This window comes from Eptesicus fuscus, chromosome 10 (genome assembly GCF_027574615.1).
Source record: "Eptesicus fuscus isolate TK198812 chromosome 10, DD_ASM_mEF_20220401, whole genome shotgun sequence".
In the NCBI taxonomy this organism is placed as follows: domain Eukaryota; kingdom Metazoa; phylum Chordata; class Mammalia; order Chiroptera; family Vespertilionidae; genus Eptesicus; species Eptesicus fuscus.
The window spans coordinates 22,378,347-22,522,525 of record NC_072482.1 but is presented as its reverse complement, the minus strand read 5'-3'; the positions used below and the strand labels follow the sequence as shown (position 1 = coordinate 22,522,525).

Below are 144,179 nucleotides of genomic sequence, written 5' to 3'. Positions count from 1 at the left end.
GAGAGAGAGAATTTTAAAATTATTTTATTGCTTGAGAGAGGAGAAGGGAGATGAGGGAGAGAGAGAGAGAGAGTGTGAGAGAGGTGAATAAGAAACATTGATCTGTTGCCTACCCTATGCACCCCAACTGGGGATTGAACTCATGAGCTAGGTATGTGCCCTGACCTGGAATCAAACCTGCAACCTTTTGGGGGCACCAGATAATGCTCTGTTGTAGTAAAATATAGAAACGTTTAAAAATGCTTAAAGAATGTGAGAAAAGTTAAAAATGTTTGAGTTAACTTTCCTTAAAACTTAAAGTCTGATATTAGAGATACATTGCCCACTGCCCTGAAGTGTGTGTACCCCAGAGATAAGGACTTGAACTGACGCAGAGTGACTTGTGTCAAGATAAACACTTGCCTGAGTGACTACTCTCCTTAGCCCCCTCGCCATGTTTAAGATTAACATATGTGCATTGACGTAAATCATTGATAGCCACCTGGGCTGTTGCGGGTACGAACAAGCCTTAAATATAGACCCCTGCCAGCCAAAGATACTCGTCTTGTCGAAACATTACAAAGGCCCATCCCTTTGTCGGTCTGACAAGCAATGCCATTCCGTGCTGTGCTCCTTTTCCTGCCAGATGACAGAAGAATGGCCAGTAATCCCCAATTGAGAAGCAAGCTCTTGAGAGAAGAACACCGGCCCCCTGCACCTGGACCAGCCCAGCCCAGCCCAGCTGCAGGACCACAGAGGACAACACCATGGAGATCCCTAACTAAGCTAGTACTCACAGCAGCTCAGGAATTTGTGTGAGTAATAAAAAGCTGTGTGATTTGCAACGGCATATATTTTATGTGGTGTAATTCCTCCGACAGTTAATTGAATTAATTTGTGTATGCTTAAACTTTAAATTAAAGCCTTTGGTCTTTGTTGGTCCTAAGCCTGCCACTCTGGTCTTGCTTGCATAAGAGCAGTCTCTTCACTAGCAACTACTTGAATGTCCCACACCTGCATGGTTAAAGTTTATCTCAAGGGACGCCTTGGATCAGGGGTCCTCAAACTTTTTAAACAGGGGGCCAGTTCACTGTCCCTCAGACCATTGGAGGGGAGTCGGAGAGTGGCGCACATTCCACGCATGCGCACTGCGGGCCGGGAGGAGTCGGTTGCTAAGCAGGACAGGCAGCGGCGGCAAAAACACCCGGTGGGCCGGATAAATGTCCTCGGCGGGCCGCATGTGGCCCGTGGGCCGTAGTTTGAGGACCCCTGCTTGGATAAACACCCCAGATCCTTTCCGGGGATCTACTTGGGACATACTTCAACCAACTGAGTCACCTGGCCAAGGCTAGAGTACCTATTTTTTAATGCAATGGTTCCCAATACATGGTGCTCAGACCAGCAGCATGGGAATCACCAGGTATTTTAGAGAAATGTAATTCCTTAGAGCTGCTGAGTCAGAAATTTTAGGGGTGGCCTAGACATAAGTATTTTAACAGCCCTCCCGGTGATGCCGAGTCATGTTCAAGTGCGGGAACCACTGCCTTACTTTCTGCTCAGCTGAATCTGAAAATTAGAACCAATTTTCTCAGCTAACTGAAGATTGCTAACATTTCACAAATGTTCTCTTTTCTCCCTCCTTCCCCAGGACGTCTCAGAAAGTCATCGATACTGCAGATTGTCTCACATAGTCTCAAAAAGCATCGCCTCTTCTCTGAATCTATAGGGAAGAGCACTGACTTCCTTTCACAAATCGCTCTGCAAAGTGACTGACTGCATGCTGCAAGAGAGGCCGGGCAGGACAGGTGAGCAACCCCACGTAGTGTCAGCACACTGGCATCTCAAAGAAAAAAAGGAAGAATTGGTTTTTCAAAGCCCCTAACCAACGGCAAAGCCAGATTTCTTTTTTTCTGTTCCTAAGAAAAAGCATGGCTCTTTATATAATGTAGATAAATTGATCGCAAGACAAATACTTCATTCTTATAGTTTGTTAGTTGTTGTGAATAGCTATGGAAAGGAAAACAATATATTTGTATGAGCACAAGTGACTATAATGTTATAGACAGACAGACAGACAGACAGGAGCAGAGCAAAGGAGCAGAGCAAGGACAATGGGCCAGTTACAGAAACTCATCAGGGCAGAAAGCCCCAAATGCCTAGCATGGGGCAAAACTGGGAAAACTAGAACCTCACCCCCAGGGTAATCTATCCTCCCCTAGCAAAGTGCTGATCATGTGGTTTAGATGCCCTGACCTTTTCCTCCCTAAAGATATCATCTAGGCTTCCACTGTCTTTCAGCTCCAGGCCCAGAAAAGCAACAAAACCAAAGTGATGCTCTGGCTGCCTTAGGACCAGCTGCATTGACTGACACCCTGCCCTGGCACCGAGCAAGCAGTGGAGAACACCACCCTGAGAGAGCACACCTGGAAAGCTGATGAATATTCTATTGAGACCCTCCCCTGAGATCTCTCCTAATATTTCCACCTGCAAGAGAGGTCAATATGCTCAGGATGAAGGACCCAGAGCGAACTCTCCCTGCAAGGTGCATGTTCCTGCCATTCCCTTCCCCTTCTCCCTCCCCCACCGGCAAGTATCCCCTAACCTCTAAGGGACCCCATGAGCATTGCAACCAGGGGAGCAACGGGCAGCAGCAGCTCACCATGGGCTAACTAACCCCTGACCCTGTCTCCAATCCCCCCTTTCCTCTGACCTCCCAGTGAGCGAAGGCCGCCCTGTCTTGGCTCTCCTGCTTCTTCTTCTATGTCCTTCCTTGTTTCACTGTCCTAAGTGTGTTTTTACTTTGGTCAATAAATCCTTGCTTGCTTTTCTACACTTTGTCTTTCGATTGAAATCTTTCCTTCAAGAAGACAATAATCCAGGTCTTGTCATCTTGCTAGTAACAATACCAGAAAGATCACTGAAATGGTGACACAGCAACCTCAAATATTCAACATTTACTTTATTGAATATATATTGCACTTTCTCTAAAAAGACTTATATATGCTTTACACTGTTAGGACGGGAATAGGTGTGAAGGTGCTGGTTTCTTGAATTGCAGAAATTCTCTTTGCAACACTTACAGGTCAGTAGCGCTACCAACACTTTCCTATATCATAGGTGAGGTTAGGGTGGTATGTCATGCTCCCCAGCCACATGTCTTACTATTTTAAGGAAAGGGAGAATATGAGGTCATCCTCTCAGGTGCAGGGCATCATAAAACTTCCTTCAAAGAAAAATAAAATTCAAAATAAATATATTTCTAGTCAAGAAAATAAGGACCAACCTCACGATTTTCTTCTTCTAGGTTTTTAATTCCAAAAATATATTTAAACTTAAGGTAAAAGGGCCACAAATAATACCACTCTAGGAAATTCTATTCACCAGCTATAACCACTGTTGTAGAATTTGCAAACCAATCATTTGTTCTACAAAAATAATGCTTTAAGATTTATTTATAAATTAAACTCAGCATCATGCTGGTTTCTTATTCTACTGTTTTCAACATCCATATAATTCTGAGCTGTTGTGTTTCGTCCCAGTTTTTAATATTATACCCGCTGTGCTTCTGAGGGGTCTGGAAGAGGACACTTAGCCAAAATTAGCGTTGTCTGCCCACCCGACAGGGCTGCCACGGACTTGTTATTGCTCTTGGCGAGCTCTGTTCTTTCATGTCTAAAACGTGGCTGCGATGAAGCCAAACTAATTACACAATTTCAATCCCAAATTGTTCCAAATTTCTGATAAATTGGAGTGTAGGGAGTGTACAAGTTTTATTCATTCACTTGTGGATGTAGAATGTACTGCTAATACTACATGAAATCCAATTTAACAAAATGCATAGTTATTTATTAAAAAATAATAACGCAGACAATGAAAACACTTTGCTCTTTAAAATATTTAGCATTTAAGCTATTTGGGGAACATTTTTTGTAAAACAATGCACCAGCAAACAGCAATTTGGGGAAAATTAACAATTATCATAATTTCCTATTTTATAACATCTTATCAAAATATCTTGATTCTTTGATAAAGGTATCTAAAAATGGGACATAGTAAAGAAAACTCAAAATTATAAAAGATTGGATTACTGTAGTAAATATAATAAAGTGTATATGTACAAAATGCCAAAGAAACATAAGAATTACAAAAAGAAGGAAATATAATTAAAGTTTGGGTGAGGAAATAATAATTTAAATGGGTATCTTGTGAAGAAAACAAATAGAAAGTGTTACCTTACAACAAAGACAGAGGGATATAGGAAAGTTACTGTAAAATTGGAAATACTATGAACTCATGATTTTTAAAAGACACTCTTTTGCAACTCAGTCACTATCGGAAAGCCAGCATTTCTCTGAGACCTTTCGTAAACTGAAACAACATAAAGCAAGGAGTGTCCCACACTTTCTGAAAGTTCTACTTAAGTCATGTCACTTTTACAAAAGACCTATATTAGTACCTGTGTTGATAACTGAAGAAATCCAAAGAGGATTCTTGCTTTTGTTGTTATTTTTTTTAAAATATGTTTTTATTGATTTCAGAGAGGAAGGGAGAGGGAAAGAGAGCTAAAAAGATTAATGATGAGAGAGAATCATTCATAGGCTACCTCCAGCATGCCCACACTGGGGATAGAGCCTGCAATCTGGGCCTGTGCCCTTAACCAGAATCAAACCCAGGACCCTTCAGTCTGAAGGTCCATGCTCTATCCACTGAGCCAAACCGGCTAAGGCGGATTCTTGCTTTTAGGGAAAAAGCTGGAACAGTGCTAATGAAGGTCTTCCATAAAAGCAAAGTGGAGTAAGGCAAACTTTCAGAAAACAGGGATACAATGTCATATTGCCTACCAGTGGTATGCCTTAATTGCACTCCTAGCTCTGCTAAAAAAGAGAGAGCTAAAGGAGGGCTGATTCTAAGGCCAGGACTATCTTGAGCAAAAGGCAAGAACCTTTTCAAAAATCTCAAAGGTATTGCTCAGAGGAAGAAGCAGCCATATCACTTTTTCAGATATTGACCCTCAATGAAAAAGTCATTATAATTAAATGAAACAAGTGGAATCTGTGAGAAGCCATATGTCCAAAAGGATATCCAATTGGGGAAATAAATTCCAAGTGTTTCAGAAATTATTTATCATGCAAAAAAAAAGGCAACTCATCCTATATTATAAAGAGGCAATATACAAATTGATTGTCATGCCATCACAAGCAGGCATCACCCACAGCAGGGCCAGGGCCAGCTGCTCTGTACACCTGTTGCGGGAGTCCTGTCAGTCCCGCTGGGGGCCTGGGGTCCTCCTGCATCCCCCACTGACTGAGGCCCAGGCAAGCAGGGCTGGCCGAGGTGCAGGCAAGCCTTGGATGGCGGCTACCCAGCCACCCAGGGCTGGCCTGAGGGTCAGGTAACCAGGGCCGGCTGAGGCTTGTGCTACCAGCAGTGGCAGCAGCAGAGGTGTGATGGGGGCGTTGCCTTCCCCTGATTGCCGGGTTGCCTCTCACCCCTGAGGGCTCCCAGACGGTGAGAGGGGGCAGGTCGGGCTGAGAGGACCCTCCCTCTAGTGCAGAATTTTCATGCACTGGGCCTCTAGTATAATTATATTAATTTTATTTGAGATGATCCTTTTAATCCCCAAAGTCCATTAAAATTTGCCCTAACTGGTTTGGCTCAGTGGATAGAGCGTCGGCCTGCGGACTCAAGGGTCCCAGGTTCGATTCCGGTCAAGGGCATGTACCTTGGTTGCGGGCACATCCCCAGTAGGAGGTGTGTAGGAGGCAGCTGGTTGATGTTTCTCTCTCATAGATGTTTCTAACTGTCTATCCCTCTCCCTTCCTCTCTGTAAAAAATCAATAAAATATATACATTTTAAAAATTTATATGCTACCTATTAATCCCCTAATCCTTACTTCTCACTTCTATGGATCTCTTATCTCCTACCTGTATCAGTTAAGATTCTTGGATACAGACAACAGAAATCACTCTGGCTAACATATTCCATAAAGAAGCAATGCCACCACAATGATCTAATAGAAAATCTAAAAAATAAAATACTGGTTTGGACAAGTGTCAGGCTCCATGGGATGTTATGCAGTGAGAACCACCCTCAAAGTCCAGGAGCGGGTTAGATAAGATGGCTTCTGGCCCTTCCACCATGATGCTGCCGGACTTGGCAGCCACCAGAGACCTGAAACCACCATTGCAGATATCTGATGCCATTACTGTGACTGTCAATCCATCTAATCTCATGGACATCTGCTCCTCGTCTCAAACTCCCTCGCAGGAGTGTTTACCTAGGTCACCTGCTCATGGCCCTGATGTCAGGTATGGAAACAGAGGCTACCACCCCTCTCTGGCTTTCCTACTGAGGTGTCCCACCAACTTATTCAACAAATACAGGGTGCGGCAAAAGTAGGTTTACAGTTATGGGTATATGAAACAGTTTATTCTTGTATCATTATTCATTAACTAGAGGCCCGGTGTATGGAATTCATGCACAGAGCAGGGGGTCCCTCAGCCCGGCTTGCACCCTCTCCAATCCAGGACCCCTTGGGGGATGTCCAACTGATGGGATATCCCCTGTGGATCGGGCCTAAACCAGCAGTCAGACATCCCCCTCTCATTCCAGGACTACTGGCTCCTAACTGCTCACCTGCCTGCCTGATCGCCCCTAACCACTCTTCCTGCCTGCCTGATTGCCCCTAACCACCTCTGCCTCGGCCCCCACCAACATGGCTTTGTCTGGAAGGATATCCAAAACATGTCCTGTCTATCCAGTCTAATTAGCATATTACTCTTTTATTAGTATAGATCAGTGGTTGGCAAACTCATTAGTCAACAGAGCCAAATATCAACAGTACAATGATTGAAATTTCTTTTGAGAAACAAAAAACGACTTTTGCGCATGGGCCACGAAGTTTCAATCGCACTGTACATGTGTGCCTGCATGTGGTATTTGATGGAAGAGCCACACTCAAGGGGCCAAAGAACCGCATGTGGCTTGCGAGCCTCAGTTTGCCGACCGCTGGTATAGATTATTGCATCTTTTTTTTTTGCATGCAAACAGCTGTAAACCTACTTTTGCCCCACCCTGTGTTTATTACATACTAGAGGCCCAGAGCATGATTAAATCATGCACGTGTAGGGTCCCCTAGGCCATGCAGGCCATATCCACTGCCCCGCAAAGCCTAGCACGCTCCACGGACACTGCTAGCAGCCTGCTCCCCGCTTTTGATGGCAGGGGGTCCGCTGGTGCTGGAGCGGACACACAGCTCCCCGCTTTCGATCGCGCGGGAGCTGGCTGGCTGTCCGCTGGTGCACCAGGCCTTTCGAAAGCCTCTGGCACGGCTGGCAACACAAGCTCAGCATCCCGCCGGCCCAATCGGCCACCCCGGCCACCCCGAGTCCTGCCCCCTGCGACTCCCGCTGGTCCAATCGTGGGCATAGATGAGTGATGGTAATTTACATATTACCCATATTATGTAGGATATACTGTGTGCCCTTTTAGGCACTGTGGTACAATAGTGAACAAAGCAAGCAAAACCCTTGTCCTCATAGACTTGTCAGGTAAAAGTTCAAGGATGTTTCTCACATGCCTTTGCCTGAAGCTTCTTTTTCAATCTATTATGAATTAGTTTTGCAAAGATTCAAACTCTAGACAAATAGTTGAGTGATTTTCTGAAATGTATGCTTCCTTAGAATTTAGGTCAGCTTAAGGGTGAGAAAAACTAATAATAGATATGTCCTCAAAGTTTGTGAAGTCTGAAAGGAAGCTAACTTTCCATTTAATGTCTCAGATCTGCACTGTAGATATACTCTATAGATAGATATATAGATTTTAGAGAGAAAGAAAAGGAGAGAGAGAGAAACATCAATTTGCTGTTAGACTTATGTATGCCTTCATTGGTTGATTTTTACATGTGCTCTACCCAGGGGTTGAACCCCCAACCTTGGAGTATCAGGACAATGCTCTAACCAACTGAGCTACCCAGCCAGGGCTCAGATTTGCACTTTCAACAAGCTTAACCCCCTCAACTCCATGACTACCCAATTCCATGCTTCTGTTTAACTTGTATGACACAATAAAAATTTGTAGCAGTAGCAGTCAGGGTTACTCCTCTTGGATCTGTGACAAATTTTCCTTCTAATTTTATATGCACAGGCAAATCCTCAAATGTTATACAAACAATGAATACTTATCTATGTAAATTCAAATCTAGACCTTCCATCAAAGAAATTCTCATCTGCTGTCATCTCTCATCCAATCTCCCAGTTGGGAAAGATATGCAGTTGCTATATTAATTAATTTAGAACACCCAGTATTTGTTACACAAATATGAGGGATAAAAACCTAAAATGTTTTATGTGAGAGTTTCTAATCCCCGTCCCCTGTAGCCCACATAGGGGAAGTTGAAGAGCTTGATACTGAAATCTATAATCATCAACAAAATACCCCACAAAAGCAATATAATGAATGGGTTCAAGTAAAATTAAATCATAGTAATAATGCATCGGGTGCTGAAGGATTAGGTGGGTTCTGGAGCCTGGGCTATGCACCTATCTAGCATGTTTATCTTGTCTATTAGGGGAAAGTATTCAATTTACAAATGAACTTTGAAAAGCCAGTCTTTTATAATGCTACCATTGTTTGTCTCCAGACTGCTTTCAGAAAAAGTTCTCACTTACTAAGCTTCTGATTATTCTCTTCAGATTTTCACAATCATGGGTTTTATGATGGCAAAGTTTAAACAGTTTAAACAATCAAAACTGATGTAAGGGTTTATTAGTATTAGCATTCCTCAGTTCCTTACTGTGAAGAAGAACTTGACTACCAAACCCTTAAAAACGAGAACATAAGCCCTAGCTGGTTTGGCTCAGTGGATGGAGCAACAGCCCTCAGACTGAGGAGTTCCGGGTTCAATTCTTTTCTAGGGCACCTACCTCACTTGCAGGCTCGATCCCCAGCCCTGGTTAGGGTACAAGCAGGAGGCAACCAATCGATGTCTCTCTCACATAGATGTTTATTTCTCTCTGTTTCCCCCTACCTTCCACTCTCTCTAAAAATCAATGGAAAAATATTCTCTGGTGAGAATTAACCAAAAAAAAAAAAAAAAAGGAGAAAATAAGCATTTTCCAGGTCTAGATGTCAAAATGACAGCAGGGGCTCCAACGGCGATTCAAGCACATCGCTGAAGAAAATGTCAGTCTCCTAGGAAACCGACATGAAGCAGAATCCTGGCACTCTTTCTCTGCAGAAGATATTTCTACATGACCCACAAATGTTCACCTTGTGGTAAAATAGTGCTTCCAAACCCCTAACAATTCAGATACAATGCAAAGCTACTTCACTGCTTTATTCAACAAATAATTACAGAGAGTCAACTATAGCCTAGGAACAGTTCTGCTACCTCAGTGTATGGCACTGAAACACCTGTTCAAACCCTTGCTTCTCTGCAGCTGACCATCAAATGAGAGCAATAATTAAAGGACATATAAAGTAATCTATACTAATAAAAGGGTAATATGATAAATAGACCGGATGTCTTCCGGACATCCTTCCGGACAAAGCCACGGTGGCGGGGGCCGAGGCAGAGGTGGTTAGGGGCGATCAGGCTGTCAGGGGAGAACACTTAGGGGTGATCAGGCAGGCAGGCAGGCAGGCATGTGAGCGGTTAGGAGCCTGCGGTCCCAGATTGCAAGAGGTATGTCCGACTGCCGGCAGTCGGACATTCCCCGTGGGGCCCTAGATTGGAGAGGGTGGGGTGCAAGAAGGGCTGAGCCTCCCCCCCCCCACCATGTACAAATTTCATGCACCAGGCTTCTAGTCAATATTAATAAAAGCATAATATGCTAATTAGACCAGACGTCCTTCCAGGGCTGCAGCCATGGGATCGAGGCAGCCACCATGGCTGCGAGGGAGGGATCGAGGCAGTCGTGGCTGTGAAGGCCTACTCCTGCACATATTTCATGCATCGTGCCTCTAGTAGGTTATAATATCATATATTTAGGTGGCGGGGGGGGGGTGCGGGGGGTGGAAGAGAAAGAGCCTTGAGTTGGTTATGGCACATTAAGTAGGGTGGACATGGAAGGTGACTCCCAGGAAATGAAACTAGAGTGGAGACTCATGCAGTGAAGGAAGGAGTCAGGGAGCAAGCCCAGTAAGTATTTAAGGGGGAAAGTAGGAGGGCATAGGGAAGCTTGATGGCATGGCATGGCCCTCATGTTAAGTGGCTGGTGTAGCTTTAACAGAGAGAGACAGTGAGCAGGAAGGAGGCAGATACTCCAGCTGGCTGTCACAGGGCCAGTAAGGACTCGGATTTATTTCAAGTGAGATGGGAAATGAGTCAGGGGGGTGTCTGTTGAATAAATAATTGGACTTTACTTTAAAACAAACCACACTGATGCCTCTGTGCAGGGATATGAAATATCTCTTAAGATGTAAGAACATAACAAATATTTTATATCAGTTATATGTGGAATCTAAAAAAGCCAAACCCACAGCAACAGAGTAGAATGGGGTTACCAGGGGCTGCTGGTGGAGACGAAGGGATCATTGGGGAGATTTAGGTCAAAGGGTATAAGCTTGAAGTTTGAAGATGAATAAATTATCAAGATCTGATGCACAGCATGGTAATTATATTCCACTTTGCTGTATAATATGCTTCAAAGTTGCTAAGAGACAAGATCTTAAATGTTCTCACACACACAAAAAAAAGAGATAATGATGTGATGTGATTGAATTGTTAGCTAATACTATGGTAATAATCATACTGAAATATATGTGTATCAAATCCATACATTGTACACCTTAAACTTACACAATACTATATGTCAATTATATCTTAATAAAAAGATAAAGGATATGCCCATTGAACGATGTTATTTTTTGCAAATGAGTGAGTTTTCACTTCTGGTTAATTTTGTTGATGTTCCCTTATACATATTTTTGGCAGGAGGGATCTTAAACCTTATATGATATTCTATTGATACCAACACTAAAGTGTTTTTTAAAACTGCGACTGATGTAATTATTTTCTATACTTCCCCAAATTTTTGTATTTAAACTCTAGTCCTTGTCAGATTTTAAATAAGCATCACAGAAAAACACACACAAAATAACCAAAAACTTATGTTCTGTGAAAACTTTATCTCTAAATGTTATATACCTCAGAGATCTTGATGGCAACAAAGAGTATTCTTTTTCTGCATTCAACTAAAAAAAGGGCATCAGAAATATTGGTGACATGGTCTGAAAGGGTAAAAATTAAGGATCGGGAGAAGATCTATTTTCTAAAACCTCAGCCATCCTCTGATTAGTACACATGGGAGGGACAACTCTTTTTTGTGTGGGAGATGCGTTCTTCAGCAGTCAGTTCATCAAGTTCTGACTGGGACTCTTCCTAGCTCAGCTCCCAGCACGGACTCTCAGGCCTGACTTGCTAGCCTTGAGCCCTTAGCATTCTGTTGCCCACAGAGGCTGTAACGACTGGCTCAGATGTGGACACATGACCCCAGTCAGAACAGCCAGAGCAGGTCTCAGGGAGTCTGGGAGGCTGAGAGGAAGGAAGCCCTCTCTTTCCATTAATGATGTAAGTGGGAGTGTGCGTGATTGAACTGCTGGAATAAGGCAAAGCCTCTTTGAGAAAGGAACGGACTGAGAAGAAATGGAACTGAAAAACTGAATGTGAGAAACTAGACTTCGGTGTTACCACTGGACACTTTGCCTTAAGTTACACCTAAAGCCAATCTTCCTCTCCATCTCTCCCTTTATGTGAACCATAAAACGAATTTTCTTTAAGCTACTTTGGGCTGGGATTTTTCTCACTTGAAACTAAAAATGTGGTAATGGATATATCTTGAAATATATATGAATATTAAATTCAATAATATAACACTAGATGTTAGAATTTTGTCCTCCTAAATAGGCAACACATCCTCTCTCCTCATGAATGGGGACTTGTACGTATATCAACATAAATAAAATCAAATTAGCAAGCTCTATCCAAACACAGAGAAATGGAGACCTGTACTTAGGAAGGAGTACTGGGACACAGAGGTGGATTCATATGGGCTTCTGGGCACAGAACCAAGGGGGAACCTGAATGTCAAAGTCTAGCAGACAGTTCAACAGAAGCATTTCGTAGGTGATTTTTTGGACCGGAACCTGTGGTATTCCTCTGGGCAGGATGGTTCCCCGGATTCTTTGTCCAACAGAGTTGAATGAATCCTCAGATGGAAGGTGATAACAAAGGTGGAAATTTTACTGAAAACAAGTACAGACTCCCACGTGGGGAGCGGGAAAGAGTCCCACTGATTCCCTATTTCCACGGTTTATAAAGGCTGCTGGTCCTGTGCCCTGACATCCCCTCTAATTGGTCAATATTCCCTTATGAATTGATTACTATAGTAACTCCTGAGATCAAAGGTCAAACATCACATGGAACATGTGATGCCCTCCTCTCTCATTGTCCTCCTGTCCCTTCAGGGCTTTCTTCCTCCTTCTTTACTTTGTAAATATAGACCTTTTGCCTACTCCCAGTTCCTTTGTCTTATGGAAATGTAACTGTTGCTGCTTCCTTGTCTTATGGAAATGTAATTTCTCCCAGCTCTCTTGTCTTATGGAAATGTAACTTCTTCCAGTCTGTAACCCTGTGTTTTTTCCATGGACCCCAATTCTAAAAATTCCCTAAACCTGCCTATATTCCCCTAAAATTCCTATTTCAACATCAAGTCACAGAGGCGAGTTAGTAAGTCAGAGTGCAATCAAGAGGCTAAAGACCACAGGGACTCCCACACCAGTGAGGAAGATTTAAAACTGGTATTAAAAAGGCCAGCCTTAAAGGGGTGCCTGATGACTCAGGGATCACAAAACTGACGTACTTTTTATAGGTCACCTTTGGAGTCAGCACAGGTGGAAAGGGAATTACCAAAAGCACTGAATAGACACAAATACACTTGACAAGATAAAATATTCAGTTATGCATCCAGGTCAAGTAAAATATTCAGAATTCCGTAGACCTTCAAATCCCTAAGGCGACATTACTTTGAAAGGAAAAATATCTTCATGTAGAGAAACACTCCCTATTGATGAAATGGCAATTCTCTCTAACCTGCAACTGAATCACTGAAAGGCAAGTACAAGAGGCCAGCTGTGTTCTCTGCCTCTTGCCCGCCCACCCACCCCACCCCGCTAACATAGAATGGGTTTAGCATTGAATGCCTCACAATAAAAAAATAAAAACATGACCTATATTTACTGTAAACATATGTGAGATTAAGGGAAGAGGTGAATATTTTAAAGGTGTTGCTGCATCAGGAGAACCTGGAGAGTCCATTTGCCCCACAGATAACAGGTCAAGGCTAGACTCAGACAAAATCGTGAAATAAAAGTCCTTACCCAAAGTGTTCTCAGAGCACCTCCCTGGCCAGCAGCATCAGCATTGCCTGGGAACTGCTTGGGCTGCATGGCTGGATCAGAAATTCCTGGGAGTGGGCTCAGCAGGCTGTAGTTTAACAAGCACCCCAGGTGATTCTGATTTGCTCTCAAGTTTTGAGCCTCTGCCTTAGCCCAGCTTCCTCTCAGCTGGAGGCACTGAAGCCTTCCTTCTGACAAGTCAACCATCCCTATTTTCTGAGCACATAATGGCCGTAAAAGAGAAGATAAAGAGAGAAAAGCATCCGGCTACAATGGCAAAAGTCCTCCAGCACTTACAAATGAAAAAAAAAAAACAAAAAAAGCAAGCATTAACAAATACAAAAAAGAGAAAAGGAAGATGAATGGGGTCTTACTAAGAGAAGAATAAAAAGTTAAGTTTTTTCCTGGTATCTTTTTTTATATTTATTAAATATAAAAAAGATACCACAACTTTTTTATTAAAGACAAATAGCCAATCACAAAAACTTTTGGTCGTGTGGTCGTTCTATTGCATCTGCCTACATTGTGTGGCTCAGTGGTTGATCATTGACCCAGGAACCTGGAGATTGGGGTTTGATTCCCAGCCAGGGCATATGTCCAGGTTACAGACTCAGTCCCCAGAAGGGGCTGCAGGAGGCAGCCGATCGATAATGTTCATCTCTTTCATTGATGTTTCTAACCCTCTATCCCTCTCCCTTTCTCTCTCTCTCAAAGTCAATAAAAACATCTACACTAATAAAAGAGAAACATGCAAATTGACTACACCTCTGCTACGCCCACCAGCCAATCAGAGAGAGTATGCAAATTAACCCAACAAATATGGCAGCGGCCATGGAGCTGGATCCAGCAGGAGGCTTGGGTTGCCCCCGGCAATGGAGGAAACCAAGCTTCCCACTCGCCCTGGCTGGCTCTGGCCTCCGCTCAAGGCTACAAAGTTTCAATTATAGAAGATAAATAAATCTCAGATACCTGCTTCCAACCGGCCCTGGCCTCCACTCAAGGAGGCACTGAAAAAAAAAAAAAAAAAAGGAGGGGCTAGGAGACTGGGTCACCGGGGGGTATGGCCAGCTTGATGACGACCCTCAGCCCCTTACCCAGACTGGCTACACCCCCATGGGGTGAGGGTTCATGCTGGGGATCTTGGCCAGCCTGCAAACAGCCATCAGTCTCTCACCCAGGTTGGCCAGGCACCCCAGTGGGGACCCCCACCCAGAAGGGGGTGTGGCCAGCCTGAAAACAGCCCTCAGCCCCTCACCCAGGCTGGCCATGACCCCCCAGCAGGGACCCTCACCCCATGGGGGCATGGCCGGCCTGCAAACCACCACAGGCCCCTCGCCCAGGCAGCCCCATGCCCCAAGGGAACTCCCATCCTGATCTAGGACACAATTCAGGGCAAACCAGCCAGCCCCCACCCATGTACCAGGGCTCTATCTATACTAATAAAAGGGTAATATGCTAATTAGACTGGGAGACCTTCCAGGAGACCTTCCGGATGTTCTTCTGGACAAAGCCATGGTGGCAGGGCGAAGGTAGAGGCGGTTAGAGGCCAAGAGGAGAGGACTGTTGTGGGTGATCATGGCAGTTGTGAGTGATCAGGCCAGTGGGGAGCGGGGCCGTTGGGGGTAAGCAGACCAGCAGGGGGGCCAGTTGGGGGCGAGCAGGACGTCAGTGGGGGTCAGTTGGAGGTGATCAGGACAGCGGGGGAGGCAGATTGGAGTGAGCAGGCCAGCAGGGGGGAATGAGCAGGCCAGTGGGGAGGGGAGGTGGGGGTGAGCAGGCCAGAAGGGGGGGGCAGTTGGGGGTGAGCACACTGGTACGGGGGGCAGTTGGGTTGATCAGGCTGGTTGGGGGGCATTTGGGGGCAAACAGGCTGGCAGGCAGGCAGGTGAGCGGTTAGGAGCCAGCAGTCCAACTGCCGGTTGAGGCTCAATCCCTGTAAACTGGCAGTGGGACATCCTTCGAGGGGTCCCAGATTGGTGAGGGTGCAGGCCAGGCTGAGGGACAACCCGCCCCGCCTGCATGAATTTCGTGCACCGGGTCACTAGTAAAAAATAAAATCAAAAGAAACATTGTGCAAAGATATCAATATGCATTTGTAGCATTTAAAAATTTTTTTAATCTTTGGCAGAAATATATGTGAGGCATGTATTGGTGATTGCACTAGAAAGCGGATTCTAACTACACTGAAACACACAATACTAACCATAGACTCCTCCGTTCAGGAGGGATATTAATGGTCATAAGTCCTAGTCTCTTAGCCAAGGCAGAAACATCTTTTCCAGCCCCTGGTTGAACATTTATGGGGAGAAGAGACAGTTTGAGTAAGATTAATGATCAGGGGGAAAAAGTGTAATTTTTTTTAACTCTATCTGATAAAGCTGTCTTGACATCTCATTTTGTCAGCATTGAGCTCCGTTTTAAGCACCTATCAAAGCTAGGTTACAAGTGGAATTTTGAAAAAGGTGGTATTTAGACAAGGGTACTGTTTGCATCCCATATTGCTATGATTCACTCAACTTCCATGTAATTTAGCCACAAATGCTCATAATTTTTGGATGAATATGTGGCTGCTTGAGGGTTGCTGGTATTTTAGAAGCTCTAATAAATTTTAGGACACTAACATTCCCTTTCCTGAAACCATATTTTACTGCAACAGTCACCTGGCATCATTAAATGTGGGACATTTGTCATATGTCAAATTTCCAGATAAATAAAAAATGCCCCTGTTAGTAATAACACTAAAAAAAGGTGTAGTGCAACACTCAGAAATGAGCAGGTCTCATGAAAAGCCATTAGCGTGCACACCTGATATGGGGGAAGAGAGAGATCAATTTGCTGAGGACATTTCCAAGAGAAAAGTCCAAGACCTTGAGTCATGCTTCATAAGATTCAATATCAGTGAGAGTTGATTGAGTGAATTCATTCATGTGTTCATTTATTCATTCTTTCATCTATTAAGGACCAAGCCCCGATCTAGGTGCTAGGGACTTCAAGGACATTCTTGGAGTCCTTCTCTGCCAATGGTAAGTGACATTCCTACCCTCAGGACCTGGCCACGTCCGCTGGCAGAGGACTCCAAGAATGTCCTTGAAGGACAGCAAGTCTGATCTCTTAAGGACCAAAGTGCACAGGAGGTGAGGTGATATTAGGACACCAGTCTCCCTGGCATAGTAGCTGTTTAATTGTTTTATGGAGCAATAACCAAGCATGGGAGTAGGAATACAAAGGGTTTTAATTTGGGTGCTCATTGTGGAACATCATGATGGTGCTGTTAGAGCGCTGGTCCAGCAAGAACATTTCTGTTGCAACAGAGCAGCACCATCCCACGTACTATGTCATCCATCCACTTCCATGTTGTTTGAGAGGAAGGAGCAGATGGCAACGATGGATCAATTATTTTGCTGTCTGCTTAGTGTCTGAAAATAGTAGTAACCTTCTTTTGAATGGAACAAGCTCCTGGACTTTTTTGAACCATGGAAGTTGGTAGGCAGATATCTCAAGAGGGAGATAATGGATTTACTGCTAATGAATAAGTGAATGATTGAATGGCTAATTGAACACAATTTTAAGTGGTTGTATACTTATAAAAGCAGGAGAATTGGTAAGGTTGATCGTGGAGGTTATTACTATAACAATAATGTCTGCAGTATATATTACTACACTATGAGCTACATATATACATTATATCTAACCCTTCGAGCAATTTTGCATGATAGAGGATACATTATTTAATAAGTTGCACAACCTCACACAGTTATCTAGTAGAAACTAAATATTATTATACACCACTGTTTGAGTATCTTAAGAGATCAGGGCTTTTGTTTAATAAACCAAGAGGCTTGTAATGCACATAGTGCAGCCATATTAAATAGAAGCTACCCAAAAGAAATCAAAGCCTTTTCAACAACTAGAGTCTTCATTGTGGGAACAATCTATACAAGCATAATATTACCATATGGAGTTCACATACTCCAAGAGATTTGAAATTGTTTATGTTGATGGGCAGAAGATTTTACCCTTCGCTCCCCCCAAATCTCATCTATTTCTGTGTTTTAACTAGGAATCTATAGGAAGCTGAATGGACCAGGGTGACCCATCATGTGCATAATGACCTCTTTCGATTCCACTGCATTCCGCACTTCTTACCTACACTGTTTACTGCTCTTTGGGGAAGGCATCTAGTTCCCCCCTAGTATTTTTAGAGGGTCCAACAGAGCCACCGTCACCCCATTCCCTCCTGTTCATTCCATGAACGGGGACTAAGCAACAACACTCTGCCATGTACCATCCTGTCCTAGTACTGGAGTTACTGAGGTGAATGAGACACAGCTCCTGCCCTTTGCATAGGAAATAGACCGACAAACAGGTAATCCCAATCCTATATGATGGGGCAATATATTAGCTTACTGGAACTGCCCTAACAAATTACCGAAAAGCTGGCTTAAAACAACAGAGACTTCTTCTCTCACAATTCTGCAGGCTAAATGCCCCAAACCAAGGTGCCACCAGGACTGTGCTCTCTCTGAAGGCTCTAAAGGAGGGTCCTTCCTGGCTCTACTAACTTCTGGTGGGGCTGGCATTTCTTGGTTTGAAGAGGTGTCACTCCAATTTCTGCCTCTGTCATCACATGGCCTTCTCTCTGAATGGGTCTGTGTCTCCTCTCTTTTTCTTATCAGAACATGAGTCATAATGGATTTAGAGCTACTAAGTTTAGACCTGCTCCAGGATGACCTCATTTAACTTGATTACATCTACAAAGACCCTAATTTTCAAGTAAGGTTATAGACATAGATACCAGGGTTTAGCACTGGAACACATCTTTTTTTTTTTTTTTTTTTGAGGGGAAGGGGGAAGAGAGGGCACAATTCAATCTACCAATGTAAGTAAAGGAGTGTTTGATATTCTAGCTCATAGATTTCGCCTTTCTCCCTAGTATTTTTTTATGAATGGCTTGTGAAATTTGAGAGAACATACAGGAAATTAAAATATGAAAGGGAACCTTTGGAATATTGGAAGACCTTCACAATCCACATGACCCCCTTGGTATGCTGAAGTCCTAAAAAGTCAAAAAGGAGGCGGGGGTCCCCAGAGGACAGCATTAAAAGCTTCCTCTGTGGCTCCTGGCCCAAATAATATATTTTTGATGATGGTAAATAACATAGAAAATTGTTTTACATATAAAAGAAATTATGTGTAACAATGTTTCTGAAAGATTATTTTCTTAAATTCATCTTAAAATAGAGAAAAGTTATTTTTGTGTTACAGCTGGACATCATTAGAATAACAAACTCTATCATTTAGAAGCACCTCAGCATTCATTTTCTACTCTAGGACCCTAATGATCATGACCATTGAGAGGTTTCTGCTATAAGTTAAAAAAAGAAATTTTAAAAACTTTCCAACTTTCATGCTAGACTGTTCTTGAATATGTATAACTCAATTTTTTATGTCTCTTTCCCTCAGCATCATTCAACATTTCTGCATCTGTGCCTTGCACAAATGCCTTCTTGTCTCAATCCACCCATTACTTCCATCAGAAAAAAATCAACAACTTTATTTAATGTAGGATTCTAATTCAAAACACGCAAGTAACTTCATATTTTCTCTGCGAAATAAATGTAGGCAAGACCCTCAAGTAACTTCATATTTTCTCTGCAAAGTAAATTTTATAGGCTGTATGACAGTTACTTGTTTAGTTATGCCTTTTCTTCTGAGAACACAAAAGGAGAGAGCCTGGAAATTTTCTAAATTCTAACCACCAGTTAGATGATGCATTACTATCCTGTGGACCATCACACTTCACAGGAAAGCCTAAAGCTGTGAAAATACTGTAAAAGAAGGACTGCTAAATGAGAGCACTCAGAGACCAAATGCTAATGAGCTTACACACAAGCTATCCTTCTGCAAATTCTAAGAAGAATGAGACCAGCAGATCTAACTGAACTATATTACCTTTGAGTCTTAGAAGGCATCACCAAATTTTTTAAAGTTATTTAACAAGTATAACTTAAAACAGAATATGTATGTCCTGAGGATATAGAATAAAAAAATACATGTTCTTGATTGCAAGAAATTTATATTCTTGTGGAACTGAAATCTTAAAAAAAATCAATTAATTTAAAGATTTAGATTTTGATAAGGTGTTTGAAGGAAATAAAAGTGAATAACAGTATAGACAGGGACTAGGCCTAGAGTTAAGAGCCTATATGAATAAAGTTGGCAGAGAAACCTTTCTGAGGAAGTATACTTTAGCTCAGACCTGATTAAATGTTACACTTTAAACATTAAACTAGAATTTGGCATGAACTAAAAACATTTTTGGTAAAGAAAAGCTTTAGAAAAAACAAAGCATACAAAACACAGTTGTAAAACCCAAAGGAAATAAAGGTAATTAAAAGACACATTTATGTTGCATAATAGTAAAACTTCAGGATTTGTTCTTTAAAGCAGACTTCTGTGTATTGATATGCATTCTCTGGATGTGATTGAGAGCTCTAGTAAGTTACTGCAGGAAGATACACTCTGTTCACATTTAAATAACGAAAGGAAGATAAAAAGCAGAAGTCTTTTTAAAAACCACCTATCTATATTTTTGCCCAGGATGACACACATTTTCTGTTCAGATCACGTCTATGTAGGAAAAAAGGATTTGTCATGCTGGGTTAGAGCACTGCTCTATTACATGTGCAATGGTGATTCTGGCAAGAGTCAAATAGTCTTTGCACCAAATGAAAGCAAAAACTTCCAAAACAGGCAGTCATACTTGCTGTGATCTAGACAGCAGCCAAATTTCACCTGGAGTTATAGTTCATTGGACTCCAATTTTAGATAAGAGGTATTTTATTAAAAAAGTTTAATCATACTATATTGTATATCTGAAAGTTGCTAAGAGGGTAGGTCTTAAAGGTTCTCATCACAAGAAAAAAAAATGTAATTATACATATATGGTGACAATTGTTAGACTTATTGTGGTGATCATTTCTCAAGGTATCTTATCTAATAAAAGAGTAATATGCAAATCAACCACCACTCTGCTACACCCACAAGCCACACCCACCAGCCAATCAGGAGCGAGTATGCAAATTAACCCCAACCAAGATGGCTGCGGCCACAGAGCGCAGGAGAGAGGCTTGGGTTTCCCTGGTGATGGAGGAAGCCAAGCTTTCCACACACCCTGGTGGGCCCAGGCCTCCACTCAAGGCTACAAAGTTTCAATTATAGAAGATAAATAAATCCCAACATAAATGGCGGCAGCCACGGAGCTGGAGAGAGCAGGAGGCTAGGGTTGCCCTTGGCAATGGAGGAAGCCAAGCTTTCCGCCTGCCCTGGCCTGCCTTGGCCTCTGCTTAAGGCTACAAAGTTTCAATTATAGAAGATAAATAAATCCCAACAGAAACTGCTGCCGCCACAGAGCGAGCAGGAGGCTTGGCTCTGCTCCAGGCTACAAAGTTTCAATTGCATAAGGTAAATAAATTTCAGATACCAGGGCCTCCGTTTGGGTCACTGGGGGGGCGTGGCTGGCCTGCACACCACCACAGACCCCTTACCCAGGCCGTCCCACACCCCAAGGGAACCTCCACCCTGATCCGGGACACGCTTCAGGGCAAACCAGCTGGCCCCCATTCATGTACCAGGCCTCTATCCTATCTAATAAAAGAGTAATATGCAGATTGACCATCACTCCAACACACAAGATGGCTTCCCCCATGTGGTCAAAGATCCTGCCCCCATGTGGACACAAGATGGCCGCCACAAGATGGCCAGCAGGGGAGGGCAGTTGGGAGGGACCAGGCCCGCAAGGGAGGGCAGTTGGGGGTGATCAAGCTTGCAGGGGAGGGCAGTTATGGGTGACCAGGCCAGCAGAGGAGGGAAGTTGGGGGTGACCGGGCCTGCAGGGAAGGGCAGTTGTGGGGAACCCAGACCTGCAGGGGAGGGCAGTTAGGGGTGACCAGGCCTGCAGGGGAGGGCAGTTAGGGGCAAACAGGCTGACAGGGGAGCAATTAGGCATCAATCAGGCTGGCAGGGGAGTGGTTAGGGGGTGATCAGGCTGGCAGGCAGAAGATGTTAGGGGCAATCAGGAAGGCAGGCAGGCGAGCAGTTGGGAGCCATCTGTCCTGGATTGTGAGAGGGATGTCCGACTGCCCGTTTAGGCCCGATCCTACTGGGATCGGGGCTAAACAGGCAGTCGGACATCCCTCAAGGGGTCCCAGATTGGAGAGGGTGCAGGCTGAGTGAGGCACACCCCCTCTACCCCCGTGCATGAATTTCGTGCACTGGGCTTCTAGTACAAATATAATGTTAAATGCCAATTATACCTCAAGAAAAGATAAATTAACCAAAATGGAATTTAAGACCTTATTTTATGAAGGTCTGTATAAATGTTAATATGGTCACATCTTCCAGTGTCCCTTCTCCTCCTCTAAAATACTCTTTACCCAACATCTGTACCCAAGTGGAAGGTCATGAAAGGTTGAGGACACATGAAGGTTAGAAGCTAGAGAGTTCCATGAGGTATGGTTGAGGCAATAGCCATGCTCATCTTTTAGGCTGCCCTTTAGAGGTTTTCTTCTTGATTCAAACTAAATTCTTGATGTTTACTTTACTCTATTTTACATCTACTTATTTTAATACAAGAGACACATAGTGTGATTTCCTATGGCCCACGAGCCCATAGGAATGGCGCCATTATCATTCTTTAGAATCCACTCTGGCTGAAATGTAATAAAAGACATGGTGGACCTACTCCTATAAAGAGATGGTTAATTATGCATAGGGTCTTTGCATGCCTACTTTAGGGGTTGTATCTTACCTCTTGACAACCCAATTATGCTTACCTTAACTTCCATAATATTTTGCATGTTGTAGGTACTATCCTCAATAAACATTCTTTATAAAAGTCTGTCAAGTTTGATTTTTTAATTGAAGAGTTTAGGCCATTTACATTTATTGAGATTAACCACTATATTTGGATTTGTTATACTATCTTATGTTGCACTTTCTATTTTTCTTTTTTTACTGTCATTTTTTCATTGCTATTTGCCTTTTTCTATATTATTTTCTCCTTTTACAGTTTTGTAAGTTATAAAATATATTGCTATATTTTAGTGTTAATTTGAGAATTTTAATGTGTATTAAAGTTAACAGAGTTTGAAGTCAGTCAATATTTTTACCTACAATCTAAGCAATATATGGGCATTAGAATACTTTAACTTTAATCACATATTCTCTTTTATATTCTAATAACTATTATTTTAGTTTTATCTTATTTAACCTTAAATTCAGAAATTAGACACAATTATTAATATATACAATCAATTTTTGTTTATATTTACTCACCATTTGTTCTTCCATTATAGATCTTATTTCTGGGATCCTTTACATTTTTCTTTAGCCTTTCTTTTAGTGATAGTATGTGGGCAACAAACTCATTTTTGCTTGTCTAAAACTTTTTATTTTACCCCAATAAAAAATATAATTTCACTGATTATAGGACTTTAGAATTTCTAAGTTATAGGTAGTTTTCTCTCAGTGTCCTGAAGTTATTATCTTATAGTTTTGTGGCTTCTATTATTTTATTTAAAAGATCCTTATCACTCTAATTTCCTCTGCTTTGTAGATACTCTGTATTTTCTTTTTTGCAATCTTTAAGATTTTCTCTTTGTGATATTCTGCAGGCTCACTCAGATGTATCTACATTTGGACTTCTTTGTATGTACCTTGTTTGTAATTCCTTGGACTGCCTGAATCTGTGATTAGATCTAGTCAACTTAAGTGAAATGGACAAATCCTTTGAAAGGCACAAATTTCCAAAATTGACATCAAAAGAAATAAAACACCAAAATATCCCTATGTCATTGATGATATTGGATTGTAATTGAAATTCCCTTCAAAGAGAAAACTGCTAGTCCAGATGGCCCCCCTGACTATTAATTCTATTTTAAAGACCTAAGAAAGTTATAACAATCCAAAAAAACTTCCTAAAAATAGAACATGAGGAGATACTCCCCATTATATTTTATGATGCTAACATCACCCTAATATCAAAACCAGGCAAAGACTTTATAAGACAAAATAATCACAAACCAATATGCCTTATTAATTCTCTTTACAGTTATTATGCCCATTTTATTGATAAGGAAACTATGGCTTAGAGTAACTTGTCCATATCAAATAGCTAGTAAGTGACTTAGTTGGGGCTAGAACTCGGGCAGCCCGTACATACTTTTAATTACTAAACTCTTCTGCCTACAGGAGTTGACTACTTTTTCTAACAGAAGGTATGATTTTTTTTGTCCCTCTCAGATTTCAGACCTAATGTCCTGTCAAAATACTACTTTGAAAAATATCTGGCATCTTGATAAACTTTGCAGGATAATTATTTGCTATAGGGAGTATCTACAGCTACCCTGGACTGCCAGAAAGACAAAATGGGAACTAGAGCAAATTAAACCTGAAACATCACTGGAGGCAAAAAATGACAAAACTGAAACTGTCCTACTTTGGGCACATCATGAGAAGCAGGGTTCTTTGTAAAAGACAAAAATGCTGGGGGGAAATAGAAGGCAGCAGGAAAAGAGGAAGGCCAAATATGAGATGGATTGACTCCAATAAAGAACCATAGGCATAAATCTACAGGAACTGAGCAGGGCTGTTGAGGACAAGATATTGTGGACATCCCTCATTCATAGGGTCTCCAGGAATCGAAGTCAACTTATCGGCATGCACACACACCTACAGGAGTGCCTAGGGTTCCCTAAAAAAAAATACAGCCTTACTATAAATGTATATTTCATTGCATCTATAAATACTAGCATCCCTTTTATTTTGGTTATCAGTTTTTAAAGGAATTGAAAGATGACAAAGCACTGTGTGCAAAAACATGCAAATATTTTAACACTTGGCAAAAATAATAGAAACCAGAGTTAGAGAAAAAAAGAGCAATTATTTTATCCACTCTACTCAATAATCCCTTCAGGCAGTTCTGCTATAACATTTATAGTAGGTAGTTTTGTTTCATCACTGTTGATATGGAAATTTTAATAAGAAATCACAGTTTCAATCAAAAAGTAAAAGTTGTCTGAACTGCTAGATTTATCCCATGTCTTGAATATGCCAACATGTGTCTTACCACCTGGTCTACACACATGAAACATGAAAAGAGGAAGAAGAAAACCTTATATTTGCAAAACAAATACAAATTAGAACATTTTCCATACCTGTTATGTCATTTGATACCCAGCTCTGTGAATTTTCCAGAATGGGTCACAGTTCTACTTTTCAGAATAAGCAGAGACCCAGAGGCATTAAATGGCATGCTTGTCCAGGATCACATAACTAAGGAGCAAAAAATATGGCAGAAGCCAGTCATTCTAATGTTAAATTTTTTGTTATTCTGCAATGTATGCTTACTGTCTCTTAAGTTGATATAAATATTTCTCAAGTTTTTCTTTTCAAATAATATGATTTAATCTGGGTACAGATATAGAGGGCTTATAGTTTACATTTTAAATTCTGCACATGAAGTAAAACATCAGTAGAAGATCATCATGTAATTGACACTCTTTCCCAGGAATCCATGACAGAGTTACAGCTATGGCAAAATCTAAGCATTGTGGTCACTGCTCTTGCGTTTAGAGAATGCCTGATTGAAGATAATTTCTGGCTGCAATGCTGCACTTCTGAATTTTAAGGCTATGTATTATGAGCCAACTTTTGAGTGTGAGTTATGAGCAGTAGTTAATGCACTTTCTAATTGCCATGAACACTAAAGGAACAGATGTATAATTTTGCTGTTTGTAAAGACATCGACACACACTGAAAGCACACATGGTGATAAGGAAGTAACCTTTTCTCTATGTAAAAGGGGCTATGAAATAGAAATATCTCTGCTATAAGGGGAAAACATTATTAGTATCTTCTACATAAAATTAATAGCTTCTACAAAAATGTCCTCAATAGATTATAACACAATCTTTAAAAAAATCATTTAACCTTAGCTGGCTAGCTGAACTCAACTTTGTTGATAGTCTGGTGTTTTGTTTTGTTTTTCTAATATTCCTGGACACAAGCTGGGAGAATCTATCACAGCTGAATTTCTGAGCATAGTCTTTCAGAAATAAACAGGCGGGCAAAGTAGTCTTTCTTTGCAAATCCAACCTATTCCAGACACATGAAACAGTGACCATTTTTGTAGTTTTCTAATTAGTAGGTTAAAATTATTTAATGCTGGGTGTTTTCTCAGCATCTAGAAGCATTCAGGAATTTGGAGAAGGGGCTGCATGTAAATTAATAAAGAGACTAGACATGAAATATAAATTTAGAAGATATTTTGGGGAGCCAGAGGAGACCTAGCTTCAGTAACCAAGTTCCCTGAATCTCTGGACCCCTAGCCTCTTATTAACACAAACTAGAGGCGCGGTGCATGAAATTTGTGCATGGAGGGCGGGGGAGTGGGTGTCCCTTAGCCTAGCCTGCTCCCTCTCCAATCTGGGACCCCTCAAGGGATGTCTGACTGCCCATTTAGGCCCGATCCTACCAGCAGTCGGACATCCCTCTCACAATCCAGGACTGCTGGCTCCCAACTGCTCACCTGTCTGCCTGCCTGATTGCCCCTAACAGCTTCTGCCTGCCAGCCTGATCACCACCTAACCACTCCCCTGCCAGCCTGATCAATGCCTAACTGCTCCCCTGCCAGCCCGATTGCCCCTAACTGCCCTCCCCTACTGGCCCGGTCACCACTAACTGCCCTCCCCTGCCAGCCTGGTTGCCCCTACTGCCCTCCCTTGCAGGCCTGGTTGCCCCCAACTGCCCTCCTCTGATATCCCAGTAACCCCTAACTGCCCTCCCTTGCCAGCCTGCTTGCCCCTAACTGCCCTCCCCTGCTGGCCTGGTCCCCCCCAACTGCCCTTCCCTGCAGGTCTGGGTCCCCCCCCTACTGCCCTCCCCAGCAGGCCTGGTCCCCCCCAACTATCCTCCCCTGCAGGCCTGGGTCCCCCCAACTGCCCTCCCCTGCTGGCCTGATTGCCCACAACTGCCCTCCCCTGCCGGCCACCTTGTGGCAGCCATCCTGTGTCCACATGGGGGCAGCCATCTTTGACCACATGGGGGCAGCCATATTGTGTGTTGGAGTGATGGTCAATTTGCATATTACTCTTTTATTAGATAGCATTGTCCTAAGGCAAAGCAGATATGCATATCAAAGGCAAGGTTTGGTATACAGTAGGCATTGTCAGGTTGGAGGCACTGCCTTTGGCTGCTCAGCTGTTTGGCCAGCAGCAGGTAATAACATGTAGATTGAAATGCCCTCAACTATCTGGCAACAGGCAATAATATATGCATCTTTTTCAGGTTTGGGGAAATGCTTTCGGCCACTCCAGCAGGCAACAATATGATTCAGCCCTGCTGAATATAGAAGCCCTTCAACCTTTTGAGGACATCTTGCATTTATTATGACATGCTGGAATTAGCTTCCAGCAATTTAATAACTTGAAGGTTTATTTAATAGCTTTATTTAACTATTTATTATTTAATTATTAAAACAATAACAATCCATTCACTTATGTATTAAATGTGTTTGAGGACATTTATATAGAAATGAAATAATCAATGTATAGGACACTTATTCTGGCCTCAACAGAGTTTACAAATGAATAAGAAATTTGCCAATATACATCAATTACCATATTATAAGCTGGTACCATTAGAGGTGATGTGCACCTGAGGGAGGGGTCACTTGGTCAATGGTGAGTAGGGAGTACTTGCTGTGGGAAGTGACATTTACACTGGGACTTACAGGATAAGCAGGTTCACTAGGCAAAAATAGAAGGTAATGCAGAGAATGTAATTTTAAAAATAAGAGGATCTGAGAAGATGAGACGTCGTAACACATTCTTGAAAATTGTTCAGCATAATATTGTCTGAACCAGGCGTCCTCAAACTATGGCCCGTGGGCCACATGTGGGTGTTTTTGCCGTTTTGTTTTTTTACTTCAAAAGAAGATATGTGCATTGTGCATAGAAATTTGTTCATAGTTTTTTTAAAAAAACTGAGGGACAGTGAACTGGCCCCATTTAAAAAGTTTGAGGACCCCTGGTCTGAACCATTCTTCATGAAGTGATAAATGTACTTTTACATAATACCATTATGCAATAATTTATTAAATGTATGATTTACCTTAAAAGATAATACATTTTTGGCAGGTTTCACTAACTTAAACTGGTATCTTTCCCAACATTTTTATGAGCAGGGTAATTACCTCTGTATCTAAAAAATGTAATTATAATTTTAATTCCAGAGTTTTACTAAAATATTATGTGGGTCACTATCGATGCTGTGTGTATAAGCAATCAATGTGTCAAATCACTGTCGTCCTACTAGTTGTGCACTCCTGACAAAGTATTTTCAAACTTTGAAAGCTTCCAATTTTCTTACAGATGTGCTCAAATTAAAAGTATTTCAAATAAAACAGCAATCTTACCAAGGTTAAATGAATATGAATTAAGATGCACTCTATCTTTAATATCCATTAACCAAATATGTATCTTGATTACAAAGAACCAAACTGTACAGCCATTTTTATGGTGAAAATAAATATTCATGTTAGACTTTGACATGATAGGGTAAAAAAATCAGGGACCATTGCTAGGCATACAAGTGAACATAGCTAGTTTAGGTCTGAAACCTTGTGCAATTTCATTGGTACCTTCTGACCCTGAAGGGTCTGGTAGAATGCAGCACTGAATCCATCCATCCTCTTTTACGTCAAGTTTATGAAGCTGGACTCCCTACCTCAATACTCAACATCCCCCCGCCCCCATTCTACCCTCTCGCCTTTTCTCTACTAGAAGAAAATGGTAATGAGGATTATCATACAGCCTTCATTCTCCTGAATTACTCAGTCTAAATAAAAATGAGTTGGGCCTCAAGCTCAACTCGTGCATTAGACCCCTTAGGCATTCTGATGAAGTCCATGAATCTCTTCCCAGAATAATGTTTTTATATGCACAAAATATGACTCAGAGTATTAAAAGGGAGCTATTTATTTTGAAATTCTATTATTACAATAAAAATTCTGTATAATAATGTCTCCTTATTAACCTTTCAAATAGCAATATCTATCCTGGCCAGTGTGGTTCAGTGATTGAGCATTGACCTATGAACCAGAGGATCATGGTTCAATTCCCTGTCATGGCACATGCCCGGGTTTTGGCTCAATCTACAATAGGGGACGTGCAGGAATTCCTAAGGAAGATTCTTTCAGGTATTTCTGGTTTTGGTGAACCCTTACCCCATGTGCAATCAATGATTCTCTCTCATTATTGATGTTTCCCTCTCTCCCTTCCTCTCTAAAAGCAATAAAAATATATATTTAAAAATAATAAATAGCAATACCTAACTATATGTCTTAATAATGCCATGATTTTTTTAAGTAAAGATGAGTGTAAATAATATTTTTCCAATACTGAAATAACACTAATTGCTATTAAAATATCTACACTTCTGGTGATAAAGTCACAGGTATTGCTAATTCAATTTCATTTGTTGCCTATATTAAAAACTAATGAAACTGCTACATTTGAGTCAGATGTTAGTAAAAGTTAAGATGTAGTATGTTAGCTTTTTTCACCCTAGTTCCTGGATTTCCTTTTTAATCCTGTCTATGCACCCTAGGTTAACCCCTGCTTTAATTACGTAAAATTGGGAATTAGTGCATGACAGCTGAGAAGCAGCAAAGTGTCATGAAGAACATGAGTTTTATAATCAGTGAGACCCACATTTCAATCCAGGATATGCCACTTACCTAGTTACAAACTCTGAATAAGTTACTGAAATTCCCAGCCCACTTTCCTGTGCAGTACAAGCAATAATAACTGCCTTGCAGTGCTACTAAGTAAAGGCTTGTCACCCCGTGGTTGTCCCCTATCCCTTTCTGGTAAAGCCAGCTCCTTCACATAGGCCAGGTGTTTATGGGCAAGATTTCCTGAATCTCATTACATCCACGGAGGTAGACCACAACACAATAACCTTTAGAACTATCCCAGCTAAGTCTAAAGAACATTACTTTCTTATTTTATCTTCTTCTTCTTTTTATCTTCTTTGACACCATCTATGACTTGTACATATATTTAGAGGTCAATTTGTCCTTTAAAATGTAAAAAAGCTGTTATGTTATCACCCCACATTTAGCGTTGTGTGAGATAAAAATCCATCATAAAAACTTCTGTGAATATTCCTAGGGCAGATTCTCTCAGGTATTTCTGCCCAGGCTCTGGTTTTGGTGAACTTTAGACCCATGTTCATCTCATCTTCTTTTTCTCTTTTCAGTGCTAAACCTAATGGAGAATGGGTCACTTTTCTATGATACCCTTCTTTTGCCTACACTCCTCAAAAAATATCCTCTATAATAATAAAAGCATAATATGCTAATTAGACCAGCCAGCCGAATGACCTTCCAGACGTCATTCCAGACATCCTTCCAGAAGCCACGGCAGCGGGGGCTGAGGCAGAGTGGTTAAGGGTGATCAGGCAGGCAGGAGAGCGGTAAGGGGTGATCAGGCAGGCATGCAGAGTGGTTAGGGGCGATCAGGCAGGCAGGCAGGCAGGCAGGCAGGCAAGCAGTTAGGAGCCACAGGCAGCCAGGCAAGCAGTTAGGAACCAGAGGTCCCGGATTGCGAGAGGGTGCAATTTGGGCTGAAGTACTGCCCACCTGCCCTGTGCACAAATGTAATGCACTGGCCTCTAGTATATAATAAAAACCTAATATGCAAATCGACTGAATTAGGGAATGACCAGTCACTATGACACGCCCTGACTACCAGGGGGCAGATGCTCAATGCAGGAACTGCCCTCAGCCTGCAGGCCCCAGGCCAGGCAAGGCAGGTGCCAGTGGGAGGATCCCCGATTGCCCCACCAGTCGCCCCACAGAGGGAGGTGACTGGAGGTGGCAGTGGGGGGCAGGGGCCGTGAGTGGGTGGTGCCAGGCTGTCCAAGGCAGGTGCCAGCAAAGGCCCCCCGATTGCCCCACCAGTTGCCCCACAGATCGGCCCTGATCGCCGGCCAGGCCTAGGGATCCTATCCATGCACAAATTTCGTGCACTGGGCCTCTAGTGTATCAATAATACACCCAGGACATTTTGTAAGCAGACTGGACCAATGCTTTGGGCAATGGAGAACTCCATAACTGCATGCTGTTTAGCCCCCTTTTCCTCCTCTCTTCTCCTTACAGCTATTTCCCCAGACCTCGGCACCCTTGGGCTCTGCTACCAAACTGATTCCCTTTCTGCTATTAGGCTGAGTAATTTAGCCCTTCACCACTTAATATATGCAGAGCTTACTTTGGTAGCTCCAAAGACATTAATATATCCTCTCATAAAGGGGCCATCTCCTCCTTTAGTAGCAAAGAATTGGCAGAGATGTTTCTGGTCTCCTTCTTCCACCAGTCTCTGAATAGGAAGGATAATAATAGCAGAATTTTTTTCCTCACTGAGGCAAATTTTTCCACTCATCTTAGAAGTCAGCAAGAGGTAGAGTAACTTATAATTTTAAGTAATGTGTCCCTCTGTTGCCATTGCCTGACAGTTATTTGTGTACCATCTGCTTTTCTGCAGTCCTAGCTCCTTGAAGAGAGAGTGAGTAATTGTGTAATACACAAGCTCCTCATTGCATAGCAAGGTGCTTTGCACAGTGTTTCTTGAGGAGGAAATGAATGAATGGGCAAGTGGATGAATCAGGAGAGAGGATTTTGCAGCATTACTATACATATTCTCTGCATGGACTTAAATGTTTGATTAATGAGCACTAGATTGCTGGGTGAGCAGGGGCATATGCCAGCCATATGGTCAATATGATCTCAGTGAAATTGCCTTTTAAATTATTATATTTAAATGGTAAATATGTACACAGAGCTATTAGGGGAAATAATGAAGATGTAAAATCATACTAAACCTCATAATATAAAGAATCTAAATAGAATTGCTTATTTTTCTGATGCAGTATAACAAAGTGATTAAGTACATGGGATTTAGAATAAAGCAAGCCCAGGTACAAATCCTGGCCTGTCACATCCAAGCCAGGTAACTTTGACAAATTACTTATATTCATTTTTCTCACCAGTAAAATAGTTATTAAAGAAGAGGTATTGCGAGAATTAAAAGAGAGATAGTATCTATAAAGCTCCTGGCTAACTTAACATAATGATTGCTTCATAATCAGTAAAAATAATAAGCTACTTACAATAATGCCATGTCTGTTATTATTAAAAAGAAGCAATAATAACTAAACCACTTGATGTTGAGGAATGTGCTGGGCACTAATCTAAGATTTCTTCAGCTTCAACAGCAGAATTAGTTAATTCTTTTGGTAATTTTTGAAGTCAAATGCAATTTTGTAATTGTCCCCATTCCAATTATTTTTAGCTGTGTTCAAGAGGTACAAATTAAGCCATATGAGACATCTGTAGTTCAATGAGATCATAAGAAAGGGAAAACAAATTCCAGTATGTTATTAGGAAAAGGAAGTTGTCAAATCAGTCCTAATGTAATCCAACCCATGGCACACTTTTACATATTTTATTCTAAATTGTGAGGGAGAGCTAGGGATACATACACTTCATGATAGCTTTTATTGCCTACCATCGGGAAATTGTAGTATAGACAAGTTATTTCAAAGATTTATTAAACTATCTTAAAGTTGTACCCTTAAAGTATGGAAACCCTTGAGACTATTTTGTTAAAAGGATTGAGTTCATTGACTAGGATGCTATCCAAAAACTAGCGCTGGCTTTCAGCATTGCTGTGTCAATTTTAAGTTGGAACAACCATCTTTTCTATTTCAGTGTTTGTGATTGCCTGAGCCTGGTGATTAGTTTTTGTGGGACCGATTGTGGTGTAATTTTTCCCTTTGTACTGAAGGCCTTATCAACAATTGTGTGGACATTTTAGCTCCACATAAACTCTGAGTACTGTGAGAAATAGAACTTCATCAAAGGGCAAACAGGGTCCCATGCTGTTCTCTCTCCCCACATTTATGGGTAATCAATGTCCATTTAGTTGTGTTCTCTAACACATGGTGTTTGCCCTATTACATAAAATGAATATTTTGTATGCATGTTAATAGCATTTATTGAGCTGTTTCTGGTTTTATAAAACTAGAAAGACAATATTTTTTAAGTAACTCTTGTGATTGTCTTATTGCAGGGAGTGAGGAGCAACAAAGGTCTAATACATGTGGTGTTGCTCCTTAGCCACCCAAGACATTCCAGCTCTTGGGTCCCTTCCCCCCTTCAGGGGCACCTACACATCTCCATCCCTTCAGGACAACCCACTACATACCCTGTGTGTCAGGCCCCCTTTCATTCATCACCTGGGTACCACTACTGAGCAGAAGTGAGGTACCAAAAGAGAAGACATTTCTAATTGTTAATACATATAATTCCTTTCCTGTCAGGAACATAAAAAGCTTATATTCCTAAATAAATGCAACCTAAGGGTATCAGCCCCCAGGAATTCTTTGTTTTAGAGTTGAGGTGCAGAGGAGATGGAAGGTAGGAAAGACTGCATTTGGAAGGGAGATGGAACCCCTGAGGCAGTCAGCTGCTCCTTGTCAATAGTACATCTCTGGGGAGGGACTTCTATGTTTTCCTTTTCTTTGTTGGAACAACCTTTAATATGATTCTTTTCTAGCCTAATAGTTGTCCCCATATCCAATTCAAGAGTGGAGAGATCCAGAACAGGAGTTGAGGGTTGGACTACAGAGAATGTGGGAAGAAACTTGCCTAACAACTGAAATGAGAAGAAACTAATCCTCTGTCCTGGCAGGTGGACAGGTGAGAAGTAAAAGAGGGTAAGAAGTAATGTGTTCACACCTCCCTCCACAAGCTCCTCTACTAAGTATTCAAGTTTTCATGCAAACAAAGAAGAGATGGCAAGTGGAAAACAGGTGAAGCTGTATGGTCACACATTAACATCGGTTATCTCAGTTACCAACAGAGTTTTATATCTATTCATGAAGAAATACATCATATTACCAAGGTTTATCAATAAACGTAAATATTTTTTCTGAGGACGGTCCAGAATAATTTCACCTGGGGTCTGAATATTTGCTAAAATTAAATCTCGTTTGGTGTTGACAGAGTTCCTATCCACCCCATCCCCATACTGCCTCTGTAAAAATGATGTATTTAACTATTTAAATGAGGTCCTTATGGACTAGGGAGTGAAGAGCATTGATGCATTCAGGGAATAGACTGAGATTTGTTTGAAATAGGCTTGTTTCAAACATTTAATTCTATAATTACCCCATGAATTTCAACTGGCAAAATACAGTCAGTTGAATGAGGCAAAGACACAGACATGAGCAAAGGTGGGAGTGGGTAGGGGCAAGAAGAGGCAAATAATTTACCTGTTGTTTCAACTTTCCTCTCTGCTACATTCTTCATTTGCCAGTCCCCCTCCATTCCTTTCTCAATCTGAGGAGTTCCTATGTGTGTCCTGTTGTGTTTGTTTTGTTTTTTTTTAATCCATGCCATTTACAGGTTTTCTCCATTGTGAGTCTGTCCTAAAAAAAAACCATCCCACCCTAAAGGAAAACTATTTCTTTGTTTATGAACACAGAGAATTTTGTTCATGTCCTGAACACTTAATACTTATATGCAATCATCTGACATTCACTGGGTCTTTACACACCTGGTACTTAGCATAGGGTAGTCACTCAATAAATAATCGTTAAATGAGACGAAGTAAAATCAGTGGAGAACTTGTGGCTGAGCAAGCACTCTCCACCCACTCACCATGTTTCTTTTCCATTCCACTCTCACTCACCTCCCCTTTCTTCACTCTTACTCCTTTCTTCCTTTCCTCTGGTATCTTTCTGTTGTTCCTTATCTCCTGTCATTTTCTTCTTCCTGTTCTTTTCTGTTTTTCATTAAAGTTGTTCATTTTTTATGAGACATAAGAAATCTGAGTTTTAAATTTACTGTTAAAAACATTTTATATTAAAAAGTCTAAGGTTTTATTTATGTAGGAGAATTTTCTCTTTGACCATAACACTTTAAGGAATATAAAGAAATGAGTATTTTATATTTCTTTGTCTCTATTCCCACTTTCCCTGATCCAGTCCATACTCCAAATATTTATTCACAATGAAATCCAACTAAAGGTATTTTAATTTGTTTTTAAATGCAACCAATTTACATCTATGAAGAAGTAGCCACACATAAAAAAAAGAAATCCACAAACAAACCAAAAAATCCACCAGATTTCTTCTGCTTGGTGTGCAAGAATGCTTATTTTGGGGATCTACACATGCTTTTAATTAATCTGAGGGTTTCTCCTTCTTTATAGATTAACTGTATCTCTACACAGAAGAATTTATCAGAAGCCAACTATCATCCTGAATATCTTTTTATCTTATGCCAAATGGAAGATTGTTGATTGGCAGTTTTTAACTTAATTCAAAATTGAAATGAAATAGGATTATGTAAAAAACTCCAAGTTTTTTGTTTTTCCTCATAGGCTAATCAATTTTGCTTTTAATCAGCCTTTACATTCAAATGCATTGCAAAATAATTCACTTTTAAAAAATTTGATATAGAGCATGTTCCCTCACCTTAATAAAAATTACTTACATGTCAAAATGTGGGGTATATTCCTGCAGTTTGGTACTTAATGTAACAGCCTATTTTCTTTTTTTTTTCTTTGAGAAATAGACTTTTGTTTTGTGAAGGATGCATTGTTCAAACCAAAGGATAACTTACTTTACTTGCCGATATCATACACTTAGTCTATTTTAATTTATTGGATTGAATTGGTTAATAAAATTGCATAGGTTCCAGGTATAAAATTACATAATGCATCATCTGTACATTGTATTGTGTATTCACCATCCCAAGTCAAGTCTCCTTCTATCACATTTATTCACTTATCCTCTTCTGGTAATCACCATACTGTTGTGTCTATGAGGGTTTATTTTTCTTTTTTGCTTCTTCTCTTCACCTTTTTCATCCAGCCCTCAAACCTCCCTCTCTCCTGACAGCTGTCAGTCTGTTCTCTGTATCTATGAGTCTGTTTCTATTTTGTTAGTTTATTTTGTTCATTATATTCCACATATGGGTGAAATCATATGGTACTTGTCTTTCTCTGACTGGCTTATTTCACTTAACATAATACTCCCCAGATCCCTCCACGCTGTTTCCGGGTCCATACATATGAACACATTTAGTGTTCACAATAATCCTGGACTGAAGTATTAGTAATGTCACTCCCATTTTATAGATGGGACACCTGGGCACAGAAAGATTAAATGACTTGTTCAGTGTCTTAAAGCAAGTGAAAAACAGAGCATGGATTTGAACCATGGTTTTCTGCTTGCAGAGTTCTAGTAGCAAACCACTCCACTACTTGTCAAGCCTAGGACCATTAGTGACCAATTCCTACACTTTGTGGATAAAGAATGCTCTTTTTTTATAATGGTATGTGATGAGGCCAAAGCTCAAAGAGGTGTAGAAAAAGAGAGCAATGATGATATAAGAGAGAGAGAATGCTAAGGTCATTATTTAGGCTCTTGATGCAGTTGACCCTATACCTGGCTCCATGTCTAATTTTCCCAGTTATATGAATCAATAAATACCCTGTTATTTATCCTGATTTGAGATGGCTTTTCACTTTTAAAAACAAAAAATTTGTGTCCATTGAGTTTCCAAAAAAAAATAAGGGAGCTTTAATAGCATGATTTAGTGATCTAAGCCTTATTTAAGAAAGGTCCTAGAAAAATGCATGGTAACCTGGCTGTTTGATTCAGTAGGAAGAAGATGTTCATGCATCTTTATATATAACAACATTTAGTGCCAAAGCTTTTCAGAAGTTTAAAATTTTTGTGTCATGCATTGGAATATATTAGATAGTATAGAGAATCTGAACATTGGTGATTGGTTTTTAAGATATAGATTCACATAATTATTTTAAATTACCATTAAAGATGATATTTAATTTCAGCCCAGCTTTTTCTCTGATCACCATTCTCAGCTGGATTTTGAAATAGTTCATCAACAGAGTTTAAATTATAACACTACAGGGGCAGCATATTATACTTACAAACATACTTCCAGTGCTCTAGCTTGGGAAAAACCCACAATGAGGGGAGAATTTATCATTTTTCACATATTTGAAATATCTGTTTTACTAATGCTTGAGTGACTCCAACTACAGAAATCTATTTAGAAGTTTAAATTTGTTTCCAAAAATAAAAGTCGGAGGACATAAGAGGTGGGTGTAGGGAAGTACAAGAGAAGAATTTGGATGATCCTGTCAGGTAATTAACACAATAAATAATGCCTTCTTTGCGTGAGTTCTCTATTCCCCACAGAGCCAAAATCAAAGTCTTTTCATCTTTTATTGCACTCCATTTTCTAAGGAAATTTTCCTTTATGCTTCCCTAAAAAGTCCTTTATTTTTTCATTAATGCTTTAAGTAAGCTAGTTCTAGTGATGATATAATTTTTAAGTCTAAATTGGGTTTCATACAGAGCATTATAAAGTCAAAAGGCAGAACTCGTGCTGTTCTGTTATTTTACTTAGTGATTATATGAATGAAAAAACTTGGAGTTTCAGAAGTTTATTTTTCTTTTCTTTTTTAAATCTAATTTTGTAGTTAACTTAGCATTTGTTAGACTAAATATAGCAGAAGTGGTCAGTTTTGATTATTCCTATCATTAGAATTTTTACACTTGCCCAATTTCAAAAGGTTACATAGGAGTTTCATTCAACAGAGTGTTTGTATATGTAGCCAAGGAAGGAACCATATAAATTTTGGTACACATTTTCTGTGTATTTGCATCATATGTGGTTTTATCAGAATTCCTGGTGTGATTAAAACCAATTTTTATTGGTTTCTTGCTTTCATGATATTTTCATTAATCTGAATTATCTCATTACTGATACAAAACTTGGCCAAACACTGAAATGCTGATCAAAACTTTAAATCAGTTCATTTATATTTTCTGTGTTTTAAAATTCTGGCTATTCATCAGCAAGCATATATTAAATATTTGTTTGGAAACAACATTACATTAAGCACAATTAAGGATACAAACATATCCTCTCAAAAAATGTCAATCAATGATGAAGATAATATACGCTAAACACACCCACACACCCACACTCTTTCTATCTCTCTCTTATCATACACACACACACACACACACACACACACACACACACACATATCAATCAAGGCACACATGTATATATTTTTTAGTATTTTTTACAATACTTTTCTATATCTACTTTAATTACCCATTCAATATGTATATTAATTGCATATATATATATATATATATATATATAATAAATTATATATATACTAGCTTTCCCGTTGCAGGAAAAATCCTGCAATAGGATTTCCTGCTGCACTCTACCCTGCCTCCGCCCCGCCCTTGTCACCCGCCTCACCTTCTCCTCCAGCCCGCCCGCGTTTCCCTTCGCCCCCGACCCCGCCTCCACCCCGCCCTTGTCCCCCGCCCGCCTTCTCCTCCAGCCCACCCGTGTTTCCCTTCAGCCCCAGCCCCGCCTCCATCCCGCCCTTGTCACCCGCCCCGCCTTCTCCTCCAGCCCGCCTGCTTTTCCATTCGCCTCTGGCCCCGCCTCCGCCCCGCCCTTGTCCCCCACCTCACCTTCTCCTCCAGCCCGCCCGCGTTTCCCTTCACCCCCGGCCCCGCCTCCGCCCCGCCCTTCCCCTCCCCCCCCCCCCCCCCCCCGGCTTGCTTGCTTCTTCGAAGCTTTACTCCCTTCTTCAGCTCTTGGCTTCTTTGGAGGCTCTCTTGATATGCAAATTAGCCGCCATCTTTGTTGGGGCAATTTGCATACTCGTCCTGATTGGTTGGTGGGCATGGCTTGGCTGGTGGGCGTGGCTTAGGTGTAGCAAAGGTGCGGTCAATTTGCATATTTTCTATTATTAGATTAGATATATCAAAGACACACATGTATATATTTTTACTATTTTACAATACTTTTTTATATCTATTTTAATTGCCCATTTAATATTATGGGTAAATAATATTAGCCAATTCTTGGTAAACACAGTCATTTCCATTTCAAAAAAATACAGGGTGTCCCAAAAAATGTATATACACTATACACATTAATAGCTGATAGCTCAAATGATGTTTCTTTCTTTTCAGATTTAACCCATTGGAATTAATAATTATACAAAGTGTATACATTTTGGGGGACACCCTGTAGTTAACTAGGGATTTATCAATGCTTTCTAGGAGGTAGCTAAGTCCTAGGATTTATTTAGCCTTAATTGGAGCATTGTGTGGTTGGGGAGAGGGCAGAAGGGTATTTGGACCTTATCATTTGCATCTGTTTATATGCTGACATGATGTTCATTCTCCTGTCTGGCCTCAGGAAAGATCATCCATCTGTCCACTGCCATGTCCATCTCAATGTCAATCTCCAGTTCACTCCCATTTTGTATAATTCATCCACACTTACAGGCCACTCTTGCTATTTTGCTGTCCCAACCTGGTAAATGGGAGACTTCAATGTTTTGTATATTACTTTAAGACTGTGGAAGACTTAGGGTCATTTCAACTTAGCATGTGAACGCTTGGTTTCATCTTATTTCCTGCTTTTCCTCATTCTTCCACATCTCAGTGAGTTACCCCATGATCAACCCAGTTCGTCAGGAGAAAAATTTTAAAGTCTTCCTTAATTACAGACCTGAGTCCTCTTTCTTCCTACTTCTTATCTCCCAGCTGCAGTCCTGATCTGAGCCTCCATTACCTCTCACCTGAACTACTGCTATTGCTTAATGGTTCTTTCCTAATCTTTAGCTCTCTCCAAACTATTTTGCACAGTTACTCAATGGCTTCCCATTGAACGCAGAATAAAATCCAAGCTCCTTCCCGTGGCCTCCACATGGATCTGTCCTCTGCTACTTCTACAAAAAACCTTAGTCCATCCCCCAATCACATTTACACCACCCCACTATCCTCCGGAGAGTTTATTCTTCTTCCAGCTATACTATCAAGAAGATCCCTGCTTCCCCTTTGCATAGGATATTTCCTTTTCATGAAACCATCTTCCCTCTTTCATCCACATGGATGTTTTATTAATAACTTTAATGTTACTCCCCACCGCCCTAAAAAGTCTTCCCATTCATGCCCAGGCAATCTGGGTGGATCCTCCATTTCCATTACTTTCCTTATTCTAGCCTGTTTTCTTTATAGCCCTTAACTGTTGAATATACTTGTTTGTTTCTTTGTCTTCCCACTAGGCTGACAATGGAATCTATCTCCATGTTGTTATTGTTATGTGACTAGAAATGTTCTAAATACTCTGCAATAGACTAGCCACTCAAAAGTACCTGTTGAATTAGATACCAAATAACTAATGCAGGAAAATTATACCCAGCAAGTTAGCATTTTCCTTCAAAGCAGTATTTCAAGTACAAATTCATTTTACCCTGGAGATTCCCTCTGGAAATTCTTGATCTCTAACTATTTTCAGTCACCAAAACTCTGTGAAGTTATTCTGGAATCCTCACTCTCCTTCACTCATCACCATTAGTCCTAAATCAAGTCTTGATTATTTTATAATCTAAACATTTTACAAACTTGAACATTTCTTCACTTATTTAGCTCATCTCACTGCCATCTCTCACCCAAGCTTTACAATAAACTGCTGATAAGCATTCTTTTCTCGAGTCTTGTCCACCTCACATTTACTCTCCAACTAGCAGCCAGAGCTACTTCCCTAATCCTTTACTAGTTCCCATTGCTTTGGGGATAATGGCAAAAATCTTTAACAGTTTTTATAGGCCTTTGCAATCTGCTTGTTGCCTATATTTCTAGTGCCCTCCCTGTCACTCTATCTCACTTTTATCTACCTAACCTCTCTGAGATAACTTCTCCCTCCTGGACCTCCAGAAAGCATCATTATCTGCCACCTAGGCCTTACTTTCTCTGGTCCATTCCTACTTTTTCTTCAGGAATCAACATAAACATTCCTCCTGAAGAGGCCTTCACCAACACTCTGAATTATATCAATTTCTTCTGCACCAACTTCCAGTGATGTGAAATTTTCCATCAAAATATCTCTCATAATTCACTGTAATTCTTTGTCTATTTAACATGCCAGACTAAAAATTACATGAAAGTATGGCCTACGTTTGATCTTTTGCCCTCAATAGCTTCAGTACCTAGCAAGCACTCAATAAATATCTATTTAAATAACTTCCAAACTTAGACATGAGACTCCTACCTCCACAGTTCCTAAAAGAATGCATGTACAACTATGTATAAATGTGTGCACAAATGTGTGTACAAGTGTGTGCATGCATATGTGTTCTCACCAAATAATCTATATGCTAATTAAAACCATTGGCAGCAAATGAATGAGACCCTGCTCCCAACAAGCTCTGAGAATCCTGGAAGAGGGACACTTCCATTTCCATCTCCTAAAATGAGATCATAAGTATTTATTTCCAAATTCAATCTGCCAATTAGGAACCCTCCCTTTTCTCCCCCTGCCCCTAGTAGCCCTTGGAGAAGAACTTGAAAACCTGAGAAGAATTTCTTTTATTTAGAGGCCCTTCTGCACCCAGTCTCCATGGGGCCTAGATTTTCCAGAGAAGTCATAACATCAAACAGAATGTCTCACAGCCTCACTAAGTGCACTTGCAGAATTCCAGCCAGGCATTCTGATGTTGCTTCAGAAAATGTGGACACTGGTCTGACACAGAACCACTCTGAGAGCAGGCTGCTTACTCTGAGCCGCTTTTAGACCTGGATCATTGGGAGAGAGAACAGCTTCTATGACTTGTTTCAAGTTCTGTGTTCCCTTCTCTCTGCCTTCACTACACCTGGCACCGGGTCAGGATGGGGAGAAAGCTGGTCTTTCATTAAAGGAGCCATACTGCTGCCCCTTAAATTCTACCTTCTACAGCTACATGCTCCACTTCAGGTGTTAAGTGAGAGACTGCATAACAAGCACTCATCATATCACTCTATACTTAGTAAAGCTCTATAAATGTTAGTATGATTAATTTATTAATTTAGTTGAAAAAACAATAGAGGTTTAGTAACTTCCCACAGGTCTTAATGCCACTTTACCTGATCATTTAATATTCATAAGGAGAACTGAGACCTACTTTTACTGTATTTCACAGGTTTCTTTCAACACTATATTAAACTAGAAAAAATGAAATTCTTATTACTTCAATTATGTCATCTTAATCATTCTGTAATCTTTTAAGCACTGTTCATATGCATGTCAATATGTAAAATGCTAATTTTTACAAATAATCAAAATGGGGCTTTTCTTTTTTTACTATGGAGTTGTTTCTATTTTAAATTAATATTTATTTCTGAGGAAAGATACTCATGCCATGTTAATTCATGAATCAAAAGCATAAATTAGACAGAGTTGATTAAGTGCTACAGATATTGTAAATGGTAATTGCAATGATAAGAATAGGCTTACTGCCTTTGAACAAATATCTCTTTTCTTTACCGGAAATGTACCTGTGAATTCAACATACCAAATACTAATGTACCTTAAAGAGAAATATATAACAAACTACAAAATCTGAAATAGATTTTTAACTGCCAAAATAATTTATATCTTGGGTGAAATTTTTTGCTCTTTTCTTTTCTTTGTCCCTGTAGAAAACTAGAGGGCTAAAAAAGGAATGATCTGTACCTTGTAGTTCTTGAAAAAGAGAATGTTGTCACTCGCTTGCTTTTTTCTCGATTCCTTTATTCTAATGCTAACCGTGTCGAGTCACACTCGACATCCGAGTGCAAAAGGTTAATGACCAGCAAATCATTTGTGGCTCACGAAATGAAAGCTATACACTTACTAATGAGAAAAACGTTATTGTCATATTTTGTAATTTTAAAAAAGCTTCCTCAGCCTGGCCTGTGTGACTCAGTGAGTCTGCTGTGGGGCTGTCACTTCTATACTAAAAAAAAAGCCACTTACTGATACTCACCTATAAAATGGAGTGATGGAGGAATAACTACCCTAAAGGAAAAGGGACCAGTGTAGAAAGATGACAGCTCTTAGCCATTAATCAAAAGTTGCCTTTAACTTATACAACCACGGATTAGAATTATTGGTAGCTTAGCCACATCATAAGAATCTTTCCAACATTATGATCATGAAGGCAATGATGATATTGGTGATAATAATAGCTGTCATCTATTGACAGCTTATTCCTTGCCAAGAATCATGTAAAAATTTTTCATACTCCCAATTATTACTCATCATAGTAAGGGTTATCCTATGTCATAAAAGCCTAACATGCAAATCGATTGAACAGCGGAACAACTGGTCGCTATGATGCGCACTGACCACCATGGGGCAGATGCTCAACACAGGAGCTGCCCCCAGCCCGCAGGCCCCAGGCTGCCATTAGCCCTGCAGAGGGAGGCAATCAGTGGCAGTGGCGAAGGGTGAGGCCAGCAAATGGGCAGATCCAAAAACTGAACATCATGTTTATAATTTGTTGACATGAAACTTCCAGCAGCCATACTCTTGCCACATACAAACAATGTACCTGGAAAGAGGCCATATGGTGTCAAAAAGAGCTGAGACCTTGAGAAAAAGTCATTGAACTGATGAAATCATTTAAACCCCTGAACCAGCCATGCTTAAAGCTAGATCCCCTTTTTTATCACTCCTAATTTATAGGTCAATGTCATTTCTAGGTTAAGCTAGTTTGTCTTGGGGTTCTGCACTATACTATCAAATGAGTCCTATTATGAATGGTTGAACACTCACAAAATTCTTGAGATGTATCCCTGACAGGTGATAATATTTGTCCTTCACAGAGTAAATTTAGAATGTCTTAGAAATAAGAATCACTAAAACCTTGGGCTCTCGTTAAAGCACACTTCTCTGAAGCATTAAGGCACAGTACCCTCACATACTTTAATGGCACTCATACACAACAGTCTGTGACTTTGTACCCCGGGGCACCATCATAAGACACTTCAGACTGGCTCCAGAGACATCCAGCCTGTGGCTGAATTCTGAGAGTGGCACCAAAGTTGATTTTGTACAAAAAGATAAATGTTCCCTGGAATATCAGAAGTCAGAGGTTAGGGCATGCCAACTTCTCCCTAAGAACTTATTATGGACCTTATTATTCAAAACTGCATTGAGGTCAATATCTGCCAAAGTGTGTTTTACAAAAGAATAATTTGTGAGATAAGGCAAGGCAAGCACTGTCTCTCCTATGGGTCCCCTTGCTATTTACCTAGTACCTAGCACAGTGTCTAAGAATACATAATAAATACTAAATAGATAAAATGTGCTTTAATGGGAATTTTTAAGAGAAAATGATCTTTGGTCATATGTGGACCCATCCTATATAATAAAAGGCTAATATGCAAATTGACCGAATGCCCGAATGACCAGTCACTATGATGCACACTGACCACCAGGGGGCAGACGCTCAATGCAGGAGCTTCCTCCTGATGGTCATTGCACTCTCACAGGGGGAGTGCCACTCAGCCAGAAGCCCTGAGCCGGGCTCATGGCTGGCGAGCGCAGCAGCTGTGGTGGAGCCTCTTCCGCCTCCGTGGTAGTTGGATATCTCCCAAGGGCTCTGGGACTGTGAGAGGGTGCAGGCGAGGCTGAGGGACTCCTCCAAGTACACAAATTTCATGCACTGGGCCTCTAGTTGTAAATTATTGTACCTGTTGATCACCACAAAATAGTACCTGCTCATGATGAGCGAGGGCTGAGATCCAGGCAGTGCTTTGCCAAACTTTATTGCAGGACTTCTCAGCAGCCTGTGAACTGTGGATATTTTAAATGTGGTTATAATACCAGATATATCTTAAATTCTATTTAACTAGACACCTTTTCTCTTATAACCTCAGAAGAAACAGAATTAGCAGCTTGCCTCACAAGTCATAGAAGTGACAGTTCTTTGCCAATTCTTTTTCTAACTAATGAGATTCTTAGTGATGGTGTCTCTGAGGAGAAAGTATATCCACTGTACTGGATATAGCTGTCAATAATTTTTTAAGCATGCCTATCAGATATGGTAGCAAAACGGTGTGCAACAGTGTTCATGGCTGAGGATGGAGTTTTTCCCTTCATTCAATCATCCCATTTTTGATAGTGTTAGATTCTTCCCTCCTTCATTGACTTCTCTGAAAGAAGGCTGTGAGTTTTTTAGAGTGTTTTCAAATACAGTAGTATCTGATGAATTGATGTTTCTTCTCTCTTAAAACATTCTATAAAACAGTTGTTTGTGACATCTACCCTCTTTTTTTATCCTTTTGTCTTTTTAAATAGAATCAACTCTTGCCCCCTCCCCCCAAAAAAATAAAAGTCCTGAGATCAGATCATCATAATCTTTTTGATAGACAATGGTGGTAAAACATCGGAGTCTCTAGAAATGACTGTGAATAAAGTGTAAAAATGTATTTTTCTATGTAAAGTATAATGTATTCTCCATAGATCAAAAGATTTTAACACCCTCCCCCAAAGGACATGTAATAGTAAACATTGCAGTTTACTAATCTTGGACTAGGTTCATGAGCTAATCAATCATTGAGAAACTATTTATTTACATAAGCTTAATTACCAATATGTATATGGGATGAATAAAAAATTTATTTTCTATGTGTTCCCTCTTATTTATTCCTTGTCCCTATCCTATTCTCCTTTCCATCAAATAAAGGGTAGAAGCTGACCGCAACAGTTTAATTTCATAACTTCCTGAATCCGTGTCTTTTAGCAGATCAGCCAAAGAGAGGCACTGATGAGAGTTTGTAAGACATGAGGAAAGGAGAAGCCTCAATGACTCAGTTGGCAAATTTGGCAGCACCATGTCTTTTTATGACAATATCTTCTACCTCACAAGCCAGTCATGCTTCCAGCTACCTCCAGGCAAACACCAACTGGGACATTCCAGTGACCCACATTTTCACTTTGTCCCTTCAGTCTCCAGATGAGGACAGCTTCTTACTATTGCTCATCTCTGGACCGACTGACCACCCTCTGTCACCTTCTCTGCTCTTCTATCACCTAAGTAACCAATTTCTTTCACTGCAGTCCTTCTTTTGAAAACACTTAAAAGTTATTCTTTTTTTTTTTTTCAACTGAATACCAACTGACTTAATTCTATTGTATGCATTTTTAAGAGAATTTGCAACTATGCATTGTAAAACCTGGGGAAGCCTTTTCATTATTTAGAATAGAATGAGAAAGACAAACATTGGGAGGCAGGCAAGGGCATCAGCCCTATCTTCAAGGTCTTTCCTGTTTCTTCCTTATGCACATTCCCTAAAGACACCCAAAGAAAGAAGCATTATTCAAGAGAGTGGAGTGGTCAAGCTGTGATTCAATGAGCTGCATTGGGACTATTTTCTCTTCCTCCAGGAAAAACTACATATAATAACCAGTTTAAACTGGAACCCATCAAAAGCACATAAAAGGCACATACTTCTGATTGAAAAGGAAGAAAACCAGATCTCAGTGCTTACAGTATTACCCAATTTCAGATACATATCCCTGGCTGAGCTAGATGATCTTAATGGACCATTTTTTCTTGTATATTCTTAACACAAAATACTAAAACTACATACGTGCTGTTATAATAATGTAACCCTTCTAATGTATGAAATAATTATTGTGTGGAATGTTTGCTGTATGGAAACCCCTAATACGCTGTAACTTCCAAAATTAATGAACACTCCAGTATCTTGATGTAAAAGCTCTGCGCTCTTAAAGTGTAAACGCCCTGCTCCCAGCATAAGGCACACGGTCTGGCCCACACTGATAAGGACACAACTTGTTTACCATGGTCTATATAACCCCGGGACCATCTTCAGTTGTGGTCTCCTGCCCGATAAGAGGAGGACTCCATGTCGCTCCAAGACACAAGTCCCTGATTGCTCTGCTGTGTGAGCCTGAATCAACTGCGGCCGCCTGCCTCTCACTGTTTTCATCGTCTGTCCTTCAGTGTGCATCGCCGGGTGGCCTTTGCTGGAGCCTAGAACCCACTAGGAATAGGTAAATAAACCCTGTGTGATTGCATACTAATTCTATCTTGTGTGTCATGTGTTCTGGTTTGGCTCAGCTGTCTAGACATTAAAGTACCAGGGGATAGGCCGTTATTGCTGACTCCTGGTCACCTGCATTTGTCCTACTAAGACTAGACAGATAATCAATTAATTGAGGCATAATTGGGACACATGCAAAACGCGCCAGATGTAACTAAGAAAAGCCACAGTAGTGAAACATGGGGTTCAGGGCACAGACTTCTTCTCATGAGTTCTTGTCCAATGAAGATGAAGAATAAATTTGTAGACTAACAGATTTCTTTAATAAAAATGTAGAAGTTTATTGGAAGCATATACAAACTCTGGGCAGGGGTGGCCCCAAAGGGGCCCCTCAAATAGGAAAGGCCTGGTCTCTCTCTAATGGGAAAAATTTAAAAAATCCTGCCTCATGTCCCTTTGTCTGGGTTTATATATGCTGCAGTTCTTTGTTTGAAACTGGCCCTTTATAATTGGACCTTTCATTAATTTAGGAACCCCATGCTCTCCTCATTGATTATTTTGTTATATAGATTCAGTTTCAAAAGCCAAAGTCCATGTGGTTCTCCCCTTATCTTATAACAATCCTCTATTCTCTGTGAAAATATTTCCTTCTTTCCATTATCCTGTAACTTTTCTTTATCCTGTGAATGTATGTCTTCCTCCTCCCCCTTATCCTGTGGCCTTTTCCTATCGTTTTGTACAAGATAAGCATTTTTGTGTCTCCAAGCTGCTCATGTCAGGGCTGCTTTTGATCTATGTTATAATTGCTTTAATTGCTCAGACTAGAGATACCCCTGTCCTTCACATATGCATTCCTTCCCCATGGACCCTCTTTATTCCTTAAATCACCCTATTTTGTCCCTGGAATTCCTTTCAGTTGTATATTCTTAACACAAAATACCAAATCTGCATACACGCAAACAGAGACAGGAACTCTAAAGATATACACACCAAATATAACTAAGAAAAGCCACAGTAGGAAGAGACCATCTAGTCATCAGTCAAATCAATTCTACAAATAGTGATTTAGTCTCTAGAGTGGGCAAAAGAATAGGCCAATTAGTATTTTTGAAGTTTGACAACTCAGGGCCTTTGGATAGTAAATAGAACCAAACATGCTCTTTAAAGCTGTAAAAATAAAAAGCAATATCATTTAAAGGAAGATGTGAATGAAAGAAGCCACCTGCTAACCTGACAAGCTCAGGGGAGGCCTGTGTGGCAGTCTTGAAAACTCAGAGACCTAAAATAATCACAAAAGATGGTCTGAAAATTAAATATTTAACTACAAACAAGTTATAGTGGGCAGTCATTCCTAAGCTGATATTTTCCCTGACAAAGATCAACTTAGATCTTTCCTGAGCCCATTTGCCTTTTTTACCTCTAAGATAACATATCTGTGAGATGTCTGGGTAACTTGTAACTTCCTCTTTTGCTGGAGCCCCTGGGGCACAACCAAATGTGATGGGAGCCAGGACAGATGCCTCAAATTCCTTCATTATCGTGTTAATTGTTCCTGTACCCACCTAAGTATGTGTCCATCATTTTACTTTTTATCCAATCCTAGGGGTTTCCCACCGTTTGACTTTATCCCACCTCCTTAATCTGTCACCAATGAATTTCATGCAGCCCACCTATATGTCCCTCCTTTGATGGCAATGTATAAATACAGATGTAACCCGCCATTCTTTGGAGCATTATCTCAATTCATTGAGGTTCTGCTTCCCGGCATATGTCGACAGTTTGGCTCAAATAAACTCACTAAAATTCTTTACAGGTTTCAATGGGGTTTTTTTCATTAACAAAGACACTGACCAAATAATTGTCTTATTCCCTTATAATTCTATCCCAACTAATCTCTGTCTCTCTTTTAGCTCTTAGTCCATAATTGCTGAATTAACATGTCTTGTGGCTTCCGATGGGGCTTGCTATTATTATATTTTCTTTCTTTTTTCCTCAACTCGTTGGGATCAGTTTCTTCACCAGTTGGGATAGTTAGAAGGGTAGGGTATTTTAAAACAGCAGAATCTAAGTCTATAATCTAGAATCTCATCACAATGTGAAAATGAAGTTCAACAACTCTTGTCCATTTACATAAGAAAGACAGGTTGGATCAAACTAATCTCATTAAGTGTTTGTAAAAGCAATGTTAGCCATCTTACATTTTAGTACATTATTATTTATTACTTCTTCAGTCTTCAGCATCTAAAGAATATTCTGAAAGTGTTTTAACATCTTTAGCGAGACACTGCTGGTGTCCTGCCCATGTGACCTCAGTTGACATCAACCTGATATCCAAATACCAGAACCTGCTTTTCTTTGGCTGTGGCTCTTTTTCTTTACACTGGAACCTGCTTTTCCCAGCAGTATGCCAGATCAGAACAGCCAGGGAATTCATGGACCCCAGGAACAGCTCTCCACCAATGAACTTCTTTGTCCTGTGGCATGTACTTGAGAAATGTATCAACAGTCCCCAGAGGGATTAGAACTAGTCACCTGTGGTGGTGCTTTGTAGTCAATGCATCTGTACTGTCCATCTTCACTACCCTGTATCACTGCCCCCTCCCTTCTCAGTGTTCCCTTCACCCACAATTTCCATTCAAAATCTTTTCTCAGGGGCTGCATCTAAAGAAACCCAAACTAAAACAAAACAAAACCATTTCTCATCTCTCTGGGGGGTCATCAGCCAGTCTCAACAAAGTGAATCAGCCTTGTGTATATTTTCCAGGAAGGAACCATGTGAATAAAGCTGCAGTGATTGATGGAGAAAACAAGAGTTATGGCAACACTCCACCTTTATGGTTCTGCTTCCTCCCACGTTCAGCACACCTGGCTTATTTAATCAGGGAATCTTAGGGCACAATGACATAGAAAACCTCATGCTGAAAATTAAGATGAGAAGGTACCCAGAAACAAAGGCCATGCACATCCCACCATTGTGGTTATAACCGGCCATGCTCACTTACTGATCAGCTTTGCTTCTTCATTTATTAGTTTGCCATGTAAGATGCCAGTGAATTATGAAAACATAATATCTTTTCCAGGCCATTATTTTTGGCTTTCTGTCTATAGAAAATTAAAAGTTAGATGCAAATTAGTGCCAACTTTGTTGACTTTAGAATCTCAAGCAGTGAACTATGAAAGGATTGTGATAAAGTACCTTTATTCCGTCTGACTCGTGGCATCATGTTGTTGTTTGGGGTGGGGGTGGGGTAAATATGTTATCTTTCCAAACACAGTTTGCAGCTGATTTTCATTCACTTTACACAAAGTGCACTGGCTTCCAAAAATAGGGGTGTCTATGTGTCAGGACTGTACTTCTGTTGTTGGCCTCTAAGGTTTTCCATTACTTACCATCTTTTCCACATTATGTGCTATTAAATAGAACCATAAAGAGTAGTTATTTGCTGTGGAGAGTTATTTTACTTTTGTGTTCAGATTGAAAATTAGTTTTAGACAAATGAAAAGAAACAAAATGTTAGCTTATTGAGAGAAACAATTAATAATCTATTTCCATTGCTTTTGACTAAACATAAACAAACTCTGAATTTAGGAGGCATTATTTGGTTGAAAAAAAAATTGGAGAGATGATAAATTGGTATTTCCATTGCTTTTGTTGTCTAAAGTCCTCATTGGTCAAAGAGAGAAACCATTTTGTTTACAAATAAATGCAATGAACTTTTCGGACAAGTGCTATCACAGCGTGAACTATCAAAGTCAAAAAGAACACGGTCATGAGAGAAAAGTAAAGACAAGCAGGGAACTTGAAAGGCATGTGGCCACTCTGCATTCCCTCTGTTTTCATATGCTTGGTAATGTAAAGAATGCAGAAGCAGAGAGCCTGGAATAAAATAAGAAAAACAGGCAGATTACAATAACAAGGTGAAGAGATGAAGAGTGCACTGTCACAGAGAATCTCGCACCACTTAATTTCAATTTAAGGGGTTGCTGCAATGCATGGCCTATGGAAATTTAATGATACGTTATGGTTCATCTGAACTTGTCAGCTGGCCCCATGCTGCGATAATCAACTTTTCAATGTCAGACTCATTTACTCCTCGAAGAATCCTGAAATAGCCGTTCTCTCCCCATGACTTTCCCCAGGAATTGGCAGCAATCTGCACAAAAACAACAACAACAACAAAAATGAAAAAGCTGAGTATCACACTTTGATATTTTTAAGTCCTGCCTGTAAAAACAAAGGGAACTCATATATAGCTTTACATACCTTTAGACTTATTGTACATTGTAATTATTAAAAACCTAAATATTTTGTAAGTAATAATAGAATGGTTATACCATTCATCAGTTAGATGAATATGCATGCACATTTATGTTGGCAACAGCCAGAATTGGTGGCCTCAGAGGACATACAAGCTACAGTTATCTACTGTGTGCCTAGCCCAGTGCTAGGCATGTGAGCAAAGATAAATTAGGCATTATGCTGTGTTTAGGGAGCTTATTTTCTAATGAAATGCAATCAACGGAAGGCAAGTGCTAAGGTAGAAACATGAAGATGTGCTCTAGAAGTCAGCAGAGGGGCATCTCACTGATCTGGATGGTTCAGGGAAGTTGTCATGCGGAACATGTCACATGAGATGCATGTTAGAGCTTGAGCACAAATTAACCAGATAAAAAGAGAAGGAGGGAGATTCAGGTAAAAGGAAAAAGGAAGAGCCTAAGCACCAAAGCATGAAGCAGCATGAAACTGAAATTAAGCAATGAAATTGTTATAAAATTAGATCATAAAACACAAGCAGGTGGTAGGTTATGAGGCTGGCATGTGAGGTAAAGAATTCCATACTGAGAAAATAATAGTGAAGATAATGTCAAGTTTTTTTAGTTGCTTCCAGCATGAGAGCAAGCTGGATTAAAATTTTCCTTGCAATATTTTGTAGGAAATGAGATGGATGGGTTTAAGAAGGTAGACACAAGAGGAAGGGAAACTAGCTAGTAAACTTGTCATAATTAAGTTGGAAGGCTTAGCAGGGGCAGGGGAAATAGGAAGAGAAAGAGAGATGTTCAGAAAGTGAAACCATTAGGAATTAGAAATTTTCTTTCATTTTTTATTTTTATTTTTAAAATATGAGGAGGTTTAGCAAGGGAATTGGGATAGGTCCAGAATGACTCTTGGGTTCAGAGCTTGAGGGAGTAAGTGCATAGGAAAGCAACACACATCAATGCAGAGTGAATAAAGAACAACAGGAAGGCCCAAAGGGCACACAGAAGGGAGTCAGCTGACCACAACTAAATACAACAGGAAAGCTCAGTCAGATAATAGCTGCAATTGTTCATGGGATGGTAAGTGAAACATTCACAACAAGAGTCTCTACACTTGCCTCCCACTCACCCTACACTGAGCCTAAGATGGAAAATGCTCTTGGATGTGATCTACAGTGATCTTCTCAAGGCATATATTGTTGCAGTGAGCTTTTTACTGTGTACTACCACGTAAGAGAGGGCAGATTTACTCAGCATCAAAATCGTCGGCTTTAAGAAAAGAACTGCTTTTCATCATTTAAGATTGGACTCTTTTGCCTGGACTCTTTTGTATGAATTTTAGGATTGTTTTATCAATTTCTGTGGAAAATATCTAAGTATCCACAGAGCCTAGGTATCTGTTTATACTATTGTAATAGGACTTTTTAGTATCTCTTTTTTAGTTAGTTTGTTCTTAATGTGTAGAAATGCAACTGATTTTTGTGTTTATTTTGTATACTGCAACTTTATTGAACTTATTTATTAGTTCTAATAGATTTCAATGAAGTCTTTAGGGTTTTCTATATATAAGATCATAATATTTGAAAACAGAGACAGCTTCACTTCTTCCTTTCCAATTTGGATGCTTTTAATTTCTTTTCCTTGCCTGATTGCTCTGTTAGGACTTCCAGCACTATATTGACAAGAATAGTAGACATCCTTGTTTTGTTCCTGATCTTAGCATGAAAGCTTGCAACCTTTCATCATTGAATCCAATGTTTACTCTGGGTTTATCACATATGGCATTTATTATGTTAAGGTATGTTTTTTTCTATACCCAATTTTCTGAGTATCTACACTAATAAAAGAGAAAAATGCTAATTGACCGTACCTTCGCTACACCCACAGCCAATCAGAGCAGGTATGCAAATTAACCCAACAAAGATGGTGGTTAATTTGCATATGCTGAGGGAGGGAGGAGTGAGGACTGAGGACAGCATAGAAGGAAGAGGGATGGAAAGCAGAAAGCAAGGTGGCTGGAGGAGGGAAAGCACAGGCGGGGCGGGCGGCGGCGGTGGCAGTGGCGGGCGGTGGAAAAGTGCAGGGTGGCAGCGGAAGGGAAAGATCGGGGCAGCGGTGGCGGGAGGGAAAGCACGGGGGGGGGGCGGTGGCTGCAGGAGGGAAAGCGTGGGGAGGGGGGCAGAGAAAGCGGGAGGGAAGGGAAAGCACCAGGCGGTAGTGGGAGGAAAACTGCAGAGCAGTGGTGGTGGTGGGAGGGAAAGCGCAGGGGGGGCGGTGGCAGCAGGAGGAAAAGCGTGGGGTGGGGGGTGGGGGAGAGAGGTGGCAGGGAAAGCGCAGGGGGGCAGGAGAGGTGGCTGTGGCGGGAGGGAAGCACGCCGGAAGCCCTGTTTTTGCAGGAATCTTCCTGCAACAGGCCTCTAGTTTTTATCATAAAGGATGTTTGTCGAATTTTTCCAAATGCTTTATTGTACCAAATGAAATGATCATAAACATTTTATCTTTTGTTTTACTAGTATGGTGTATTACATTCATTGATTTGCATTTGAACTATCTTTGTATTTCACAGATAAATCTAACTTGATAATGATATATGATCCTTTCAATGTACTGTTGAAGTCAATTTGCTAGTATTGTGCTGATAATTTTTACATCTATGTTTATCAGGGATGATGGTCTATAGTTTCCTTTTTTTGTAGTATTCTTATCTGGCCTTGTATCAGGTTAATACTGGCCTCATAAAAGAAATTTTGGAATGTGTCCTGCTCTTCAATTTTTGGGGGAAGAATCTGAGCAGAATTGGCATTAATTATTCATTTAATATTTGTGGTAGAATTTACCAGTGAAACCATTTCAACTTGAGCTTTTCTTTATTAGGAAGCTTTTGAATGCTGACTCAACCTTCTAATTCACTGTTCTGATAAGATTTTCTATTTCTTCATGATTCAGTCTTGGTATATTGTATGTTTTTAGGAACTTATCTATTTATCTAGGTTATCCAATTTGTTGGGGAAATGTTAGTCAAAAGGTACAAACTTCTAGTTATAAGATGAATAAATTGTGAGGATTTAATATACAGCATGATTATAGTTAAAAGTAATGAATTGAAAACTTGAAAGATGGTAAGAGAATTTATCTTAAATCATCTCACCATACACACAAAAAATGATAACTATATGAGGTAATGGATATGTTAATAAACCTTATTTTGGTAAACATTTTCCAATACTTAATGTATATAAAATCCTCACTTTATGCACATTAAACTTACTTCAAACTTAGTCTCCTGACATACAAATTATACATATGACATAAAGATGGGTGATGTTTACTTTCACTTCTCCCAGAAATACTTTATCTTCACATACCCTGAGAATTAGATCTGTAGCCATTTGTCTGGTTGAGTGATCTGATCCCAAAGGATAATAACATTTCTCTTATCTCCCCAAGAGGGCCAACATGTTAGAGACCAGACACAGTCCTAAATTACGAGCCAGGGTGCCAAGCATACTGGAACATTATCTCCCTTGGTGTTTACCTGTCAAAAAGGATGAAACCCATCTTTTGAAGACATTATCTGGTATTTATCTGGCCCTTGAAAAGACATTTTTATATTCCTAAGGGCAAGGGTAAGAACAAGGAACTTTTTTCAGCTCATCTTAATGGAATAAAAGGATGTGTGTGTGTGTGTGTGTGTGTGTGTGTGTGTGTGTGTGTGTTTTCTCTCCTTCTAGGAAAGGAGAAGGTTGCCTGTCTCGCTCCTCTATATAAATTGAGAAAATCCACTGTTTTCTGTCGTTCATTTATGGAGTGTAAACTACTACCTCCATAGGAAAATTCCATTGGCTCTTAGGCTCTATCACAGCACCTGCAAGACTCAAGGGTGGGGAATCAGTGGTGTGACATCTGGCTGTTGATTTTGTTGTACCAATAGGAACTCTTTTCTTCTGAACCGAGTGCCTTAATACCAGTGGGACAACATCTCAGGCTCTTCACAGTTCTTAACAAAACAGTTCAACAGTACTTAAATATTTTATAGTTTAATTAAAGCAATATTAAGTTTTATACAAAAGTAAATAATTTCAGTGACTTGATTGAATGCATAGATTAATGTTATTCATTCACTCATTAAACAAATATTGTTTATGTTCCTACTATGTACCAGTAACTTTGCTTTGTTTTTTGGATACATTGGTAAATAAGGCAGATATGATTCTGGCCCAAAATAAATATATATACAGTTTAGTAGCAAAAAAGTCAAAGCATTTTTAATAAAACTAAATATGATAAATTTTCAGTCTGTTTCTTGTATTCTTAGAACTTATGTTAAACAATTTATCCCAAAGAATCATATTAAAAGGAAATCCTGCCCCTATCCCCATGAAATAAACTTTTCTTTAAAAATTTTTGATAAGTAGTAAGTTCAGAATTGATAATAACAACAACAAAAGTAGTTTAAAAGGACAATGTGCATGTTTTGAATATATGAGTGTGAGTGAGTGTGTATGCATTGTGTGTGTGTGTGTGTGTGTGTGTGTGTGTGTGTACTACCGTGGGGCTCTAGGATGGAAATGATGAGGTTGAAGATAAGAGGATCCCAGTTTTCCTTTGCACTTAACATTCATATTCATATTTACTCAACACATATTTACTCAACACGTATTTACTCAACAAATAGCTATATGCTAAGAACTGTTGTGAGGTAAATTAATTAAAAAAATTGTTTTTGTCTTTAAATACTATATTATTATGCAATTGAATAACTATTCAAATTCACTTAATAAAAATGTCATTCAGAAACTTAATTGTAGGTATTCAAATAACATATCATCTTTCACATATTAATTTTAACTCTTTAACATTAATATTATTGGCTACTTCAAACTTTATTTTAATGAGAAAAATAATATCTAAGAAAGCTGAGTTTATGTACAAAGATGCATCATTCTACTTTAAGGTCCCATGTATCAAGACAGATACAGATACACACTTGAGTGGTTGATTTTTGTGAGTAATTTGTGGAGAAACCTAAATAACATGTCACTCTGGTAAGTACAAGTCCTAATATATAGTGTTTTATAAGTTATAATAAGCCCTCTACTGTGTGCATTCAAATTCAAATAAATATTATCACCTTTTATACTATTTCTAAAAAACAAAAAGTGTATAAGGACTTTAGACAATTCAGCATAGTTTATTGGAATCAACTGAATATTTTAGGTAATATATTTTAATACTTTTAAACTGTTTCTTATATGTAACTTTCTATTATTTTTCAGACTAGACATTTTCTCTTTTTCCATAAAGAAACCTGTGTATGTTATAATTGGCAAAAACAAAATCAAAACACTTTACCCCTATATATAAATAATTGATGCAAATGTTACAAAAGCATAATCCATAGCAAAAATTCTGTAAGAATACAAAGTTGATTGACATATATGAGAGAAGTCTAACCATTACTTAAGTTTAATATAGATGATAATAGGGAAAAAAAATTTCTAATTCTCATTTTGAAAAAAAAAAAGATTTTTACAATTTGAAATAATAGTCATTTAGGAAAACTATCACTATAACATTAATTATTGCAATGAGTTTTGCATTGGAGAAAATACCAGTATTACAAACAATAGTTTGGTGACTTAAGATGTGATAAAATAATACAAAGCAGGGGATAGAGACACAGATGATTCTAAAATGTTCACTTCACAGTAGAAATTCAAGTAGAGTTACATACCCAAAATTTTTCTTTCCGCCCCTGGGCTCCTCTCAGTGTGCCCCATCTACAAATAATAATAATAATAATAATAATAATGGTAATAATAATAATAATAAAAATATTGTTCTACAGAAATATGCTTGTATAGTTTTCGTTTTTACTATATCATTATTTACATACTCAGAATATGTTCATCTATATCCAAAGGTTTGAAATGAAACTCACTGACTAAAGGAGATAAGTTTTAGGACAACTGGGTTATGGAGGTTTATTTTTTGTTTCTATTTTATTTATTAATTTTTATTAAAGTACAGTTGGCATAAAATAGTATGTTAATTTCAGATTTAAAACAGAAATTTGGTAGATAAATGGATAAAGAATATGTGGTGCATATATACAATAAATATTATTCAGCTGTAGAAAAAGCTCACCATTTGTGACAACATGGATAAATCTAAACAGTATTATGCTAGTGAAATAAGCCATACAGAGAAAGACAAATGCTCTATAATTTCACAGAGGTTTTAATGTATTTAAAGATTCCTCCTTTCTTTATATCTAGCCCTCTGAAACTCTACATAACAGCATAAATTATAAATCTCCAAGACTCATGATAAAAACAATGTAAATATGGATCATCATTATAAATAAAAGAATTTATGTAAAAGTATTCATATGTATATAGTATTTTATACATCTAATTTGGAGTTTCTCTATACATGTGTATATCTACACTAATAAAAGAGAAAGATACAAATTGACCATACCTCCACGATGCCCACCAGCCAAACAGGAGTGAGTATGCAAATTAACCCACCAAAGATTCTGGTTAATTTGCATACACAGGCGCCCAGTGGCCTGGGTCCTGGGAACATCCTCAGGACCCAGGCCGCTCAGAGCCTATAGGCCCGTGTGTAGGCCCTGAGCAGCCGGGGTCCCAGAATGCCCTGGCCACTCCTGGCCTACGGGCCTTGGTGCAGAGTGTCCGGGGGCAGGGTGACAGAGGCTTGAGCTGGGCCAGAGCGGAGCTGGGGGGGCCCTGCCAAGCCATCGCACAGGCTTGATTGGAGCTGGGGGGCCCTGCCCAAGCCACGGCAGAGGCTTAAGCAGAGCTGGGGGGCCCTGCCCAAGCCACAGCGGAGGCTTGAGCAGGCCCGGAGATGGGGGGTGTGCCAGTCTTGGCTTGCCAGTAGTCCTGCCTCTGCACGTGAGCTGCAGAGGAAACACCTTTTCTGACCGCTCATTGGCTATGCTCCCTGTATGCCACTGGTAATATTCTTAGTAACTTGGGTAATAAGAATCCAAAAAGGTGATCTAGGGTTTTTCCACCACACACCTGGAGGAAAAAACGAAGGTCCACTGCTGGAGGGCTAAGAAATGTCATATCCTGCCCTAGCCAGTTTGGCTCAGTGGATAATGCTTTGGCCTGCTGAGTGCAGGGTCCGGGTTTGATTCTGATCAAGATCATGTACCTAGGTTGCAGACTCCTCCTCAGCCAGGGCCCAGGTCAGGGCTCATGCAGAAGGCAACCAATCAAAGTGTCCCTCTCTCATTGATGTTTCTCTCTGTCTTTCCCTCTCTCTTCCACACTCTCTAAAAATCAATGGAAACATATCCTCAGGTGAGGATAAAAAATAAAAAAGAAAGAAAGAAATGTCATATACCATGAAAGACACATCTTGAAAATGCCTAAACGAAGTTGTCATTTTTTCATGGTAAGGGACTAGAGTCCGTGTTGTTGAAAACACCTTGGTGGCTGCAGTGGCTGGCAGTGGCTGCAGCAGCGGGGTAATGGGGCTGGTGCCTTCCCCTGATCAACCTGGTCGCTTCCCGCAGAGGGAGGCCAGACTGTGGCTTAGGCCCGCTCCCATCCCCTGAGGGCTCCCAGTCTGTGAGAGGGGGCAGGCTGGGCTGAGGGACTCCCTCCCCCAGTACATGAATTTTGTGCACGGGGCCCCTAGTATGGAAATAAAATTCTATATTCCCAGTACTGGCCCATTTTCAGTGTAACAGTTCATAAAGAACTCAAACCTACAATATCTCTTTTTTTTTTTTCTCTTGACTAAAACCAGTGAGGCAAATGTTACTAATATGTTCTATTTACTAATAAAATAACAAGACCTGTCCAAGATCTTAGAGTGAGAAATGTTGAACCAGGACCTCAAATCCCATGCTCTTTTTAATAAGCTGCTTTTCTTTTAGATTCCCCAACTGCAATGTGTCCTGAACAGCATCAGTTTCATGTTGAGAAAGCATATTGACTACGACTTTCATGGGACTTAATGGGTTGTGAGAACACAGTTCTGCCCACATATCACCCCATCAATCCATCCCTAATAACTCAGATCTCAACATCAGAGCTCCTTCAAGCTAAATCATTGCATGCCATAACATAGCAAACATTCCTGGAAGACACACACATTTGTTGTTCAAATATTTTTACCATGTCAGTTTGCAGAAAGTTATTTTTTTGTAGGGTACAGAATAGAATAATGGGGCCATGGCACTTTAAAGATGACAGGCTTATGGTAGAGATCTTGAGGCATTTAGGAAAATATATTAATGCATTTGGTTCCTTTGACATGAGAATGAAAGGATAAAGGTGATTTGGGATAGGAAAACACTAAAGAACAATTTTTTCTTTCTCTTGTTCCTGACAGAGGCTAAGAGTGCAATTACACTGATTGTCATCTCTCTTTTAGTTCTCCGCTGCACAAAAGGGGACACTTGAAGGTTTCAAATATCTGGGCAGTGTAATGGGTAAGTTTAAACTAGTTCAATTTCCAAAATCATTTTTGTAGTTTTGCAATTGCATTTACATCCTTTTCATTTTTCTAAAATGCCATCATCATTGATAAAAATTACCAGTCCTATATGTGCCTCCAAATCTTTAAAGGACATTATGTACTTTAAGGAGTAGATCATATCTGAAACTTCAAGTCACTCATTTCTACTCTCTTATTTATCATGGCTATCAAAACAATTTCAGGAGTTTACCACTCAATCAAACTTGCTTTTAGATGTGTTGGCTACTAGTTACCTAACATAAAATACATTCATATTTTCTCTAAACATCACTATTTATGCTCTTCTTTCCTCCACTATATCTCTTCCTTATAAGACTAGCATTTATTTAGACAGACCAAAACCTTAACCTTACTCTTCTCAGATTGCTTCTTTAAACTTGCTACTCTAAAGCAAGTTGTACAATAGGTTCACGAGCTTGAGAGATCTTAAGAGTGCCTTTTTTGCTTCAAGTGACTGTACTTCATGTGAAGTTTATACTGTTCTTTTTAATATTTTTCTACCTCATTAAATTGTTTTAATTATTTGTTAAGATCTTTTAATGCTTATTTTCTCTTAAAATTTGGTGACATCCAGATAAATGCCAATATTTTTAAAACATCTGGGCAAGTCTTAGCTTATGTAAATATTTCCCAAGGATGCCTGAGAACTGGTGATTCCCTTCATTGGTTTACTCTCACTTCAAGCACATGATCATTTAATCTCTTCCTTCTGTATTCATTTTATATGCTCACTTTTAGATAGTTCTGGAAACACTTTTTTTGCATAATATGAAAGGTCTTAGTGGAGAAACCATAAATTCTGTAGAATACAGCATGAAAACTCATTAAAACATAAGGTAAGATTTTATATTGCTAAGGTTATTAATATTTTTTAAAATTTTATTGAATTTATTGGGATGACATTGGTTAATGAAGTTATATAGGTTTCAGGTGTACAATTCTATAATATATAATCTGTATATTATATTGTGTGTTCATCATCCCAATTCAAGTCTCCTTCCATCACCATTTATCCCCCCTTAACCCTCTTTTTCCTCCCCTACCCATCTTTCCTTCTGATAATCACCAAACAGGTTATGAATATTTTTGTCCATGTTCCATTTTAAAAGAAAGTTGTTCTTTTCAGATCACCATGATAAACAATACTAGATTTCTTAAAACCCTATTTTAAACTATGTCTAAATAGTAAAATTATTGGAACCAAATACTACTTTGCATAAGATTTTAAGTGATAATTTTTTCCTCCCTTGGTATTGATTTTCCCAATAAGGTCAATATATCCAGTGATTATCATATTTGACATGGTAAAAAGAGAAAGTTAAGGTAAACCTTTCTTAAAATAGTATTTATACTCTCATTAATATCTCTTTTTAAAGGAGAGCACAGAATCTCTTGTGTGCTTCATTTATTTCTGGTTTTATTCAGCAAACTACTGTTTAGTATAAAGAAGATATATCCTTTGTCTTCAAGAGACTGACAACCTAATGGGAGTGATTTTGGGAAATGAAAAACAAAGTATAAAATAATTTGAATTCTTTAATTGCTACTTTTATAAAAGCGTGTTTTAAATATTTCTGTGGGTTATAGATGAAGAAACTAACTGTCTGTGGAAGGCAAAGATAACTTCCTTCACAGAACTGAGTTGAAATTCTCCAGTATGGAATGGGAGTATGGAATGTTAGGCACAATAAATGGGAGTATGGAATGTTAGGCACAATAAATTAGTGTAAAGTCAAAAGAGAGCCATGAAAAGCTTAATTCTGCCTTATCTAAGAGCAGCCCTTGGTCCAGTGTGACTGGAAGACAGCGATGGGAGACAGGAAATCAAGTGGGGAAAGCAGATTTGGCTGTCAAGAGTGTACAAGGCCAGCAAGCTTGGCATTTACAAAGCTGGTGAGAGACATTTGAATACAGGATGTGACATAATCCACAGTTTTTCCTTCAGAGAGACAACTTTGGTGTTCCTGTGATGGATAGATTCCAGGGGCAGGAGGCTGAAGACATGAGATGAATGCTAGAGTTAAAGCAAGAAATAATGAAATCCTGAGTAAGAATGTAAGACACACAGAGCAAATATTGCTTATTCTTTTAACAGCTGTATCTCCAACGCCTAGAATTGAGCCTATCGCATAGTCAACCCTAATTAGATATTTGCTGAGCAAGGGCATTGAAGTACACTCACAGTGGGCATGAACAGGAGGGCACAGGTTTGAGATCTACTTTGGAGGTAAAGGTAATGGAATTTCTGGGCCAATTTATACCTACAGAAAGGGAGAAGAAAGAGTCAAGGTTAACTCCGGGATTTCAAGGTTGAATGAGTAGGCATATCAAATGTGGCATTACTTGAGGTGCACTTCACACTGCACAGAGATGTGTTCCTGACGATCAAGTTGATTTATCATCACCAAAGGCTGTAATAACAGAGGGGCTTCATCTTCCTTGAGTTGTCTCTACTGATAGTGGTTCTGCATATTGACCTTGAAATTCATGGCTTTCCAGGGTTTCTGACAGTTAACACACTGTAGGAACCAAGGAGAGCTGATTCTTAAAAGAAATTGTGGAAGAGCCTATCTGCACAGCGAGGAAGTCTTCTGAGAATAATTATTTCCTAACTAATGTGTCAAGATCCCAGGGGCTTAGGAATCAAGTTCCTTAAAGCAGGTCTCACATCCAGCTAAGAATCTGGAGCTATAAGAACAATATCATTTTTAGTTTATACTGATGGTAGGTGTATTGCACTGTAGCAGAATCGACTGGACTAAAATGCTGCAATGCTTCTGATGATTTTACTGCTTCTAAGGTCCCCGCATGTGCCCCATAGACTTGGCAATAGGAATTCTAACTCCTGTTTTCTGGGCAGACCAATGCTCTTTTAGTGAATATAGATCCAGACAGATAAAAACGAAGTTTCTAAAAAATGTATGTAGTACAGCCTCCTGGAACAGGAAATTTCGAAGGAAAACAAAGTACAAATGCATAAGAAAGTCTGATACAGAACTCCAAACTTTCTTATGAAGGAAATGAAAGTCAGATAGGATACACGCATAAAGAAATCACCAGATAAGCCTCCAGTCAATAACAATGATATGACTACTCTGGGTATAGGATTTTGTGTTCAAAGGTGATGGCAGATAGATTTTCAGCTCTCTTTATACAAAATAATTTGAAAAATAACTGCAGTCACAGTGAGGCAAAGATATGCAGGTTGTTGTTGCTTTATGAATGTTCTATCAGGGACACTTAGTAACTTCATTAAAAAAATAGATACTCACACCTAGTGAGTGTGGTGATATTGAATATAATTAAGAGCTATCAGAATGTGTGAATTAATAGATCAAAGGTGAATGAAAATAGACTGCCTAGGAAAGCACCATAAAATGAGAGCATTCCCCCCTTCCATTTCATTTTTAAAAAAAAGATTTTTTTAATTGATTTTTAGAGAGAGAGGAAGGGAGAGGAAGAAAGAAAGAGAAACATGTGCACAGATTGATACCCAACCAACTGAGCCACACTGGCCAGGGCTAAGATCAGGTACTTTTATTGATATGTTCTGCATAGGAACTACAAATTTTATCAAAGGTTGGAGAAGCAGAGGGAGATTTCCAAAAGATAATTTTTGTGTGACAATGTCAGAGGTAATTGTGTACTCCTAATATTAATTAATCATCCAATCAATGATATTAATTGAGTTGCTGACATATCACTAATCCTACTGTATCATAAAATTCAGGAAGCATATATATTATAAGTATAATATCCCATGTAACTTGACCAATAAATAAAGTATGGAGGAAATTGATAACAAGGTTGTGCCCAGTTTATGCTCCAGTCAAAATGATATGCTGTTGAACTGCATTTACTATATTGACAGAATATACATTCCACAACCATGAGAAATGTACAGGGGAAAGAGTGAAAGGCCAAAACCAGTCATTATCATCAATGACAATTAATGGGGTAATATCTATGAGGCTATACTTTGAGGAAAACCTTTAGTCCTTCGATGTTAGAAATAGAAATGGCTTTTTATCATCTCATAAAATATTAGCATTGGAAGGAGACTAAGAGATTATAGTATACTCCCGGGGTTGGCCAACTATGACTCACAGGACAAATTTGGCCCACTGCCTGTTTTTGTAAATTAAGTTTTATAGAACAGTCAAGCTCATTCATTTCTGCATCACCTATGTCTTCTAGTGGCAGAGCTGAACAGCCAAGACCATATGGTTCCCAAAATTAATCTAACCCTTATCCAATTTCTTTGCTTCATAAATAAGACAATTGAGGCTAAAAGAGGCTAAGTAACATTTCAAAATTATATGATAAGTGGATAAATTGTCACTAGTGTCTAAGGAGCAACTAATAGCAAAAGTGACAAAAAGTGAGACGAAGAGGAGGCAGACATGGGGAGGCATGGTGGGCCTTGAATGATTTGTAGTCATGCCAAGAGGAAATGAGGATATACCTGAGAGGAGAGGAAGAAATAATGCCAGGAGTCTCTGTGCATTCATAGAGAAATCATGAAAGGTTTGGAAGGAGTAGAAAGGTAGGCAGCCATAGAAAAATTAATCTGGTAATGGTTAACAAGAGGAACTAAAATGGAAATGTGTGCGGTTGGAGGCAGGAAGAACAGTTTGGTCATTATAGCAATATTCCAACTAGGGTTGCATTCATCCAACCATCTCATTTGTAAAATAACGAACATAATTATTACAATAATGGGATTAGCAAGAATAATATTAAATGCATCAATATCACAAATAGTACTGATCCATCATCTGCAAAATTTGTTTTCTTGCAACCTTTCTCTTTTTATTGCAACATAAACTTGACCTGACCTTCTCTTTGATTTTATTGAAGTAGTCAGTAATATTCTACATGTTTTTGTTCAGAGAAGACATTATAAATAGCCATAACCACACATGCCTTTTAAAATTTCCCAGTTCGTTCATTCATCAGAATTGTCATATATATTATATTTCTGGAGTACAGGATAATATCCTGATGCAAGATTCAGAAATGGTAAGCTTGTATCATATGCTTTTAAAAACGTACAGTGATTACCCTGAAAGCACGCTGTCTTGTCACACTCCAGTTGACAGAATGAAGTCAGAAGCCACTATAATTCCTACTCCTGATGGTCCCTTCCCCAATCACACATCTCTGGAAAGTCACAAACATACATTTTATCTGATCTCCATGTCAATTCTATCATATTTGGCATTTTGAGAGCAATATGTACCATAGAAGCTATTAGATTATAACATAAAACCTCCAAAAATAATTTATTAAACTAATTTGGAAGGTAGCACTGTACCAGGAGCTAATAAAACTTCATCACACAGGTCCCCAAAATATGAAATATAGATAGACATTATAACTCATCTCAGCAAGAGGTAAAATATACTTTCTCAATAAAAGTATACTTTCTCAGTTCTCAGCCTTACTATAACCCATTGCTCCCTCTCTCTATAAATCTAAGGGATTTGTCTATACTCATTGTCTTCAATTGGACTATTTGTTCATGTATCACATCTTTCCTTGATGTTTACCAACTAGGAAATTGTTATTTCCAACCCCATTGATTTCACACAATGGGATAGAGTAAAAGACCAAACTTATGACTTATGTAGCTTTCTTGGTAAAAGTAGAATCATTATCTAATTTCATGAAAATTTTATCACATTTACCAAAGAAATTAATAATTTCCTCCTACAATCACATTTCTCCTTTTCTTCTTATCCTTACTCATCTAACTCGTGTTCCCAGAGTAAGTTGAATGAGAAAAATAAATAACTATGAATTGGAATAATACATATATTATATCATAGATAGGACTCATTAATGACATAATTAGAATCAGCTCTAAATTATACTTAAAAATAATTCTGAAAGCAGATTCAGATTAATAAAAAATGTTAAGTATGAATTTTTATAAAATTAAAAAAAAAGTGTAAAGCAAATAGCCTACTCGGTGGCAGATACACTGTTTCCTTTTATCCTCACAAGACCGTGAGGAAACTATTTATTATCCCAATGTAATAAATGAGAAAACTGAGATGAGAGAGATTAAATACCCTTCCTGCGATCACAGAAGGAGAAGGACAGAACTAGCATTTGAGGTTGACTCCAAAACTCATGTTCTTTATGCTCCATAGCATTATCTCCAAACCAAGATGAATCCTGCGCTGTCTAGAAGCAAAACAATTTTAGAGTCCTTTGTGTGCGTACACATATGTACATGTTTTATATATGCTATAAGCATGTTTATAAGCCACGTTTTTATGAATGTCAAGACTTTCTAAGAATTCTTTTTAAAACAACATGTGCACCAGGCCTTCACCTAAAGAAAAATAAAACTTTTCTTTTTTTCCATTGTTGCTCTGTTTTGTATGAATGGCAATTGCAGGGTAGAACGGACCTGGTCAGTGTTTGAGATGACAAATCAATGAAAGACCAATGTCAAACAAGAGAAGACAAATGGAGCACAAAGTGTCCTGTCAATATGATTCAGTGCTGACAGAGAAGGCAACACAATTCAATCAGCACTGAGAATACAAGAAAAATAAAAGCCATTTATCAGTTTCACTGTCCCAGGTTCCTCTCCACCTCCACTCTCTGTCAGTGAGTTCAGGTCAAAGGATCCCAAAGGTTTGTAGAACCTCCCAGTGGCTTATCTGGATGACTGATTAATGGCTTTGTAAACCAGTGACTCCTGTTTTATTTTATTTGTAAAGAATCTCCATGTTATTCATCTCAGTAATTCCAGCACCTAACAAGGTGCCTAGCATATGATCATTGCTCAATAAAATTTGTTGAAAGTTTGAGTTGAGAGTAAATTTGGGGAGCTTCTATGTCAACTGAATAATTGCATTGTTCACTTTCTAATTAAGGTTCAAATATTTTTGGAAGTCATCCTATATAATAAAAACCCAGTGATCAAATGAGGAGAGTGACCAGAATGACTGGTCAACCAGTCGCTATGATGTGCACTGACAACTAAGGGGCAGATGCTCAATGCAGGAGCTGCCCCCTGGTGGTCAGTGCGCTCCCAGGGAACACCACTCAGTTGACTGGGGTAAGCAGTTGCTCAGAGGGCGAGTCCACAGCTGTTTGGCTGACGGGGATGAGCCACTGCTCCCACAGTGGGCAGATCCTAGCAGGCCATGCTCCCCACCAGGCACAAATCCCATTCACTGGGCCACTAGTTCAATATATTAGCCAAAGGATTCTCTTAGCCTTCATATAATGGTAATGATTTAGAAATATTTTCATCAAATTTAATACATACACAATATGAAAATATATGAATGGCAAGTAAACTCACATAAGAGAAATAAATTTCAACAGGACTTAAGATGGAGATAAAAGAGTATTCTAAAGTAATTTGCATCTATAATTATAATAACAAATACAAATACAAATATTAAGCAAGAAGAAACAACTTCCTATTAGTCTTTCTTTTTCAGACTTGGATATATGTTTTATATGACCTCTAAGCAACATTTCACACTAACCATTACCACTTCTTGGAACCCTCTCTCTTCCAGGTCTGTGTGACACCAAGCCTAGTTCTCCCTCTCTCACCAGTTTTTGTTCCCTTTACTATCCTTTCCTTCATATTTGATCTTTAAATGTTGGGGTTCTTCAGGTTTCAGTCTGTAATCTTCCTATCTACTCACATGGCTTTAGCCACCATCTAAGTCAGTGGTTCTCAACCTTTCTAACGCCGCGACCCACAGGTTGAGAACCGCTGCTGTAGAGCCTAAGACCATCAGAAAACACAGATATTTACATTATGATTCACTAACAGTAGCAACATTACAGTTATGAAGTAGCAACGAAAATAATTTTATGGTTGGGGGTCACCACAACATGAGGAACTGTATTAAAGGGTCACAGCGTTAGAAAGGTTGAGAACCACTGATCTAAGTGATAATCATTTTCAGTGGTTTCTCCTTGAACTTACAAAATTCTATGGTTTCACTCCATAAATGTGTATATACATACAGTTATAATTATACTAGAGGCCCGGTGCACATGCATGGGGCGGGGGGAATGTGTGTGTCCCTCAGCCCAGCCTGCACCCTCTTCAATCTGGTCCCCTCAAGGGATGTCCGATTGCCCATTTAGGCCCAATTCCATGGGGCAGTTGGACATTCTTCTCACAATCCAGGACTGCTGGCTCCCAAGCGCTCACCTGCTTGCCTGATTGCCCCTAACCACTTCTGCCTGTCAGCCTGATCACCTCCTAACCACTCTCCTGCCAGCCTGATTGACGACTAACTGCTCCCCTGCCGGCCCAATTGCCCCTAAGTGCCCTCCCCTACTGGCCTAGTCATCCCTAACTGTCTTCCCCTACAGGCCTGGTGCCCCTCCCAACTGCCCTCCCCTGTAGGCCTGGTCCCCCGCAACTGCCCTCCCCTGCAGGCTTTTCCCTCCCAACTGCCCTCCCCTACAGGCCTTGTCTCCCCCAACTGCCCCCCCCCTGGCCTGATTGCCCACAACTGCCCTCCCCTGCTGGCCATCTTGTGGCTGCCATCTTGTATCCACATGGGGGTGGCCATCTTGTGTGTTGGAGTGATGGTCAATTTGCATATTACCTCTTTATTATATAGGATTATTATATAGGATATATGTATACATACATGTTTGACATTTCCATTGGGAAGTCTCCATAAATCTCAAACTCAATATATCTAGATTAAACTCTTGCTTCCCCTTCTACCTCCATCTGCATCTCTTCCATTGTTCTCAAACTGTACAATGCGTTACTTAGAACATCTGTGCAATGTGTTACTCAGAAAAGATATTTAGGACCTACCCTTGATACCTGTGCAATGTGTTACTCAGAAAAGATACATGGAACCTACCCTTGACACCTTCCTCTCCAATCACTATCCCTTCCAACAAATTACCAAGTCCTATCAATTCTACTAAAAAACATATACCTCATGTTTGTTTATTCATATTCAAAACTTCCAACCTAGTCCCAGCTACCATTTTTTTTTTTAATTAGGACCTTCCACATTACTTTCCTAATTGTTCTTCCCCTTCCACTTTCATCTCCATGATTTCATTCTCCAAGGATCACATAAAGTGATCTTTTTTAAAAAATGCAAAATAGCCGAAACCGGTTTGGCTCAGTGGATAGAGCCTTGGTCTGCGGACTGAAAGGTCCCAGGTTTGATTCCGGTGAAGGGCATGTACCTTGGTTGCGGGCACATCCCCAGGTAGGGGGTGTGCAGGAGGCAGCTGGTCGATGTTTCTCTCTCATGGATGTTTCTAGCTCTCTATCCCTCTCCCTTCCTCTCTGTAAAAAATCAATAAAATATATATATATTTTAAAATGCAAAATAGATAATTTTTCTGCTGAAATTCCTTGAAAATAACTTCCCTAAAACTTGGGATGGGGTTCAAAGCCCAAACTGTAACTAACAAGTCCCTGCAAGCTTTGTCTTATGCCTACTTCATTTCTTGGTTTTCAACCACATTTTTTATACCTCTGTTTCTCAGCTTTCCAATAACTCCCAGAAAACACCAAAACAGTACCTGAGAGGAGAGTGAAGCTTAATATTTGGGGCAACATACTTGTTCTAATAAGAGTGTAATAATTTACTGTGGAATAAGAATATTTGTCCAGTAATGATGAATGCTGATTGGCACTTGGCATCATGGCCCATCTCAGTGCGGCAGAGCTTGAGTGAAACAGTCAATATATCATGGTTATGGAGCTAGCAGCTGTAACACATCAGTGTGAACTTGAATTCAAAATGCAGGCTGGGGATTGTACCAGAGACCAAGGAGATAATAGGTGATGCCAAAAACAATCTACAACCCTGTCTATTGGCAACTACAAAGTCTGGATAGATTTCTTTCTGTTCATGGAGGAGATAAAAGAGGGAACCACTTTTTATTTTTTTGGTAAGAAATATTTATGCACCAGAAAACCATTACACCTGTTATTATAATAATAGTAAATATGCCACATATTTTAATATTACCTAATTTAATATTCTCAAAGTAAAAAAGGAAATACAAAAATAGTATTATCTTGCAATGCAAGATGAGCACTTTTACATATTGTATCTTTATCCCTTCTACATTCCCACATACAACTTTGTAATAAACAGTACACGTGAAAAGGAAAATGGGAGGGTTTGCAACCTAGTTCAGTATCTGGTTAAAACTGTAGTCTTACTTTCCCACTCTGACTGACTTGGTGTGGAGCTGCGGAGCATGACCCCAAAGTCCCACCAAAACTGGCTTGGGCGGAGCTGCGGGGACCCTCAGGGGCCCGCCACAGGAGGAGATACATAGGTCAGAGCCATAGGTCAGTTCAATTCAGGCTTTGGATCCAGAATTCCCCTGGACTAGTAGATCTGCGAAATAAAGGTTAAACTTTCCTCCCTCAGAGTGCTGGCTGATCATTCTCCCATGCATTCTGCCACAACACGCACATACATAGAATAATATCCATATATGTATTATACAATTAAATGTGCACATAAATATAAATGGATATAACCCACAGTTTTTTACTTAAAACATCAGAAGCCTTTTGTTAAAATGCTTTTTAAATTTATACACTTTAAAGAATATCCTATCAGGAATAGGAGTATGGTGTTGAGTTCATGGACGTGAAGCACTTAAAATAGCGCCAAGCAACTTAAACACTATACAGAGGAGTTAGCAACAATTGCTACTATTTTTACCGTCATCATCCTGGTTCATGGGTCAACAATGCTCAACCACTGAGAAACACCAGCCAGGCGACCTCACTTATTTCTTACAACACCCTTCCATGTCCAACTTACATAAGGCTAAACAGAGCTAACTAAATGGTAGCAATAGGTTTTTGATATAGATGTGTCTGACTTCAGTACACATATTTTTAATGCTGTCTTGTGTTCCAGTAGTTTTATAAAAAAGATTAGTGGTGAAGTGCCTTGAACTGAGTATTGATTCTGCAACTAACCAGCACGTAATCTCTGGAAAAACTATGACTGTGTCATCTTTTCCATTAGGTTACTGGGCTGAAAACATCCATGGTCCTTTTTAGATCTTAGATAATAAATTATTTCAAGTTTGGAAAATGGTAAATTTTTATACATTGAATCAAATTATTATTTTAATACTTCTTTTACATATAACATTATTTACTCTCAAGACACTTAAAACTGGTAAAAAAAAAAGTGAAATAAAATATTTTAGCATTCAAATAGCTTCAACTTGGAAAGTTGCATGTCAGAAAGATATAAAGATCTGAGGGTATAGAGAAGGGGGGGAAAAGGATTACAAAAGTAGAATCCTTGAAAAATAAGTACAGGCTACTAAATAATAGTCTTCAAAAGGTTAAAAAAGTTATTTGATCTTTTATAAACAAAACATACTGGCTCCAATTTAAATTTTTCTCTGACTTTTTAGTACCATTAGAAAAATAAATAGTAAAAATAATTGGATAAACAGTGAAAAAATGAAAGCAATGAAGCAATGTAAACACCATCTAGCATTAAGATAAAGTAGTAGAAATCGAATAATAGATAGAGACTATTTTGAACAATACACACCAGAATCAAGAAATTAAGAATTTAATAAGCCACAAAAATGTATTATAAAGAGTAGGGGAAGGGTGGATTATATATTATGTGACCTTGGTGCTTTTAAGCTCAGAGTTTGGAGGAAAAATTAGATAGTTACTATACATCATTCACCCAAATATCTTTCAGGTAGATTGTTGACTTAGTTATTTTAAATATAGAACATTAAAACCTCAATTAAAAGTTAAAATATTGTTCAGGTCAAAATCATTAAAAAATAAATTTATAAAAGCCAACCACAAACTGGGATTTAGTCAATATTATAAAAGGGTTAATGCTACCACTTTTACCGAGCACTATGAGCTCATAGATATCAGAAATTTAAAAATTAAGACTCCATTAGGAGAATGAATAAAAGAAAAGAATAAAGAGTTTACAGTAGGAGAAATACAAAGAAATAATTGAAAATTTACCTTTTTTCTAGGGTCATTTCCTTCTCTACTCCTCACTTATTTCAACTCGAATACACCAATACACTCTTAGGTGAGGTTCCCCTTCTCTCTGCTTCTATACAGTTTCAGCCCATCCATTTCAAAACTACTGACTTACATTATATGTTTAAGAGGATTTCTCTACTACTACCACATTTTAAACCCTGCAAGTGGAGGATAGTATTTGTATGTATTTCCCAGAGCTCAGATCTGCCAATGTGTCAGGGAAAGAAAGATTCTTTTTCCATTTTGAAAGTTATTTAGTTTCTGCTGCTTGCCTTGTAGCAGAAACTGAATTTCAGTTTATTGAAATCCCATTTCTTTTTTGGATGACAATTTCTGATCTCAGATATGTCTCATCTCAAAGTAGAAGGATTCAAACTAGGATGCTGAACTGAACTGTGTGCAAATGTGAAAGATTATTTGGTCTCTTTATTGGGAACATCACAGGATGAGAGGTAGAGGGGTGTCACACAGACACTTCCTGGTACTCTCACTGGAAAGCAAATTACGTTGAGGCAAAGACACACAAATTAATATAGAGATAACAGAGGGATGTTAAGCAACTCAGAAACAGTGAAATAGTCAGAGTTAGGCTAAGCTCCAGGATAAGCCATTCAATAGAAGAATGCCCCTCTGACTTGGCCCACTTCCTAGATTCATTTTTCATTAGATTCCTCCTTCTACACTCAATCCATATTGAGTTCCTTCCAATTCCTTAAAGATGCCATATTCTCTTTCACTGTGAGATTTTTCATGTGCTGCCCATTTTTCCTGAAGGATACTCTTCTCTTTCCATATACCTTCTATAATTTCTACTTGCTAAACTAACCGCCACAGCAGGTGCCACCTCTTCCCAGAGTCTTCTCTGGCCCCAGAATTGGGTTTATGTGCCTTCCTATATGAAGTACATCCTCACTACTCAGTATAAATTCCTGTCCTATTTCCATCTCCATGCTTCAGACACTGTGTATTAGCATCTGCTGCTTTCTCTTTCCAGCCCCCTCCCTGCCCTCCTTGCGTGAGGACAGGAGAAGTATATTATTATATTACTGGCATTTGTATTCTTAACGTTTAGCACAATACTTCATACCTATTATGTATATAAAGTTTCTTTTTGAAAAATTAAGCAAAAGTCTTTTTTAAAACATGTGTTTATTGATTTTTAGAGAGGAAGGGAGAGGAATAGAGAGATAGAAACCTGGAGACGAAAAAAAAAATCCTATCTAATAAAATAGTAATATGCAAATTAACCATCACTCTGCTACACTCACCAGCCATGCCCACCAGCCAATCAGGAGTGAGTATGCAAATTAACCCAACCAAGATGGCTTCAGCCACAGAGAGAGCAGGAGGGAGGCTTGGGTTTCCCTGGTGATGGGGGAAGCCAAGCTTTCCACACACCCTGGCCAGCCCAGGCCTACGCTTAAGGCTACAAAGTTTCAATTATAGAAGATAAATAAATCCCAACAAAAATGGCTGCAGCCACAGAGCTGGAGAGAGCAGGAGGCTAGGGTTGCCCCTAGCAATGGAGGAAGCCAAGCTTCTGCAGCTCTGGCCTGCTTTGGCCTCCACTTAAGGCTACAAAGTTTCAATTATAGAAGATAAATAAATCCCAACAGAAATGGCTGCTGCCACAGAGCAAGCAGGAGGCTTGGCTCTGCTCCAGGCTACAAAGTTTCAATTGGAGAAGATAAATAAATCCCATATACCAGGGCCTCCACTTGGGTCGCTGGGGGGCATAGCCAGCCTGCAAACCACCACAGGCCCCTCGTCCAGGCCGCCCCACGCCCCATGGGAACCCCCACCCTGATCTGGGACACCCTTCAGGGCAAACCAGCTGGCCCCCACCCATGCACCAGGCCTCTATCCTATGTAATAAAAGAGTAATATGCAGATTGACCATCACTCCAACACACAAGATGGCTGCCCCCATGTGGTCAAAGATCCTGCCCCTATGTGGACACAAGATGGCTAGCAGGGGAGGGCAGTGGGAGGGACCAGGCCTGCAAGGGAGGGCAGTTGTGGGTCATCAGGCCAGCAGGGGAGGGCAGTTGGGAGGGACCAGGCCTGCAAGGGAGGGCAGTTGGGAGCGATCAAGCCTGCAGGGGAGGGCAGTTAGGGGTGACCAGGCCGGCAGAGGAGGGAATTTGGGGGCAAACAGGCTGGCAGGGGAGTGGTTAGGGGGTGATCAGGCTGGCAGGCAGAAGCGGTTAGGGACAATCAGGAAGGCAGGCAGGCGAGCAATTGGGAGCCAGCAACCCAATCGCAGTGGATTGGGCCTAAATGGGCAGTCGGACATCCCTCGAGGGGTCCCAGATTGGAGAGGGTGCAGGCTGAGGCTGGGCTGAGGGACACCCCCCCCCGCCTCGAATTTCGTACACCAGGCCTCTAGTTATCAATAGGATGCCTCCTGCTCACCCACTACTGGTGATCAAGCCCATAACTCAGGCATATGTCCTGACCAGGAATTGAAACAGAGGCCTTTTGATTCCTGGCTTGACAATCAACCACTGAGCCACAGCAGTTGGATGCAAAAGTCTTTATGTAAAGATTAAAGATGTATGGTCAAAGCAAGTGAGAATAGAATTTTAGATAGAATAAAAGAATATGTTTATTTTTTGCCTAAGAAAATTTTTATTAAAAGAAAAAAATATAGCAATTGCTTGAAAAAAATCTATGTAGTAAACAGACACTGAGTGGATTGTGACACTGACCTTCCTTTTTCACATATATGTGAATGTAGTATTGGAAGAATATCAATTTTGAAATCAGAAGGATTTGAAAAGTTTTCTAAAACACTCTCAGTTTCTTATATCTGGTAAAATGAAATAATTTCCATTATATAAGCATTTTACCTGTTAAGTATGAGGACTGTGTGGTAGTGCTACCTCAGCGTCTATGGATGTTAGTTACTACAAAATACATTTATTAATTTAATCAATCTCATAGAGCAGTAATTCTCAAATTTTCTCTAAAAGCAGAACACACAATCACAGAGGGCCTGGGAGATGTCAACCAAGTTAGCACTTCACATACGCAAAATTTGAGTCTTTGGATCTTTTCCTTGAAAATATATGCAAATTTGAAATTCTACCCCACTATTTAGCTCTGTTTGTCTGATACTAAAATGTTCTTGCCAAATTGTTTACATTTCCCTGTAACCTTTGCAACTGGGCCAGAGCCATGTGAATGGGTTCTAGCCAAAGGAATGTGAATGGAGTGAGGAAAACCATTTCTGAGTCAAGGCTTTAAAAGAAGTGAGTATAAGAAACCCTCCTCCTTGCCCTAGCTGGTTTGGCTCAATGAATAGAGCATCAGACTAAGGATTGAAGGGTCCTGGCTTAGATTCTAGTCAAGGGCACATGCCTGGGTTGCAGCCTTGATCCCCAGTGGGGGGTGTACAGGAGATAGCTGGCCAGTGATTCTCTCCCATCATTGATGTTTCTATCTCTCTCTCCCTCTCCCTTCCTCTCTGAATCAATAAAAATATATTAAAAAAATAAAAGCACTACATTAAAAAGAAAGAAACCCTCCTCATGCTTCTCTTCATTTTCAATAGGCTGAATGAGATCACAATATATAATCCTAAGAGGTGGCAGAGCAACAAAGTAGAAAGAGTTTGGGGTCCCTGAAATCATATGAAGAAGAACTACCCTAAAACTAGAATCACCCACCTTGAACTATTTATGTAAACAAGAAATAAGCTTCTATTAATACATTTGAAGTATTAATTATTTTGAATCTATCTGTTATAGCAGCTACTCAAAACAGGGCACCCCCATGCCCCCAGAAAAAGCTAAACATTGTGCAGTTGAAACATATCCCAAGACCCAAATTAAATGTTTTTGTATTGTTTATACAAATTATCACACACTTATTTTCATTTTCTAAATAAGTGTAGTTGAAATGTTTATTAAACTGTCTTAGACCTTGCCATGCATTCAAAACCTCTAATTAAAACATCTGCTCGGAATTGATCAATTTGACAGGGGTTAAACATAACATAGCATGAAAATTCAGACTTAACATTCAGTGGTTATTCAGAAAGAAAGAGGGGGGGAAAAAGGTGAACGAGGAAATACAAGTGGTGACCCCAATAAAGCTTTGTCAATAACACTACATAAAAATTTGTGCTCCTGGAATCCTTGCTACTTATGGTAATGTATAGAAAATATAGGAGAAATATACTAGAAATTTAACTCTGAAACATTATTTTTATTTTCTCCTAGAGAACAAGTACCTTTAACTACATAGCTATAGATAGGTAGATTAATATCAAAGATTTATGACTATAAAGTAGAAAATTAGTTCTTAATATAATTAGGCATTCATATAGAAAATTATGGCTCTATAACACTGTATTCATAATCTTTAAAATATCAGTTCATGTAATATCATTATTACATGATTAATTTTTTCTCAATAAAAAATCTAAAAGGTAAAAATAAATTAGAGAATCATAAAATCACTGAGATTAGAATTAGCACAGCGTCTACTCCAATAATTTTTCTCCAAATCCTTCAATCCTTCTCTTTTCATCACTCTTATTAAAGCTTCCTGTCATTCAGCAATACTTACATTGATATTCATATCCTAAACCTTTTGTTTTTCTGACTCTTCACTGCACCCATCTGGAAAACTTAATTGGGTAAATTCAGCTACCCAGTGCTCTTTGTGTACACACAAGCAGCTGACTACAACACACAAGAGGGCAGAATGGTAGCATTAGTAATGCATGGCAATCTCTTTAGGTTCCTCTGTGCAGCTCTCTCTCCTAAACATCCAGAGAACCATTGCAAAGCATCTCTATTCTCCTCAAATTTCTGATAATGCATCCCTCCTACCATCTTTTCCCTCTACAGATGACCTTACCTTCTACTTTCTAGAGATAAAAAATGAAGGTATCTGGTAGGACCTTTCCTCAACTTACTACTATCTTAAATGTTAAAACAGATTCATTGAAACCTGTCCTCTCTGCCTTCTCTCCTGATGCAATAGAGTCGTCAATCTCTCTCTAAGACCAGCCCCCAATCCTTCCGGCTTTCTGAAAAATCTTACAACAGCAATCTTTAAAGTAAAATCTCCTGGGCCTTTTCTCTTTTTTTGTAGGCTCATCGTTTTTTTTAGCCAGTCATTAAATATTGGATTTTTTTTCATGGCTTAGTCTCAATCAATCTTTCTGTTTTTCTTACTCTGCTCAGTCCTATCCATCTTCAGCACTTATCTTGAGGCATAAGAATCCCTCCTTTGGAAAAACTACAGTTTGAAATTCTCTGCTATTTTTAGAAAGTCCCTTGCTCTGTAAGTCAACTATATTATTTTTAGACGGTCTCTTATTCTGTAAAATATAACTTTGTTTTTTAGCTTGAATAATAGAAAAGATAAACTTAAGTGTCTGACCTTGCAAGCTAGCCATCTAACATAAGGGGCTGATACGCCGATACTGATAATACTCCCATGCCAGGTGTCTGTATAGATATGATATGTACTAAGGTTACAGGTGTTTGTTAGATATGATATGTACTCAAGGTTACAAGTTGTCTGCAAAAATAATGTACACAAAGACCCAAGAAGATATAAAAAGAGAATGCTTCTTCCTTTATTTGCTCAGAATTTGAAAGGCATTTTTCTCTGAGCCCACCAGTGTATAATAAAGTGTAACTCCACCTCTCTAAGCACTGCTTGTTTTTTCTCCGGTCTTCTGCAATAATCTCTTATAACCTTGAGATCAGTATCTGTCTTCTCTGACACCTATCTGCAATTTTATGTCTTAAAGACACCTCAAAATCATCATGCCCAATATTTAACTTTTCTGTCTCATTGTCCATGCTCTATTCCAAATCCACATCATGTCTGCCAGCTTTTCTCCTTAAATATTTTTGATCCACTCATGTCTCCCCAACTCTCCCACCATCTTACCAAGTCTAGACTGTTATCTTTTACTTAGATACTACAGTTTGCCTATTTACATAACATTTTTATAGTAAAACAATCTTTAAAAATAATACAAAGAAAGATCATGCCACCTTTCTATTTAAAAAACTTCAGTGAACCTGGCTGCAGTGGCTCAGTGGTTAAGTGTCGACCTAGGAACCAGGAGGTCACAGTTCGATTCCCAGTCAGGGCATATGCCTAGGTTGCGGGCTCAATCCCCAATGGGGCAGAAGGCAACGGATCACTGATTCTCTCTCATCACTGATGTTTCTATTTCTCTCTCTTTCTCCCTTCCTCTTTGAAATCAATAAAGATATATTAAAAAAAAGAAAAATAAATAACTTAAATGACTTACCTTTGCTCTTAAAATGCTTAACTAAATGTGTAACATGCTTCACTAAATTCTGTAAAATGGCCTACAAGTCCTTGCTATTGAGATTTAGCAATCATAGCACTGTGTTCATACAATGTTTTGTATCCTTCTGACCACAGGTTCTTTTACACAACCTGTTCCTAAACAACCCATAAATCTCAGCTCAGACTTTCTTCCTCAGGGACATTTCTCAGATTCTAAAGTCTAGATCAAGTATTGTATACCCTCTTACTATTTTCAACCCTGCTTTTGTAAAATGTATAACTTTACATTTTTATGTGTTTGTGTTTGATATCTAATTGCATTGTGAAATCAAGGACTGTTGTTTTATTTTTCACACATTGCCTATTACCACAGCACCAGGAACAACATGAGTTCTATTTTTGTTGAAAACACAGAAAAAAAGGAACTTAGAAATCATTCTATTTGTGCCCAAAACTAAATCATTATAATAGATATGTATCAAAGTTTACAGAAATCTCTTCCTTGATTTTTGGATGATTCACTCAAAGCAGATGTCTTCACAGTCACTTATTGGAAACTTGTTTAATTTCTATAATTTTGCAGCACTTTAAAATGTATTTTGGGGTGTTCAATTTAATTTTAAAAACTGGCATTATCCTTCATTATGTACTTGAAAAACATCTTTGTTATTCTGTAATTGGTTCTTCCTGGATTCTTTTCATGTTTGCTTTCCTTTCAGCTTGCATTTCACAATGGTTTGTCTTCTGTCTGAGTCAGTGCACAATATTTATATAATGTGAAAAAGTTGATATTGTTGACATCAGACACACACACACACACACACACACACACACACACACACACACAAATTAGCACCCAAACACGGGACACTGGATAAATTGTAATAGATATGGAGAGAGATACTTATGGAATAGAATCATAGTATAGAGAACACTGGCCAGGATAAATATCTCAAATACCAACCATATTGTTTTTATTTCAAAATACTTTTTTTGCATATTTTAATATCTCTAAAATTGGAACCATCTAAAAATCAATGGACTTTCTCAGTTTAATGGGTAATATTTCCTTATTATTGTTGTATAAAATAATGCCAGTCTCATAATATGACATTTTTTATTCAATTAAATGTTTTTATAAGTCTAGTATCCATAATGGAGGTAAAAAGAGGTTTTAGAAGGAGAAGAGGGAGGAGTAAAATAAAATTATTTATTAGGAGTAAATAAAACTTTGTTTTTATAAGTTGTTATCTACCTATCACAATCCTGTCCTATATATATATATATATATATATATATATATATATATATATATGAATATATAGCATTTATTACCTTATGCTGAAGTCAGTTGTGAATGTGTCTGCATTATTCCCTAAAGTCCTTAAGAGTAGGACTATGTAGTTATCCTCCTTCTATTTCCCAGTGCTTGGCATGTGATAGAACTTTAAATTCATTTGTTCAAGTAAGTGAAGTCTAATAGTGTTGTCTTCTACAGAAAGAGCAGCAAATAGAATGTATGTATTGCAATAAATTTGTAAGGTACTTGACAGGAGTATATTAAGCTCTCTGATAAGAAACATTAACTTACTTGGGCTATTTGATTACTCTCTAATTCACTGATGCATTAATTTTCTGCATGTAGTAATTACCAAATCAGGAATTACTAATGAAAAATGAATTAAAATCTACTTCTCCAGGGCATCTAACAATGCCCAGGAGCCTAAAGTATTTCTGAAAAATAAACATATGCTCCAAGAGTAATTTTTCAGAATTAGCCTTGTTAATTGTCACACATGTGATATATATTTATAAAGGTCTCAATTTTCTAAATGTTTATAAAAACTAACACACTACTGCAACTGACACATTGAACGTGGAAAACAGATGGTGTCAGAGTGATTAACTGTAAACACACCCATATCTTGTACAATGCCAGCATGAACAAATTTAGGAGTAGACTGAAGGTAACATAACCAGCATGGCTAAGTAGGTGGTAGAGATGATAAATGATCAGTTCTAATAAATCAAGAAAGAAAGACTCCACATCAATGTTGGCATTTTCAGTGTTCTCTGAATGATAGCAAAAATTATTTCAATCATCAAGTATATGGTGGAAAAAATTTTCCAATCAAGGGCATCACTAGAGAAGACAAAAACTGATAATGAAATATACATAAGAAGGAGAGGTTTAGAAGGAATGGGACTTTCAAAGTGAAGGAAAATAAAAAAGAGATGAATTTCCAGTTATACTGACAGCATAAAGGCATTTTTATTCCATTCATCTTCCTGAAAAGTAACTAAGCAAGAATTTAAAAAATAAAAATAAAACCAAATTTAAAACCTCAATACTTTCTGTCATTAGTGAACCAAGCAAACAGCTGTAATTCCAAATAACAACTGAGGAATAACAGAAAATACATTTTGTTCTCTACCAAAGCAAGAGTAGATGCTGAGAAACAACAGTACAAACCTTTCCCTCTATCTCCAACCTGAATAGGAAAAGTTTGCCCTTAAAAGTCTGTAAGACAGTCCAGGAATATCCCCTAATGAGGATACAGCAATTGAACTATGTCGATCTGTTCCCATACAACCCATGGGAGTTCCGCTGAGGAAGAAATCACACTGGAAGCCCACTTGATTGTGAGAGTCCTGGCCAACCATCCAGGGGCAATGGTCAAAAGATAAAGCAAGGTGAAGCAGAGAAGAAAGGCAAAGAATCACACCTGACAGCAAAGATACCTGCAAGGGCTCTATTGTGAGTCCCACCAAATGCTCCAGGCTATGCACGAAGGGAAGAGTTGATTTGGCCAGAATGGGTCCAAGAATTGCACACTTCAATCAAGGTTGAGGAGTGCTTCAGCTCTCTCCTCCAACTTCTGCTTACTCTATTTTTCAACAAAAAGCTGACCCATTTAAAGAAGAGTAGCAAATGAGAACTAGCATAGAACATGTGCTAAAAAGTTTATTCTTTGACTAGAGAAAGCATTAAGTATTTTTTAGATTAGCGTTGTATTAGGTGGTTTGGCTACATCAGTGAATATTACAGATGCCTGCTCTCATGGAGCTTCAATCTAGCATGGAGGAAAGACAATATACTATTGACATACAAAGCTAATTAAATTAAACATGTGTTAGAAAGTAATAATCGTTATAAAAATTAATACATCATGTAAGAGGGATCAGAAATGCTAGAAGAGAGGGCAGTTAGCAGTATTAAATAAGACAGTCAGGGTAGCTACACTGAACAGATTAGATCTGAAAAAATACTCAATGAAAGCACAGAAACTAAGAAATCAGATGTCTGAAAGAGCATTTTAACCACAGAGAAAGACCCAGATGTGTGGGTTCCTGAAACATTAAAGGAACTAAAGCAGGAAGAACAGGCACAGAAGAACAGAAATTGAGATCAGAAAATTGATGAGGGTGCAGGCAGGCGGGTGGGGGAGTCCTCAGATCATGCAGGCCTTTGTAGGCCATTGTAAAGACCTTGGGTTTTGTTCCCATGGAACTGGGAAAGTAGTGCAGGGTTCTGAGTAAAGAAGTAACAAGATCTGACTAGTGTTATAAAAGGAACACTCTCATTTCTCTGTTGAGAATAGACTTTTGAGGGCAAATAAAATGAAGGAAGACCAGTTAGAAGCTACTTAAGTAGTCCATGCACAAAATATTAGGTAATGGTAGGTCAGGCAAGAGTTGTGGCAGTTTGAATAGTAAAAACTGGTTAGATTCTGGATATAAGTTGAAATAACAGTTTCTGACACATTGAAAGTGAGTTTCAAGGAAAGGAAATTCAAGGATAATTTCCAGGTTTTCAGCCAGAGCATATGGAAGGATGCTGTCATCAACTAAGATGGAGAAAGTTAGTGTTGCTCAGCAGGTGTAAAGGCAGGAATCAGGAGTTGAGTTTGGAAGTGCTGCATTTGATTCATTTATTAGGTACCCAAGTGGGGATGTCAAGAAGGCCATGGAATGCATAAGTTTATAGAGTTCAGGAGAGAGGTCTAGGCGAGAGATATACTAGTAAATTGAATTAGTGTCAGGTTTAGATGGTTCTCAAAGCCAGCATGAGCTCAGAGACTGATGAGTTCATCAGAGAATGAGTGAGAATAGAAGGGAGAAAAGACCTAAAACTGAGTATGGACACTCTAACATTAAGAAGTATAGAAGTACAGGGAGAAAAAAAAAAAAAAAACTAGCAAAGAACACAGAAAAGTCATAGCCAGAAAAGAAAAACCAGCACGAAATGATGGGCAGGTGTGCATTCTGACTGATGAATATCGCAATGTGGAGGTCATTAATAACCTTGAAATAAGTATTTTTTTATGAACAGGAGCAGGGAAATAAAAGTGTTTGGAGAGGTTTAAGAAAAAAAATGATGGAAAAACACTAAAGAAAGTAAAGACAGACAAATCATGCGAGGAGTTTGCTGTAAGAAAAGACCATGAATGGAGTGTGGAGAAGGAATCAAGGGAAAGTTTTTATTATCATAATATCTGAGATATAATGGCATGCATGTATGTTGGTAGAAAAGGTTGATTATAAAGCAGAGAAAGTTGCCAAAACCGGTTTGGCTCAGTGGATAGAGCGTTGGCCTGCGGACTCAAGGGTCCCAGGTTCGATTCCGGTCAAGGGCATGTACCTTGGTTGCGGGCACATCCTCAGTAGGGGGTGTGCAAGAGGCAGCTGATCAATGTTTCTCTCTCACCGATGTTTCTAACTCTCTATCCCTCTCTCTCTTCCTCTCTGTAAAAAATCAATAAAATATATTTTAAAAAAAAGCAGAGAAAGGGAAATTGTCTCTGCATGTTCTTAAATAGTGAAGAAGGTTGTTGTCCACACTATACAAAGAGAGATTTAGGTGGGAGCATGGGTGCTTCAAATATGTAAAAAATAGAAGTATGAGAAAGTGCATGCTGAGAGGTGGTAGGAGTGATACTTGAAGTTATTTCTGATGGCGTTAATTTATTTTGGTAAAATAGAATTCAAGATTATCAACTAAGAGCATGGGGGTAGAGGTATTGGGGATTCAAGACAAAAGAAAAGATTTTGAGATAATCACCTGGAATGGGACAGTAAACAGAATAAAAATCTAGAATATAATTGCCTGGCAGTATTAAGTAACTTCTTGAAATTTGTGGTTATAAATAAGAGTGAAACCAGCATACTTATTACTTTTTCTGGCAGTGTTCAGATGCACAACTACAGGAACAAAACAGGCTGATTTTAATGTAACCAGATTTGAGATTTTGCTAAGCTAATATGATGAATCAAGCAAGGGCAAAAGAGTCCAGGGCGTGTATAAGTGATTGTAATGAATCACCACAGAATTTTAACTAAATAAGGAAGGGAGTGGCCATCAAGGAGAAGAGAGAGGGTTAAGTGGTGGTCAGATTGAATGGGATAATTTATTGAAAGTATGTATGAAACTGAAGGACAGCTGAGGTCAAAGTAGTAGAGGGAGTGGACTGGAAAGAGGAAGTGATAAAGAGTGAAATGCATAGATAAGAGATTAACTTTCTTTTTATGTTTTTTAATCCTCACTGGAAGATATTTTTCCATTGATTTTTAGAGAGAGTGGAAGAGAGAGGGAAAGACAGAGAGAAATATTGATGTGAGAGAAACACATCAATTGGTTGCCTACTGCACATGCCCAGACCAGGAGCCTGCAACCTAGGTACATGTCCTTGACTGAAATTGAACCTGGGACCCTTAGGTCTCCAGGCCAATCCTCTTTCCACTGAGCAAAACCCACTAGGTTAACAGTTTTTTGTGTTTTTTTTTAAGTCAGGCAAAAGACACATGAATACTATACAGCTCAAAAGGAACTATTCGGGGAAACTGGAGAAGTCAGACATAGACTCAAAGACCTTAAAAGACAACCAAAAGAAAGGGAAGAGAAAAAATGAAAAAACATTTCAGAGGCAAAAGCCCTTTGGAGAATGAATGCCAAATACTACAATAAATATTCAGAGATAGATGGGACAGAGTAGACACAATCATACACAATGAAATAATAAAGAATTATAAGTATTATTAAAATATTAAAGCAGAAATAGAGGATTCAGTATATGTAAAATATATACTTTTTTAAAAAAGTGAATAGAGCTAATTCAAGAAAAAAGAATAATATATGTATTTGAGTAGAAAAGAATGTCACTTATAAGGAGACAAAAACATCTGAATGGCCAGAGATTTTTCTGCAGGAAAACTCAATGCCAGAAACTCTGGAGCACTATTTAGAAAGTTTTAAAGGTTCTAAAATCCCAGGATTTTATTCTTATTAAAGTTATTCCTGAATAGAAATAAAACAAATACTTTCATAAATGTGAAATTAGGAACCACAGGCATAAGAGCATGTCTTGATTAAAAGTAAAATAAATAATGAAAATTAAATTCAAAAACAGAAAAGCCAGCATCACTATTTGCTTATCGTTGACTTTATTAATATATAAGAAATTATAAACTATGTATATTATGGTTTCAGAGAAGAATGCAAATTCTCTAATCCTTTGATATGTAAAAATAATATTACTAACATATATAAGGTATATGAGAGGAAGTGAGGTAGGAAAAGTGTAAGAATGAGAAATTTCTTCATCTTGTCTGTTAATAAATCAATATAATATGAAATTGAAATATGAAGTTAAAAATAGATTATTAATCTAACCACTAATTCTTTTACTATAAGTTTCTCTTAAGAATAAAATGTTCTTTTAGAAACTAGCAATTTACTTGTCTTAAATTCAAGTAAAATGAACCTGAATATTAGTATTTTAAAATGCCACTATCCCATATTATCTTTCTATTTTTTTATTTGTCTCTCTAACTTTTCAGGAGATGAGAGAGAGAGAGAGAGAGAGAGAGAGAGAGAGAGAGAGAGAGAGAAAGAGAGAGACTGACTTATGTGACATGATTTCACCAACTGTTAATAATGATTTGGGGAAATTTAATATGACTTCAAGTAAAATACTCAGTGTTTAAAAGAATATTGAAAAATTGGTATTCTTATATACTACTGATGAAAAATTTAGCAAACATTTTGTTGCCATAAAATTTTAAATACTTTAGTATCTCATTTTCCTGTTAAATACATCTAGTGATTTATCTAGCCATCTTTCTCTATAGCTATATAATTAGGAAACATATAAAACTACTCCAAATTCTAGAATAGTGAAATTACCTATTCTACATTAACTTGAAATGTATTTCAATTCTAAAGATGCACATATTTTCACATCCTTGAAATCAAGAAAAGCCCTAAAATCAGTAGTTTTTTACATTCAATAAAAAGTAATTTTATAGTGGAAATACCAGAGTATCCATATATATATAAAGAGACAGGGGCTGTCATGACCAAAACAACTGAACAACGACTGAACAGGCTGCATGGTGCGACCAGGCCAGCAGAGGGGTTAGTGAGGGACGACCAAATGACTGAGCAGCAGGCTGCGTGGGGTGACCAGGCCAGCAGGGAGGTTAGTGAAGGATGACCAAATGACTGAACAGCAGGCTGTGTGGGGCAACCAGGCCGGGGGGGGGGGGAATTTGGGGACAACCAGGCCCGCAGAGGGGGCAGTTGGGGGCAACTAAGCTGGCAGGGGGGCAGTTAGGGGTGATCAGGTCAGCAGGCAGAGGTGGTTAGGGGTGATCAGGCAGGCAAGGGGAGTAGTTAGGGATGACCAGGCCAGCAGGAGGGGCATGTGGGGGGGGGACCAGGCTGATGAGAGGGGGAAAGTTAGGGCGACCAGGCCAGCAGGGGTGGCAGTAAGGGGCAACTGTGTGGGCAGGGGGGCAGTTAGGGGCAACCAGGCCAGTGGCAGGGGGGAAGTTGGCAGCAGGGGTGGGCAGTTGGGGGAGACCAGGCTAGCAGGGGAAGCAGTTAGGGGTGAGCAGTTAGGGGCGATCAGGTCGGCAGGCAGAGGTAGTTAGGGGTGATCAGGCTGGCAGGGGGGCCAGTTAGGGGTGATCAGGCAGACAGACAGGTGATCAGTTAGGTGCCAGCAGTCCTGGATTGTGAGAGGGATGTCCAACTGCCAGTTTAGGCCCAATCCCAGGGCCTAAACCAGCAATCAGACATCCCCAAGGTGTCCCAGATTGGAGAGGGTGCAGGCTTGGCTGAGGGGACCTTCCCTGCGCCCCCCCCCCCACATGCATGAATTTTGCACACCAGGCCTCTAGTTTCAACTAAAGGAGGTATGATGATTAAAGAGACATCATAGGGGATAACTGTTCTACATACCTTGGAATTGACTCAGAGAGTTTCAAAGATCAGTAAGGAGAAGGTAATGATTTGGTTGTAGCAGAGGTTGCTTGTATGTGGGTTCATTCAGATGAGAAAATTGAGGGTTTGGGATGGAAACAAAACAAAATGATTCCCAAAATCTTTTTGTAGCATTTCATTTGAATTGGAGTGAGACATTATGAGAACAGACTTGAAATAATATATTTCCCTTGCCCTTGGAACAGATTCTTAGGATACATTACTAATAGGTGAGAGACAGGAAATGGCCTTTTTTTAAAACATAATTTTAAGTTAACTTTTCACTGAATTTTAAATTAATAACTAAGGGTTATTAAGGCTTAGATAACTTTTAATTTATATCAGACTCTCTCAATACAAAGCGGAATTTTGGTACCAAAATGCACTACATACACTTTCTTTTACTTTCATTTTTTAACAGCATTAAAGATTTTTAAGAATTGCCTTACCCAGTGAGTTTGATTGCATGTGTCCGAAGCTTTCGATATTTTTCTGATTCTTCATTTGTACTGGTCACATGTCTATATATTCCTGACTTATAATGGAAGAAGTCCTCATGGACTTGCATTATGGCTAAAATAAAACCCAATAGGAAAAATGACACAGTTAAAACATTAACTGTATAAACCTTCAGAAATTCTTACAAAACAACCAATGGGTAAATTGCCAGAATAGAATTTAAGAAGCAATCTTGTAATACAAGCTAATTTTGATTGCTGCTTAATTAAGTTGGTTGCAATATTTTTTTGTAGTTGAACTTACTGGGATGACATCCTATAAAATAAAAGCCTAATATGCAAATCGACTGAACGGCAGAATGACCAGTCGCTATGATGCACACTGACCACCAGGGGGCAGATGCTCAATGCAGGAGCTGCCCCCAGCCCGCAGGCCCCAGATCATCTAAGGCAGGTGCCAGTGGGGTCCCCCCGACAGAGGGAGGCGACCAGTGGTGGGGGGCGAGGCCAGCAAGCAGGCAAAGCCAGACCGGCCAAGGCAGGTGCCAGTGGGGGCCCCCTGATCACCCACCAGTTGCCCCACATATCAGCCTTGATTGCTGGCCAGGCCTAGGGACCCTACCTGTGCATGAATTTCATGCACCAGGCCTCTAGTTGGTTAATAAAATTATATAGGTTTCAGGTACACAATTCCATAACATATCATATGTATATTGTATTGTGTGTTTACCAAACCAATTCAAGTCTCCCTCCATCACCATTTATCCTCCTTTTATCCTAATTTGCCTCCCTCCAACCTTCTTTTCTTCTGGTATCACCATTCTGTGGACTGTCCATGAGTTTGTTTGTTTTTTTGCTTAATACCTTCACCTTTTTCACCTGGCACCCCTCCCCCTTCCCCTCTGACCATTGTGGGTCTGTTCTCTGTGTTTATGAGTCTGTTTCTATTTTGTTTGTTAGTTTATTTGGAGAGTGTTTTGCTAAGTGAAATAAGCCAGTCAGAGAAAGACAAGTACCTTATGATTTCACTTACATGTGGCTGCAATATTTTCTTCTTCTAACAACAACTTTTAGCTGTTTGAGTGTTACTTAAATTCACATTATACCTTTAAAACACCAGGTATTCTTAATTGACAGAGGCACTATTACCAGAAATTGAGTCTTTTCAGTGAAGGACCTCTGCACTTGGCTAGTAATTTGCGATTTCTCCATTAACCTTATGCTTCACCACAAGCCTCTTAAAACTCCAATTAAGCTAGCAGCGCAGGGTGAGTCTGGCAAACCAGGTTTAAAGTAATTGTCCTTAATCCTTAGAAATAAATACAAATCTTTCCTTGGTGAGCTTGAATAGAAAGCAAACCCTTGGCAAAAGAATATTCTGACAAGATTCCAGCTTCCCAGCTCTGGAGAGCTGAGCCAATGTTGTATTCTTTAGAAAGTAAGAGCTTATGCTTCATAAAGCTCTCCTTCATTTCCTCACCTAGATTACTTCTTTTCTGTATTGTGGGCTTTGTTGAAGGGCTTAGGAAATTCAGAATGAAGACTTTAAACTTCTAGAAGATGTGAACTGAAAATATTTTTAGTTGGGACAAGATAAACCCCTTCATAACTATGTACCCTACTTGTCTATCTTAGTTTGACATGCATTTTATATAGCATAGGCATTTGATAGCTACTAAAATGAAGCTTCTATTCCAAAGTCAAATATAACTTTTTAATGTTCCATTTTTATTTTATTTTTAATGTTCTATGCCTTTTCTGATGCTGTTCAAATATTCTAAAAGAGGTTAAATTTTCTTTACCGACTTTAAAACACATTCCCATAGGTTTTTAAGAATTTATATAACTGTAATCTATGCAGATCTTTGCTATTGTTCTATTTCCATAACCTAAACTTATTTTTCATTTTACATATTTTAGAAAAATGCTCACAGTGTTAGTCAGCATTCTGTTGCCTTTTACATCCTTTTGTATTGAGACTGGGGGAAATGCAACAATGGAAGACATCACTTTGCATCTACAGCAAGATGAGTCAATCAGCATTTATAAAAATGGGAAGATATTGCAAGCGTTTTTCCTTTTTTATAAACCACTAGAGGCCCAGTGCACAAATTTGTGCACATTGAAAGGAAATTAATTAGAAGAAATATTTTAGAGGCCAGGGAAGGACCATAGGAGATTGGCTGGCGGGGAAGGGACCGTGGGAGGGCTCCAGGACATGTCAGGCCCATCTGGCCCAGTCTTGATCGGCCAGACCCCAGTAGCAAGTTAACCTACCAGTCAGAGTGTCTGCCCCCTGGTGGTCAGTGCACATCATAGCGACTGGTCAAACGGTTGAGGGAATGGTCAGACACTTAGCATATTAGGCTTTTATTATATAGGATTAGCTTCTGTTGCTTTTCCAAACTCTGTTAACCATCATGGATAAAATACTCTTCATTGCAGAAAAACACTGCCAACTAAAGAAACATGGGTGAGAAGCCATCACAATGAATGTGAAGGCAGCTCCTTCCTTCCATTTCTGACACCAAAACAGACTTGATGAATAGACATCTAACTATATAAGCTACTGTAGTAAGAATTTATTTTGAACCTTCAGCAAACTTATGCAGAATTATCATATGCTTGAGGGCAGGACAAGCTCTCCTTCACTGCTCTCTGTCTCTCACCCCCGGCTCAGGCTGGCAGGAGATAGCTTCTCAACAAACATTTTGTTCAATGGGGGTTGAATACTTTGCCTTCCAACTTTATTATTTTGAAATTTTATCTCTTTACTTTTGATTTGTTGTGTGAAATTCATGAACATTTAACTGTATGACCATACAAGAAACCTAAGGTGTTCTGTTTTAAATAATTATGATCTCAATTTTTTTTACATAGAGAGAGAACTTATAACAGTACTTATGATCTGAAGATTCAGAGATGGTTAGGTAACTTGCCTAAGGTCATTTAAGTAGCCAATGTCAAATTTGTATTTTTAAATTCATCCTTGATTTCAAATGAATGTGCTCCTTCAAGTTTGTCACACAAACTCCACTTACTTAATATATTTAAATTATACATGTATTGTCCTTCTCCTATAAGAACCAACAAAAATGACACAATTGTAAAGAAAAAAAAATTTCTTTTCATTTGTTTCAGGTTTTGCTTAAGACCCAAACATTTTAAAAACTAAAACATGTCCCAGGATATGCTTAGTGTAAGCTTCAGTTTCTCAATAAATAGTAAGTGATGATAACAATCAATACAAATTACTCCAACACAATTTTAAAATCCATGGTGCCTGCTAGATATTGAATCAATACTAATCAGGTCACTATTAACAAAAACAAGAACTGGCCAATAGTTCCTTAGGTGTATATCAAATATTTTAAATTTAAGCTTTGGTTTAATATATTTGGTTCATCCCAGTACATTGATAATATATTTTGGACCTTTTATTGTTCACAACCTGTATTTCCATTTCTCACTCACTAGATTTGTTCTTCATGCCCTTCAAAGAAATGTTTATTACAGAGAATATACACTGTGACTGTATATTTAGATATGTCATTGGTGAAAAATAAAATTCAATAGGTAAGCAGAGAAACTATGTATCAGAGATGATATCTTACAACTCAAAGTCAATGTACAGTAAGTTAGCATATTATTTTTTATTTACTGCTCACTATCTGTAACACAAATTGATAAAAATAGAAAGCCTTTTATAAAATATAAAATCCTACTGGTTTATTTGATTTGTTTTGTATTTATAGAAAAATTAGTGTATCTACTTTATTTCTATTGCTAAATCTTGATTTTTTTTCATTCCATTTCCTGATCCATTTAAGCTGAAGGTGAAAAAATTTCTAATACTATGTATGAATTTTAAATAGGACTGAACAATTAAATGAGCTCCATCACTTAGCATTTTATGTTTGACTGCCTGCTTGGTTCATAATCATGTTGGAAGGATTTATCAAACTTTCATCAAATGTATCATTAATATTTAAGAATTAAATCTATGGATGAATCTATTTTTTAAATAAAATGACAACTAATGAAGTTATTATGTGAGTGTATTTCCCATGATTGCCCTGACCTTAGAATTGTTGAACCCTTATGAACACTCTAAAAGTTAAAATTTTCTTTCTTTTATTAAGCTTCTTTTGCACGAGCTAAACTGTAATGTTCTTTATTAAAGGAATAAATAACACACAACCATATTTCATCCAAGCATACCTTGAACTGGTCCATTGTGTATGATTTCTTTCATTATTTCAGTTTCCTAGAAGGAGAATTATCAATGAGCATTGTTATTGTTATCAGAGCATTCTAAACCCATTGTCTAGTATATAATGTCAGGTCTTGTACAATCAATCTAGGAGTTAAACAATCCAATGTGCCTTGACCACCTGCCATTAATCAGGCTTTGAAATACCCACATGTGAAATGCCCCATTGATAAAGTTGCTAAAATAACATGCACCCATTTATTTCATTGACTGTAACACTGACAATAATGTTGGAATAGAGAAAAATAATTACTTTTTTATGGTCACAAAAAAAATTAAGTTAAAACCATGTTTAATCATTGGCTTTTAGTGCTATTTCCATTCTTTTGATTACAGGAGCAGTTCTAGATGCATGTTCAGTGGAGTTTCTCAGTGTAGATTTAACATACAAATGTTGCTACCCATTCTGTAATGCAGCCCTTAGTAAAGAGCCAGGTTATTCATTCATCCATTCATCTATTCACAGGTATCACAGAGTACATATCACCAAAACCCAGGATAGAAACAAATATTGACCCTGAACCTATCGTCAATGTATTTACATTTTGGTAGAAGAGACAGACAGCAACATAAATAACTGCATTACAAAATGATAAGTTCTGTTATAGAGACAAGCTCAAAGTGCCACAGATGCAAACAAGAAAGGGAAATTAATCCTGCCTAGGAGGCAAGAAAACCTCACAGAGAAGATGAAGTTTTGACCTGGACCTTGACACATATGTGGGATTTTACCAGATGGAAATAGGTGGGAAAACCATTTGGGTAAGAGGAATCATCACTTGGCTAAGTAGAGAAGCATAAAAGCACATGGTGTATCTAGGAAGCAGACAGTAGTCCTTATATCAGGAGCAGTATGAGTGGGTGGAGGGGTAGATGCTGGCCAGGCAAAAGTCTGTAAAAGCAGCAGGTCAGAACCAAATCATGAAAGCCTGTATGTCGTGGTAAAAATACTGAACTGTATTTCACAGGTAACTGAAAGACAGTGAAGGTGAGATATTCTGAAAATGAGAAGGTCTGGGTAACACTGATACGATGGAATAAAATTTGCCAGTGCTTTTAACATGACAAACTAGAATCCAAGGGCATCTTTTGCCCATTACAGCTATGTCTACTTTAAGGATTGATAAAATGAGCTATGACCACAAATAAAAAGTCAGTAATAAAGGTTGGGTTTAGTTTTAACTTGTCAAGTATATTAAGTAATTAAAACATAATTTAAAAACTCTATTTCCATGGGCATTTTTAAATGTAAGTCAAGCATCTATACTGCTCACATTATAAAGGTCAGAAATCATACCCAAACTGGAAATTTTTAATGGTCACTTTAAGAATACCAGAAATTATACCTGAAAACATAACATTATCTTAGAATGTAATAGGTTTAAATAGTTTTTAAATAGCTTTAATAACAGTAGAGCTATATATTGTTTAACAAGTAAACCACTGTTAATTCTTGACATTCAGACTTACATTAGAAGAGACTCTGTATGGAGGAGAGCATTGGTAGATCCTATTAGATTTCTCAATGTTGTTGGGACATGGCTTTGTGGCATGCCGTTTTCCCCGCCCATCAGACCTACTTGCCATGGCACAGGCATTATTGGTAGCATTTTGGTCCTTGAAAAGTGGATAGCATGCATGGGATACCAGTCTATCAGAAACAAGCAAAGAAGTAAACGTAATACTTAGGAAAATGCTGTAACACCCTATCTATGTGCAACTTTACTGAATTGAACTTTCTGATGCTTACATGTGTAACTTTCAAAATGTTGACTGATTCTAAAAGAGCAGTTCACTAATGTTACACTCTCCTATGACACCCTCTTGTTTCTTCATTATACTTTTTAAAATCTTGCTTCAATCCACTTTAATAAATAACTCTAGCTACATTATAGAATTTCCCAAGAATGAAAAGTGACCGTCAATAAAATCCGTGCTGATATTAATAGGGGAATTACTTCATTCTGCATCTATAATTATAATTCAGAAGAGCCAAGTTTAATGTAAAAAAGACAATACACTTTATTATATTTAGATGGGATACTCTGATAAAGCATATGTTTATGTAAGGGTATTTTTACATTTTTATTAAGTTATAGATAACTTCTCATAAGACTTCAACTATTATTTGTGGTTCATGATACTTTGATGAAATAGTATGCGCTAATATAATTTTTAAAGTTAATAAAGTAGGAAGTTATCTGAATTACACAAAAGATAAAGAAAACAATTTTAATCTCTAATTTTGAAACTGAACATAAAAAAGTCCAAATTATTTGGCCCCAAATCTAACATAATTCATTGAGTAGAGAAGCAGATGGTAAGGAAAATAAAACAATTGGTTTTATAGATATTCAATGTTTAATTGGCCATATAAGTATACAATCGGATTAGTTCAAGAAAATTCAATAGTGTTCAATAGATTAAGAAAGTCTGGGCAAAGACAGTAATGAAAGCAAAGCCATTAAAAACCTAACCACTTCAAAAAGACAACTTGTATTAAATGGGATAATAAGTGATATCCATTGAATTGTGTTGCCCCAAATTCACATATTAAAGCCCTAATCCCCAATTTGAAGGTATTTGGACATGGGACTTTCCAGAAATAATTAGCTATGAAAGAGGTAAAGAGAGTGGGGTTCATAATGAGATTAGTGTTTATATAAGATGAGGAGCAGACAGGAGAACTCTCTCTGCCCTGTGAAAACATAGTGAGAAGATAAGCCAGGAAGAGGGCTCTTTCCAAAAACTGAATTGGCTACACCTTGATCTTGGGCTTCTCAGTCTCCAGAACTCTGAGAAATTAACGCTTATTGTCTAAGATACCCAGTTTATGGTATTTTGTTATGTTAACCTAAGCAGACTAACACAATGAGATTTAATTGGGTCTCAATGATCATTTGTATTTTTAACACCTAAAGAACTTTAATTTTTATTATAAAGCAAAACAGAAGCCAAACAAGCACTCATGCATCAGAAGGGTATCAGCCCAAGTAGTCCATTAGTCCATTCTGAGCACTGTCTTCCTAGGCAAAATAGGTGAAAAGAAATTTTTAAAAGAAATTTATTGCCGCTCATCAATATCGGACCCCCCACTCTTTCATAGCATGTCCAGAGTACTCAGTGAATGAGGAAAGAAAAAGGTGAGCAGTACATATGTCTACTACGGGATATCACCTGCAGTTTACATAGCCAAATAATTCAGCTCTTAAGTAGATGAGCTCTCAAAGTAGGCTATCAGAGTACATGAGAGTAAGAATAAAAACTGCCTTTTATCATCAAATGCAATGGAGACAATTAATGATATTGATGAATAGAGGCAACTGTAAATTACTTCTTTATTTTATTCACCTGATTCTAAACCTGATTTATCTGACACCTATTCATCTACCTGGGTAATTGAAAGGTTCAACAGAGGTATCAATGATATCAATTACTCTATCTCTCCATTTGGCTCAGAGCAACAAAGAAGGCAATGTTTATTTGAGTCTTTCTACTAATTTAGCTAGAAAGCATACATTCTTCAAATAATTATTTCTAATAGTTTATAAACTCAGCAGATACCAAATGAAGCATACATTTGTATAGATGTAGCATATATATTTGTACATTTGGGGTAAAAATTTTGAATTACATATATATTTTTTCCTTATTCTAACCTTAAGCAGCCCTCATAAGAATCCTAGAAATATATGTTGGGCAGCTATTTACCCACGTTTTCTCAGGTACCACCAAGCCCTATCGATGCTTCCACTGTTGCATCCATGGCGATTCTTGGGACAGCAAGAAATCAAATTCTGAGGAGACAGATTGGCTGTGTATCGACCCTTAGACTGAATTGCTATCCGATCAGCAGCCACACCTGTTTCAAATAAAATATTGATTAATATTCAAATGGCACATGGAATTTCTAATAATTTAAATACTCTTTTTATTTGAACACTAAACTCGTCTTCTAAAATTTATGTAATTTAAAATTAAGGGAAAATTGTATTAATATATTTATGTATTCCAATAAGTTCACTGTGTCATAATTTCAGCCATAAGTTTTATCTGATTTTGGTATTGCCCCATTGTCTTATCAATTTCAAAGACTTTTCTAGTTCCTTGTTTCTTTCATGTTCTATATTCTTCTGAATTCTTCATTAAGAAATCTGTCAAATGAAACTCCTCATGGACCAAGGCTATATCTTACTGACATTTGTATCCCCTGCACCTAGAACAGTATCTTAAATATAGTCATGGATAAATATATTGAAAAAATATTTTGAAATGAATGTAACTAAACTAAGGAAATGAGAAAAACTGATTATAGAAATATTAATTATAAATTCATCTACATTAATCTGATATATTGGAATAAATAAAATTTCTGGGTTTTTTAACTGGTATCTAGTTTAACTGCCTGAGACCATTCTTAAATTAATCCAGAATAATATGACCATATCTGATAAAATATCTAAAAGTTACACAGCACACTTTTATGCTTATAATATTCTTAAAAATCACGATCCTAATCTTATTTCAATAGATGTGGAATTCATATATGCCTTTTATTATTGAAACCTACAGTCTTTTGCTTAAATAATTTCCTAGCATGGCCATCATTAATCAGTTTATCCCTTTTCCCAACACATATTTATTGACCACCTACTAAATGACAGATGTTCTAAGCACTAGATATATGACAAGACACAAGAGAGTCATAACTAATCAACCAATTCCAGAAAACTACACATGTTTTCATTTTGATCATGCTACCATGATAAACTAATATGAGCAATGAGATCATGAAAAAAATTGGGGAGGGTGCCACTTTGGTACACATTGTTTGTTGTTGCCTGGTATAGTCTCAGTCCAGATGTTTAATCTCCTACTTTTAATGGAAGGCAGCAGAGTCATAGCCTTTTGTCTATCCATCCATTTTTCTAGAAAAAGTTATCATTTTTGCTCATTAAAACTGTCTGGGTACTGGAACCCCTCAAAATGCCAACTTAGATTTTAAATAACTTACTTTAAAATAATTCATTTACATATGCATTTCTGTATATACGTGGTTTTTATGTAACTACAGCATATGCATATTTTCATAGTAGAATTGCTGGCACATTTCAGATGCTCAATATGTGTTCCCAACTATTATTGTGTTAGGATATATTTCATAGGAACAAATGACATTATACTGCTATCCTCCTCTGCTATCCTCAAGAAAACAGTTCCCTACTTTGAAAAGAAAATAGAAATCCTTTGTGCTTTGACTTTCAGTACAAGGGTTCAGAATCAAATATAATTTTTTGAAATGTTAGCTATTCTTTGGCTCAGAATATACTTTACAATGTAGAGTAAAGAATATTCAAGGAGTCAGAAACTTGGCTTCAAGGATCATTTCTGCTTGGCTTTCGGCTCTGGGCGAGTCACTTTACCTATATGTGCCTCTTATAAAACCAAAGACTTAAAAAAGTTGACCTATAAGATTCTTTCTAGCCCCATGAATCTGGAGATTTCAACTAAAGGACAAATATTTTAAATTCAGATGGTATGCAATATGTTGCTCTTATGTAGACATTTTTGAATCTCAGTGAAGGTTTAATCTGAATTCACCAAAAATACTTAGAAAAGGTCAGAAGATTAAAAAATGACTCAGTCCAGCAAATTGTTTTTCACTCTGTTTGAAGACTTTTATTGGGCTTTACCTCTGAGACACACACTATTATTTTCTCTGCTTATTTTATTCTATCTCCAAATTTGCTCTGTGACTTGTATCATCCCCACCATTTCCAACTCCACATCTTCAGCCTCTGACATCTTGCTGGAATTTTATTTCACTGAATAACTACTGACTTATATATGTAAATATGAGAAGCCCAGCGTGCGAAATCGTGCGGCCCACCCATCCGCTCCCACACCCCCGCCCACCCGTGAGGGTCTTTGGTCATTACAGCGTTAGGGCTACAGGCCTTTTATAATATAGATTTTAATGTCTTATTTATTCCATTTTATAGCTTATTTTAAACACAATTTTTGTCATTTTAACTACTACTTTCTGATAGAATTTTCTAGATCTTCACAAGAACATAGTTTCTTATTTTCTTTATTTAACACATTAAAAAAAAAAGTATCATCAGCCTGGTTTTCCATGCAGGACACACAGGACACAAAACTGTGTCCTCTGAAATCCAGAACATGTTGAAAACCCTCTCTCCATTGTTTTGGGGACAAACGCAGACTTAGTCCTGTACTGAGGCCTTCTGTGGGACTGTAACCTAGGGACCCCAAAACACACTGTCCAAATCAGCCGAGCAAGTTTACTCTCAGCATTTCACCACTAACATCTGTCCTAAGACATCTTCAGAAATACTGAGCTAACCTAAAGTTAAAGCAGAATGCTTAGATATCACCTAGGAGGTGTAATACATTAACCACATGAATACAAAATGACAAATGACTTATCTGATTAAATCTCTCCCATCCATCTGGAATAGGGCTTAAAGAGATCCCCATGTGGATCCCTACTGCAGTGAGGACAAACATCAGATAGTCAGGGAGCTAGTAGGCAGTAGCATACACAAAGGAAGCCACTCCAGAGATGACCGTGGCTATTGGCATTATTTCTAGAACAAACTAGCTGATACTTATACAATGAAGCAATATTATTTGCACAAAAATATCAGCACTTTTCTGTCCTAAGGAATGCTCCTCTTCAGAGTTGGCTTCTCTAAGAGCCTATGTACTTATTTCACAATGCTCTCACAATGTTTTCGAGTACTCTTTTGGAATTACCTTTAAAGCTTAGAACATAGTTTCTTGATAGCAGCCAATAAATATTATGTTAGTGTATTTAATTTCTGGAGTACAACAAACACTCTTTTGAGGATAATTTGGACACCAAATCTTGGCATTAACTTGAGTGTTGATTTACTGGACTTCTAAACTTATAGGAAAATTGCTACAAACGATGTATTGTTACACTTTTGAATGATCAGCAACACTAATTTGAAAGTTATTCTTATTATAAGACCAGTTATATTACTTTGGACTCAGAACCTATATATTTGTTTTTATCTAAAATGAAATTAAACCCATTCAACCTATTATCAGTTCATTCTGTTCTTGCTTTATATCAAATTAGTTTACCAATTTAATATATTTTTGAAAATATTTAAAAAAGAAAGAACTTAAAAATTATAAGAATGTGCTTATATCTATATTAGTATTATATTATGAATGAAAAGGAACTTTATACTCCTCTTACTATCTGTCCTTAAATCAAAGGACAAACAAAACAGGCAACTTTTCTTCGTTGCTCTTTTGATTTACTCTCTATTTATGGTTAAACCCTACAGACCAATTTTCAGAGTAAAATGGAGTTTTATATAATGTTCAGGTTGCTTTCTCTGAAGAATAAAATTTTATTTTAATTCACCAAATGTTAATATTTAAATATTCTAAATTTTGAAACCTGTTAATGACTGTCCCAGGATCTAGAGTCAAAGGGAAAATTTATAAGGAAGTAATTAAAATGACTTCATTACTTGCAGTGGAAAAAGCCCATGATGCAGCACAATTTTTTTGATCCAATGGGCCATGAGTCCATCCAGGCCATTTGTAAGAAGCAACAAAAAACTCTGGAAGATCTGTTATTGCAGGTAAAGGAGCCTAAAGAAGAAGAGGCAGACATATCAGACTGTTTCAAATGTACCCCGATAACCATTATAATAAAATTCCATGTCCTTTTATAACATTTATTATTGTATTTCTTTTGTACATTCAAGTTTTCTCAATGGCATCCCTGAAAAGCATTAGTTATGTATAATTTCTAATCCACATATGTTTTAAAATGGCAACTCAATGTGGGGAATCATAACAGTACAAAATCCTAACAACAGTACACAGAAAGCTTTTCCTGGGTTACCACACAGTACAATAATTATGTTTGTCATCTTAAATCAGAGCTTTGGTCATCCTTGTGAAAGATCGCATGGTGCTATTTAAATTTGGCCTCATAAATTATGTTTATTTTTATGTCTCTCCTATGTTGGAGAATGTGTATGATTCCATATGAAATTAATTTTGAAACAATGAATTTGTGGCAACTATTCATTAACATGCTGGGAGCCCCAAGGAACACGATTTTTAAACCAGTTATTAAGAAACAAAAGTGGGACAAATTGGTTGACATTTATAAAAACCTTTGAAGATTAAAAGGACTTCGGGAAGTGTGTAATGCCAAATATACAATACCATTATGTCTTAAGAGCACATGTTAAAGTCCTGACAGAGTCAATTTTCAGCTGCTACCTTTCCAAGAAAGCAAATTAAATGTTAGAGACCTTGCTCTGTTCATGTCATTCAAAGAAAATGTAAAACAAGATGCCCTGTTCTTTGCCAAACCTTTCTAAAGAGTGATGTTTTGTTTCCATAAATAATCAGAACTCAAACCAAATAAGGATCTATTATTTTCCAGCACTTATGCATATATACATATTCGCAGATGCATGCATCATTTTTGAGACTGCTTTAAAGTTTTTAAAGTATTTTAATACTAAGTGTTTTCTTTTGTCTTCTCATTAGCTCTAACAGAATCAGAGCAAATATTATTCAATTTTATGAATGAGGAAATACATCTTTTAAAGTTAAATGCCATGCTAAGGCCTCTCAGTTAAATAAGAGATAACCCTGAAACTAGACTCAGGTTCACAAATTCTTAACACTATGCTCCATCTAGCATTTCTCTACTATATCAGGAATACGCAGAAACTTTGCAAAGAAGTAAAATGTCTATATTTTAAAAGTTTTGTAAGTCTCTCCAAATTCAAGAAGATCGAAATCATATCAAGCATCTTCTCAGATCACAATGGCATAAAATTAGACATCAACTAAAATAAAAACAATCACAAAAATTCAAACACTTGGAGGCTGAATAGCATACTATTAAACAATGAGTGGGTTACCAAAGAGATCAAAGAAGAAATAAAAAACATCCTGGAAACAAATGACAATGAAAACACAACAATCCAAAATCATTGGGACACAGTGAAAGCAGTCCTGAGAGGGAAGTTCATAGCATTACAGGCCTACCTAAAAAAAAAAAAAAAAAAAAAAAAAAAAGGAAAACTGGTAATAAACCATCTAAATCTGCAACTTGAAGAATTAGAAAGAGAGCAACAAGAAAAGCCCAGAGTGAGCAGAAGGAAGGAAATAATGAAGATCAGAGTGGAAATAAATGACATAGAGACCAAAAAAGCAATACAAAAGATCAATGAAACCAAAAGCTGATTCTTTGAAAGATAAACAAGATTGATTAACCTTTAGCCAGGCTCACCAAGAAGCAAAGAGAGAGGACCCAAATAAACAAAATCAGAAATGAAAGAGAAAATAACAGATCCCACAGAAATACGAAGAATTGTAAAAAAATACTATGAGCAACTAATTCCAACAAACTGGTCAACCTAGAAGAAATAGACATATTCCTAGAAAAATACGACCTTCTAAAACTCAACCAGGAAGAATAAAAAAATCTGAATAGGCTGATATCTATGGAAGAAATTGAAGCAGTAATCAAAACACTTCCAACAAACAAAAGCCTTGGACCAGATGGCTTCACAGTGGAGTTTTATCAAACATTCAAAGAAGAAATAAAACTTATCTTCCTCAGATTATTCCAAAAAATTCAAGAGGAAGGAACACTTCCAAGCTCATTCTATGAAGCCAGCATTACCCTAATCCCAAAACCAGATAAAGGCAATACAAAGAAAGAGAATTACAGGTCAATATCCCTCATGAACATAGACACCAAAATTCTCAACAAAATTCTAGCAAATCAAATCCAGTATTACATTAGAAAGATCATATACCATGACCAAGTGGGATTTATTCTGGTGATGCAAGGATGGTACAATATCTGCAAATTAATAAACGTGATACATCACATAAACAAATTGAGAGATAAAAATCACATAGTCATATCATGATGCAGAAAAAGCATTTGACAAAATCCAACACCCTTTCTTGATAAAAACTCTCAGCAAGTTGGGAATACAAGGATCATACCTCAACATAATAAAAGCCATATATGGCAAACCCATAGCCAACATCATACTCACTGGGCAAAAACTAAAACCATTTCCCCTAAGAACAGGAACAAGACAGGGATGCCCACTCTCACCACTCCTGTTTGACATAGTAATGGAAGTACTAGCCATTGAGATCAGACAAGAAGAAGAAATAAAAGGCATCCAAATTGGAAAAGAAGTAAAACTGTCTTTATTTGCAGATGACATGACATTGTACTACATAGAAAACGCCAAAGACTCCATCAAAAAACTACTAGACTTAATAAATGAATTCGGCAAGGTAGCAGAATACAAAACTAACACCCAGAAGTCAATGGCTTTTCTATACACCAATAAAGAACTCACAGAAAGAGAAAATAAAAAAGCAATCTCATTTACAATTGCAACAAAAAATTAAGATACCTAGGAATAAATTTAACCAAGGAGACCTGTACTCAGAAAATTTCAGTATGCTGAAAAAAAAATAGAAGAAGACATGAACAAATGGAAGAATATACCATGTTCATGGATTGGTAGAATCAACTTCATTAAAATGTCCATACTACCCAAATCAATCTATAAATTCAGTGTAATCCCCAATAAAATACTAAGGGCATACTTTAAAGACCTAGACCAAACTCTCCAAAAATTCATCTGGAATAAAAAAAAGTTCCCGAAAAGCTATAGCATTCTTGAGAAAGAAGAACAATGTTGGAGGGACCACAATACCAGATATCAAGCTATACTACAAAGCCACTGTTCTCAAAACTGCCTGGTACTGGCACAAGAACAGACATATAGACCAGTGGAACAGAACAGAGAACCCAGAAATTGACACAAGCCATTATGCTCAATTACTATTAATATTTGACAAAGGAAGGCAAGAGCATACAATGGAGTCAAGACAGTCTCTTCAATGAATGGTGTTGGGAAAATTGGACATATACTTGCAAAAAAAATGAAACTAGACCACCAAATTACACCATACACAAAATAAGCTCAAAATGGATAAAGGACTTAAATGTAAGATCGGAAACCATAAAAATCTTAGAAGAAGCCATAGGCACCAAAATAGCAGATATTTGTCATAGCAATATCTTTAGCAATACAGCTCCTAGGGCAATGGAAACTAAAGAGAAAAAAAAATGGGACTACATAAAAATTAAAAGCTTCTGCACAGCAAAAGACACCATCAACAAAACAATAAGAAAGCCCACTGCATGGGAGGACCTATTGTCAATGTTATCTCAGATAAGGGTTTAATCTCCAACATTTACAGGGTACTCATACAACTTAACAAAAGGAAGATAAACAATCCAATCAAAAAATGGGCAAAGGACCTAAATAGACACTTTCAAAAGACGACATTCCGAAAGCCAAGAGACATATGAAAACATGCTCAAAGTCACTAATCATCCAAGAGATGCAAATCAAAACAACAATGAGGTACCATCTCACACCTGTCAGAATGGCTATCATCAACAAATCAACAAATGACAAGTGCTGGAGAGGATGCAGAGAAAAAGGAACCCTCCTTCACTGCTGGTGGGAATGCAGACTGGTACAGCCACTGTGGAAAACAGTATGGTGTTTCCTCAAAAAATTAAAAATGGAACTGCCATTTGACCCAGTAATCCCACTTCTAGGAATATATCCCAAGAAACTAGAAACACCAATCAGGAAGGATATATGCACCCCTATGTTCATAGTAGCACAATTTACAATAGCAAAGATTTGGAAACAGCCTAAATGCCCATCAGCAAATGAGTGGATTAGAAAACTATGGTACATCTACACAATGGAATACTACACTGCTATAAAAAAGAAGGAATTCTTACCATTTGCAACAGCATGGATGGAACTGGAGAGCATTATGCTAAGTGAAATAAGCCAGTCAGTGAAAGAAAAATACCACATGATCTTATTCATTTGTGGAATATAAAGAATATTATGAACTGATGAACAAAAATAGATACAGAGGCAAAGTAGTATCTAATATACTGTCAAACTATAGCGGGAAGGCTGGGGAGGGTTGGTAAGTGATCAACCGAAGGACTTGTATGCATGAATATAAGCATAACAAATGGATGAAAGACACTGGGGATTGTGGGGAGGGCATGTGCCAGGGGGTAGTGGAGGCCGGGGGAAGGTCAATGGGGGAAAAAGGAGACATACTAGTATATATTACTATTTGTAATACTTTAAACAATAAAATAAAATAAATCACTTTGAAGTCAGAAATAAAGAAGAAATACCATAAAAAATAAATACATAAAAGCAGAAGTTTGTCTCTAGCTGTTCTCAGATAAAGTCACAAATGCCACGGTGATGCCACAGTGGTGACACTGTAACACTGCCACAGCATCCCCTGTGATTTGTTTCATCAATAGGATGCTTACAGCTATTATTGATTTATTAGCCTGGTCAACATTATACCAAACGATTATGTATGTGTATATATACATATTATTATTATTATTATTATTATTATACAAAAGTCTGACATTCATACTTTTACCTTTTCTCTTTACCTTGGATATATGATGTTTGCAAATAATGGAGAAAGTCTTTAAGTTTCATATCTAGAAATCGACCTTTATACATTTCTAAAATCCTCAAAAAAAAAAGTTTTGTAATTGTGCATTGATCCAACATCTTGCAAACAAAATTACTTCTGATATGTATATAATACCTTTAGAGACTACAGTAGCCCTAGCCAGTTTTGCTCAATGGATAGTGTGTTGGCCTGTGGACTGAAAGGTCCCAGGTTCGATTCCCAGTCAAGAGCACATGCCAGGTTGTGGGCTCGATCCCCAGTGTAGGGAATGTAGGCAGTCAATCAATGATTCCCTCTTATCATGGACATTTCTATCTCTTTCTCTCTCTCCCTTCCTCTCTGAAATCAATAAAAATATATTTAAAAGAAAAGACTACAGTAAAATTGAAAGTGTACATGTCTGCTTAAAAAGGTAGCCTCCAAAATATTTATAAATTTAAAATTTAATGAGAAAGTTCAGTTTTTATTTAAAGAATTATTATTACCTGATAAGAAAGTTATTAAATCTTGATTTCATTACTAAAAACACTACTATTTAGATGATGGAAGAAAAGTCCAGAAAATGTTGAACAGATCACAGTGGGGTGCCTGCATAGTAACTAGAAGAGCAGTATCATAGATATCCAGCAATATCATAGATAAGCCATTAGATTAACCGCACTGCAAAAACATATATTTGGAGCAGAATAAATTTATTGCTCTGAGTAGATAGTTTCAGAGATATAGAACCACTCTCCAAAGGAGTCGTTTTATGGACAGAAATACAGTAGTCCATCCTTATTAGCTGTTTTGCTTTCTGCAATTTCAGTTACCCAAGGTCAACCATGGTGAGAAAATATTACATGGAAAATTCCAGAAATAAACAACTCATAAGTTTTAAATTGCATGCTGTTCTGAGTAGAGCCACGAAATCCTGCATTGTCCTGCTTTATTCTACCTGTGCTTTACATCACCCCTTTATCTAGTACTAGTGGCCCAATGCATGAAATTTGTGCATGGGGGAGGGGGTGTTCCTCAGCCCAGCCTGCACCCTCTCCAATCTGGGACCCCCTCGAAGGATGTCCTACTGCCGGTTTACAGGGATCAGTCCTAAACAGGCAGTCGGACATCCCTCTCACAATCTGGACTGCTGGCTCCAGCTGCTCACCTGCCTGCCTGCCTGATTGCCCCTAACCACTCTGCCTGCCGGCCTGCTCGCCCCCAACTGGCCCCCCCTGCTGGTCTGCTTACCCCCAATGGCCCCACCCCCCACCAGCCTGATCACCCACAACTGCCATCCGATCCTGGCCTGATCACCCCCTGGCGACCCAAGCTCCCAGCCCCTCCTTTTTTTCTTTTCTTTCTTTTTTTTTTTTTTTCAGTGCCTCCTTGAGCGGAAGCCAGGGCCGGCTGGAAGGATTAATTTATTTTCTATAATTGCAACTTTGTAGCCTTGAGTGGAGGCCAGGGCTGGCCAGGGCAGGCAGGAAGCTTGGCTTCCTCCATCACTGGGGGCAACCCAAGCCTCCTGCTCACTCCAGCTCCATGGCCACTGCCATCTTGGTTGGGTTAATTTGTATACTCGCTCCTGATTGGCTGATGGGCATGGCTTGTGGGTGTAGCAGAAGTATGGTCAATTTGCATGTTTCTCTTTTATTAGTGTAGATATCCACGCTGGATACATTCCCCTCCCATTAGTCACTTAGTAGCCATCTTGGCAATCAGAACAGTTATCAGTGATAGAGACAGAGACCACATTCACATAACTTTTATTAGAGTATATTGTCATAAATTGTTCTATTTTATTGTTAGTTATTTCTGTTAATCTCTTGCTATGTCTAATTTATAAATTTTATTGTAGGTATAGTCATAGTTTCAGGCATCCACTGGCGTTTGTAGAACATAGTCCCCGTGGATAAAGAGGGACTACTGTACACAATCCTCATACCTCCCAATTTTATTATTGGCTTGTAATGGACTTTTAAGCATTTATAATTCTAAGTTGCCTCAAGTTAAAAAAAAAATAGGTGTCAGTTATTTTGATTTATCATTTCATAATCCCTATTTAATAACAGCTAAAATATTTCTCTTCTCTGTTGAAGCAATAAAGGTATAAACATTATTTCAAACATACTTAAGCAGGATCCAGTCATTTAGAATTTGACTTCCACATTCTAAAGCCTACCAGAGAGCTTTGTGTATGGGAGGTATTCAATACATACCTGGTAATAATAAGAAGATACCTACCTATCTATCTAGTAGATTTCATCTCTTTTTAAAAAAAGTAGTTTTCCTCTGTGGGCACATTAAGTTAAATAATAATACCAGCATGCATTTTTTTGCTTTTATGAATTATTGTTCAAAAATAAAAATTTATGAATGACTAATCCTTCTCAATACACTAAGGCAATAGAGAAACAATAAGCAAAATAACATTTTTATTTAAAATATTTTTACCAACCCAGTAAGCCAGATCAATTCATGAAGGTCACCTATTAGATCTTTGAACATTTTTTACTACTTATTTAATACTAGTAGCCCATTTGCAGGAAAAATCCTGCAAGCAGCCGCTGCCGCTGTTGCAACTGCCGCACCTGCACCCGCGCCGCTGCCACCCGCCCCGCCCCGCCCCACCCGGACTTTCCCTCTGGCAGCCATCTTGTTTTCCGCTTTTCCTCTGTCTTCCTTCTAAGTTGTCTTCAGTCTTCACTCCTCCCTCCCTCCGAGTATGCAAATTAACCACCATCTTTGTTGGGTAATTTGCATACTCACCCTGATTGGCTGGTGGGCGTGGCTTTGGATGGCGGGCGTGGCTTGGGCATAGCGAAGGTGCGGTCAATTTGCATATTACTATTTTATTAGGTAGGATTTCTTTTCCTAAAAAATAAGCCCATACAATTGGAGGCCCAATGGGCATATATTACCTTGCAATGTTATTTTCCTTATGATATCAGATAATCTGATATAATGAACACAGAAGAAATTTTATATCTCATTATATAATTGCTATGTTTACATTAAATTATTACATAATTTCTCTGCATAGTGAATCATTTTAAGAGCTTATAAATAAAGGTAAGTGTTACAGAATAACAGCTTTGAGGAACTGGTAATAGAAGTCTAGCTTCAATGAATGATATGTTTGTTTATTTGCTTTTTGTCAAAGGACAGAATGAAGAGGTTCAGCTGGGAGTGAAAAAAATTCCAAAATGACAGTAGTATAAATAGATAATATATTTTAACAAGAATCACACTACTACATAAGGGGCATTTTAATTCTTTTAATTATAATGTTGAAAAAAAATCAATTGTAATCTAATTACATTTCCAAGTGAACAGTAGTCAAATTTTAGTTTAAATTTGAACAGTCTCCCTACTTCAATATTTCCCTTTAGAAATTAGTGATTAAAGATATTGTGAACAAATAGAAAAGCTAAATTCAATGGTTAACACTGGAGAACTTTTTACAGTAATTTCTGCATTTAATTCAATCAAAATCTCCGAATGAGTAATGGAAACAATCAGAGAGCAGCCTGAGAACAAACTAATCAAATTCAGGACATTCCGGAAGCTCTTACTATGAGCCCATATCTACACAGTATTGACTATGTGAATCATTCCCTGTACCTCTAATTGCACGTTTCCCCACTGAAATTTGGATAATCAGAGTAACCGGAGAATCAAAAGAAGGCAACAGGGAATATCATTCTGTTCTAACCTTCACAATCCAAAGCCATGCATACCAAGAAATTTCTTCCAAGCTATTTGAAGTTGGAGAGGAAAGGGCTAATTTTCTGGCTGCTAATGGCAAAATGAATTTTTCATCTTTAACAATAGTTGCCTTCTGAAAGAGTTGTGCTTTGATATTTCTCTAGTTTCTATTTATAGAGTAATTTTTAAATGATCTACTTCTTATAAGTATCGATATTCAGGGATCGCACTATAGCAGGTAGTGCTAGTTCCCCAGTCCTCGCCCTTCATAGGAGCAATAACAATTTTAGTTCCATGCATGAAAGCTTAGAAAAATGACTCCATTCTCTAGCCCCCCTTGGCTTCTAGGTGTGGCCACATTACTAACTTCTCACCTATGGGCTATAACACCAAGTGTCTCAGAACTTTCCTTAACAAACATCTGGTAATTTACTTTTACAACTTTTTATTTATCTTTTGTTTGTTTGTTTTACTGCTGGTAAGAGGTTGGGTATTATAGATAAACACAGAGCAGCCTTCTTAAACCATTATATAGTCTTGGATATGAAAGCTCTGGAAAATGGAACAAGAAGGAAGAAGCTTGGGTATCTAGTACCGAGAAATGCATTTCCAATGGAGGACCACCCACCTCCAGATTTGTTGGTAAGAGATCAATTTCTATGTAAGCCCCTATAATTTGGATATTTGTCACTCTCAAATGAGCCTAATCATAACTAAAACAGCACACATAACTGACGTGAAAGCTGCAGGGCAATGCTATATTCACTGAATCCAGGACATCCTCAAACGTAAAACACATTCCAATTTCAGAGGGTAGAAAGTGAAGAAAATATTCATTTTTAAATTGGTGAACAATGATATTCCCTAAAATTTGTTTCTTGGAATACTAGTTTTGAGTTATTGTAATCAATAATTCCAAAAATAAGGAGTTAATTAATCCAATAGTTCTGAGAAACACTGGTTTTGAAAATTAAATAAATTTTGTCTTCACTGTAATATGTTCTTTTAAATATAGAACATTTCAGAGAGGAAGGGAGAGGGAGAGAGAGAGAGAAACATCCATGATGAGAGAGAATCATGGATTGGCTGCCTTCTGCATGCAGTCATGTGCCCCTGACCAAGAATCGAACCTGCGACTTTTTAGTCCACAGGCTGATGCTCTATCCAAACCAGCTAGGGCTGTAATATGTTTTATAAACTAAGATTTGTGAGGCTAAAAGAAATGAAATAATGTTTATGATTATAAATGTTTGTGATCCAATGCAACGTATTTTATTTCACACCATTCTTATTGTGAAGCAGATCAAAGTATTTCATGGAATAAACTTCGAGAAGAACTATAGTGTGGACTAGAGAGACCAAGGTTTGGGGAGGCCAGAGAGTAGGCCCCTGTAATATCAACACAACAAATCGCCTCTGGAGTCTACTTTTTAACAGCTCCAAATATTTGCTGCTAGAGAGGGAAAATATAATTTTCACCTTTTTTAAAAATGTATCTTGTGGTGACCAGTTAAGCCCCATGGTGTTGTTCATGTCATGTTCAATTATACCACAGTGTTATGCATCAGACTGTGACTAATATAGAAAAGTAAAACTGAAAACTCAGAAACTGATTTGAGAGATAAGACATTCATTCTGCCACATGTTCAGCTGAATAACAAGTGAGGCTGGGTATATATTTTGTAAAAGTTACTGAAGGATTTGGGATTCCCATTCTAAGAAGGAAGGAAAGAAAGAGAAGACAGAGATTTGAGAACACATAAGTAATTCTTTGATGCTCTCTGAATTAAGACAGCAAGAACTGACATCCTACTGTGTCTCTCACCCTTTGCCTTCACAGGTGAGATGATTCTGAGATGAGCTGACAGAAATACGTACTCTAAGAGGCTCCACCATGACATCCGGTCATGCTTTTGAACTGCAGCATTATGGGCACCTACTGTACTTTATAAGACTATTATAAAAGCTTGATGTCATTTGCCTTATGTATGTGGGAACTAGACATTAGTTTTATTCAATATTTGTGTTCAATATTATATAAAAATGTAACAATACAACTGTGTTTTCTCACTTTTCTTTCAGTGTTCTAGTTTCTACACAGGCTTTTGTTTACACAGGTGACAAACATTATTAGAATCAAGTGGAAGATGTTTGTTTAGGCAGGGTTATTCCTAATGAAATTAAAATTTCAATATCCTATGAAGGGTGAAAACTAAACTTGGTGATAATTTACTTTGACTTTTTCAAAGGTACTTCTCATCCCTTGGTTTTTGCCATCATTGAAATGTATTTGAGAAAGGTAAAAACAGTTTTTCCTGTTAAAACTAAAGAGAAATACAGTCAATCAAATACGACATGCTATCTAGACAATGATAACGTATAGAGCTTATTAAATAAATTTTTATTTCTAACCTCAATGCTCAATGGCTTCAAAAGTTATTATATAATACATAAAATATGATTTTACTTTAACTTCCAACAAACTATTTAAAAATATATTATTTTTCCTTTGTTAGTAATGTCAAGTAACACACACTAAAGTCCTTTATATTAGGTGAGGAAGAAAAGATGTATCAGTAAGCTATGAGGTTGACAAATGATTTTAGAACATTTTTACATAGATCAATCTCATACCATATAATATAGTACAGCTACCGGTTTGAATAGTGTCCATATAGCTTCTTAATGTTTTAATAGTGTCAAAATCACTTATCTGTAATAGCTTTTGTTAATTTTTATTGTTCTCCCTGAGGAATCAGCAACAATAAAACTATTTTTAAAAAATTTTAACAGCCGAGTACAGAAATAAACTCTTAATTTCCCCATTTCTGTTGGAAAATAGTATTTTTCATTCAAACATTCATATTTATAACAGAATATATCACAATGACTCTTTTTGAAGTTATTTCCCAAATTCAAAAGCATCTGAGCCCTGGCTGGTGTGGCTCAGTTGGTTGGGCATCATCCCATGCACCAAAGGGTTGCTAGTTCAATTCCCAGTAGGGGGCACACAGGAGGCAGCTGATGGATGTTTCACTCTCACATCAATGCTTCTCTCTCTCTCCCTCCCCCCCCCTTCTCTCTCTCTGTCTCTCTCCCTCTGTCTCTCTCTCTCTAAAATTTAATAATTAAAAAAGCACTTGAATATTGTCTGCAAAAACAATCAAATACAGATTGATTAGATTTGCTTTGATATGATTTGATTTGATTTGGAGGCATAGAATTTCAGGTTTACCAGAAATATGTAAACTTCATCAGGGCCAATAAATCCAGAACTATACCTTTCTTTATGAAATAAAATGTTCCAAATGATGCAACTGTGGAACATTTAGTCCTTAGAGAATTGACCTATTTCAGAACCCTGTATTCTTCTCAGGTTAATCCAAGAGAGAAAGAATGACATATATATTATATAATAATGTTTCCTTAGTGCTTTACTACTAAGTACTGTGCTTAGCACTTCTCATTCAGTGTTTCATGGAATTTTTACTATTATAAGAGTTAGGAACTACTGCTATCACCATTTCACAGAGGAGGAAACTGAGGCAATAAGAGGAGGAGCCAGACTGAGACCCAAGCACATTGGCTGTACAGTATATGGAATGGTGCCACACAGGTATACGCACTGGCCTATGCCTGCCTATTAACCTACTTCAACTATGATATGTCTGCTGGCTCAAGAAGACTTCCATCAATGCGAGTTTTGCATATAGTTATAATAATTAGTTGACTCCATTGTTTTCTTTCTGAAACACAGAGAGTATCCTATTTTATATGAATACACTTCTGCTCTCCCCCAGCATTCTTATTTCAATATTTTAGTTTAAATGAGCATTTCCTAAAGTGTGTACTATGGAGCCTAAACCTTGGGGAATATTAATAATTATTATGAACAAACCAAACAAACAGAAAAACAAAAAGGTTCCCTGATCTCATGAATTTAGGAAACACTAGGTAAAAAAAATGTTGGAGCCCTGGCTGGTCTGGCTCAGTGGATAGAGCATTGGCCTGCGGACTGAAGGATCCCAGGTTTGATTCCGGCTAAGGGCACATTCCCAGGTTGCGGGCTCAGTCTCCAGTAGGAGGCATGCAGGAGGCAGCCAATCAATGATTCCCTCTCATCACTGATGTTTCTCTCTCTCTCTTCCTCTCCCTTCCTCTCTGAAATTAATAAAAATATTTTTAAAAATGTTGGAATAAGTGTATTCAACATACTAATGAATAGTGTGAATCTCCAGAAGGAAGATATAGTGGTAAACCTGCTTTGCACCATAAGGAGACAAAAAGCTCAGTGAGCATAATTTCAAGTTCTTGTGGGGAGTTATCCTTCTTTTGAAGGCCTGCTCCCAGTCAATCCCTTTGTGCGTCTATCCATTCAACAATCAAAGTTTCAATGGACTGACATAGAATGCTGATTTATTCCATTGTTCTTAACATTTACAGTGTAGACAATGTCAAATAGAGCTGTACAATCAAGCCATGACTTTGAACAATCTCAAGATAATGCTTTCAGGAAAAAATTTAAGCACGAATTGATCAGCCAGAATTTGTTGACCTGACACGAGACACAATCCTAAAGTGGGTGAAGAGATCCTCTGTACACAGCAAGAAGCTATGTGGTCTAGGTAGGGTCCCTGTAGGGCTTCTTTCTTTCCCCTTTCCTACTTTCTTTCATCCACTCTGCTTACATCCAGAGAAAACAGGACATCTACGTTTCCTTTTATCTGCCCTCATTTAGGAATGCCATCCAGGAAGGGCTTCCCCAAATCCTTAAATTACCTGTTTCCGATCCACTACAATCAATATATTTATATTCCTCACTATTACTAATCACACTCTACAAAAATTCATTTCAATTCAACTAATTCATATAGATTAAACAGACTTTCCATATGTATATGATTGTGGGACTCTTCGTATAACACCTATTGGTATTCCTCTTACTCATCCTCAGCAAACACATTCTGGGAATAGTGACATAAGCCAAGGAATGAATCCAGGAAACCAGGCAGGAAACAGAATAGCTTTCACAGGAACCAGAGATGACTCATGGCTTATCTTTCCCACCCAGCATTAAAAGAGAATTATATGAAACACAACTTGCATCTCTGTAATATGGTCAAGGAAAAGGAGATGTTTTGGGGTGAGGATGCAAAGGAGTTTCTCAGCAAAATCATTACCACTGTTGTCAACAGCTTACCCTAACTATACGTATAGACCATCTTATGTTGAAAATGGTATAAAAATTTGGAGAAAAGTTGGGGGTGGAGGGTAGTTATCCAAAGTCATACAAAAAATAATTCACTTTCAATTTACTCAGATGCAATTTTATATATTGGTGATATTTTCTATTTAGTCACCAAGCTAAGAATTAAACTATTTTTTTAAGCTCTTCCTGTAGTTACCAGTGTTCTTCAGTTCATATTAACCTCATGTTCTTCCTGGAAGTGCTTATTATATTTCTGATCATCTTATATCTGACCAGCTATTAGGACACTGCCAACCCTTAAAGCGTTTGAAAGGCCCTCAGTCTTCAAAGTACTGTGCCCTAGAAATAAAAAGCTACTTCCTTACCTTAAATCATAAGTGAGTAATAGAAATCTTACAGATCATTCAAATTTTCCTTATTGCTTTCCTGGAATTACTAGGCTACTGTAGTACATTAATTCATAGCATTAGGTAAGTTACATTCTTCCAAACTACTAATCATTAAGGTTTTTCATTTAAATAGCACCCCAGTTATATGCATAACCCATGGACACAGACAACAGTGTGGTGAAGGCCTGGTGGGGGCATAGGGTGTGGAGTAGAGGGAGTCAACAATAAAGATAAATTTAAATATGTAAATATATATCACCACAGTGACTTTTATGCAAACAAATCTCTGCAGCCAATAATGATTTAGAGTTAAATTTCTTTTTCTAGGCTACGGTGAGAGGCAACTTAGGAAAGAAATGGAGCTCATTTTCTCTATAATATAAAATATTCCAAGTTGCAAAAATTAACACTTAAAAAGGAAATGTTAGAAATAATATAGAGAAAAAGTATATAGACACCCAGTGTGTGGGTGACTGGGACCTCAATAAAAGCAAAGGAAAGCAATCCTTATAAAGATAGAAATTTATTATTTTCCTAAATGATTCTGCTTCTTTTTTTTTCCAGATGAGAATAAAAATGAAAAGAAATAAAAGAGCCGGAGGGGCGGGGGGAGGGACACCTCTTATAATCCATGACACGGTTAGGTCACTAAAATTAATGAATCTGAGACACATCTCCAAAGATTTGATACCTTATCAATTACAGGAAAAATCCAAAAATATACCTAAGCTGATTATTTCATAAACTTAGCAGCGCTGGATCGGAGATTAAAAGGCTGTTTAGTGATCCAGTGCTTAAGAAAGGCAAGAGTTGTCCTTATTTCCTTTTTAAAAACAAACATGGTTATTTTGTGAATTTGTCTCTTGAACTATCTGTTATCACATGAGGATAAATAAGTGCCAGTAACAGCAGCTATGCATGCTATGATGATTAACAAAGGTTTATCCTCAAAAATCCTCAACATCTCCCTTGATTTTTGCTATTTTGAACTTCAATGGGCCAAAGCTTACTGATTCTACTGGAACTCTATGGACTATTTTGAGGGCAGATCTTTGAAGATGCCTTGGTTCTGTAAGTTAAGTAATTTTTCGGTGGCTTCTCACTTCTCTCAATCTCAGTGTGACTTAACCGCTCTCGATCTCAATTTTCTTGTCTTTACAATGTGGGTAATTATAGTACCCACTACATCAAGCCGCTGAGGGAATTAGATGAGATGATGTGTGAAAGTACTTATAAGAGTGCTTAACACACAACTATTCAATAAATGGCAGCTATTACTATCTTTTCTGATACTAGTTATAATTTAGAAGGCCCTGCTAGCGGAATTTGAATTGAAATAACAACTCAGGGGATTACATCTCTCAAAAGCAAAGCACATTAAATGTTTAATGAGAAACCTGTGGATTTACAATTTATCCAACAGCAAACAGCAGTCTCTGAGATGCTGAGAGTTTCCAGGCAACCAGGGCCTGGTACCTTTACTGCACGGTGAAGAGGCCGCAGTCCACAGCCTGGGAGCCCAGCGCTGCCCTGGTTCAATCAACATCTCACCTGCAAAGTGTGTGTGCCTGAAAGACACCCCGTATCTCCGGGTGGTAAAACTATAGCTCTGGGAGTTAGAAATCTGTGACAATTATAGAGGTGGAAGCATATTTATGCAAGATACCCATTATCAGATGATCACACCTCTTAAAGATGCAAGGGAAGATCAATACAATAGTACAAAACATAAGAGTGTTAGGAAAAGCAGAAATCGCAAGAAGTTTGCCAGGCAGCAGGCAAAATTTGAAGATGTGTTTTCAAGGGAGATGTTGAGGATTTTTGAGGATAAACCTTTGTTAATCATCATAGCATGCATAGCTGCTGTTACTGGCACTTATTTATCCTCATGTGATAACAGATAGTTCAAGAGACAAATTCACAAAATAACCATGTTTGTTTTTAAAAAGGAAATAAGGACAACTATTGCCTTTCTTAAGCACTGGATCACTAAACAGCCAATAATCAGAAACACGACTTTCTGTGAAATCATTAGCAATGCAAATGAATGCACAGTTGCTCTTGGAGATAGGAGACTATATCTAATTGATATTAGTAAACTTTAAATGAAATTTTGAGGAATGTAACCATCATTTTGGGAAAGGTTTTTTTTTATTTTTATGACAAAAATATATCCGAAAGCTCAGAACTCACTATTTTCATTATTTAAAATAGCTTTACATGCACATACAAATGCACCTGCACACACACACACAGACACACACACACACACACACCCACACACACACACACACAGTCCAAGAGAGTAAACACTTACTGTCACTTCATTCATGCTCAGAAGCTTGGCGCTGGGTGGCAAGGTGCCAAGACGATATTTGAAACCTTCTTCTAAAGTCATTCCCCAGAATTGACTGTAGTTCTGGGCTGTCCATCTGCCTTACAAATGAAAGAGAATAATATGTACAGGTTATATAATAACACTTTTATAAGTACATGTTCATTTGTATTTCAGAAATTATACAAATGCAAAGCTCACAAAATTGTAACTATTATTGCAAGCTAGATTTATTTTTATATAAGTGATGCAATATTGCTTACTCTAGTAGTGAAGTATTTGCTACGCTCTTCCTAAATTAGGCATATTTCAATATGAGAAATCTAAGGCTGTAACAATATAGACTAAATTTAAGAATATAAAATATTTATAAACTGTATAGGGATTAAGTGGTAATAAGGCCAATATGTGCAGTTTTGAAAAAATGTCTTTAAATGCATTTTAGATAGAAGTTTGAATGTGTAAAACATATAGATTAAATACAGCAATCTATTTTATGTATAATTTAGATTTGAAAAGAAGTTGAACACATAAAAAGTAGTACCCATAAAAAATTGAGAAAATAGGTATTCTTTAAAAGTTTACATCAATGTTAGTTTTATTGAAATATTTTATTTAAATATTAAAATACTCCATCATGTTAAGTGAGTTAATTTGTGTTATGTGCTCAATATTAGTTATTACTAGTAATTAATATTTATAATAATATAAATTCAATTGGTGTGAAATTAAATAACAAGAAAAGAGAATCTCTTTCTAGAGACATATTTGGTAACCTTACATAGAAAAAGAAGCTTTGTTTTCAAGTTCTAATATTGATATTTGATGACAACAAAAATTTCTGAATGTTAGGAGATGAAAAATGAGAGAGATTAAAGTAATTTAATCATTGCTTGTTTGAATGATGTGAAAATTGAGGGCAATATATTTTCAGTACTTAAATCTAAACTTTTTTCTGTTGTGTTTATTACCAAATTGTTTATAATGTGATAGGCTTTTATGAATGATTGAAGATAAAACTCAATTTTCAATAATATGCTTAGCAAGTTAATGCTTTTCTTTTATAAGATCTGCTAGTTCATAAAACCTTAAGCAACTTTAAACCATAATTGTGAAGTGCAATTTCCATCGCCCAAGGAATTTCAATAAGAAACCCTCTCACTATATTAGGCATTGCAGCATTATTTAAGAGACTAACAGAACAAACCTTAGGCAAAATCACAACATCAGTAAAGTATGTTTTTGTTTCCCTACACTAGTAGTTTCTATACATTCAGAGAAATTTGGGGCCATTTATTTAAACCTTAAGTTTAGTGAGCAGGGATTAGTATTTTAAAAAATAAAATAGGAGAAATATTAGAATTTACTGCACACAATGAGTCTACCAGTAAGTACTGTTTATAAACATCTAGGTGTGTGTGTGTTTGTGTGTATCTGTGTGTGTATGTACTAGGTCACTGAGTTAAATGTATGTTTTGATGTGACTTAAGCTCAAAAAATATGTGAAACATGACTGTCCTAAACGATCCTCTTTTGACCTTGACTCATCCATTCCTTCTCATTCACTTTAGCATTTACTGAGCATTCTTATCTTATCTATCGGATTCCCCCGTAAACACTGGCAATATTAAAATAAATGTATGCACCCTTACGGAGTGCATACCTAAAAAGACAACAACGATAGAAATATTTCAGTATTTGCCATTTATTAGCAGTAGGTGAAAGTGTGACCAGAGTAGAGGATTCATGACATAGCTCTGCCTGAAGGAGTAGGTACAGTTTTTTACAGAAATTGAATCTAGTGCTCATTCTGGAAGGCTCAGGATGAATTTGGTGGCCAGATGTGAAAGAAGAGAGCACTTATTCTCATAGAAGCAATGCTGGAACACAGCATGTGGGTTTGAAATTGGGTAGAACATTTATGGAACAGCAGATAAATTAAATGCTTAAATTATGAGAGGCACTAGGGAGACAAAGGAAAAAGTATAAAAGATGATGCAGTAAAGAAGCATTTGGCTCATATGGTTATTTGTACTAAGGAGTATTAATTCTATATTATAAGCAACGGAGTGCAATTGAGGATATTTAGAATGTGAGCAGCAAATATTTGTTTTAGAAAGATAACCATGAAAGTATGAAGGATTGATTGGTGTTTGGTCAGCCTAAAACTAGGGTCATTTCAAACTAGGTTTCATAAACAAATGCACAAAGGAATCGAGAAAATAAATATTAAAAGAAATGTGGGAATTATAAGAGCATAGTGACTGAGAGTGAAGAGGAAAGAAGAATCAAACTAACTTCAAATTTTCTGGGTTGGTTGACAAGGTACAGGAGGATCCCAATAATCAAGGAGAGACCAAAGAGGCTAATCTTTTAAGTTTGGGGTAAGCTGGTTTTGAAAAAAGTGAAAAATCAAGGCCAACTTAGACTAAATTTTGAATTCATAAAAAAATCAAGTTTAGAGATCTGATAAATTTAACATGGCCACAAAATTTTTGCAGCTCTTTCCATTGAGAGGTGGAGCCTATTCTCCCAGCTTTTGAATGCGGGCTGGTTTAGTGCTTGCTTTGTCCACTAGAAAGCAGAATTGATTCTCTTCAAATTTCAAGTTTAGCACTTGGCTTCTCCCACTCATGTCTTATTAGAAGATTGTCATTAAGCAAAAAAGCTAAAGCTAGCCTGCTGCAGACATGTGGGTCCGCCACCAGCCACTCCCAACCCCCAGATGGAGGAGTGAGGCCAACTTAGCCAAATCAGTCTCAGATGAGGTCCCAGGTGTTTGTAGATATATTCGAAAACCCAGGAGAGACCAGCAAAGAGCCTCAGCTAAGTCCACCCAAACTGCTGATGTGGACTAATAAAAAGCTTGAGGTTTTCCGCTGCTAAATTTTGGAGTGCTTTCTTTTTGTTTGTTTTTGTGTATGTATGAGTGTGTGAGTGTGTGTGTGTGTGTGTGTGTGTGTGTGTGTGTGTGTGTGTAGCATCAGGCAACTGGAACAGTTATCAATATCCATTTGTTCCACTAACATGCTAATTATTACTTGTGCCACTAAACTGGCACTTATATACTGCCCTATCATTAGAAATCCTTCTGCAAAATATGACATGTTGACTCTCAGCTAGATTGTAAATTCCGTTAAGACAGAAATTATTTATTTGTAACCTTAGCAGTGCCACAAAAGAAATATATTATGTTAATATTAATTGATTGCATTAAAAATAATACTGGGAATAAAGTACTGAAGTAGGTTATATAGAATGAATAAAGACTTGGATCCAACATACTACCATGATGCAAGAAATAAATATTTTAAGGCAAAGGTTGTATATATTTGTATGTAAAGCATTTAATAAATAATGAATGATATATAATGCAATTTTCACTCTTGAAACAATTTGGACATAAGGAACAGAAAATTAGAACTTTCCTTTACATTCAAAGACTTCATTCCCTGCCCCTCCCAATTCCCCCCAGTAATTAGTTTTACTCCTTTTCTTCGTAGCTTGTGTTTTTTTTAAGTGTTTAAAGTATTACGTATGTCTCTTTTCCCCCAATTGACGCCCACCCCATCACTCCCACCCCCAGGACAAACCCCCACCCCTCCAGTGTCTGTGCCCATTGGTTATGCTAATATGCATGCATACAAGTCCTTTGGTTGATCTCTACCCTCCCCCTCCCCTGCCTTCTCTCTGAGGTTGGACAGTATGTTCAGTGTTACCTTGTCTCTGGATCTATTTTTATTCATCAGTTTATGTTGTTCATTATATTCCACGTATAGTGAGATCATGTGATATTTATTTTTCTCTGACTGGCTTATTTCACTTAGCATAGTGCTCTCCAGTTACATCCATGCTGTTGCAAATGCTAAACATTTCTTCTTTTTTATAGCAGCGTAGTATTCCATTGTGTAGATGTACCACAGTTTTTTAATCCACTCATCTGCTGATGGGCATTTAGGCTATTTCCAAATCTTAGCTATTACAAATTGTGCTGCTATGAACATAGGGGTACATATATCCTTTCTGATTCGTGTTTCTAGTTTCTTGGGCTATATTCCTAGAAGTGGAATCACTGGGTCAAATGAGAATTCCATTTTTAGTTTTTTGAGGAAACTCCATACTGTTCTCCACAGTGGCTGCACCAGTCTGCATTCCCACCAGCAGTGCACAAGGTTTTCTTTTTCTCCACATCTTCTCCAGCACTTGTGGTTTGTTGATTTGTTGATGATAGCCATTCTGACAGGTGTGAGATGGCACCTTGTTGTTTTGATTTGCATCCCTCGGATGATTAGTGACTTTGAGCATGTTTTCATAAGTCTCTTGGCCTTCTGTATGTCCTCTTTCAAAAAGTGTCTATTTAGGTTCCTTGCCCATTTTTTGATTGGGTTGTTTATCTTCCTTTTGTTAAGTTGTATGTGTTCTCTTTAAATTTTGGAGATTAAACCCTTATCTGAGATAGCATTGGCAAATATGTTCTTTCATACAGTGGGCTTTCTTATAGTTTTGTAGATGGTGTCTTTTGCTGTAAGAAGCTTTTTATTTTGATATAGTCTCATTTGTTTGTTTTCTCCTTAGTTTCCATTGCCCTAGGAGCTGTATTGGTAAATATATTGCTACAACACATCTGATATTTTGCTGCCTATGGAGTCTTCTAAGATTTTTATGGTTTCCCATATTACATTTAAGTCCTTTAACCATTTTTAGTTAATTTTTAAGTATGGTGTAATTTGGTGGTCTAGTTTCATTTTTTTGCATGTATCTGACCAATTTTCCCAGCACCATTTATTAAAGAGACTATCTTGACTCCATTGTATGCTCTTGGGTTGATTTCTGGGTTCTGTTCTGTTCCATGGTCTATATGTCTGTTCTTGTGCCAGTACCAGGCAGTTTTAAGAACAGTGGCTTTGTAATATAGCTTGGTATCTGGAATTGTGATCCCTCCAACTTTGTTGTTCTTTCTCAGGATTGCTGTGGCTATTCGGGGTCTTTTTTTATATAAGGTAAATTTTTGGAGAGTTCTTTCTCGGCCTGTGAAATATGCCATTGGTATTTTAATGGGGATTGCATTGAATCTATAAATTGCTTTGGGTAGTGTGGACATTTTAATGATGTTGATTCTACCAATCCAGGAACACGGTATGTTCTTCCATTTGTTTATGTCTTCCTCTATCTCTTTTTTCAATGTCCTATAGTTTTCCAAGTATTGTGTCTTTTGCTTAATTTCCCTTCCCCTCTTTGGTCAGTGTATATTTCCTTTTGCTCTAATCACTTCATTTTTTATTCTTTTAATGTCATCTATGTTTGCTACTAAAGGGCAAAATCCATGTCACTTCAACAGTCCTGGAGTACTCTGTTAATAAACAAATTATGAAAAGAAAATTGTTCTTTCTAAAGAAGGTAGGGTTCCCAATAGCGTCTGTACTGCTGTGTGTACTTTCTGCATTGCATGAGACTGCGGTTTCTCATGGGTCTGTTGAAAGGTGGGCTGCTAATTATGCTTCCTGGAAGTGTGTGCTTGTAGGCTAAACATATGAATCCTTTTAGAAACCCAATTCAGATCATGTTTCATGATGGCACATACTCTTCTGTTCTTTTAATGATTTGAATGTAATTCAGCCACAGAAAATTATGAGTCTTCCCTAGAAATATTTAAAATATATTACCACCAAAAGTATTGATTAAACACAGGCACACACACACATACACGGAGGAATTGAGAATGATGTAAGATTATTAATGTCAACAAATGTGACTTTCTATAGTTCATATCTTTCCAAAAAATATTTGGGTACATTGAAATAACATTCCTATTGTGCTGACAAACAAGTCTTGTGCGTGGAAGAAAATGATATTGCTAATTATAAAAAATACATTTCAGGGTTACTTCACTTTTAAGATTGCTTGATAATAAATCATCTTATGTGAAATCTTTTCCAAAACATCTAAAATGTTATCAGGGTTATATAGAGATTTGATCAGTGGCAGTGGAGAAATCCCAAGACAGACACCAACCAGCCTATTCCTATTCCTTTCAGTTCCATAGAGAAAGCTGATGTTAGCACCTACTTCTTAATTTCCTCTTTGTAAGTGGAGAAGCCACCTAATTTATTGACCTTTCGAAGAGCATCAAACAGTTATTTCCTATGTTTAAGTGTCAGTCAGCCCTATCTTTCATTTTAGTAAAAAGGCTCAATCTATCTTTTGAATCAACTGTAAGTGAAATTGACTAGATATCAGCAGGTCAGTGAAATTGTCTGTATGGATTGATTATTTGGGGATCATCAAGATATAGCCCTGGCCGGTGTTGTTTAGTGGATAGAGCATTGGCCCCCACACAAAATGGTCTCGGGTTCAATTCCTGGTCAAAGGCATGTACCTGGGTTGCAAGTTCTATCCCCAGTCCCGGTTAGGGTTCATGCAGAAGACAACCAATAGATGTGTCTCTTGCACATTGATTTTTTTTCTCTCTTCCTCTCCCACTCTCCCTCTCTCTCCTCCCTCCACTCTCTAAAAGCAATAGAGAAAAATATATATATCCTCAGGTGAAGATGAAAAAAAAAAAAAAAGGATCTAATACTGCCTTCATAAGGCTAGACTTCCCAGGAGAGCTGAGCACGTGATAGCTGTGGCAGGGCAGCAGCCTAGGCAGTGGTCTGCAAACTCATTAGTCAACAGAGCCAAATATCAACAGTACGATTGAAATTTCTTTTGAGAGCCAAATTTTTTAAACTTAAACTTCTTCTAACGCCACTTCTTCAAAATAGACTCGCCCAAGCCATGGTATTTTGTGGAAGAGCCACACTCAAGGGGCCAAAGAGCCGCATGTGGCTCGAGAGCCGCAGTTTGCTGACCATGGGCCTAGGGAAAGATGATATCATGAATAAATTATGCCTACTTCCTGGTTTGGCCTGAATGCTTATACAAACTAAAGGTCTCCCTACACTCCTTGCTCACACCCTGACACTGCTCCTTTCTACACAATTTAAAACCGTGCTCTATACTTCTTTTTTGTGCATTTTAATTTTTAATTACTTAATACTTACCTCTGTGCATCCCAATTTTACATGCCTTTCTACCTCTCTTCCCATTTCTTTCTTTTGAAATGACTATTTTTAGAAGTAAATAATAGGAAATACATTGCTTGCAACCTCTGAAAGGTTACTGGGAGTGCCAAAAGCCTATAAAGCAAGATTTCACTCACCCATAGTCTCCATTATTGACATGTTCAATTAATTCTGGTTCAATGAGGCATACATGCTGGGAACACTTCCATTGCTGTCCTGAACATGTGCTGCAAAGATATAAAAATTACAAAGGCGGCCTGACCTTAATGGAATCTGTTTACAAAATTAGTAACCAGAGTTGTCCATTCTTAAGGCATAAAACTTATTTTGATTAGTGTTAGTCATATGCCTATTTGAATTTTGCAAATATATAAACATATATGTGTGTGTGTGTGTGTGTGTGTGTGTGTATGTGTGTGTGTGTAGTGTTCTCATCTTGTATTCCAGGCAATTGATAAATAAAGTGACCACACAGTCACTGAAGTTTAAAAACACAATTCCAATTAGGCAGTAGATTCAATATATTTGTAATTGGAAGCTTTCTACATGATAATCCTGTCAAGGAAACCTTTTTTTTATATATAGTTACTGTGTTCAAAGAAACACAGTTTATCCATAGTATATCAGAATGTTTATAATTAAGAGGTATATATAATGCAGGCCTGCTGTATTATGAAGGCCCACTGTCATGAACATCAAACTCAAGCAATACAAAATATACTCATTATTAGATTTTTTAACATTCATTAAAATTAAATATGCTTATACAAACTATGGTAGATATGTGATATCTTATTACTTATGATTCTTTCTAGATAGAATGTATGCTTTGTTTCACAGATGTTTCTTTTATTTGAAGAAAACGCACAGTAGAATTCATTTCAGTGCCACTTAAATCCATTACCAGGAGTTGCAGTTTTCTTTAATTACTGATCCTTCTTCATAATGTCGACCATCTCTGAGGCAACCTGTCAAAATAAGGTAAACAAATGAAAATTCTAAACTGAGCAATAAAGTGCCTCCACACAACAGGTAATCTACAATTGTGTTTAGTTTTTCAATTATGCAAAAATATGTGGTGCCAACCTGATGGTAATTCACATCTGGTTTGTGTCAAGTTTTATGTATCAAATTCTTCTGGGCTTACTCCAGGAGCTTTTATCTTTACACAGCATATTATATTCCAACAGAGATGATTTGTGAAGCTTGTAAACTAGATTATCAAGGAACTAATCACTAACCACACTAAAAAACAACAACAACAAAAAAAACTATGTCTTAATAGGTAAGCAATAAAAGTGCTTAAATAAACTTATGTCATTTCTCATTTTTAAAGATGTAAGTCTCATGTAAATGTGACTAATTGCATGTGACTAGAGTAAGGAGCTCAAAGTTTTGGACAAAATGTAAAACTATTTCATTGAATTCACCTGACCAAAATAAAATTCTATTTTTTTCTTTAGGATTTAGATCAGGAGAAAAATTTATGAAACCAATAAGAGTACTGCTATTTATGTTTCAAATCCAATGTTTTTCAACTATTCACTACTTGTTAGCTAGTTTACTAGCATATATAAACTACTCAAAAGAGATCAATGATGAACTATCATCATATAAAAACCACCAGTAAGATATTGTGAAAATAGTACCCTGGTTATATATCAAATCTCTTTTGAGAAAATCCTATATAATAAAAGCCTAATATGAAAATCAACTGAATGGCGGAATGACCAGTGGAAAGACTGGTCACTATGATGTGCACTGACCACCAGGGGGCAGATGCTCAACGCCAGAGCTGCCCCCAGCCCACAGGTCCCAGGTCAGCCAAGATGGGTGCCAGTTGCTGCCCACCCCCATCACCCCGCTGGTTGCCCCACAGAGGGAGGCAACCGGCAGCAGCAAGGCAATCAGGGGGCAGAGCTGGCAAGTGGGTGGCACCAGGCTGGCCAAGGTGGGTGTCAGTGGGGGCCCCCCCAATTGCCGCACCAGTTGCCCCACAGATCAGCCCTGATCGCCAGCCAGGCCTAGGGAACCTACCTATGTATGAATTTCGTGCACCGGGCCTCTAGTAATTTATACAAATTTAAAATTCATGCTTTCTTAGCAAAGCAGCAAAATCAACTACTTCATCACATGAAAACTTTTTGACAGAAACATGTAATTAATAGATCACATCAATGGCCCCTAATTAAACAAAATGAATTTTAACTTTTTAGTCATTCAATCTTAGGGGAAATCTACATGTTTAGAAAATATTTTAAGGTCTGGTATAACTACCAGCCACAATATCACCAAAGCCACTTATGGAATTAACTATCCTCTATTTTTTTTTTTCTTCAAAAAGTTGTTTTGTAGGAAACATTTCACAACTGCCCCTCGTCAGCATATATTGTGTTTTCACAGCCCAATATTTTGCTTAAGGAATGAATCTAAAATCTCTATATAAAGACATCCATTCACTTCTTTCCCATGGATTTTTGACATTTCATAATATAGGGAAAGGGAAGGAAACCACTTCTGTCCTGGTTTCTTGATATAGCAAAGAAGAGGAGAAAGATTCAATTTTAAATCAAATTCAAAGTTTTAATTGTTACCCACAATCTCACACTTTTAATAAATGAATGTACACTATGTTTTTAACTTAAAAGGATCCTAAAACTTTCTATTATCTAGGAGCAACAGAATATTCATGCAATGATTCACATTAATTCAAAGTCAAGGGAAGTACTTCTTTGATAAGTTTTATAGGGAGAATGGGTGGTTAAATCAAATATGATCTTTAACCATCCCTCAGGAATCTTGCTTGTCCATCATACCAGTTGCGTAGAAAAAGGGAACAGTACTCATAAAGGTCCTAAGGGGGAAAGATTGCCCCTTCTCTGACCTATACTCCATCAATTTATAATAAAGCCAAATTTTTACAGTGACTTATAAGACCCTACCCAAAATGCCTCTGCCCATCTTACTCCCTTGTGCTGGCTGGGGTTGGGTCCCCAGAAATGGAAGGATTTGCATGATAGTAGAATGGAGAAAAGTAAAGAGGCATAATTTGGAGGTAAAGCAAATGGGACATGGATTGAGTTTGGGGAATGATGAAAAAGAGGAATCAATGGTGTTCCACTAGGATTTTGGCTTTAGTAATACAGGGACAGTGGGGCTGTTACTAAAGTAAGGAACAGGCTTGTGGCAAGAAATCAAAAGTTCTGCTTTGCCTGTTTTAGGTTTGAATTAAATCAAAGTTAGACATCCTATTGGAGAATGTCAAGTAGAGTAGTTCATGAAAATGCAGAGTAAAGTCAAGACTGAAGCATGAGTTTGAGATACAACAATATACATATTTTAAAAGCCTTAATATTAAATAAGAGCCCATTTGAAAGATTGTATATAGGTAAGAGAAAGAGGTCCAGAACCGAGTTTTAAACACTCCAGCCAACAAACATTCAGAAGAGGAAACTGGGAAGGTGTGGCCTATGAGGAGGTAGCAAATTCAGGAGGGAGTTGAATCTTGAAAAGCAAGAGAAGAAAGTATTTCATACAAGCATAAGTGGTCAATTGTGTAGAATAGTGTGAGGAGGTCAAGAAAATTATACTAGACATCTGAATATAGCATTTAGTAATCTGAAAGGGTCAATAACCTTGCCAAGAGAGATTTCATTGAAGTAGCAGGAAATGAAATCTTGTAGGAATGGCTTGATAAGAGAATTAGAAGTCAAGAAGCAAAATGTTTTGTTTGTTGTTGTTGTTGTTTTCATTTATTTTACCAATAAAGGAAAAAGGAAATGGGAGAGTAGCTAATTAAGGAAATGAAATAAAAGGTTTGTGATTTTTTTTTTTACAAAGTTGGGAAATACAAAGACATATTTTTTAGGTTGATAGTCGATCAGGATGGAAGGGGTAAAATAATGCTTTATTACAGAGAGGGGGACAGAAGGGAGAGATATAGAGAAGAAGGGGAAGGAAGGGGAAAGAGACAATTGTAAGGGTGAAGATCTTGAAAATAGTCACTAGAGTATGGGATTCAGAGGTCAAGAGAAGAAATCAACTCAAGGTAAGCAGTAACCCAGATGGAAGTAGGTTGGAAATTATGATGATAGAAAAATAAGACAATTCCTGGTGGCATTATTTCACAGTGAAATATGTACAAAACACCACATAGTGAGTTAATTGAATTAGTTACATATATAGCATCTTGACACACACGCAAAAGAATGACTACTGAAATTAAGGGAGTTTTGAAACTTTAACAGCCACTAATATAAAATATTTGGAGAGTGAAACAATTGGTCTATTAATGTGAGAAAAGATGATAATAAGATGTCGATAATTTATTTTAAAATACTTCATCCTGATGTGTTATAATGTCTGTGCAGGTCTAAACTTCACATTAGGGAATGAAGTTACTGCTCTAATCAGGATTCCACACCCCAGCAGTGGTCATTCTGAAAGGCCTGATTCCAGGGCAGCTGCTACATGTGTTGCCATTACCCGAATTTTGATGAATACTAGAGTGTCAGTATAATGAATGTCAGAAATGGGCATTCATTGGTAAAACTAGTGGCTCATTAATCAGCATAATGGATATAAATAATCAGTTCTTACTGGTTAAATTAATAGCATTCAATTTATGTAGATTACATAAAATATATTAAAGTTACATTCTACTCTTATACCTCATAATTTATATGTATCTCTTAAGGTCAAAAGCCTGTACTCTTAGACCTGGTTCCCTGGAATTGATTTCTAAAAGGTTGTTTCCAGCTACTGGTAGAAGGATTTCTCATTCCCTGACACCCACTATAAGGGTAACAGAGTCCTACCTCTGTAATATTATAACATGTGCCGCTAATTTTCACGCAAGGTAGATGTCAGAACATCTTAAAGGACAGTGACTCATGTAGCTTACAGAGGTTATATCAATTGATTTATGTCTCCTTACCAACATATATTTTTGTGTCCTAGCCCAGTAGTCGGCAAACTGTGGCTCGCGAGCCACATGCAGCTCTTCGGCCCCTTGAGTTTTTAGCAAAGGCCAGCTTAGGAATACCCTAATTAAGTTAATAACAATGTACCTACCTATATAGTTTAAGTTTTAAAAATGTGGCTCTCAAAAGAAATTTCAATCGTTGTACTGTTGATATTTGGCTCTGTTGACTGATGAGTTTGCTGACCACTGCCCTAGCCAGTTAGTCTCAGTGTTACAGTGTCGTCGGTGGTTGGTCAGGGTGAGTGCAGGAGGCAGCTAATCCATGTCTATCTCTCACATCAATGTTTCTCTCTCTCTGTCTGTCTCTCACCCTCCCTTCCACTCTCTCTAAATATCAATGGGAAAAAAATATTCTCCAGTGAGCATTAACAACAACAAAAACACATATATTTTTGTAAATATCTGTATGTATGACAGCATTTCATCTGTGACTTATTTTCATTATAATGTGGTTAAGGAGGTTGTGAAGGAGTAAATAACCCTCATCCAATTCAAATGTGTCAGTGACTTACACACGTTTTTTACCAACGTGAACATGAGTTGGGCGTAATCAAATTAGCTTCGGTCTGCTCACAACAGATGGTATACTAGACTCTTTCCTGAAGACCTGCTACACCAAAAGATTCTGTCTGCAAAATCCACTCTGGTTCTATTCCAAACTCTATCACTTGTTTTCTGTAGTTGACATTTGAAATCCTCCAATTACTAAGTTACCATCAGAGAGGAGGAAAAAAAACACAGAAGGAAGATATTTATGGATATGCCCTACTTCCAGTTTATACAAAAGCAATGTGATTTTTAAAAAATTCTCAAGATAAGTACATGGTTTGAAGTCAATGGTTTAAAATGAACTCCTGGAATAGGTATGGTCCAAAGAACTAGACAATGCCATTTTACTAGACAACTGAAAAACAATATTTAATAGATCAGCGAATTAACAGCACATCTCAGAGGAAAGTGACTGTATACATGCAAAATTATATAACATACCATTGTCTTTTCATTTTAGTTAATTTTGCACAATTTTTCAATATTGTGTAGGAGTATTTTCTTTCAACCAGTTACTTCCATAAGCAAGATAAAACAAAAGAAAAAAAATTACCTTCATGAGAGCAATTATAATCTAATGTGAACTTTTGCTACTAAATAAAATGATTAATTGCTTCCCTCCATAATGAATGCAATAAAAACTATACCTACATAAATTCTACCTAAAACATGATCTTAAATTAAAGTCTAAGCAAAATTCTAGCTCTCCAGCAAAAATGAACATTGAAGAAGCTGCAATTACTTTTCTAAAGAGTCTCTATGTCCCAAATAAGAAAAACTCAAAAGTACTGCAACTAATATATAATATTACACTCAGCACCCATGAAGCCAACCCTATTCCTACTTAACCCCTTTCCCTGAGTTCTCAAACAAAATAAATTCTTAAATCCTTAATATGACCTATAAATGCTATCATAATCTGACCTCTACTCACCTCTCTAACCCCATCTCATGTCACCCTCAACCCTTCAGTAATCATTACTTCCCAGAAATGATGGTCTCCTTTCAGTTCCTGAACAAAGCTCTTCAGTCTCAGATCTGAAACAGCCCTCAGTTCTTCGGGTCAGATCCCTTCTCTTCATTCCTCGAGTCTCAACTTAAATGTCTTCCTTTGTTGCCCCCTCCCCCAGGCTAAATGTACATATAATTTTATATATTATCTATATTCTGATACACTTTCTCACAGCACTCTAAATGTTTCCTTCAGAGACATTATCACCATTTGCAATTGTGCAGTGACTTTGTTAAATATTTTATACACACACACCCCAACTTGACTGATACTTCAACAAGAATAAGATCTTGCCTTTTTTCTTCCCCATTGTTGCCCAGAACTAAACGCCATTGCTGGCACAGTGGGGACATTCAATGAGTAATTTTTTATGTATAACTAATTCTCCTACTCCTAGTAGAGTATCTTCCACTTTTTAGGATTAAATAAATGTTTGCTGAACTGTTTGCTGATAAAGGCAAAGGCTTGGGATAAATGACAATTCTATGGAAATTTTAACAAAATGCAGATGTTTTTTAAGGAGTATTTCCTCAATTTTTAGAAACAATGGGACATGGAGAATGAAGCCCACAGCATCTTGATTTTAAAGGATACTAAATTCTAGTTTGTACAACATTTTCTTCTAACTAATTTCTAGCCACCATAACCATTCATAGTATTAGGACAGAACTCTGATTAAACCTGCATTCCTGCTGAGATCTGATAAGACAAGTGACAGAGAAATAGCACCTCATATATGTCTAACAGTAGAGTTTTTGTGTTTTGTTGCAAATTTTGGATATATTGATTGTTCCAAATCTATAGGCATTCTCTTATAATTAGACCAATAGAGTAAATACCATCATTCTCATTATGAATTATTTATCCATTCAATCTTAGACTTTTACAATTACCCTATATGAAGCCCTCATTTGTTTTTAATAGTTTAAAAGTCCCAGATTGGCCCTAGCCAGTTTGGCTCAGTGGATAGAGCGTCAGCCTGCGGCTGAAGGGTCCCAGGTTCGATTCTGGCCAAGGGCACATGCCTGGGTTGCAGGCTCCATCCCCAGTGGGGGGTGTGCAGGAGGCAGCCTATCAATGATTCCTTCTCATCATTGATGTTTCTATCTTTCTCTCTCTACCTCTTCCTTTCTCTCTGAAATCAATAAAGAAATATATATATTTTTTAAAAGTCCCAGATTGGCAAAACAAAACAAAAATATACATGAAAACTCTACTTAGTATTAGGCAGGGTGGGTGGCTAACTTTATTTTGCTTTTGTGCTGGTTTTAATGGCATTGAAATACCACAGATTCTAATGGTAGGAGGTCCATTAATCCCACGAAATAGTAAGTAAAATAGTACATGAATCTGCAGATGATTATGTGACTTTCATGAGATCCTCTAAGAGGTTACCTTCAAGAAATCTTGAGAGTCCTGTTGAAAATACATTTTACAAAGAAAGAAAAAAGAGTTTGCAATAACTCTTATATAAGTTGATTGTACGTTCAAAATAGGATTCAGTCCAGCATTCATGACTGTCACACCAGAACTTTCTTGAAGGTGTTAGTATGGTTCAGATACCCCACATATAAACCAAAACATTTTAACAATCCAAAGAAACTTATTTTGGTTACCACAATATTCATTTCTATTTTATCTTAAAGAAGGAAAGAAGGGAGGAAGGAAGGAAGGAAGGAGGAGAAGAGAAAGAGACAGATCTTGTTATGAACTAGTAGAATGATTAAACATGTTACCAAAGCCTACCTTCTGGATACCAAGGCTTTGTGTGAGGAGGCCATTCTTTTTCTTCATGGCAAAATGACTTGTAATCAGGACAGCAATCAGAAATGTCCCTTTCACAGAATTTATCACAGTAACACAGTGCATTCGCCTCATAGAACTGAGTGACACAGTCATCATCTCTGTCTTCACAACAACCAAAACTTCTACAGTACTGCCCTTTGAAAATGGCTCTTTTGAATCGAGTACCTTCCAAAACGGTGTGATTCCTTGTGAAATCTGCTCCCGGGTCCACTTGTCTTTGAGATACGTACTGTTTCTCCATCCAAATTTCTGTAAGAAGATAAGAGAAGATTAAGATCCTATACCCGGTCCACATTCTCTCCAGGTCAGGTATGGCTCCCACTTTCTATTATATCCAGTATATAACTTCTTGGGGTTTCTCCTTGGAGCCTGAATTCTAATAAAGACAACGCAGCCTGAATCCTGATACTGATCCTTCACTTGAACTGAGTATACTTCTTGTAGTTAAACATTAATCAAGAATTTAAATGTTTACCCAAGATAATGTAAGTGTTAGAAACAGACCATTGTAATTCCTCTAAAGTTAAAAAATTTATATTTAATATCATGCAAAAAATCTTCATCACCAAAAAAAATAAATACATAGATGAAATATTGAATATTGCTTGTTTCCCAAAAAATCTAAATTCTTAAATCAAGAACCTCTCTAGAATATGCATGGCCCAAATTATGGCTGCAATGACCACTGTCAAGGTATAGAAAATTCAAAAGTCAAAAACACAATTATTCATTTTACCTACTTGCATTGCAATGAAAATTCAGGCTCTCATGAGGTTGCCGGCTAGGATCTGTCATAGCAATAATAGTTGCTCTAAATCATGCCCAGTCACACACTGGTTTGATTTCCCATCTGTACTCCATTTACCTACCAGAAACATGTTGATTTCAAGGCTTAGTGGAGCCTAATTCAGCTAGAAATTCCCTGAGGGTGACAGTTCTCTCCACCGGAGTCCCTACTTGGCATCAATATGGGAACCTGCAGTATCTGGAAGGCAGTTAGAGTTAAGAAAAGTCAGTACTCTGTGCTAAGGAGCTGCAGCGGGGAGGGAATTGTGACTCAAAGGTCAAGATGTCCTTAGTGTTTCTGAAGAGCTGTACCTGTATAGTGGGTTTTGCTAGACTGCATTTATTCATTAACTACAATAACTCCCTTTGGATTAGGGATAAGTAACCAGCAGACGATGATTCAGCAAGAGTGGTTGGATGGTCTAGTGGAAAGGGCTTATCTTGACAATCAGAAAACTTGGACTCTGGTCCCTGAGCCACTGTTTAATTGGCTTTATGACATGGGATTCACAATTTGCTTCCCTGTCCTCAGGTATTTTCCTATAAAACCAGGGTTTTTCCCTTCAAGGCTAATTCCAACCCTTCAAACTCGTTCCCTGACTTTGTTTCATAAATTATTGGGTTCACAGTTTTATCTTAATTATTGTACTTTCTTCTGGCACCTTCCTTTTTTATCTTTTTTGTTTTAATTTTACATCATCTTGGTGTCACTCTCCATAGCCGCCCTGTCTCTCCAGTCCAAAAGCTACTGCCTCCACTTCCTTGTCATTCACTGGGGATCACTAAACTACAGCAAAGTGCTGTTTACATTCCCACCTACATTCATCAATGACCTCTCGACACCCAGGTCCCATAAGCATGTGTCCATCTTTATCATACATGGAACTTGTGCAGCACTTAGTCTGCATAACAACTGGTTAAGAACAGGAGCCTAAATTAGACTAATGGAGTTCAAATCCTCCTTTTACCACTGGGAAGTGGCTCAGTCACTCTAGGCCTCAATTTTCTCATCTACAAAATTTGGAGAATAACATTTATTATCACATCAGGTGAATGGGAAGTTAAAATGAAATAATTTACACAGCACTCACAGCATATCCCACATACTAGATAACTATTAGTTATCATGAGTAAGTATATTTTCCACCTAGAAACTTTTTCCTCCTTTGCCTTCTATGCTTTCATTCATTCCTGATTCTCTTCCCTTTCTTGATAAGGCTCCCAAATATCTGTTTATTTTGGGCCCTTTTTCTTCCCTTCTCAATGTTCATTTAAAATATGTTTTCACCAACATTCTCAGTCCGTTCCCTCCCTACTCCTCACACCTCATCTTCCCTCAAATTTACCTAGCACTGAATTAACCTAAAAGCTATGGGCCACAAGACCTTATACGAAGTGGACCTCCAACCTTGTTATCTTCCTGACCTTCATTTAAACCACTTTAGTCCTTACTCATATTGCCACTAGTCTTTCCATTCCTCAACACGCCAGGCATATACCTGTCTTAAGACCTTTGCACTTGCTGTGCCCCATGCCTGGAACACACATCCCAGATATCCACATGGTTCAATATCTCACTCTTTCAAGTGTTATTTTAAATTACACCTTCGCAGAGAGGCCATGCCTACATTCCCTATCTAAAATGACCCCCCTCTCCAGCTCCAGCACTCCCTATCCCCATTCTCTGTGCTTATGACTAATATACTATAATTTTATTCATTGATCTTATTTATTTTTTCCTCCAGAATGTAAGATCTACAAATCATAGAATTTTGTCTATATATAATTTGTCTTGTTTCTTCTGCAGCATGCAGAGCCTGAGACATATTTGTCATTCAGTATACATTAATTCAATTAATGGATGAATTTTCAATTTTCATTTTCTGCCCCTGTATTACATCTACTGAGTACTGTTGATGACCCACCAGCCCACAGAATTGGTGCCACCACACATTTTTGGATTTTTATCTCAGTTAAGCTCTTAAATGCTACCTGTCTCCCATTTTCCTTATGGCTTTGCTTTCCTAACTTACTAGAGATCATCACTTTCTAGGGATGACTTTCTCTCAGAGGTTACCAAGAAAACAAAGAAGCCATAAACCTATCTATATTTGCAGCCATCCTTCTAGGTTCAGAAGATGAGGTTTCATTCTGCTGTTAAGCAATTCTTTCACTTAGGATTTTTAGTCTGTGACCATTTATGCTATTCTTTTGTATGTCTCTTGGTTCTTATTCAACTTCAAACTCTTTCATGTGAGTCCTTTAATCTGATAGTAGGATTATAGCAGACACCATTGTCACCCTGCCCATATTCCCACCGTCCTTACTATTTTAGAACAAAGCTAGCTAAAATTCCAATTTTATGAGTAATTGAGCAGAGCTCAGTCCTTACCCCATCCCACTACATAACAAGCCAGAAGTGCTAAAGAATTAACACCCTCCCTGTAGGCCAGAAGCAGCCTTTATAAGATGCCTAGAGGAAGAGGTATATATATATATACCCCACTCTCCAGACACTGGGATGAGTTATCTCTGATATCCTCACATAGGTAGCCCTCATTCTGAGGTAAGAATGGGAGTTCCATAGGCAGGGGAATTGCCAGTGGTGCCCTAATTTATTTGTTTACAGACCACAGCAATTTATCATTGTCTGCTAAGTGTTATCTACTGATTACAACATCCCACTTTGACTAATATCTCTTCTCTAAATTGACAAAAGCTTTAAAATAGTCCTGCAAAGGAACTTCACATTGAAAGTGACATATTGACACAAGTATTTCTACTAATGTATTCCTTTAGACCAGTGCTTTTCAACAGGGGAGAGTTTGCTTCTCAGGAGGAATTTAGCAATGTCTGGAGGTGGTTTTTATTGTGCTGACTACAGAGGTTCCATGAGCTTCCGGTACATAGAGGCTAGGGATGCTGCTCAACATCTCAGAATGTGCAGGTCACAACCTGCAACAAAGAATTATCTGACCAAAAGTGTTAATGACACTGTTGATAAACTCTTATTTACACTTGTTAAAAAAATTTTAAAGAAGAAAAAATTAGAAACAAATGAAAATAACACATTTACTTGCAAATGGATTTAAATAAAGTTTGATCACATGGACTTCCAGTTAATGGTTGCTTTGAGATGTCAACTAATGACAATAGTACATATAAACTAGAGGTGATCTTTTAAAAATTTGGGGTGTACCGAAACCGGTTTGGCTCAGTGGATAGAGCGTCGGTCTGCGGACTGAAAGGTCCCAGGTTCGATTCCGGTCAAGGGCATGTGCATTGGTTGCGGGCACGTCCCCGGTGGGGGATGTGCAGGAGGCACCTGGTCGATGTTTCTCTCTCATCGATGTTTCTAGCTTTCTATCTCTCTCCCTTCCTCTCTGTAAAAAATCAATAAAATATATTAAAAAAAATTTGGGGTGTAGTGTATGTATGACTCAAAGGTTAGAGTCCACCATGCCACACCCTCTTCCAACCTGATGATTCTCTTTGGATGAGATGCATTTTAGATGAGAAGAAAAGTTTCACATTCCTTCTTCTTGGAATTTTTACAACCTCTATTTCACACACACAAAAACAAACAAACAAACAAACAAAAAACAACAAAAAACAGTGGAGGCAATCAGCAGCCTTCTGGGCTTTGTAGGGGTGGGTAGAGTGAAGTCAATCAAATAATTTCCTTACAATATTTAGCTAGATGCTATAAAAATTGCTGCACACTGGAAATTTTAATCATGTTTATATTGAAAGTTTAAATAGGCAAAATATAAACTTGAAAAGGAAGAGGGACTATAGAGAGACATAACAAAAATGTGGGCTTACTAAACATTTTATCTTATTGGCTTAAATTCTGTCATTAGAGATTTATTCGTCTGAATCATGGAGTTTATTCCTATGGTAGTAAGTGGTATTTGGTAAACTAAAGTAATATTATCTCACCTTTCAGGGTTCATGGCTTGATATCTTTACTTTGACAGGAAGTCTAGGATGCCCCATGAGTGGTGAGGACTGGTGAAGACTGGGTAAGGATGGTAAGAAAAGCACAGGGAGACTTGCCAAAAATGAAATGCTCTTTCTTCACATATTGGGGCATCAAGTAATTATACGAAGCTACCTTCTTATTACTACTCCGCTGGATTATTTCAAATCTTAGAATAAAGGATTTCAATAAGACTTAAAGAAAAATTCTGACTACAGGGTGCAGTTGTCTTTGGATTAAGCTGCTGAGGAAGACTGGATGATTTTGCACATTATAATTAATATATATATACATGTGTACATATCAGTACAATACACAATACATATTGTGTGTTACTATGTGTAATAATCTCTTTTGATCCTTGCAATAGTCTATGGTGGCAAAATTATTATTATCCCTGTTTTAGTTTTTACAGATGAAGGGCTGAGACTCAAATGACTATGCAAGGTCACACAGCCAGTGACTGACTGTGTGATTCCAAGCGTGGTGCTCATTTTCCTGCCCCATCCTGCTTTTCTGTATAAATGTTCACCTGGCTGTATTGATTAAGCCTGGATTTAGCCCATGATGTGAATAATTGTTCCAGATCCTTTTCCAATGCAGTGATTCAAGGTGGAGAGAAATTGGAAGGAGGTGGAGATCTAGGTCAGGATCACAGGGTTTTACACAGATTGTCTGTGCATTTTTTAATCGTTCAAGTGAAACTCCACTTTTCTGTAGAATATTTGGCCTCTACTCATTGCTGAGAAAACTGGAAAAAAATTAAAAACTTAGCCAACTCATAAAATGATAAAGAGAACCTTGCAGTAGCTCCTCAACTGACAATAGCTCGGGATGCTGGGCTCAGGTCCAGGCTTTTAGCAACTTTGCACGATAATTAAACAAGTACTTTGGATTTACTTTCCCCTTGTTTTTCACTTTTTGCAATGGCAATGTTAACAACTTTTTTCATTTTGTTCCAGTATAGAATTGTGTGGTACAGTGATTTATGCACTGTGCATTTGCAGAATAAAACACCCAGAGGGAATATTTGATTTAAACCACCAAACACCAAAGAAAACCTCTAATGGCCCAAGAGATTGTACGCATTTAAACCTGAAAGGTCGAGAGACACAGAGAGAAAAAACCCTGACAAAGGTCTCAGTTTCCTTCCGATGGGGTCTCTATTTTGGTTCAAAGGCCTCCTGCAGAAGTTACGTTTCCAATTATTTGCCTTGTTATAGACAGTAGAGGGGCCTTCAAGCCTCATAATAATAAGACCCAAAAAAAACCTTTTTCACCCCTAGGAAAAAAGAAAAGAAAAAATAAAGGAACATGAATGAAGGCCAATGGTACATATAGTAAAAGATTACATTGGAGAAAAAGTTAACAGAAATAGTTATAAGAAAAAGTTGTGCTTCTTATAACTAAGAATATAGTTTCTTTCACATCAAACTTCTAATTTCAATGTATTTAAACAGGAGACAATGAGAAATGCAAAAAAACTACCTCTAGAGGTAATAAAATTTTTAATTAATACTTTATTTCACAAGAGGTGCTTGAAAATAAGAAATAGGCCTGACATCTCATTCTCTTTGTGCATTTCTAACAGTTGTTTACTCAAAGTAAATATATGTTGAACTTCAAATGTATTCTAGGCACTGCTATATTTGGTGGATGCACAGGTTAATAAAACCTATATTAGTACTTAAAGAACAACCCAGTTTAACCAGGGAAGCCAACATAAGGAAATCAGTGCAACCAGCCTTCATAAGTGTTATTAAAGGGACAGGTAGGGGATTTAATGAGGGCATAAAGGAGGTAGTAAGCAATTTTTCTTGGTAGAATTAGGGAAGGTAATATTAAGAAATGACATTTTCATTGGGTCTTAAAGAATACTTAGGTGTTTTCCATGTAAAATAGACAGAATATCTAGACTGAGAATGGATACGGGCCATATTATTTTTGGAACTTGAGTGACAAGGACATTTAAATACAGACTATAGATTCTAAAAGAAATATGAGTCAGTGGTTGGTTTGCTCACCCAACAATATTTTTTAAGTAACAGCATACACTTTCCTTTGGGGATCTGCTCTTCTCCCATCATGTTGGGAATAGGGGTTGGCTAGGGTGAGTTCCAGATTACTTATGAGTGACTACATGGTGGACTTAGCTACATAGAAGAAGCTGTTTAGGAAAAAGATTAGCTCAATTTATAATCTCTTCTTTGGTTTTCTGGTGGGTATCCAGATGAAAATGACTAATGAGAAATTAGTTTCCATCTGTGATAGAGTGTGGGTCTGGACGTCAATGCATAGTTAATAGTAAAAACCATGGGAGTGATACTACCCATCACCATCCAGGGCTGAAGCATGCCTCTTTAAGATATTTGAATAGTCTAAATGTGTTTGCAAAGAATGTTATTATTTTAGAACCTCATAGACCCTGAGGTTTATTAACTGAAAGTTTATTATTCTTTTCTATAAAGCACATGTGTTCCTCATGTACTCGTTTTATGGGAGATGTCATGATAAATGATAATTATTCTTAGTTTTAGATTCAAATCAAAATCAGATTGAAAATCCTTACTGTGGCACTGATCAGCTTATCTTCTCATAGGCTTGTTAACTCAAATATCAAAATAGAAAATATAACACCAATTTTATAGAGTTGCTTTGGGGATTAAATAAAATAATCTATGAGAAAGTACTGGAACCACGCAGAAGTTTCTTTACTTGCAAAGGATTAGCTTGCAAAAGGATTATCAACATCAATGAGTTTAAAATACAAAGGGACTCCAAGGTCTTAGCTTGTGGTCCTAGATGCATTTTCTCTTAAATGACTTTAAACAGAATCTTATCCTTTCTGCTGATTTATATTCAAGTAGTAGTCTTTTCCAAAATATGACTGTTTTGTCTATGTGAAAATGTGTGAATAAGACAGCCACTTTCTCAATGATCTCTACAAAAGGGGAAAGGGAACTCAGTACATGACAATAGCATTTGCTATCTCATCACTGTTTTTATTGTGCAAAAATTCCAAGGGGTTTTGAGCCTGTGGAATCTCCACAAGAGTGGGGCAATCATCCTAACTCCACAGCACCAGCACACTCAATGTTTAAAAGTTCTTTCGGTTACAAACCCACAGTCTCACTTCTGAACTCCTAACCCAGTGGTTCACACACTCGCTATAGATCAGAATAACCTGGGAATTAAAAATTATAAAAAAATAAAAGCAAGCCGGTTTGTAGGTCTTACCCCTCAAAATTATTTCATTGGTACTGTATGCAAGAGAGTCAGGCTAAATACAACTGCTGGAACAACACACTCAAAAACTATTTCATTTTTTTATAATCACTTTTTCTCACCTCTTGCCCATTAATTTCAATGATACAGACACAGGGCTTTCAATTATTTCATGATTTGTGATAGGTCCTTTGGATTATTCATACTGAAAAAATGAGTCATACCATATACTTGTGTAATGCTCATTCATTTCTTTATCACTCTTAAATTATAAAAATTATCTCTACTTTCCATTTCATTATGTCTTTCCTTTTTAGCACTATTCTTTGCACTTACTTACTATGATGGAGTTAATGATGACCATAAATTAGCTCAAAAGTAACACATGCATGGATGTCTTCCTGTCTATGACTCAAGAAACATAATGATTAAAATGATCTAATTTTACTCCATCTGTTGGTGGTGGGCTCTTTTAATTGAAGTATAACCTTGTTCACATAGTTACAGCCCATAAACTGAAAATTTAAAAGTAGAAAAACTTCTGTCTCTGATATAATAAGCACTAAATATATATATTAGTTTCCTCTCTAATTTCTTTCCCTGCATTGTTCCTCCCTTTCCTACCTCACCTTTGGATAATAAATGCATTATTAAGACCTTGACTAATCTTAAATTCTAATCTCTAGTGGACTATTAATATTCAGCAATCATATTTCTTCCCTTTGTAGAATAGGAGAGAATTTGTATTCATTCATGGGGATCCTCAGGGTAGTCATATCCCATTATCTAACAGAGATGGTAATAATAACCCATCCAAAAAAAGATGCTGTTGAATCAGAACAAAGTGAGGAAATGAGATGAAACACTGGGTGAGATGGATGCATGTGTTTTGAGGGAGGGATGGTGGTTACAGACAAGGACAGGCCTCCTTGTTTCTCATCACAAATAGGCACTTTCTGATGCATTATTACAAGGTGGTATGTGGAGGGTCCTTTCCTCCCCACCGTGAGGCAGGAACTGCAGCTGACTGGAAAAGCTGAGTGATTTTCAGCAGCGGCTCTAGTGAACACCAGCAGGCAGACAGTGGAAATGTTCCCATTATCACAAAAAAGAAAAAGGAAATGAAGACTAACAACTCTTTCTAAAATGTTTCAAAGCTCTAAGGAAAGAAAGAAAGAAAGAAAGAAAGAAAGAAAGAAAGAAAGAAAGAAAGAAAGAAAGAAAGAAAGGAAGGAAGGAAAGAAGGAAGAAAGAAAGGAAGTAAGTCACATCCCTTACACAATATAGAGAGATATAAAACAAAACTGAAATTATGTCACTTAAAACAGTGATGTCAATAAAAGAATGTACAGGCATACCACAGAGATATCAATACAAAACCAGCATTATAATAAAGCGAGTGGTAATCTTTTTGCTGGTGAAAGGTCTTGCTTTCAGTTTGTAGAAAACACACCTGTGAAGTTTAATAAAGCAAAGGGCAAAAACACAAAGTACGCCTGTATGGGTGTTGGGATCAAAGAGAACAAAACTTGGGCTCTGGCTTTCGTCCTTTTGTTTTGGTGTATTCCTTTTAGAGGTCGCAAACTTTCTGTGACTTAGTCTGTAAGTGAAATGGTAATAATTATACCAGGTTGGCCTATTTTCTTACATGCGGGTTTCTGTGTGAAGGACGTCAACAGCTTAGACCTTGTTTCTGCCCCTCTTGTGACATGGTGTAAATCTCATGCCTGTATATTTTGGCTGCTAAACTCAGGCCCCGTTTAAGGCATTAATGACCACAAACACACATCTGAAGAAGAATAGGCAACAGTGCAGTTCAAACACAGTGCAGGCTGAATTCATATCAGACCCGGTGCTTGGTGCTATTTCTATCCCCCAAAGCAACACAATCTGTAGCATTTACATCAGATATAAAATGTACATTACCAAATAGCTCTCAGAGTTTCTGTGTCAAAATGCCAACATTCAAAATACTTTATAACTGGCCACAATGTTTTGGTATTTATTTTACAGTTGTGTAGCCAAAGGTTCCCTTTAAGGTTTCAAAACAACTCCTAGTTTAAGTCTGAGATTTCACTTCAAGGAACATAGAAACTGGTTGCAGAGTTTTTATAATAATTATGACTTACCTGCTCTTCTCTGAGGTTGAGGTTGGCACTTCCACTTGCATTCAAACAGGGCACTCTGTGCCCACAGTTGCATGAAGTAGGGAAAGGGGAGAATAGGTTTTTAATGTATGGTGATATTGAGATTAACCTATTTGTAAATGCAATTTTAAAAGAAAAGAGCAAAGCTTTCTGGAATGCTACTGCTTTCTAAAATGTACCCCAAAAGACCATTACCAGGAAAATAATATGCTCAGGTCATTTTAGATCGGGATGTTTATAAATCTCATCCCTCACATGGCTTCACTTATTGGCTACGATGCCTTTCAAAATCTATATCCTCAATCTGGAGTCTGCTTCAAATTCCTCACCCACATTTTAACTGTGTACTGAACATCTCCACTTAAATATCTCCCAGTCACCTTGAACTAAACGTTTCTAAAACCAAGTTCACATTCTGCCTTTCCGCTCCCCTCTTTCTGCCTCCAGCCACACACACACACCACAATTTTTTTCTATGTCCCAGTATTTGTCAGGATAGGCTAGCCTTATTCTGTGAGAACAAATAGCCCCCAAATCTCAAAGCATAAAATAGAAAGTTTATGCTCGGTTCACACACAGTCCTCCTCTTAACTGGGCACTGATCTAAAGCACCTGTGCTCCAGCGTGGCACGTGGTGCTCAGCTGTTTTCATTCTGCGGCTCTATCAGCTCAACGTGTGGCCACCCTGCTACTTGCCAAAGAGGAAGAAAAAGACGAGAGAACGGCACTGAGGTTTCCATCGCTTCGTCCCAGAAGTAACACACGTGACTTTCATTTACATTTGTTGTTGTTGTTTAAAGGAGCTGTGGTACATTCATAGACAATGAAATACTATGCAGCTGTAAAAAAAAGAATTAAATCCCACCATTTGCAACAACATGGATGGACCTAGAGGACATCACCTAAGCCAGTCACAGAAAGATGAAAACCATACCACTTTACTCATCTGTGGAATCCAAAGAACAAAACAATCGAACAAACAAAACCGACACAGACTCATCAATACAGAGAACAAATTGAGAGTTGCCAGGGAGGAGGGGCTTGGAATGCTGGGTGAAATAGTTACATGCTCTCTCCTGGGCAAGAGTGATGCCAAGTACAACTGTCCAAGTGCCAGAAAGAAGAGCTAGGAAATGAAAACTACATAACATTCTCTTTGTCCAAATTTCCTATTTTTCAGATTCTCAGGCCAGAAACTGTGGCTTCACCCATCTTTCTCTGACACCCCCACGTTCCATCAGTTAATAAGGAGATACCGTCAATCCTGCTTTCTCTCTCTCTGTATAATCAATTCCCTTTTTTAATTCCCACCTCCACTTAAATGCAAACTCTCATCAGATGTCTTCCCTGACAGCAATGATTTTCTCACAGGTCTCCCTGTTGCCAGGATCCTCTCAGATCAATTCTCTACACGGCAGCCATAGTGATGTTTCTAAAACACAAACACGATTGTATTGATTTAACCTCCGGTTTAAAACCCTTCAGTAGCTCCCCATGGCTGTTTTGTTTTAAATGCCCAAGCCTGTAAATATGATTTCTAAGACCCTGTATTATCTGGTATGTTCTTACTTCTCTAACTTCATCTCTCCAATGTCCACCTCGTAGTGGAAGCTGTGTTGTGCCCCCCGGATCCTCCTTCAAGTCTGAGGCACTTGTTTGTCCAGCCAGTGAAATGCTGATAGCTGGCAGCTGATAGCTCATAGCTGAAACCCTTTTCCAGGAATCACCTGCAACCAAAGGAAGCTGCCTCACCCATGCTTATTCTTTCACCCCTGCGGCCACATTTATCCAAGGTCAGGAGAGAACACAAAAACCCTCTCCTTGTTTCAATTTGCGGCCAATGTAAACACCATCCCAGTTCCAGCACAGTCATGCCCTGAGAGATCTTGTCACAGCCCCACAACCTCCTACACTGCCATCTGTGTCCTAGCATCTGTTTCCCCGGGAACCTGAAACATTCCTCAGACTCCATGCTGCAGGGATCTGAAACACTCCCAGCACTCCAAATACATCCTTTCTTCCATTAGACCTTTGCTCAGATGGTGTCTGTGGCCTGAGTAATTCCTACTTATCCTCAGGGACTTGAACAGCTCATCATGCCAACAAAGAACAGCAAATCTACAAAAAAGCCCTCTCATCAAGTCTGCAACAGGTACTCCAAATAGATCCTCCCTCCTGCAAAATTTACCAGACTCGGAGCAATGTAATCTTATTATCCAACTGCATTACAATCCCCTGCAAAGTGGGGCATGAGTACTCTCAGAATTGCAATGAAAATATATTTGGGGTGACAAGAGGGACCTATCATAAAAACATGTGGTCTCACCCAGCCAGTGTTGCTCAGTGGTTGAGTGTTGACCCATAAACCTAGAGGTCACAGTTCTATTCCCAGTCAGGGCACATGCAAGGGTTGTGGACTGGATACTCAGTAGGGGGCGTGCAGGAGGCAGCCAGCTGATCGATAATTCTCTCACATCATTGGTATTTCTCTCTCCTTTTCCATTCCTCTCTCTGAAATAAATAAAAACATATTTTTTAAAAAACAAACAAAATATATGTGATCCCAATTATTTTACCCTGGGCTCAAAACCCAGAATACAGTGTTGTTGTTTTTGTTTGTTTTATTATTCTGAACATAGCCCTTACTATATTTCTGGAGTTAATAGCACCTCCTATTAATCTGGGAACCTCTGGATCCCCTGAACTCTGCATGTGGCCTTGGGGAGACAGAGTGGCACCTAGATTTCTCCTGCTGCATGTCCACCCAATCACTTACGGACCATTTGATTGTAGCAACAAGCTGAAGGCTAGGATTCTTCCAGGCATCTTAGCTTCCACCATGTTACATCTGTCCTTCTTCTTTACTCACCAACCTCAAGGCAACAGCTGGCATTCTACACCTTCCCCAATATCCTGAGACCTTTCTGGTATAGTCTACTCCTTCAATTCAGTCTTTCACTTATCTTTTGATATGCTGAAGGGAGAAAAAAACAAGTAGCAAATGATTTTCCCGCTCACCTCCTTCAGAGCTACTGGCCTCCTAGAGATGTCAAAAAAGTCAGCTTTAACGTTTAAGACTAATGAGTGGCCTCTTTTCTAAGCAATGTCTTTCTTCTCCTTGCCTGGAGCCAGAAGCTGGTGGCTCAGCTTGAGTTGAGAGAGGGCTGCAAGAAAACACATTTAAGAAGGATATGAAAATGTGTGGGTTTCATATTTGCAAAGAATTGTCCCCCATGACATTTATTCACGAATCTGCCACTTCAGAGTGTAAGTTTCCTGTCAGTAGTTAAGAATTTTTATCTGTCTTTGCAAATTCAGTGACAAATACAGTGCATAGCATATGGCAGGTGATCCAACATTTTTTGTTGGAAGACAGGGTATCTTTACCTCCTACTTCAGATCTATTATGATGTTGCTCCTATCCTGACAGGTCTCATCTGTTTATCTCTTTAAACTCTTGCCTCTACTCTCTTTTAATTTCAGCTGAAATTCATTCTCAGGAATACTAGTATCCTTCATTTTCACCAGTAATTCACATACCTTAGTATGTAGGGCCAGAAAAATAGGCTAGATTCTTGTACATATAGAAAATATACTGTGGTTTTTAGCATTAACTTGCACCTGTGGATATATGCCATGTACTTATTTTTTTTATGTTATTTTTTTTTCATCTTCAACTATTGTACCAGACTTTAAACTCCTAAAAATAAAAATTTAAATTAGTATTATTTATTTATTTTTCTTTATTTATTTTAATTAAATATTATTTAAAGTATTACATATGTCCTCTCCCCCAACCCCCGCATTGACCCCTTCTAGTCTGTCCCCATCCCTGTTCCAGGCCTTTACTATCCTATTGTCTGTGTCCATGGACTATGCATATATGCATACAAGTTC

General features: G+C 38.1%; 1 protein-coding gene across 1 annotated transcript; it reads right to left on the bottom strand.

The window, feature by feature from the left end:
* Window positions 1–50,415: 50,415 nt before the first annotated feature.
* On the bottom strand, window positions 50,416–130,437 carry TINAG (tubulointerstitial nephritis antigen). The gene is made up of 11 exons (XM_008147466.3): window positions 130,083–130,437; window positions 122,696–122,759; window positions 121,929–122,018; window positions 114,710–114,824; window positions 98,028–98,151; window positions 94,207–94,357; window positions 91,966–92,146; window positions 90,444–90,489; window positions 86,214–86,337; window positions 56,388–56,433; window positions 50,416–50,550 (listed from the first exon to the last, which is right to left on the bottom strand). Exons 1-11 carry the CDS (start codon window positions 130,435–130,437, stop codon window positions 50,416–50,418), a joined length of 1,431 nt encoding a protein of 476 aa, XP_008145688.1.
* Window positions 130,438–144,179: the final 13,742 nt, after the last annotated feature.

What these genes read in the sequence shown, in the direction of transcription:
- TINAG (XM_008147466.3), bottom strand. Translation starts at nt 130,437, where the DNA reads ATGTGGACCGGGTATAGGATCTTAATCTTCTCTTATCTTCTTACAGAA. An exon ending in TGAGCATGAATGAAGTGACA is followed by an intron (nt 98,152 to 114,709) that starts GTAAGTGTTTAC and finishes CTTCTTCTTTAG; the next exon opens with GCTCCTTTACCTGCAATAAC. An exon ending in TGGTACCTGAGAAAACGTGG is followed by an intron (nt 92,147 to 94,206) that starts GTAAATAGCTGC and finishes TGTTTCTGATAG; the next exon opens with ACTGGTATCCCATGCATGCT.